This window comes from Phaseolus vulgaris, chromosome 11 (genome assembly GCF_051622355.1).
Source record: "Phaseolus vulgaris cultivar YP4 chromosome 11, ASM5162235v1, whole genome shotgun sequence".
NCBI classification, from domain to species: domain Eukaryota; kingdom Viridiplantae; phylum Streptophyta; class Magnoliopsida; order Fabales; family Fabaceae; genus Phaseolus; species Phaseolus vulgaris.
This window is the reverse complement of record NC_143508.1, coordinates 1,380,819-1,507,777: the sequence shown is the minus strand read 5'-3', so window position 1 is coordinate 1,507,777 and position 126,959 is coordinate 1,380,819. Positions and strand designations below refer to the sequence as shown.

The 126,959-nt window shown below is 29.9% G+C and overlaps 14 protein-coding genes and 1 non-coding gene across 39 annotated transcripts in view; 8 read left to right on the top strand and 7 right to left on the bottom strand.

Moving 5' to 3' along the window:
- Nucleotides 1–4,140: 4,140 nt before the first annotated feature.
- LOC137819240 (tRNA dimethylallyltransferase) lies at nucleotides 4,141–6,384 on the bottom strand. 11 transcript variants are annotated; one of them, XR_016517217.1, is made up of 7 exons: nucleotides 6,024–6,263; nucleotides 5,823–5,937; nucleotides 5,701–5,744; nucleotides 5,507–5,617; nucleotides 5,323–5,415; nucleotides 4,725–4,862; nucleotides 4,141–4,644 (listed from the first exon to the last, which is right to left on the bottom strand). XR_016517217.1 is itself a non-coding variant. In XM_090297071.1 (7 exons), exons 3-7 carry the CDS (start codon nucleotides 5,703–5,705, stop codon nucleotides 4,608–4,610), a joined length of 309 nt encoding a protein of 102 aa, XP_090153197.1. In that variant the 5' UTR covers nucleotides 5,706–5,744; nucleotides 5,823–5,937; nucleotides 6,037–6,384; the 3' UTR covers nucleotides 4,141–4,607. The 11 variants fall into 11 exon arrangements, 6 of the variants coding, with proteins under 6 accessions (XP_090153197.1, XP_090153195.1, XP_068479132.2 ...); XR_016517220.1 differs by having other exon boundaries at nucleotides 5,526–5,617; XR_016517219.1 differs by having other exon boundaries at nucleotides 4,725–4,837; nucleotides 5,526–5,617.
- A 1,542-nt stretch (nucleotides 6,385–7,926) lies between these two features.
- Nucleotides 7,927–11,400, bottom strand: LOC137825372 (prohibitin-1, mitochondrial). 2 transcript variants are annotated; one of them, XM_068631046.2, is made up of 6 exons: nucleotides 11,286–11,400; nucleotides 10,790–10,963; nucleotides 9,888–10,004; nucleotides 9,090–9,260; nucleotides 8,691–8,903; nucleotides 7,927–8,298 (listed from the first exon to the last, which is right to left on the bottom strand). In XM_068631046.2, the coding sequence occupies exons 2-6, from the start codon at nucleotides 10,961–10,963 to the stop codon at nucleotides 8,104–8,106; spliced, it is 870 nt and encodes a 289-aa protein (XP_068487147.2). In that variant the 5' UTR covers nucleotides 11,286–11,400; the 3' UTR covers nucleotides 7,927–8,103. The 2 variants fall into 2 exon arrangements, with proteins under 2 accessions (XP_068487147.2, XP_068487153.2); XM_068631052.2 differs by having other exon boundaries at nucleotides 10,790–10,972; nucleotides 11,286–11,354.
- Nucleotides 11,401–16,481: 5,081 nt separating this feature from the next.
- On the top strand, nucleotides 16,482–17,395 carry LOC137821032 (AIG2-like (avirulence induced gene) family protein). Its single transcript, XM_068625447.2, has one exon. The coding sequence runs from the start codon at nucleotides 16,570–16,572 to the stop codon at nucleotides 17,161–17,163; it is 594 nt and encodes a 197-aa protein (XP_068481548.2). The 5' UTR covers nucleotides 16,482–16,569; the 3' UTR covers nucleotides 17,164–17,395.
- Nucleotides 17,396–20,780: 3,385 nt separating this feature from the next.
- On the bottom strand, nucleotides 20,781–24,693 carry LOC137824364 (Chaperone DnaJ-domain superfamily protein). The gene is made up of 7 exons (XM_068629997.2): nucleotides 24,290–24,693; nucleotides 23,573–23,650; nucleotides 23,374–23,449; nucleotides 22,478–22,551; nucleotides 22,291–22,361; nucleotides 21,181–21,224; nucleotides 20,781–21,080 (listed from the first exon to the last, which is right to left on the bottom strand). The coding sequence occupies exons 1-6, from the start codon at nucleotides 24,320–24,322 to the stop codon at nucleotides 21,182–21,184; spliced, it is 375 nt and encodes a 124-aa protein (XP_068486098.1). The 5' UTR covers nucleotides 24,323–24,693; the 3' UTR covers nucleotides 20,781–21,080; nucleotide 21,181.
- Nucleotides 24,694–32,243: 7,550 nt separating this feature from the next.
- Nucleotides 32,244–35,278, top strand: LOC137826164 (8-hydroxygeraniol oxidoreductase). Its single transcript, XM_068632034.2, has 7 exons — nucleotides 32,244–32,431; nucleotides 32,525–32,667; nucleotides 32,798–32,835; nucleotides 33,284–33,686; nucleotides 33,775–34,011; nucleotides 34,137–34,295; nucleotides 34,959–35,278. Exons 1-7 carry the CDS (start codon nucleotides 32,398–32,400, stop codon nucleotides 35,073–35,075), a joined length of 1,131 nt encoding a protein of 376 aa, XP_068488135.2. The 5' UTR covers nucleotides 32,244–32,397; the 3' UTR covers nucleotides 35,076–35,278.
- Nucleotides 35,279–40,743: 5,465 nt separating this feature from the next.
- LOC137817993 (ASI1-immunoprecipitated protein 2) lies at nucleotides 40,744–51,435 on the top strand. 8 transcript variants are annotated; one of them, XM_068621409.2, is made up of 12 exons: nucleotides 40,744–41,366; nucleotides 41,743–41,822; nucleotides 44,654–45,511; nucleotides 45,801–45,886; nucleotides 45,979–46,073; nucleotides 46,257–46,559; nucleotides 46,719–47,228; nucleotides 47,479–48,169; nucleotides 48,277–48,510; nucleotides 48,627–48,751; nucleotides 49,321–49,691; nucleotides 50,082–51,435. In XM_068621409.2, the coding sequence occupies exons 3-12, from the start codon at nucleotides 44,693–44,695 to the stop codon at nucleotides 51,105–51,107; spliced, it is 4,260 nt and encodes a 1,419-aa protein (XP_068477510.2). In that variant the 5' UTR covers nucleotides 40,744–41,366; nucleotides 41,743–41,822; nucleotides 44,654–44,692; the 3' UTR covers nucleotides 51,108–51,435. The 8 variants fall into 8 exon arrangements, with proteins under 8 accessions (XP_068477510.2, XP_068477431.2, XP_068477751.2 ...); XM_068621330.2 differs by having other exon boundaries at nucleotides 40,839–41,366; nucleotides 41,733–41,822; XM_068621272.2 differs by having other exon boundaries at nucleotides 40,891–41,366; nucleotides 41,743–41,808.
- A 4,486-nt stretch (nucleotides 51,436–55,921) lies between these two features.
- GTG2 (GPCR-type G protein 2) lies at nucleotides 55,922–64,101 on the bottom strand. Of its 2 annotated transcripts, none has more exons than XM_068625494.2 (12): nucleotides 63,663–64,101; nucleotides 63,369–63,577; nucleotides 62,876–63,126; nucleotides 61,716–61,794; nucleotides 61,079–61,167; nucleotides 60,554–60,646; nucleotides 59,583–59,609; nucleotides 59,349–59,435; nucleotides 58,543–58,614; nucleotides 57,212–57,342; nucleotides 56,524–56,675; nucleotides 55,922–56,409 (listed from the first exon to the last, which is right to left on the bottom strand). In XM_068625494.2, coding segments are annotated over exons 1-12 (1,407 nt in total). In that variant the 5' UTR covers nucleotides 63,878–64,101; the 3' UTR covers nucleotides 55,922–56,407. The 2 variants fall into 2 exon arrangements, with proteins under 2 accessions (XP_068481595.1, XP_068481605.1); XM_068625504.2 differs by having other exon boundaries at nucleotides 55,922–56,404.
- A 2,421-nt stretch (nucleotides 64,102–66,522) lies between these two features.
- Nucleotides 66,523–70,084, bottom strand: LOC137829090 (growth-regulating factor 4). 2 transcript variants are annotated; one of them, XM_068635886.2, is made up of 4 exons: nucleotides 69,671–70,084; nucleotides 68,454–68,808; nucleotides 66,846–67,243; nucleotides 66,523–66,732 (listed from the first exon to the last, which is right to left on the bottom strand). In XM_068635886.2, exons 1-4 carry the CDS (start codon nucleotides 69,858–69,860, stop codon nucleotides 66,662–66,664), a joined length of 1,014 nt encoding a protein of 337 aa, XP_068491987.2. In that variant the 5' UTR covers nucleotides 69,861–70,084; the 3' UTR covers nucleotides 66,523–66,661. The 2 variants fall into 2 exon arrangements, with proteins under 2 accessions (XP_068491987.2, XP_090153800.1); XM_090297674.1 differs by having other exon boundaries at nucleotides 66,523–67,243; nucleotides 69,671–70,078.
- A 9,319-nt stretch (nucleotides 70,085–79,403) lies between these two features.
- On the bottom strand, nucleotides 79,404–79,481 carry LOC137811840 (small nucleolar RNA snoR117). Its single transcript, XR_011081168.1, has one exon. It is a non-coding gene; the product is annotated as a small nucleolar RNA snoR117 (small nucleolar RNA).
- A 3,120-nt stretch (nucleotides 79,482–82,601) lies between these two features.
- Nucleotides 82,602–91,551, top strand: EMB2279 (pentatricopeptide (PPR) repeat-containing protein). Of its 3 annotated transcripts, XM_068624266.2 has the most exons (9): nucleotides 82,669–83,844; nucleotides 85,095–85,286; nucleotides 85,673–85,754; nucleotides 85,833–86,024; nucleotides 86,541–86,654; nucleotides 87,214–87,304; nucleotides 87,383–87,540; nucleotides 90,043–90,474; nucleotides 91,068–91,551. In XM_068624266.2, exons 1-9 carry the CDS (start codon nucleotides 82,856–82,858, stop codon nucleotides 91,482–91,484), a joined length of 2,667 nt encoding a protein of 888 aa, XP_068480367.2. In that variant the 5' UTR covers nucleotides 82,669–82,855; the 3' UTR covers nucleotides 91,485–91,551. The 3 variants fall into 3 exon arrangements, with proteins under 3 accessions (XP_090153571.1, XP_068480367.2, XP_090153572.1); XM_090297445.1 differs by lacking the exon at nucleotides 85,673–85,754 and having other exon boundaries at nucleotides 82,602–83,844; XM_090297446.1 differs by lacking the exons at nucleotides 82,669–83,844; nucleotides 85,673–85,754 and having other exon boundaries at nucleotides 85,148–85,286; nucleotides 85,755–86,024.
- A 1,420-nt stretch (nucleotides 91,552–92,971) lies between these two features.
- Nucleotides 92,972–102,657, top strand: ORC3 (origin recognition complex subunit 3). Its single transcript, XM_068612995.2, has 17 exons — nucleotides 92,972–93,142; nucleotides 93,925–94,140; nucleotides 94,273–94,447; nucleotides 94,554–94,723; nucleotides 94,826–94,956; nucleotides 95,314–95,587; nucleotides 95,717–95,791; nucleotides 96,111–96,178; nucleotides 96,259–96,352; nucleotides 96,600–96,808; nucleotides 97,214–97,283; nucleotides 98,575–98,660; nucleotides 99,419–99,505; nucleotides 100,195–100,270; nucleotides 100,797–100,924; nucleotides 101,773–101,949; nucleotides 102,436–102,657. The coding sequence occupies exons 1-17, from the start codon at nucleotides 93,068–93,070 to the stop codon at nucleotides 102,539–102,541; spliced, it is 2,217 nt and encodes a 738-aa protein (XP_068469096.2). The 5' UTR covers nucleotides 92,972–93,067; the 3' UTR covers nucleotides 102,542–102,657.
- A 3,530-nt stretch (nucleotides 102,658–106,187) lies between these two features.
- LOC137831980 (DNA ligase-like protein) lies at nucleotides 106,188–108,815 on the bottom strand. 3 transcript variants are annotated; one of them, XM_068639931.2, is made up of 9 exons: nucleotides 108,679–108,815; nucleotides 108,518–108,588; nucleotides 107,651–107,775; nucleotides 107,471–107,559; nucleotides 107,274–107,369; nucleotides 107,089–107,183; nucleotides 106,977–107,017; nucleotides 106,793–106,876; nucleotides 106,188–106,436 (listed from the first exon to the last, which is right to left on the bottom strand). In XM_068639931.2, exons 2-9 carry the CDS (start codon nucleotides 108,564–108,566, stop codon nucleotides 106,287–106,289), a joined length of 729 nt encoding a protein of 242 aa, XP_068496032.1. In that variant the 5' UTR covers nucleotides 108,567–108,588; nucleotides 108,679–108,815; the 3' UTR covers nucleotides 106,188–106,286. The 3 variants fall into 3 exon arrangements, with proteins under 3 accessions (XP_068496032.1, XP_068496022.1, XP_068496047.1); XM_068639921.2 differs by having other exon boundaries at nucleotides 107,651–107,769; XM_068639946.2 differs by lacking the exon at nucleotides 106,188–106,436 and adding an exon at nucleotides 106,470–106,534.
- A 1,262-nt stretch (nucleotides 108,816–110,077) lies between these two features.
- Nucleotides 110,078–111,312, top strand: LOC137831974 (protein CDI). The gene has a single exon (XM_068639909.2). It carries the CDS (start codon nucleotides 110,448–110,450, stop codon nucleotides 111,189–111,191), a length of 744 nt encoding a protein of 247 aa, XP_068496010.1. The 5' UTR covers nucleotides 110,078–110,447; the 3' UTR covers nucleotides 111,192–111,312.
- A 5,209-nt stretch (nucleotides 111,313–116,521) lies between these two features.
- Nucleotides 116,522–119,689, top strand: LOC137817856 (gamma-tocopherol methyltransferase, chloroplastic). The gene is made up of 6 exons (XM_068621271.2): nucleotides 116,522–117,067; nucleotides 117,280–117,449; nucleotides 117,600–117,704; nucleotides 117,849–118,052; nucleotides 118,157–118,259; nucleotides 119,342–119,689. The coding sequence occupies exons 1-6, from the start codon at nucleotides 116,701–116,703 to the stop codon at nucleotides 119,443–119,445; spliced, it is 1,053 nt and encodes a 350-aa protein (XP_068477372.2). The 5' UTR covers nucleotides 116,522–116,700; the 3' UTR covers nucleotides 119,446–119,689.
- Nucleotides 119,690–123,597: 3,908 nt separating this feature from the next.
- The window catches only part of LOC137818558 (gamma-tocopherol methyltransferase, chloroplastic), a 4,337-nt gene continuing 975 nt past the window's right edge, over nucleotides 123,598–126,959 (top strand). Inside the window, exons 1-5 of the mRNA XM_068622433.2 lie at nucleotides 123,598–124,234; nucleotides 125,464–125,633; nucleotides 125,792–125,896; nucleotides 126,440–126,643; nucleotides 126,781–126,883. Coding sequence (XP_068478534.2) covers nucleotides 124,018–124,234; nucleotides 125,464–125,633; nucleotides 125,792–125,896; nucleotides 126,440–126,643; nucleotides 126,781–126,883 — 799 coding nt within the window. The 5' untranslated portion in view covers nucleotides 123,598–124,017. The remainder of the gene's footprint in view (nucleotides 124,235–125,463; nucleotides 125,634–125,791; nucleotides 125,897–126,439; nucleotides 126,644–126,780; nucleotides 126,884–126,959) is intronic.

Here is a 126,959-nt window from a genome sequence, read left to right as displayed (position 1 = left end):
TTTGTCTATCATATTTTTTTTAATGATATTTTTTTCATGTTATAGTAGATGATTGTTGTTATTTAAAACGTCCGTCTAACTAAGATGTCAAGTTTCATAATGATATCTAACATGAACGTTTTTATATATAAAAAAAATATTTATAATATTAACATTAATATTTATTATTAAACTTTGTTTATAAAATTAATAATATGTTAATGATGTTATTGGAGAATATTGATCATAGAGGATTCGACCTTATCATAAAGTAACTATGTAACGCTACACAGATTAAATATACTATAAAACTTTGCTTAAGAATGAAACACAGCTCATACAAATTAAATATATCACAATATTCATATTACACAAATTATTATCATATAATATGCAGAGTTCGAACGTATTTTTAATATTTTTCTAACAAAATATGGTTCCTGGGTTGAATTGATGAACCCATTTAATTTCTAAACAAATGTAATTATTACATATAAAAAGAAAAAAAAATTATGGTTCTGTGGTGTGATTTGGTAATATAATTTTCTAATTTTTAATAATTTTATAATTTAATAATTTTTAATAATTGTAGTGTGTAAGAATGTGATACTTGATTGGTATTGAAGTTTATTATTGAATGATGATCTATTTTTAATTTATTGTCACTATCTTTCAACCATATCTTATCACCATTTCATTTAATTGATTCCGTGATCAGAACGTGTTCTATATAATTAATATTTCTCTTTTAATTTTGGACCTCAGAATTTATTTTTTTTAATATATTATTATTATTATATTAGAGTGATATAAATCAAATATTTTTTATTTAAATTAAAAATTATCTTTAAATTTCCAATATAATCATATTAATAAATAATGTATGCAGGAATTTAAGGTATAACTCGGTTTGACTTTGTTAAATATTTTGAATATATTTTCTTTCCATTTTTAGAATAATTATCTATTAATTTGTTTACACTTTTTATACCATTTTTGAACTAATTACGTGTTTTTGTTTAGTCAATTATAACTTGTACAGAGACTAGAGTATTCCTTGTCTTTTCAGAAGTGTATAGTAATCTAATAGAGATTTACTACAAAATTTAATTATTTACATTTATTTGTTAAACTAGGAAAATTATTATTTTCATCATCTTTATAAATAAATTATTTAATAATTACTATATCTAGATTTAATCATTAAATAACTATAAGTGCCAAAAAATACATTATTTAATATAATATCTAAGAACATTTATGGCTTCGATCTAAACCTGATTTGCATACGATTTTATTTTTTGTGATACTCAACTTTAGTGGATTGCACAGTAAATAATGCAGTATTTAGTTAAGTAAGCATTTATACAATTAATTTTATAAAATTAATTTTACTAGTAATATTGTGGATAACAAACAAAATCTATATGATTAAACATGTAAAAAATTATTTATCTAATATTTTAACACAAATTCTATAAATTTGATATACATAAAAAAAATGTATTCTTCATTTATTATAAATTATCACTTTCTTAAAATTTTATATCATCTCTAAATTTTAAGATCATTATTTATATTTTTTCTCCTTTACTATAACATAATAAATATTAAGTCAATTATATCTTATAAGAAATCTAATAAAGTTTTCACTTCTGTTATATATATTTATATATATATATGGGGGTTTTAGTATTTATTTTTTGAAGTAAATCAAGTTATAATGTTGTAGGTATGATATGATGAGAAACATGAGTTTCTACACATTTAAATATTTACAGTGATATGTTTTATTATTGAATTAAATTTTCTAAAAGTATATTAGAGTTATTTATTTAGAATAATTATTTTAGAAAAAAGGATTTAAATATAAGAAAAATTGTCTTGATTAATTAATAAAAAAAGTTTTGAGGAAGAATTTGTTTATTTGTGACCTGTATTCTAAACACCATGTGAATATATAAAATATATTTATAGTTTTTAGTCCATGTGTATGATTCGAGGGTTGAAAAAGTAATTAGACTGAAAATTTATTTATTAACATATATAAATAATATATATATATATATATATATATATATATTAAAAAATCATAAAGCCCACAAATGTTCACAAATTGAGATTTAATTGACATGTCTAAGAAGATGTGTGTGTGACCTTTCTCTCACATAACCTTCCCCTTGTTTTTTTTATTAACTTTTTTTTTATTTAAAATAAATTATACATAAAAACATATTTTAAATAGAATAATATATCAAATAAGTGTTAAACAAGTTAAAACTAAAACATTTAAAAGATAAATTATAGTATTAATACAATAATGTCAGCTTTTCTCACAAAAATAATTCAATTTAAGAAATAACTTACCTTTAAATTAACATGTAATAAACTTAAATTGTAAAAACTCTATAACAGTCCTAATTTTTTTTTATAAGAATTGGGTTTATTTTTTTGGTTAAATAAAATTCAGACAGTTTTGTCCCATTGCTATAATATATAATTAGTATTAAATAGAAAATTTATTTGTGGTATTTGTTTGAAATCGTGAAGAGGTTACATGGGTATTCATAAAATGTAGTTTTAAGAAGAAGAAGAAAAAATCTATATGAAACTTAATTTTGTTTTAACAATCTTTCTATTTGAAGTGGAAAAAATGTGTATTTTGGTTAATTTCAGTAACTTTTATAATTTGAAAATGTTTATGTTTGTTAACACATTAGAATAACACTATTAGGATAACAACATTTGTGATTAATAGTAACGATTTTGATAAAATAATGACCATAGTACTAATAGTAATAAGTTAATTATGATCTTGAAAAAACTAATATGATAATTCAGATATTTTATAAACAAAGCAATTGATAATTTTTTGTAGATTTTAATTTTATTTATGAATATTTAGAATTTTTTAAAGGAAATTCAATGTTTAAAAGTTTAATAGCATAACAAAGATTTTAATAAATACTTAAATCTAAACCGTCTATTTTATATGAGGACAATCGTAAAGCTTTCATGATATTATATATATATATATATATATATATATATATATATATATATTTTATTTTATTATTATTATTTTTATTTTATTTTATTATTATTATTATTATTTTATTTTTATTTTTATTTTGAAATAGATGAGTCATAACAAGCTCATTCTCTCAGGTGTCAACTACAGAACAATTTTGCAAAACTTAATAAAGCCCAGTCATGTCCACATGCAACTTTCTTTTTTGAACAGAATATTTAATATTTAAGAGTGTTTATTTTAAGTGATGAATCAATTCATCAATTTTTTATATATTTTAATATCGATGTCTCACCACCCTTTAATATTTATTTGTTTGTCACAATGGTCGAACTACGTGGAGATATGAAAGCACTAGTTTTTTTTGGAGAAAGACACATTAGAAATGGTTTAGATAAGATTCGTCGTTTGCCTTTCGAATGTGGGGATGCAAATGCAATGTTGCATTGTTTAATGCTGCTGCGATAAGAAACTCCAATTCTCTTTTATTCCCATTGATTTGGATGTTTAAAATCTGTTTTTGGAGGAGGAAAAAGACATAAAAAGGGTATCGTGCTGACACGAACACGATACGTTAATCTCTAAAATATAAGTCACAACACAAAAATACATATAATTTTTAAAATATAAGATACAAACACAAAAATATATATAATTTTTAAAATATAAAACAAACACAAATGATACGTATAATCTCTAAAATATAAAATACAAAAATACAAATTTATATATTATATAATTATAAATTATACAAATTCACAATTTATCAAAAATTCAACAAATATATTTTAAATTAGATATTTCACCGATACGTGTCCTACAAATGTTATACGAATATCGGTGTCTGATACATGAAGATACCATTTAAGAAATGTGTCCGAACCTCAACATAGAAGAAAATTGTTAGTAATTAAAAATCTTCAAGACTGTTAGTAATTAAAAATAATAAAAATTTGTAGGAAAACTATTTAGTTCATTTGAAATATCAATTTAAATTCCATCACTCAAATGCTGACGTTAACAAAAGCATTTTGTTACCATAATCCGGTTCTGACGGACAATAATGTCTATGTAGTTTAGCGTTTTGCCGCATGATGTTTTAAAGTAGAACAATAATAGTACAAACATTCTTTCATTCTAAACAAACACACTTGCTTAATATTTATCATTTTTCTTTTTTTTCCTGTCACATACAACAGATCACCTATCATTCCTACACTTTTCTTTCTAATATTTCTTCCTTCAGGATATCAAATAGATTTTAGTGTCCACAAATAATTTTTGTTTAATGTAACCAAATAGTAGACACTTGCAGCAGGAATACCTGGCCAGGCTTTTCTGTTCTTCATCACAGAACCCAAGATTTGACACTGTTGATGAAGATGCAGGCTCCGAAGTTCGGTTCATTTTTGTGTATAACTGTTAAATGTTGAACATACGACACAGTTACATATATCAATCGGTTTTAAGTGGGGGAAAGGTAACTATCTACTATACTTGATCTTCAACAATTCCTTCAAAAACCAGATATTGAAGAGCTATTGAGTACTTTGCAGCTTTGATAATAGCTGTGTTGTGATCAGTTCCTGAATTACTCTTATCTTTCAGGATAAATGAACCAGATACATCCCCTTCTGCAATACAATGACAAGAAAAAGTGCATGAATCAATTAACTGTTTTATAAGGCCTGGTATGGTAAGCAACTAGGCTAACCTTGAATAGTAAAAGTGGTTTGTATCCATTTCTTATAGATGAATTGAAACCTTGGGGAGTCTCTCTGGTGAGTATGAGTATCTGACAACAGAACCTTGCAAGAACCTTTTTGACTGCCACAGAATTTAGAAAGAGACCCTATTCATTATCATAATCATCATATTACGTGATGAACTAGTTGAACAAGCTGATACAGAGTTGAGTTGCATGCAGTAATATTCATTCAATTTGCCAGCACCAGCAATGGACACTCTTTTTTTTATCAGCAAGGAAAAAATAAAGAAATATAAACCACTTCATGATGGTCCAATCTTATACATCTTGAACAGAAAGTCTACAAAAGGCCAAACAATAACAACAAGAACCCTCACAAACAGCAGAAGGAATCACCAACTCAACCTATCACAAGTCACTTGAAAACATATAAACTAAATGATCAAGACACCAATCTAAGAAGGGGAAACAAGCGGAAGAAACTTTGGGAGTAACCAAGACCAAAACTTCAGTTGAGCTTTTCATTTGAAAATATGTTTATTCCTTTGACACTAAATTACTAACCAAATCAATCCAAATATTTCCAAGAGCAATGGACACTTACTTTGCAAAAGTAATTGCATTGTGGCATAAGGCTAGAGTCTTGACCATGGCCATGTCTCGTCCGCGGGGATTGCAATATCGTTGTTGGCAGATCCTTTTAAGATGGAACGGAAACCAAAATCAAAATAAGGCATTCAAAGGGTAAGCTCTCAACAAGGCAGAAATTGGAAAAAAATTAAAATTACTTGTTATCAAAGAAATCACCAAAATCATCAATAAGAACTGCTGCAGGCAATTTATCATACAGGTGGAAGGCAGCAAAGTACTTTCTGATGTCTTCATCATCATTCACGTACCTCCAACAAAATTGGGTATGAGATAATGAAATAATAGAAACGAAATGAGGCATTAGTTAGAAAAGTAGAATTATGAGAGATACTTCATTTGTATACGGTGGAAGACATCAGAAGATGGATCAATTCCCTGAAATTCAGAAAATAGGAAGTTATGAAAAATGAAAAGGAAAAAAAAATGTAAGAGAAGAGAACAGAGATTCTTGACCTGAGAGAGAAAAGGGGGCTTGGAATCCAATCTTTGGCGGTTGGAAATGAAGATGACGTTATGGGAGTGAAGTGCTACATTGAATGCAAATTGAAAAAGCAGAGAAGTTTTCCCACTGAACATTGTTTAACAGCAGATTCATTCATTGGTAAGAATTTCAACGAAGAAGAAAAGTGAGCAGAGAAAGAGAGAAATACGAACGAAGAAGGAGGACCAGAAAGAAGGAGCAGATTTGAAGGGTTTTGAGAAGGTTGAAGAAGGTGGTTGCTGTTACAGAAGAACATCTCCATCATCCCTTCACCACCTTCACAGATTTTCCACTTTCAATTTCAAAGGAAGCTATTCCAATTCCAATAGGATTCAATTCAACAATTAACACCACAACCTCAAACTTTTGCCTATGGAACCACGTACATGAATGTATTTTTTCTCTTTCTTGATTCAAATAAGGGACAAAAGCAAAAAATTAAACGATGTATAGGCTTTCCCTTGAGAGAAGAATGAAGTTAAATCTTAAATGAGGTGTTTGTATTAGACGACACTAACTTTCTTACTCTTAGGTGTGTCCTCTTAAATGAGGTGTTTGCATTATATATACGTAATTAGACACTAACTTTCTTACATGATACATATTGGTGTAGTGTTTAATTAAAAAAAATATTTTTATGGATAAGTATTGGTGAAATGTCTAATTCAAATAATATTTCTTGAATTTCTGACAATTTTAAAAGAAAAAAACACATTAATTTTCTAAAACTTAAACTTATTGTATAAATTTTTAGTATAATTATAAAAATAAGGAATAAATCATTTCGAATTAACTATGAAAAACATCTTTCTACTACAAAAAAAATTGGAATATATTTGTTCATATAAATCTTTATTGTCAATTTATACAATTTATAATTATATAATACATAGATTTATGTCCCCATATACGCACCTCTGTGTCTATATCCGTATCATAGTAGTGTCTGTGTTAGTGTTTGTGCTAATATGAGATAATATTTTGTTAATAATGTTTAAGTTGATAACTAAAATCATTTAATTATCTTAAAATACTAGAAAAGTAAAGCATTTAGAAATTCTAAGAAGATCTAGTTATAACAGTTGATTAAAGAAATTAGTGACTAGATTTGAATAAATAGATTTTAAAAAACCGAAATTATATATTTACTACAAATGTAATTGGCTCAGAGTATTTGTTGCGTATATTTCTAATTTCAAATAATCTATCGAGTATTTTAAGGATATATATTGAATTTTAATTTTGATAATTTTTCTTTTCAAATATTATTTTCCTTAGTTTTGAATAAATTTTGAAATTTATAGGACAAAATTCATTTATTGTTCTTAAATCCGAAGCAATATCGTGTTAAGAAATGTTAACTAGAAATTCTTTATGACAGTACTTCTGTTGGTGAAAAATCATATGATATCTATTAAATAGGTGATTCTTGTTCTCTAACCATAAAGATCCAAGTGAATTTTTTGTTAATAAAAATCATTTAAAACGAGTTCAAGATAAACAAAATATTACTTGTTGTTTCAAATTATAAAAAAATAAATAACAGAAATTTTCTAAGAACTGAAATAAAACCACATTCACTTAAAGACACGAAATATGTTTAAGCCTATAAACTCTAATTGAAAGAGAATAAAATACTAAAATTCATAATTAATGCACTTTGATGCAGTGATACATGTCATCTCGTTGGAGTACACATTTTAAGATAACATAAGGGTAGCATTAACTAATTCACTATCAACTACATGACAAATTAATTATCATAATTACTTAATTAAACAGTCCACATAATTTTACACTTCATACTCATAAAAAGGCAGAAAACCCTTAATAGATTTGTTTCCTTGGATTGTTTTGGTTCCTTCTCATCATTTGTTCAACAAGTAACCACATAAGTTGCATTTTTACCAAAATTTAAAATAATTTTATTTCGGTAGGGTTTATAGAATCCACAGATCAAGTCAATAGTGGAACATAAAAACTGACTCACTGAGCCACAACAAAATCAATATCAAAACCTTGACATCGACAAATATAGACTATTCAATATCAGAACCACTGAAAACGGATAAAACCTGATTGAACCTCCTTTATCTTGCATGCTCCATTTAATGTGACCATCCAGTTTGTCAACATTTCAGTTTGTGCCAAAATCTCATTTGAACAGTTGATAAAACGCAAGTGCAGGTGAAAATGAATAATGATACAAGAAAAAAGAGGTTGAAGTATAATTAGGTTAATTCAGCCGCACAACTATCTCTTCCCACTGGGCTCCAAATTTAAGTCCTGGAGATTCAGTAAGAGATCATTTGAATTCAAGTAAACCTTGTTGGAAGAATTTGAAATCGTTTGAGCAATTTCCCTTGCAGCTTCAATTTTCCTTAAGGTGATAAATGCAGGATTGCTGGCTATAGCTTGACCAATCAACTGGGCACTCTTGGCTTCACCCTGTTTGTCAAAAAGAAGGGAAGGAATAGCTTTATACATAAACAATAGAGTTGTAAATGCAGCCGTCTAGAAAAAAAGTAGTAGGGCATCATATGAAAAGGAATTACTTCTAAGAGGGAGACTTAATATCATACAAGCATAACCAGTTTCAACAGATAGGGCCATTGAAGATAAAGAGGAGGAAACTGAGGGAAGGGGAAGGTACTAGAAAAAAAATTATTAATATTTCTTAGTGTTGAAGTTCAAAACTTGTTACAAGTACAATTCACAATATCAATTTTCCTTTTAATTTGTATGGTTGGTAGAAATTCAGAAACGATAAAAATATGGAAACCACTTGTAGAAATATTAAGAATCATCTTAAATGCAAAAAATGGAACAACTAATTTTACCTGAGCTCTAATAACAGCACTTCTTTTGTCTTGTTCAGCTTTTTCAACAACAAATTTAGCTCTCTCCGCTTCTTGAGCAGCAACCTGCTTGGCTTCAATGGCAGCTGTAAATTCCTTCCCAAATGACAAACTTGTGATTGACACATCATCCAAAGCAATGTTAAATTGGGAGGCCCTCTCAGTCAATATCTTCCTTATTTCCCGACTAACAGTCTGTAAAACAGTATGTTCTAGAAACAATCAATCCCACCTATAAGGTTATAATCTCATTTTCATACTAATTCAAAAAGTGAATTTACCAGATTCCTAAGAATACAATACAGATTCCAACTGAGAAGTACAGAGAATGCATTCAATTAGTTGTAAATAAGATATGAGAGAATCTATGAACATATTTACCTCTCTCTGAGTAATGAGCTGACTGGCATTATACTGTGCAACTACAGCTTTGAGAGTTTCATGTATAATAGAAGGCAGCACCCTTTCATTAAAATTCTCACCCAGGGTTCGGTAAACTGTCGGTAATTGGTCTGGAACAGGGCGGGTAAGGACTCTAAGTCCAATTTTCACCTACCACAAACAAGATCCATAATAAATGGTACTACAAAGTGCTATGAAGTATGCCGTGACAAAAAAGTACAAGGAGATAGAAGAAGTGAATTAATTGTACATATAGAGCAAACACTGACTATACATTTACAAGATACTTCTAAATCATAGTTAACTCTTCTATCATAAACTAGAATATCATGGTCATAGAGTGTAATAATTAAAATATAATGGAACTAGGAAAATTGCAAAACATACAAGGAGGAAGTGGGTGAAATGCCAAAAAACCTCAGAGCTAAGTGTTTCAAACATGAATTAAGAAAATGAGGAAATGGTAAGGTATCTGACAGCAATGAATAACACAGGACATAAACTCTTAATGCCAACACTCAACAACTCACGGAAGGAGGAGTGATTTTCATATACTCAGACCACAGCACTATGTTTACTGTAAATGAACACCAGTACAAGAGCTGCAATGTGAGGGAAGGTCATCCAACCTCCGCAAAAAATATGTTGTTATAAAAAAAGAACTAGAAAATGGACAATGAAAAAACTATTTGACTCCTTGCAGCCACAAATTCAAGCTTGCTGGAATATCATATCTCCAAGAATAAGAAAAGAAACAGGACAGACAAAAAGATTTACCATTTGGAGATCGCGGCTCCCTGAAGTACTCTCTACTAAATGAGGTCTTGCACGAACGTCATAGATCACAGGCCTCTCAAACCAAGGAATCATAACATGTGTCCCTTCAGGATAGACCTGCATTCAAGAGGCATACTGTATTGAATCTTAATTGCAATAAAATTACTGTTCAATATATGTCTACCTGTGTGTTTGGGAAGTGATTATTTTAGGTTTAATTTAAGGTTTAAAAGACTTTCCAACAAAGACAAAGATTAAATGATAGTTTCTTCAAAATAAGATATTAAACACACACTGAGTGTTTATCAGTCCAAGTATAAAAACCTCAAAAGTACACAGTTATAGACACTGTACGAGCTTGAGAGTAATATAAGTCAACCCTAAGCCCAAAACCCTTAATACAGTAGAAGTGTTATTTGATGACAAGAAAACCTAAACACAAGAATATGATAAAATCACAGGTTTTTGGCGAAAGTTTATGTCTTACTTCATAGTAGAAGTATTATCTTGTTTGCAAAAGATAAAAAATCTTCACAGAAGCAGGTCAACTTAAATCTAGCAAAACTTATGCCTGAGAGCCAACTTAGTAAAATACTTACATCCATGAACAACAACAGTAATAGAATCTTAATATAAATATTTAGCTAGACCAATCTTGGGTAATGCATTTTCTTTGAATTCAAACGACCCTGGAGGCGAAGGCCATTACAAATGCCCAGGAAAGACAAGCAGGAGCTTCTAAGTTCATTTCCAATGTGGACACTTGACACCATGTCTAAACTTTGGAACAAAATAATTTCACTAGAGTACAGACATCAACTGAAGATGATGCACAAGCATTGAATGTTGCTCACAAAAACTCATTCATTAAACAGCCATGGACAATGCAATTATGCAATAACCTTATCTTTGACTCCAACAAGGCGATTGAACACAATGGCTCGATGACCTCCCTCAACATTGTACAAGCTGTTCGCAGCCCCATACACAGCAATCCCACCGATGATGCTAGCTTTAAGCAGAGCAGCGATTCCGGCACCAGGAACCTTAGGCACATTCATGTTATTGAAATTCATCTGCCAGCACTTTATACAGTTCCGTTAAGCATAAAAGAGTATACTAAGTAATGCAGATTTAACTAGCACGAAAAAATTGCACAACAATAAGATAGTGAATGAATCAACACAACTTCAAAATTAAAAATAAATGCAAATCAGTTATTAGGTGTGGAAAACTAGTATGAATCTGTGACCCAAATTTTGGTCCTTCCACTAGCAAAAAAAGCTTGAAAAACCCTAAATTAGATGCAAATAGCAATGAAGATAAAAAAACGTTGAATTAGAAAGAAAACAGAGAGAGCATGGAAGTTAAGGAAAGAAGAAGAAGCGTGTTGCGGACCTTGCAGAGAATGGTCGTAGAAGATTCCTTCCACTGAGTGGCGAGTTGTTGAAGTAACTCGTTGTAGGGTTTTAGGACTTAAGACAAGAGAAGAAGACACTATTACCCGTGTTTGCGGGTACGGTTTGACTTATTCGGGTCGGGTATCCGAAAATGTTCCTTTTTTTTTCTTTTCTTACAAGGAACCTAGTAACATTCTCTCTCCTCGTTTCTTTTTTACCTTTTTAACTAATTTGTCAAAGGTTTTTCAACAACCAAACTAATAAACATTTTTTTGAAAAAAAATGTTTTTTTTTCTTCTACAATTTTCCCTTTGAAGGCTATGTTAAACTAAAAGTATCGTATTTTCTCGGAATTTTTATGCAATTTTACTTATTAATTATTAAAATAAATAAAGTTTTATAAATTATTAAAATAAATAAATCGTGTTATTAAAATGATACCAACTATTTTAATAATTTTTAAAAAAATTACTATTTTTTTTATAATTAACTTGTGAAATTATATTATAATAGTGAAAATTCCTATTTTAGCATATGTCCAATGTGAGGGAGAGATGTTAAGATATGTAATTTATTTTTTTAAGACTTATGAATTTTACGTCAGTTAATTATTTTTCAAATACTGATTTTTTTAATATAAAATTTTAGTTCGTTGATTTATAAAAACTTTTTTTAGATGTGTTGACTCTAATTTTTTTATTTAAAATATAATATATAATAAATGGTGTAATTAAAAAAAGATAAATAATATGATTAGTTGTGATACACTACATGTGTTGTTTAACTAGTTTAGCTTGATGGATTCATATTTTGACCAGTAACTTGTTAGACTAGTGGCAAAATAGGTTGGGTTGGTTTGTGAGATAGTTTTTTTTTTAAAAATTAAAAGGAAAAACTAAGTTAAATTATTATTTAATAATATAAATATGTAATGATACTATAATTTAGATTACAAAAACCTACCTTTTAAGTTATAATTAATATTTAAATTAAAATATAAAAAATTATAATTCTATTCACTTATCTTATTAAAGATATTAGTTAATTAATTAAAAATATTAAAAATATTTATATAATTAAGTTTTTTTTAATATATATTGTGAATGTTCACATGACAATCTGTTTAAATTAGTTAAAAAAATGAAGGATTATAATTGTTTGAATTACATCAATTAAAATTGTTGTACTCTGGTTGTTGATTTGAGCAGAATTATTGTAGAAAATAAAACATGATTTAATGTAGCATGATGGGAAAAACTGTGCAGTGACTAGAAAGTATTTTACTTGGCTGGGCCAATAATAGTTTTGGGCTGGGAAAACTAAAATTTTGAAGTCCAAAATTTTATAAGGTGTTTTCTTTCTACACCCTATTTTTTCAAAATACCAAAATTATCTTTTGTATTTTATTTCAAAACACAATTTTAATGGCAGTATGTGGTTTGTAGGTGGGATCGTGTAGGTTGCTACATATTATTATTTTAATATTTTTCATATTATTTAATTATAAATTTATTTTTTATTATATATTTTGTTTAAAATTATTACATCAAAAGTTATAGAATTTGAGGGTTGTCAAAATATAATTTTTTTAAAAATGAGATGTGTTCTACTCTTTTGGGTTGGATAGGATGATATGGATATTTTTGGAAATTGAATTTTGGAAATGAGTTTTGGAACTAATATTGTGGAATCCAAAAATAAATTCAAGAATGGTAAGAATTGAAATTTTGGAAGCCAAAAAAATACATTTCGGAATTAGTTTCTATAATAGACATTTTGAAAGAAAAAAAAATATTTAATGATCATTTTCGTAAATTGAATTTTTTATGGGATGCTGGAAAAAGAATTATGGGAAACAGGTCATTAATCCTAGCAATATTGGTGAGAGTAATTAATATATTATTTGGTGAAACAAGTATTCTAAGCTTTAGTACATGCTTAAATAAAGAAATAAAACTATAAAACAAAAATATAGAGATAAATTTTGTACAACTTTATTATTATTTTCATCAAATCGGTTCACATTCATATCTCAAAATTGATAATCAGAATAACTCTGACATACTTTTAAACTTAGATACATAAATTAAATTCATAAATTCACAATAACAAGCTATCAAAATCAGACACTCCTTTTAAATGGTGTATCTATATCGGACACACGTATTTATGATAATTCTACCACAATTTAAAAAATGAGAAATATGATAATTTTTAAAAAAAAAATTATTGTATCAATTTTTAATAGAATTATAAAAATAAAAAACAAATTCTTTTAAGTTAACCATAAAAAGATATTTGTATACTAAAAAAACTGTTTTTACAACAAGGACCAAAAATACTGGAATCAGGTTGACAAGATTAACTCTTATACAAATCTTTCAATATTGGGCTAGACTCTCTTGGTTTCTTCTTAAGATGGATCCGATCAGCTTCAATTAGGGTCGGATGTTCTCGGCTTCAACTAGGTCTGGATGCTCTCGGCTTCAACTAGGGCTGGATACTATCGGCTTCAACCAGGGTTGGATGCTCTCGGCTTCTCCTCACGCTGGGTGCTCTCGACTTCTCCTTCACACAGATGGCGGGGGTGGGTGTGTGTACCTGCAAAGCGCTTCGATGCCAAAGTCAGAAATAGATTTATGTTCATCAGACAAAAATCACTTTTACCTTTGGACTTTCTTTCTACACCGTTTTATTATTTGCACACCCCCTAATGTAAGTTTTTATTTAATTGGACCTTATTATAAAAATATTTATATTTTGTTTTATTCTTTTATACATAACATCTTAATTATGTCTTGTATCTAGATTTCGGTTTTAGCCTACCAATACAAAAACTAAAACATATTTATTTACATAAATTTTTATTCTTAATTTATATAATTTATAATATATATATATATATATATATATTTCTGTATCCTACCTTTTAGATAATATGTATATGCATATCGATCTTCATATCCGATCTGAGTGTTCTTATCAGTGTCCTAGCTACCTAGATAGCAATTCAAAATTGAATATTTTTTTATTCACAAATATTTATAAAATAATAAAAATATATGAAAAACAAAAGCATCCTAGGGAGTCGTGCATTTTGGCAGATAGGGTACATGTGCAAAGTACAGGTACGGATGGTCCCACAATGAGTGACACGTGTACGGCAGATGTATATTTGAGTATTCATCTTTTCTTTTAATCATTCATTTTCTGTTCTTATGTTATGTTTTGCATATTTATTTGTGTACGGTCGTGTACCTAAAGCAAAAGCAAATTACCAAATAATGCAAAGAAAATTTGACCAGGAATACCTTTTCCAGCTTAAAAAAAAGTGCTTTTGAAAGGGAAAAGCGATTCTCAACCCATTCCCACGTTTTATATCACATTCCAAACTTCTTATCGGTTCATGCACCTCACCAGTTTCAGTTACTGCATTATCTCTAGCTTATACCCATTAATTAATACTTTTTTTCCCAAACAGAACCTATTTTGCAGAAAAGAATTTCAAAAACCCCATCTTTCTCCAATTCTTTATCCAAATAAACCTGTTTCGAAAAATAAGGTCTAAATACAATTAACTAAATTCTAAATAATGTTCAAGACAAAACTTTAAGGATGTTTGAAAGTGATTTTTGAGATTATCTTTTTTAGTTATAGTTTTGAATTGTTGGGAGATCACAATAATGAGGATAATTTTCTGTGAATAATGCTACAACGATTAAAATTAATTAGAACATGAAATATTAGAGTGTAATATATATTATATAAAATAATATTTAATCTTATTTTTTATGATCATCATTTATTTAGAGTTTTTTATCAGAATAATATCACAAATTTAAATAATAACAATTATATATTTTAATTTCAGAATAATAATATTAATTTATGAATTTATATATAAAATATATTTAGACGTAATGATATTTTTTCTGACGAATTTATATTCAATTAAGTAAGATCATATCGATTATTAACTGATATAACTAAGACAATACAAATAATATTTAAAAATAAACAAAAAATTGTCATTAATTAGTTTTTAAAATGTAATAACATATAATTTAATCAATTGAAGAGATATTAATTTGCTAAAAGCTTACAATTTTATTCTTGATTTTAGATTTCTAGTGTCATAATTATATATTTGTAATAACATTTTGCGTATTTTTAGTTATTAAAAAAATATTAACACGGAATGAGTTAAACTCTGGTTAAATGATTATATTTGGACTTTTCTGAGTGATTGAATGACAGACCAGTTTCAAAAGGATTCATAAAAAGTACTTTATTCTTCTTAGGTTCTCAAAAACAGAGCACTATTAATAATATTTTTCAAAACTCTGCATTTATTATTAAACAAGTTACTATAATTAATGATTTTATTTATTCTTCTAAGGTTCTAAAAAACAGAGCACTATTAAATAATATTTATCAAAATTCTGCATTTATATTAAACAAGTTACTATAATCAATGATTTTGTTCAATGCGTTGTTTAGGGTTAAGCACGGTCAAAAGTACATTTGATTGGAAATACATGCGGATATTAAATAATATTTATATGTTCATTCATTGTGGAGATAATGATTTTTTATTTATTTTTATAAAATTATAAAAGTTTGTGAAGCTCGAACTCTCTATGTCTTATTGAATACATATTTCAAAGAACATTTATATGATATTCGTAAAATATGTATATAAATTTTTATTGTCAATTTATATAATTTATAATTATATGATATATAGATATGTGTCTTCGTGTCCTAAATTTTAAAAATTATATATATTTTTGTGTCTGTATTCATGTCGTATCAGTGTTTATATTAATATTTAAATATATATATATATATATTAAATATCGATATTCGTATAATATTTATAAAATAGATACATAAATCTTTATTATCAATTCATATAATTTATAATTATATAATATATAAACCTGTGTTTTCGTGTTTCATTTTAAAAATGATATGTATTACTGTGTTAATGTGTATCGTATATGTGTTTCTGCTATATAACATTCGTTGATTTCGTATTTGTGTTTGTGTTACATAACAATTGTTGATTTGAGCATCAAGAATTTATTTATTTTTTAACCTAAGATTCTAATCAAGTACTAATAAATTTGAAGTTTATGAATTTTAAAGGAACAAAAAATAATGAAAAAAAATTAAAAAAAGACGTAAATGGGACTATAAAAAAGGGAAGTTGCGAATCTTTCGTCGTTACCATTCAATCTTGTGTTCCTCTTCAAGGCTCAATTTCATTCCCTGAAAGTATGGTAGCCGAAAGAGAAAGAGAGGTTAAGGTTAACGTTAACGGTGACGGTGACAGCGACGGAGAGAGAACGGTGATATTCACCTACGGAACCCTGAAGAGAGGATTCTCCAACCACCCCCTTCTTCAAGACCTTTTTCTCTCCGGCGACGCTTCCTTCGTCGGAACCTACCGTACCGCCGGAAAATACCCTCTCGTATGCGGGCCCTACCGGGTCCCGTTCCTGCTCAACATTCCCGGGTCGGGTTGTCGGGTCCACGGGGAGCTTTACTCTGTCTCCACGCGCGGTCTCGCTCGCATGGACGAACTGGAGGGGACCTCACGCGCGCACTACGAGCGTCTCCCGATAAAGGTGGTTCCGGCGGGCGAGGGCGAGGAGGAGGAGGAGGCGGACGAGGAGACGGCGGCGGGGCTAACGTGCGCGGAGGCGTATTACGCGCACCGGAGCTACGCGGCGGAGATGTGGAAGAAGAACGGGAAGCGAGGGTTGCGATGTTACTCGCAGAAAGAGACGATTGGTTATGTGAAGCGCAAGGATAGGCCTCAGAATTTGACCTTTCTGGATCATATTCGCTTTTTCCTTTCCTCTAATTAGAACAAGTTTCATCACACACACAGCAATAATTAGAAAGGGTTTTTTCACCTTGTGTTATTGTGTACCTTCTGGTTAATTAGGTTACTGTTTTGCATGTTCTGTGTATCAATGCAATTTTCTCTCAACCTGGTTCCTGCCCTTTTGATTTTCATCAGTGGTGGTACGAATACATGGTGTCTTCTGCTTTTGCATTTGCAGAGAGGAGAAAGAAATGAATGCTTATTTTGTTTCTGGTTCTTGTGTTCTTTTAATCCAATGGGGTGTGTGATTGGACTATGCGATGGGTTGATGATGATTACGGGGATCTGTCTCTTGTTTTTGTTTAGTACGATGTGAATTGTGAAACAATCTGATATTAATCAATATAATTGTATTACCGGATAATCGAGAATATTGATATGGCTGAATAGTTGAGAAAGTTCATAATGACTGAGAATGTAGTCGAATAGTCGAAAAGTTCGAATTACTCTTTTAATTTAAATACAATTCATAAATTCATATTTAACCGTAATTAAGTTAGTTTAGTGATAAAACATGATTAAGATATGATTGGGTCCTCTTTTAGATTTATGAACAGATACATAACAGCTGAGATTCATCCAAAAATATAAAAACCAGAAGGCACTGGACACCGAGATAATTTTTCATTCTCAACTCACCTGCTTATTGTATTTCGACTAAATTGATAGTTGGAATGTCTTTTCAGGTTTTTATCAGACACCACACTATTTATAAGCCTCGAAGACCAAACCACTAAAGTAACCAAGAAGGAAACCCACGTTGAAAGAACAATAATAGTTGAAAGCTTTTAGTTCCGAGAAACAGAGGAATTTACATGGCTGAAATAAATTTCTGTGTTTATTGTTGTTCAGTGCTTAGTTATGGCAACCCAGTTTCTATGCTGCAAACTTCTGAGACTTCTGATTCCTTGTGCTGATTACTAAATAGCTCTGAGGTGATATAAAGGAACTGATAACTAACAGTATTTTATGCAGAGAAGCATAAGCAATTGATTTCAACACCCATTTTTACAAGTATGAGCTGTTGGGTGATTACTTGTTCTATAGAATTTTAAAGTATGTTGGTTAAAGCGTGATTCGCTGATTCATTTTGAAACCTGTGATTAAATTATTGTACCTTGCAAAAACAGCTTCTGTGAAAATTGTTTTATATTGTAAGAAAAGAACATGGTAACATCTATGCACGTGGTTGGACCTTGAGCCTTTCCTTTCCTTCCAATTTGGTGTCTGATAAGATAATGAACATATCGCATGCGAACAGTGTAGAATGAAGACAGAAGATGTACAGAAGAAGGATGGTGCAGAGAGCCTTTTAACTTTTTAAAGTGAAACTTTAACTAAAATATTTGAAATAATCTTTTAGTACTTTGCCATGCATGTTAAGTAGGGTTGAAAAGCTGTACCAGACGAACTAATCCACCAAAATTGGGCGAGCTAAAATAAAAGAACAATAAAATTAAATTAAATTCTAATTAAAAATAATAATACCTAAAGTAAATATTAACAATAACAATAAATCAAAATCAAATAATATATATAAAAAAAATTAATGTAAATAAAATCTTATATAAAATATTAAACACCAGTAATTTTGATTTTAAAAACATGAAATTTCTCTTTAAAAATATCAAAAACGTCAATTTATTTCGTTCCACCGGTTATCTGTTGGATTGATAGGTTAGACAAATCATACCAATACGAATTAGCGGATAAAAAAATTAACTCATCCCGTCTGAACGATGGATGTGGAATAGATCCATTTTATTATCTCTAGAAGGCATCAATATATATATATATAAAAGACTTAAATAATAATTATTTTATATTTATTGCTGATCTTTGCAAATGACTGTATTCATTTTTGTCCTTGTTTGTAGTCCTTGATAAAAAAAAATTGGTGATTCATAAAACTTGTTTTTTTATTTTCATTTATTCACACATTTTATGGTCATTCAATAATCTTTGGGTATTTCTTATTTAAATGTGAAGCACAGCGGAAAAAATTATATATTTGTTGATGTTCATATTCTTTGAGTTTCACTGTTGATTAAAAAAAATGAATGAAATATGAAATGAAAATCTTAACTAAAGAGAAATTATATTGATTTTTTTTTTCTTACAGAAAATAAGCTAAAGCAAAACACACCTATTATCATATTTAACCACTAATAAGCTCACTTAGTGAACAACTTACTACTTAAAAATGTTAATAAAGGATAAATATAAAAAAAAACAAAAAATTTAGAGAAGTATAATGAATTTTTTTTATAGAGGACTAAAAATATAATATAAAAATTTATTGAGAATCAAAAGAAAAAAAAATACATATATTAGGTCTACTAAAGTATTGACCTTCTCAGAATGAATAAATGGAATATCAATTACCAAAGTAAAACTAAAATTTTATGAGCCAAAATAGGAAAAAAGTAGTATTGAAAAGTACACAAAATTCATAAATTTGTGAGAGATTAAAATGTTATTTAACTTTATAAATAAACTAATCCAATAAAAAAAACTGGAGAATACGTGAGTTAGTGAATCTCCTAATCCTGATATATATATTTTTCTTAAATTGTTTATTGGGTGAGAATAAATTTATATATATTAATTTAGAATAATTGATTTCAATAGAATCTTGAGAATGGAATCTTGACTATGTAATCAATAGCTAAAGTAATGAATGATCACTATTTATTGTTTTTTAAAAGCATTCTCAAATAATTGAGGATGACACCACAAAGCCACAATTATTGAACAATACTTGAAGATTGATTCCAATCCTTGACAACCAAAGCTAAAACTAATGATGTATGGTTTTTTCTCTTGAGAAACAGAAACTGCTGTTGTCTTGTAAGAAATGAATGCATTGTCAGTTGTAAAACATTATATATTATTCCACAACTGTACTTCAAACAAAATCTAACACGATAAAGGTTAAAGAGTCTTACGCAGCATTTTTTGAACTGTAGTTGCTGAGCAATGGTCCCCAACAAAACCAAAGACAAGGACAATGGCATCACCTCCAATCACAAACTTATTTTAATTTGTAGGGTTGCATTTTCAAGGTTGTCTTTATCTTTCATATTTGAATATTTGGTTGTCCCTTTTGTTCACTCGTATTACATTCCATAGAAAATAAAGGAAAATATTACTTGGTGAAACAAACCAGTTTACATCTGAAATCACATTACAATTTCAAAATTACTTCATTTCAACCAAAAATTATTTCTCTCTCCAAGTTGTAATCTGCTACAGGATTGTCTCGTGTAGAGTTGTTTGTGAACATATTATCAGTTAAAAAAACATTCAACCATTTAAGCTACTTATTTTAGGGGTGACCCACATTTTTTATACAACCGCATTACAATTTTCAATATTATTATTTAAATTCTTTTCATATCATTTAATTCCAAACTTACCTTTTATTATATATATTTATTTCTAAATCCGTCCCATCAAGAGTTATATAAAACTCTATAGGTTGTCAATGTATCATTTTCTTTATTTTAGTTATCTGTATGCATATGGGCATGAACATGGTCAGAATTCTAACCCTGACTGATACCAATTCCATTTACAGAGTTAATTGATTTAATATACAGATAAAAAAACAATATATTGGCAACTAGTCAACAAACTAAGAGGCATGAAACAAAACTAGTACACTGACGTAAAGGTTCATCATAACAGCTCATTCTAAACGTACACTTCATGTAGCTTAATATTACAGAGTGTATGATTCAAGCAAAGTTGCATTGTCAATCATGGAGGTTTCAAATCTCAATGAAACCGAGTGGTGGGGTGGAAATCAAGACCATGGTTAGGTCAGTTTTTGAAGAAGACACGCTTAAATATCCTTATTCTTAATTCTGCTGGAAGAAATTTAGATTTTGATGCCTGACAGATATGTTCATCCATTAATTTATACAGACATGCGTAGCAACAGTGATAAATATAAAGGGAAATTAAATAAATTTCAACAGATGGAAGGACAAACCTTATTTATCTAGGGATTCAAAATTTTCAATCAATTGTGGTGACCTGCATTACAGCACAAAAAATAAATTGTTAGGTAGAATTAGACTTGAATAGAATCAGAAAATAAACCAGACATCAGATACAGTACAAGTCCAATTACAATTTTTTATTAGATGAGTTCACTTGGGGACCTCGATAATCAAGGACCAGAATTAGGCTTTTCGAGGATGTGAACAGCCCATGCAAGAAAATGTCATTTTGACGTATTGATGTTTTGAAGGCTTATTTATTTATAATTTCATGAATAAGGATTTTGGGTTAGTATGTTAGGAAGCATAGGAAAACCAGAAGCTTGGGTTTCAAAGTGTTTTGACCCAAGAGATAGTGACATGACAGAATCCAACAGAACAAGGTTAATGTCTCCTAAATTCTCCAAAAGCCGTTCCCAGTTGGATTGAATACTTGTAACCTTGTTAAAACTACATCAAGTTTATTCCTGACATAAAATTGCAGACATTGAGTACAAATAACAAATGTCCACAAACTGGGGAGCAGGAAATTCTGAGCTTGCAGTGAAATAGGCTCCACAGATGTCAACTCTAACACCAACTTTCCCTGTCAAATGAATTTGCATATAGCTTCTAATGAAAAAACGTAAAATAAGAAATCAGTACAATATTATCGAGATTTGAACAACTGAATGTTCAGGGTAGTTCGTGACTGAGTTAGATCACTAAGTCTCATAACATATAGCTGAAGCATCCAAAATTATCATACTCCTTAAAGCACAACTATGTTGAATTACATCCTATGTCAGATTTTAGTTAATTGTGTTAGATCACTTGAATAACATTACACAGTTGCACATAAACGGCTAAAACCTTTATTGACATCCAAAAGACAGCCTCTGGTGAATGTTGGGCTTGAGTGAAAATAAAGTTCAAGTGGTTGGGGAAAGAATAGTTCTCTACAGTAAGGCAAATTTTCACTATAAACAGATTTTAGTCCTATTCTTTTTGAAATTTCTCGTCATGTTTACATTGGAGATGTTATAGCTGATGAATCCCACCCCTCTACAATTGAACCACGGAGAACAGAAAGACAGGGAATAAAAAAAAAGTAACATTACCATCTGTCTGTTTGATCGATACCAAGGCCATTGCAGGTAAGAATCATGCCTTTAAATCTGGCAAGATATTCCTGTGTAGCAACAAAGAGAAAAGCCCACAAAAGGTGAGTACAACAGTCATCATTCAAGATGATATATCACAAACAAATGTAAGTAAATGGCTACTAACATTAGTTACGTTGCATACCTGTAAACTATATTTTTCAATCTCGCATATGCCCGTTAAATCATAGTCAAAACGCTTGGCAGGATCACTTAGTACTGTTAGTAAAAAAGAAGACAATGGTCAACAAAAAAAACCATGATTATCATGTTGCAGCTGCTAGCTGTTTTCTACACCATAACCATATGCAGGAGAGACACAGCTCTAGGTCAAACTTTGTACACTAAAAGTAAAATAATGCACACAGAGTAGCACTAACTAACAGACCTATTTATTAAGTTTAATTTAATTTCCATTACAAAATCAATGAGTTTGCTAGTAATGCTCAAGTAGCCAATCCTGTAAATTTCAGCATTCATCTAAATACATTTTGCCAAATAAATTCAAGTAGTCGATAGTTGATTTACATTACATCATATGTATAAAATAGCATTCTCATTTATCATATGTTAACAGTATACAGATGGGAAGTATATATAACATATAATATAACTTGGGTTTTCCTCAATTTGTTTTGGGTTTGAAGTTTGTCATCAACATGTTCATGAATATGCGATTTCCTTCATTCTTCTAAATATTTCAATCACCACAAGGAGTAAATTAAATTCGCAAGCTTACAATGTTATGTTGGCATTAGATACAAAAGGGTATAAAGAGAAATGAAGTATTTAAGTGGTATCATAACAAGCGGAACTGAGAGGCAGAAAAAGTTTGTCCAAACTAATGAAGGACGACAATAACACTTGTCCTTTACTCTAAGCATTTGTATATGTGATTCTCTTGAAGATAGTAAAATAAATACTCCATTTTCAGGGTATGTAATGATAAGGGAGATCGTAGAAGACAGGAGATTAAATCTTGTTAAATGATGTGCTCAGTGCTTACAAGAAAAAACTAAATGTACAATGATTTCTTTTTACCATTGTAAGCTTCATTTATCTCTTGAAATTTTGCAGTAACATCACTGTCACCTCCGTGCTTGTCAGGATGCCATTTCTGTCAAATGTATTGAATCACGTGTACATAGTAAGCAAAACTTGTAGAAAATAATTTTCAGTTTGAAAATTTGAGGAGATAGAATTGTGGGAGCTACTGTAAAAAAAAAGGAAGGTTACCAACCAACGCGAGTCTTCGGTAATTTAATTTAATATTTTCATCAGTTGCATCATAATCAACCTCCAGCACTTTGTAATAGTCCTGAAAATAGGGTAAAAATAACCAATGAAGAACACATAAAACAAAAACATTTCCAGCTCATCAACTAACATTTTGCTAAATGCAGTGATGATGGCACTGCCAAAGTCTGACAGTTTCAAGCACCAATGGGAGAGTGGCAGAGTTTTTAAGTTTCAATAAAGCAGAGAAAACTAAATCATCTCTAAGACTGTGTTGCGTAAAATGAGAGACATATTTCACAGAACCAACCAACTAACAGATAAACCTACTTCCAATGCATTTCCCAGATCAATTTCACCCACAACTTCAATCTGCGACAAGCCTAACTAGTAACTAATCAATCAAACACAGATATTTTACTCAATTCAGCAATTTTATTCAATATTTTACTTTCTCTCAACTCAAACTACATTCTCCTCAGATATATGCCATTCCTTTTACCCGGTCTCAAAAGGCCATCAAATTGAAAACAATGTAGGAAAGGGGTGGGAAAAAAAAAAGAGAAAACACATATGAACCCAAATAAAAGTTCAGATTTTTAAATTAAAAGAATCTAGCAACAAATTTGGGTCAAAATTAACTATAGTCTCAAACATTTTCAAGGAATTATATAGAGCAATCGCATGAAAGGATGTGAAAATTGGAGATTAGTTATAATACCTTAGGAGGGTTGGTGTTGTCAGCAGCAGCCATGTGCTACGGAAACGGGGTCGACATGCGCACCTTCTCTTACATAATTCATCGGACTCCAACACAAACCTCGGAGACCAAAACCAGAACAACACCACAATGCTTCAACCAACTACAAACACTTGATAATGAAAAAAAGCAATTGGTTTTCGATTGAAAGGAATGAAAAAACAAAGTCAGAATTTGGAATTTGTGTGGTGAAAGAGAGAACAAGAGGGCATTCCTATGCCACAATTGGGAAATTAGGATCGCGTTTAGGTTTTTTTTTTTTGTTCTTTTTTTCTGTTTGTTTGGCTTTTGGGTATGGCGTTTTCTACAGTTATGTGTCGCTGCTTGGTAAAAATCCTGAAGGAAATCGAACAAATGTTAAGAATAAACTAAATATCATAAATTAATTAATTAAATAAAGTAATAATATTAAGAATAAACAAAGAGATATATAATAAATCAAATAATATGTTATTTGGTAAATCAATAAATATACATATTATTGCACATAAATAAAATAACTTATTATTAATATTATAAATAGGTTTTGTTATAAAAAACAAGTTAACTTTTGCGACTTTATATCCAATTGAATATCACAGAATGAATACAAAAAGAAAAATAAAGAATAAACGATAAAAAAGAAAAACAATTCAAGTTAGTCATAAATATTATCTAAGTCCTATATAAATATATATACAGAGTTTAAATTTATTATATTTTATTTTTTATAAAATATTTCAATTATAATTAAATAAAAATATGTTTATATTAAATAGTATTTAATAACTCAAACGTAATAGGTGAAGTTATTGACACTGGGGCATAGTTTTTCTCAACGTCCTTACAAGAATTTAATTTACGTTGACCATTTTTTTTATCAATCAATATTATTTTTTTTGTTGATGTTACAAGATGGTTTTTTTTTATTAATATTGATAAAAAAAATTATGTTTTTTATTAATGGTATTATTTATAGGTGATAAAAGTTTCCTATTTAACATTGGTTAAAACCCCTATAATTAAGGTATTTCTTTTAATTGATATTGAAAATTTAGTCAACTAAAGACAAATTTGATTGATATTAATCAAAATAGAGTTTCATTAACTTCAATTAAAAACTCTAAATGACTTTATCAATAAATAATAATAATAACTTATATCAACTTAAAAATTAATATAATGTCAATTTAAAAATATTATTCAGATTGACGTTGATTAAGAAATCTTAATAATATTACTGAGAAAATGTCTTGTTAAAAGAAAAAATGTCATGACTTAAATTAGACAAAAATTAATAATTTTATTTACATTTACTTAAAAAAACCACCTTAAACGTCAGTTGATAAAATAAAAAATAATTGTAATCAATGTTGGACCAATATATAATCTCCATTAACATCAATTACAAATCATTCTAACTAATTTAATATTCATAAAGATAAATTCTAATAACAAGGCCTACGTGAATGAAAAAAAATATATATTCTCTTTATAATATTATCCAAAAACAATTAACTAATAACTCTAGTTTAAAATAAATATTTGCTAACATCCATAAAAAAATAATCTCGAATTGACAACACGTTAATTTTTATTGTATTCATAACATTTGGATCCAAATTCAATAGAAAATTATCTATTGACATCGAAATAAGAAAGAGTGCAAGAAGATAATATTGTCACTTTTAAAATGAAATTTATATTGTTATAAACAAACTACATAAATTTTATTAAATTTTATTTTTTTTAAACAATTAGTTAGGAAACATAATTTAGAATTAAAACATTTCCTATAAAATAAATTATCCTCTAAAAATTAGCCTTTTTTCATACTGGAGAGATTTTTTTTTTTTAAATGACTTTATTTCATTAAAGTGAATGGGAAAAAATTCTATAAAATCATGACTCAAACTATGAAAAAATAAAGAGAACATATTTAACGTAATCAACAAATATTTTTTATAGGGTATCTTAACTTGCTAAAATATTACAATTTATTTATATGTGGGGGTTTATCAGTTGATAATAATAATCTTTTAAGAAGATTAAAAAAATACAAGAAAATAGTATTTTTTTAATATAATGTAAAACTTTTTATCATCTAATACAAAAAGCATGTGCCAAATATGTAAAGACTCTTTCTTCCTACACCTCCATACCTTTGTGTCACCCCATATTAAATATGAAAATATAATTTTATCCTTTTTTTTCTACTCCTTGAATTTGAAATAATAAGCCTATGGATTTGGATTATATAATTTGGAAGTCAATTTCATATTTAGAAAAGACTTTCGAATTATGTAATCAAGAAGCTAATAACACATATGAAAAAAAAAACTTTCGGATTACATAATTTGGAAGTTAATCTTATGTATAGAAAAGACTTTCGGATTATGTAATCCGGAAGCTAATCACAAAAGACTTCTAGATTACATAATCCGGAAGCTAATTTTGAATTTATAAAAAGACTTCCGGATTATATAATCCAGAATATTGAAAAGGATATTTTTAGAATACGAAAAATTTATGGGGATGACACAAGAAGGTATGGAAGTGCAGGAAGAAGCAACCATATGTAAGTATGAGTAGAGCATAGGGAGCGAGGCCTAGGGCCAAAAAAAAAGGCCCAAGATGGAATTTTCCTACAGTTCCATATATTATTCTCTCACCTCCATAAATTTCGTATTTCTAAAAATGTTTTTATGTAATATTTTGAATTACATAATTTGTAAGTATTTTTTCAAATGCATGTTCAAATTACATAATTCGAAAGCTACTCTAAAATTCAAACTTTTGGATTATACAATCTAGAATACCATTTTTTAAAAGTATATTCTGATTACATTATCTGTAAGCTATTTTCGAATCCAAAATTAACTTCCGAATTATGTAATCCAGAATATGGAGGTGGCACAAGAAAAATAAAAATGTATTTTCATATTTTATATGGGTGTGGCAAAAGAACACGTGGAGGTGTAGGAAGAAAGAGTCTACAAATAATTAATCAAATTCCCCCTCCACTCATTTACCTTCTCCTCGCACCTTCATATTAATTGTGAAGATTTAATTTTAATTTTTTTTAAATTTCAAATAATTTAAATGAAACATTACTTACTTTTTCAAATAACCTTAGTTGCACCCTCGCACTTTTATGTCTCCCCTACCGCCGCAACACTTACATTATTTCACACTTGCAATATTTCAGAAATCAATTTCATTATTTGAGCGTGTGTGAAAGAGTTAACAAGAAGATTGATCGTAATTAAAAATTCTCATTATGAAAATAAAAATAATAATTATAGTTAATTGAAGCAAATAGGTGTCAGTTAAATTTACTTTGCAAAAAAAAATCGTAATTGTAATTAAAATAAAGGATATAATTAATTTGACTAAAATAAATAAATAAAGTTTTGCTAATCAAGTAATTAATAAGTTTTTTATTGTTTGTTTTAATTAATCTCAACCAACACAAACAAACAAATCATATCCGTAATTAAAAATTTAAAAATAATCTTTAGTTTCAATGAAGGGTTCTTCTTAGGTGTTGGATTTGGATGGAGTCATTCGTACTACAGTGTTTGATATTCTTCATCTTCCACAATTCATTGTTTTTATTCTCTAACCAGATTTAAATTTATTCGATGTGGGCTCTCAGTGACGTGTATGGTTAAAAAAGTATCTACTTTCTAATTATGGAATGATCCACTTTCTAATGATGAAATGACTGAATTTCACTAACACTATCATTATATTACTTTTTTTATCACAAAATAATACGTAAATATTATAATATTAAAATTGAAGGAAACTAGTTATCCTTGTAATTTTAAAGAATCCATACTTGTAAGACTTTTATTAAAATTTCACTAAAGTCGAGATGATAAGACTTTTATTAAAATTTCACTAAAGTCGAGATGATAAGACTTTTATTAAAATTTCACTAAAGTTGATCGAATGGTCGAGAATGGTGAATAATTAATTAAATTTACAATTAATTATAATTAAGTCAGTTTTGTGATAAATTGTAATTAAAATATGATTAATTTTTTTTTATCCACGAGCACATTCAAAATGTATAAATATTAAAGAATATCTAATGTTAAAGGTAATTTTCTTATCTCAATTTATCTGCATATTGTATTCATACTAACTTGATCGTTGGGGTGTCTGTTGTGGATCCTCCCAACTCATCTCAATGAAAGTAACAACCAATCGAATATCACTGCGCCTCGTGAAGACCAAAAGAAAAAACAAAAAACAAAAATGAGTAACTATATAAAAAAAACTCAATCTGGTAAGAACAAAAGTAATTATTTACTTTCAATAATTTTTTTGAGATCCTTTGAATATATATTTTGCAAATAAGCACCAACTAACTAAAATGTTTGAAGGTTTGCAAAAAAAAAAATATAATAAAATCTTCTAAAAGTGAGAACAAATATTCTTTGTTCTTATTGAATCTGACGTGAACATAATAAATCTAAATTATTAGTGATAACTAATCTTTATTTGTGTTGAATAATTATTGAGTTTTATCATTAATGTCGAATAAAACTTCATCTGTATAAAATTTTGACATATGAATAATAAATGAGTATTGATGTTACTTGTAACGATTTTAAAGTAATTACAATTAGATATATAATTAACTGTATATAGTTAATATTTATATTATTAATAAATATTAACTTTTTCAATTTATTAATGGTGATTAATAATATTCAATAAAAAGTAATATAACAATCATTGTGAATAATAGTTATAATAACATTAATGTAATAACAACATATTTAAGATTAAAAAAATATAGTTTTATATTTTTGTACATAAAATGAAATCGAGTATTTATAAACAAAATAACAAATAATGACTACGAATAAGTTGTCCCATCTGGTTAATTTGTGAAGCTTTTCTAAATTCGATTAGCAGATTAAATTATACACTAAATAAGTTGAAATATTATATTATATAGGTAAGAAGAAGGCTTAAATAATAATGGGATTAGGTGTACAATTGCTGATATGATGGTGATTTTCTGATTCATTCCTTAAAGTCTCATTCCACGAATGTTGGTACTTAATCGAGATGACTTGAAAAATATACTCCAACATTCAAGTAAGTAAAAAGTGTATTTTGGTGATTTGTAAAAACGTACATTATACCTCCGTAGAAAGATTTATTTATATTGTTGATCATAAACCCTTATAGTAATAGGTTAAACAAATCAAGTATTAGTCTTCAACTCATTTGTAACATATTCCTTACTTATTAAAAAAAGTATAAATATATCTTTTAAGTATATCTTTACGTAGTTAACCAATGTTTACCTAATTTGTCCAAGATATATCTCGCATATTTAAAGACATAAATGTGATCTATTAATTGGTTTTGTAACTATTGTTACTGCTATTTGTTGCATACCTTAAGATACTTTTTTTACTCGAAGGATTCGTTCACCAATGTTGATACTCACTCGTCCTATAATCGGTACATATATATTTTAAAAAAACATAATATCTTAATATAAAAATAATTAAAAAACAATTTATTCGAGTCTAATAAAATATTGTTATTGTTGTTAAAAATTGAGTTAAATATTAGTCAATTATTTATTTTTATACAATATAAAACTCTTTCTCATCTTTTAACTATATTATTTGACAAAATAATTATATTTTGGGTGCAATAATTGGTGTGAGTTGAAATCCATAACTAATGAATACACATTATTTGTTTGTTTTTGTATAAAAAGGGATACGGTGAATCAAAACTAAAACCTATTTTGAGATTGGGTCTTCGTCTTTTTCCCCAGCAGATCCCAGAGTCAATAACAGCCACAAAATTATTATCCTCTCCATATTTATATTATTAATTTCATAACTTATATATTGCCTAACTTACCAACACATCATGTTCTGAAATATAATAATAGTTAAAAATATATTTTAATTTAATTTTTATTTGTTTATTAAATTTTAATTAAAAGTGTTTTCAGTAATTTATTATATTTTTCAATTTTTTTTTATAAAAATTTTCAGGTTAGACATCACTATGCAACTTGACATTCCAGAGACATCTCAAGTAACAACAGTCATCTGCCATCACATGAAAAAGTATTATTAAAAAAAAGGAAAATAGTTCCCCATATTTTTACATTTTTCAATTTATCAAATCAATCCATTTAATAATAAACTTATTCATGTTTTCTCATAATTTCTTATTTTATTTCTTTTAATTTATAAATTTTGTTCATCCCATTCGATTTTTTTTTTCTTGTTAGATACTGTTATTAACGTACCAAATGAATATACAATACAAATAATAAAACACATGGGGATTTAATGATTTAGGTATGGAGAAATTCAAACTCGTTTTTTAAAAAATAGTAAAGGTCTTCTGAATGTCACTGACACATTTTGGTTTGGTGAAATTGAAATTGTGCTGAACATGATTTTGATTAATGATTTTTTAAAAGTTATATTGAAGTTGTGTTTAAGTTACTTAATTTAAGTTTTATTGTTTTTTTTAAATAAAAGTTTGTTTGTTTTTTGAAATATTTAAATAAATATAAAATTAATAAAATTATTATTTTTTAATTAAAAGACATATCTAAAATGTAAACTAAAAGTCTAAAATATATTAAAAATATCTTTAAAATATTAAAAAAGAATTTAGTTTTTGAAAATTTGGTGTCTCCACTCTCTTTTGTAATGTCTCAATCATTATCTTATCTAGAACAACTTCCCTTTTCAACACGTTTCAATTTAAAAAAAAATTATAGTAATTTCAAGTTTTTTAACAAAACTTTATTTTTAAAAAAATCCTACTGATTTTTTTTACAAAACCTAAGTTTATAAATTTTCTTAAATTATTCAAAATTTAACAAATATTTTTTTAATTGTATCATCTAATTTCAGTGCAACCTAAAAAATAAATTTGTATTAATCAAAATTATGTCGGCTTGCAAAGTTTTATATTCAATACATAAAACACAATTTCATTTTAACATTATTAAATTTCTGTATTATAACATAATTTTTTTACAATAAAATTATGAGACATTGACACTAGTTCTCTAATGTCATAATTTTTTTAAAGTAAATTTTATTTTAATAATAAACATGTAAAATTATCTAATATGATTAAAGAAATAAAGATTTAATACCTATATTTACACTCTTTCATCAGAAATGAGGTGAAAGTATGAAGCCTCAAAAGAATAAAGGTATTAATTGAGAAAGAATTAACATTTCAATTTTTTTTGCAAAGAAAGTGAATATTTTTAATGGAATAACCTTTTATAATATAATTTATTTTTATGAATAATTATGTTTTGTAAATAAATATTTTGAAAAATATAAAATAGATACATATTAAAATTTTATTTCAATAATATGCTAAAACTTGAACTAATTAACTTTATTTATTATCATATTTTTAAAAATGTTAAAATTTATTTTAATTTTACGTGAAATGAACTTTTTAAAAACTTATAATTATTTAAAAAAATATTAGTATATAATTAAATTTATTCTTTTTCATCTTATCTTACGTTAACCACCAAGATATTATGGTGACGGTGACGTTGGAAGGAAGCGGTCCCAAAACCGCGTACAATCTTTCCGTTTATGAAAATCTTTACTCTTATATACAATTCCTTTTTTCTCTTAATATCTTTAAAAATAAATATATATAATAAAAAATAAATTTAAAATTAAATGATGAAAAAATATTAAATAATAATATTAAGAATTATAATATAATTAAAAAGTGAGTTGTATAAAAAATAAGCATTATTATCCTCATAAAAAATTGGTTGACACCATGAATAGTATAAAAGATACCTTTCACACTACTTATAATAATATTTTTAAATTAAAAATGAATAAAATATTAATCTTAATTTATTAAAATATGATATGTGTGTTTGTACTTGGGGGTTGTAGGTGTTAATATATCATCATCCTATTATTTAGGTACTTAGCTATTCCTTTTTTGTTATAAAGAAGAGAGAAAGGCAACACCTGCAAAGAAGTTAGAACAGCACTTGTTTGATTTTGTCAGAAAAAACTGCGATTTAATCTACAATGTCAACAACCTCGCAGGTTATTACATGCAAAGGTATCATCTGTGAAACTTGTTTTGCTAATTATGCAGAGTTCGTAGGATGTTTCTGGTTTATGAGTGTGTTTAAATCTGGTTTTGACATTGTAGCTGCAATATGCTGGGGATTAGGACAACCTGTTACAGTGGAAGAGATTCAAGTTGATCCACCAAAAGCAACTGAAGTTCGAGTTAAGGTGCTCTGTGCAAGTATCTGCCACACAGACCTAACAAGCCTTCAAGGATTCCCACATGTTAGTCTTTTTGCAATCCTATGTTTGTGTCTGACTTTGTTTTCTCAAAACAACTAAGAAACTTGTGTAGTTTTGTGTTCTTCATTTTTCTTCCACAAAAGAATTATCACCACTGACAAATTGATTGCAGATGTGTTTTCCTCTAGCACTTGGACATGAAGGAGTTGGGTAAGCTCCACAAATACCACCCTTTAACATGTTATTTTCATGTTCATATTCATCATAACGATTAGAGATTCCATATAGATTAAAAATATTACATTTCATTATATATAACTAGTTACAAATCTCACTTTATAATATTAAGAAGTTGAGTTAGGTTTAAAGTTTCTTAAGTTAAGAAATTTTAAACCTATTTCTTGTATCTTCCGATTTCAGTGTTGTAGAAATTTTAATAATAACTATAAGAGAGTGAAGAGATTTCAAACCTTTTTTTTTTTATCTTCTTCAATTTTCTTGTTTGTTTTGATTTCAGTGTTGTTGAAAGTGTTTATAAGTCGGTATTATGAAGTTGAGTTAGGTTTAAAGACTACTTTTTAATAATAACTAGGTGAAGAGATTCCAAACCTTTTTCTTGTTGAATCTTCTTCAATTTTCTTGTTTGCTTTGATTTCAGTGTTGTAGAGAGTGTTGGTGACAAAGTGACAACCCTTAAAGAGGGGGATGTAGTGATCCCAACATACATAGGGGAGTGTGAAACATGTGAGAATTGTGTTTCTGGGAAAACAAATTTATGTCTAACACACCCTGTGAGGTTGAATGGTTTGCTACCAGACAACACTTCAAGGATGTCCATAAGAGGACAGAGATTATACCATGTTTTAAGCTGTTCTACATGGTCAGAATACTTTGTTAGTGATGTGAATTACACTGTCAAAGTTGATCCAGCCATTGACCCAGCACATGCAAGTTTCATCTCATGTGGGTTTTCAACTGGGTTTGGAGCAGCTTGGAAGGAAGCCAAGGTTGAAAGTGGATCCAGTGTAGCTGTTCTTGGTCTTGGGGCTGTTGGATTAGGGGTAATATGAAATGGATTTTATGGTTTTTGTGATTTTATGGTTCTTGTTTGAGTTTTGATGAAGTGAAAGTGAGATGATGGTGTTGCAGGCTATAAGTGGAGCCAAAAGTATGGGAGCAAGTGAGATAATTGGAATTGACAAAAATGAGAAGAAGAGGGAAAAAGGAGATGCTTTTGGAATGACCCAGTTCATAAATCCTGGTGATTCTGCTAAATCTGTTTCAGAATTGGTAAAGGAAGTAACTGGTGGAATGGGTGTGGATTACTCCTTCGAGTGCACTGGAATTCCCCCTTTGCTTTCTCAATCATTGGAAGCCACAAAAATGGTTAGTTTCATCTCATGGAACTATCTCTTCACAATTGTAATTCTACACATTCTATTGTGTTTCTTTGGTTTTCCTTATCCTTAAAATGTTTGTGTTGTTAGTTATTTGTTGTGTAAAATATGTAGGGAACGGGTAAAACAGTAGTAGTTGGAATACCAGCAGAACCTACTGTGTCCTTGGGTATGCTATCCCTTCTTCTCGGTAGAACTATGAAAGGTTCAGCTTTTGGAGGTCTCAAAGTTAGATCTGATATTGCCATAGTAGCTAACAAATGCCTAAAAAAGGTAACCCTCTACCATTTACATTTTATTAATTAATGTATTTTGGAAAATGTTATTTTGAGAGCTAAATGTTATTTTGAGAGCTAGATGTTATTTTAACAACTATAAATTAAAAAATATTAATTTATAATTGATGAAAAAATGGACGCGGAAGCAACACCAGTCACGAATCAACTGCTGAAAATAAACAACACAGAATTTAACTGGTTCATTGTCAATATGTAACTAATTAGGTTTTCATTATATTTGTTATAATTTTATTACAAACACAAATATCTCTTAAATAAAGATTATAGAAGGAACACAATAATTAAGTTCACTCATTTAAGTATGGTATCTAGTCTTCACACTCAACAATAACTATGATTTAATCAATATAATTTTAAAATTGATTAATTTTAATAAAAAAATTATTATTTTTCTAATTATAAATCTAATGTCATCAAGTTTCACTTCTTAGGAATACATTCAAAATTATGGGGAAGTGATAGTTTCATATGTATGTGATAATTTGGTAATGGATGCTGATACATTGATGTATCAAAATTACAACTATTTCTTTTATCTAGATAAAATAATTTTAAAATTATGTTGATGACAATTATAAATAGATATTTTTCAATATCTAATTGTAAAATTAATATTTTATCTTTTATTTATTTACAGGAATTCCCTCTTGATGAACTATCCACTCATGTGGTCCCATTAGAAGATATTAGCAAAGGATTTGAGATATTGAAAGATCCCAACTGTGTGAAAGTTGTGATCAAGATATCTCATTGACAACAGAAAAAGTAAGAGACAAAAAGCTTCAAGCTGCAGAAGTTTCACATGGAAGTCTGACATTTTCTTCAGAGGATAATTTTAATATATATGAGGGACAAATATGTCTGTAACAAATAAAAATTAGTGGTTTTTCAAACATTTTATTAATAATTTCTTTTATCTTTTCTCTTATTAATGAAGAATATGCATCCTTTTAGTAATATAGAGAGTTTAATTTTTTTTATCAATCTTAGCTGAAGTAACAAATTATTAGAATTTATTAAATAGGGTTTTTCTATTAACAGGAAACATTATTGAAAATATATGTCATACACAATAGTAAAAAATGTTGCATCAAAGCATATTTATTTGATATTGCTTCACATAAAATAGTCATCATATTGATTATCTTCTTTTTTATCAGCAAAGAATAAATAAAATAAAATGAGACACTTTAGAGGTGTCTCAACCCTTATACAAAACTCTAAAAACAGGTTTTCTAAAACCCTACCAACTAAGGATTCAACAAACATTGTACTACAGATCAAACTAAAATCCCAGACAAAGGTAAATAAACCCAACAAATACAGTTATATCACCCCACCAAAAAGGTCATACTCCCAAACAAGAACATACATCCAACATATATATTAATTACCTTTACCAAACATAATTCTTTTTATAAATAAGAAAGAAATAGAAGAACAAAAAAGTACAAATAAAATTTATTTAATTGAAGAAATATATAAAAGAATGTTTTTCAATATTATTTAATTTTAAAAAAATATTTTTATCATAATTACTATTGGTATTTTTTTATATATTTTAATTACTATTTTAATTCTAGTCAATTTTATATTGGAAGAAAAATGGAGGAGGTGATGGGAAAGATGATGGATATAATTAATAGATGCCATAATTGAGATTTAAGTAACAATAAATTGTTGACTAAGTTATATGATGTTTGGTCCTTTAAGTTAGGTGTTGATTTCAAGTGTTATGAATAAAAAAATTAATTAAAAGACTCTTTTTACTAAAAGTATATATTGAAATTCTTGAATAAAATCATTTATTAAAACAGTCACTTAATATTTTACACTAATAATATGGTATAGAAAACAATCAATTTATTAATATTGACCTTTTTTTACCCGTGAGTTCCATTTTTTTTAAATATATTTTTTAAAAATAATTAATTCTCCTTCATTTTTACTCTCTTATTTTCCTTCTTTCTAATTTAAAGAAGTTAAAGAAAGTCAATATAACTACTTAACTACTGTTTTATTCGTAAGACAACATTTTTTTAAGACAACAATTTTAAATATGTAATCTTTAATTGTTTGGATACCTATGCTGTAATAATTGAGTAATTTTATTTATTTTTATCATTATAATTATTTTTGTTATTTAAAGTAATTTTGTTAACTTAGATGTTTTATTTAAAATATTTTATATTTTGTTAACACTTTTGTAAACTTTTATAATTTTGTTAACCTTGATAAAAAAAATTAGTTTTATATTTTATTTGTTTCATAATGTCAAAGTATATTTTTGTAACTACCATATAAGGTATGCAACTTCTTAGTCTTGGTTGCATTGCAAAACTTAATGAGTGCTTTAACAAATAATCATTATGGTATTTATTAAGGCACTTGTCAAAGATAAACCAATTAGTCTTTAACTTACTTTCACCAATTTGATGTAAGTTAAATTTTTAAAAAATATATAAATAATTAGAGTTTAAGTATCAACAGAAATTGAGTCTAGTAAAAAGAATTACTTGTGCAAAATATAATGAATCTAACTCTATTTTAAAATTGACAATTTCTTGAAGAAGATTGTCATGGAGAAAAAAAGGAAATAGCTTTTGGTTACAACATTACAGCTGTGACTGTATTAATCACATTTGTCTGCTATTCTCACAATATCAACATTAACAACAAATTAGGAGTTTTGTTTGGTCATAGTAAAAATGGTTTATTGAACTGCAATCTTTAAATGAGCTGAAATATTATTCCGACAATATAACACGAGGACAAAAGGACACGACACTGATACAGATACGAAAATACGTATAATTTTTAAAATGTAGGACACGAGGATACAGATCTATATATTATATAATTTTAAATTATATAAATTAAAAATAAATATTTATGTGCAAAAGTATGTTTAGATTCTTTTGGGAGCATAAATATATTTTTCATGACTGGTTCAAAAGAATTTGTTCCTTATTTTTATAATCATAATAAAAATTTATACAATAAATTTGAGTTTTTAAAAAATTATTGTATTTATACCTTTTAAAATTGTGATAGAACCGGGTTAGAATTTTAAAAAATTCAACAAATATTTTTTGAATTGAACACTTCATCGATAAGTGTTCTATGAGTGTCATACGAGTATCGACACCGATACGTGTGTCCGACACGGATACAGTCATTTAAGAGAAGTGGTCGAGCCTTATAGAAGGTAAGACAGAACTCCAATCTCCTCTAAAATCCTTTTGGGCCTCTACAAGATAATTAAAAAATTATATCAGATCATAGCAGAAAGATTAACAAACAAAAAAAAGAACCATTCTTACTAGTTTTTAAGTGTTCAATGACTCCAATAACACTTCAATCCAAACCAGTCTATAGTTTTTCATGTCAAGACCGGATGATTTTAGCCATGCTTTTTTGAATATCTTTGCCTTACAAAATGGGTAAGTTATGATTGAAATAAAAACCGGTAAGTCACTAGTTTAATGAGTTGTTCACTTGGGGACCCGATAAGAGATAATGAAGGACCAGAATTAGGCTTTTCGAGGATGTGAACAGCCTGCAAAAAAGGTCATTTTAAAGTATTGATTTTTTTTAAGCCTTATTTATTAATAATTTCATGGATAAGTATTGAAGATCCCACGTCGACTAAAGATTAGAGTATTTCATTGTATATAAGTGAGTGCAAACCTCAATTTTATAAACCGATTTTATGGGATTGAGTTAGGCTTAAAATTTACTCTTTAACCATGAGAATTTCGGGTTAATATGTTAGGAAGTATAGAAAACCAGAAGTAATTGGTTTCCAATGGAAAGAAGTGAGAAAACAAAGTCAGAATTTGGAATTTGTGTGGTAAAAATTCTGAAAGAAATGGAACGAAAGCTTTTATTTATTTTTTAAGAAAATTATGGATTTAAATTGTTTAATTTTCAAAATATTTCATTTGGCAAGCAGATACATTAAATAATTCATTAGCACTATAATTAAGTATTGTTATTATTATAAAAAATTATTAAATTATTATTATTTTTTTAAAAATTAATCATTTTATTATTGAAGTTGATAGTGTTGTTATGAGTTTTTAAAGTCTCCTTGTCTGTTGGAATTTTAAGAGGTAATATGGAAGATTTTGTTGGTGGTTTTTCTTCATTTCTCGGGGTTGAGTCATTTTTTTTACTAAATTTATGAGAGTTATCATTATTATTGAACAAGTTCAACATGTTAGATATCGTCATTTATGGTTGAAGAGTGATTTTATCACAATACGTCTTATTTTCTCTTGTATGCATATGCATCTTGTTCATTGAACTATGTAGTGTATGAAATAAATATTTGTCTTTTTGTAATAAATTTGAGTTTAAAGTCTCATATTTTTAGGGAGGATCATTATTATTTAACAAGTTCAACATGTTGGATATCGTCACTTATGCCTGAAGAGTGATTTTATCACAATACGCCTTATTTTCTCTTGTTCATTGAACTATGTAGTGTATGAAATAAATGTTTGACTTTTTATAATAAATTTGAGTTTAAAGTCTCATATTTTTAGGGAGAGTAATCATTGTACTGATAAGTTTGCTCATAAAAATTTGCTTAACCAACTTAAGTTTGTTTGGTATGGAAGTTTGCCCTCTAACATTTACTTTGATTTTTTATGTAGTATGTATAAACCCCCTATGTATCTTTTTTGTCTAGGTTACATGGAGTTTCTTTGTATTTTTTTGATGGTTTTATCTATTATTGTTCTTTTTTTCTTTATTATTTTATGTAATGAATTGTTTTATGTATTGATAAATGATTGTTGAGGTATGAAATGTTAGTCTAATTAAAATGTTGAAAATTTTATAGTGATGTTTAACATGAATTTGCGAAAAAAAATATATTTAAGAGATTTCTTCAAACATTTTCAATATTCTTGTTGCTTTGAAGCCTCCATTATTATTATTTATTAACTTTATCCTCATTAATTAAAAATAATAATATTTGTCTTCCCACAATGAAAACTATATTATCAACTCAAACTATAGACCATAATTTACAAATAATATTTTTTATTTATTTTTTAAAACACTATTTTAAAACTAGATATAACTGTTATATAAACCAAAATAAAGAACTTTCAGATTTTGTGTGTTTTCTCTTGTGTCTTTAAAATACATTAAATACAGTTAAATAAATGTCAATAAAAATTTCAACATAAATTGTATTATAATATTATACATTCATATCAATTTGAAATGTTTTAAATCCTAGTCCACATATTCATTCTAATAATTTTTTATTAAGAAGATTTAACGTTTAAACTACAAATAAAAATCAATTTCACATTATAATAATACAAAAGATCGAAAACATATTTAATTTTTATTAATTTTTTTCCTTCTCTACAAGGTATTGATAATTATAAATTACATGATTTCATAGTTAGTTTTTTAAAATAAAGAAAAGTGATTTACATAATATTTAAAAGAGGTAATTATTGTATAGAAAAGTGATTCCATTATGGGGTTCACCTTTTGCAGATGTTGGCCTCAAGAAACTGACTTGTTGTTTGTTACTTTTATGGCAAGAAAATGTGAGTGAAGATTATACGCAAAAATGTGAGGCGCTGAGAGGGTTGCCACAGTGCCCCCACGCAATCCTCACGCGCACCTTTCCCACGTGTTCCCAGTCACTTCACACCGCAACGCGTAACACACGTCTCAAAATCCTCACACGTGCGTGCTGTGCCTTTTTTTTCTTTAAATTTTCAACAAAATGTAATATACATACTGATACGAATATAAAGACATATGTAAGATGTTTAAAGGGTAAGAACACCACTTTATATATCATACAATTATGAATTATATAAATTAATAATATAAATTTATGTTTATAAATATATTTTAATATTTTTTTATCATGAATTGAAGAAGATCGCTTAACCGTAGTAAGAGCACAAAAAATTGAGCGTTTATTCTCACAACCTTTTTTCGTACTAGAAGTTTTTTCCGGTTTGGCTGAGAAATATGTTTGTCTAATAGAAACAAATAGAGGGTTTAATTTGATTCTTTCAGGAGAATTAGAAATGGAGCTAGGAGAACTAGAAATGGAGCTATTGCGAAGGCTAAGAACTTAGAAATGGAGAACAATTTGAAGAAATGACTTTAAATCTTTGTGTATTGACCCCAATCTAATTATTTGGGATTCAGAAGTGAAGGAAATCATTTTACCTACTAATAGTGGACAAATTTTCGATTCAAAAGAATTTGTTTATTATTTTATAATTATATTAAAAATTTATATAATATATATATATATATTAAAATTATACTAGAATTATCAGAAATTTAATTAATATATTTTAAATTAAAAATTTAATTAATATATTTTAAATTAAAAATTTCATTAATACATTTTCTTAGTACCAAATGAACACACCATTAAATAACACACAATTTGATAGATGAGTCGAAAACTCATAGTAATTAATTGATAATCAAAATAAGAAGAGAATCTTACGTGGGAAGACCCGTATAGAATCAGCCAGAAAATAAAATAAATGAAGCGTGGCTTTTTTGCATTTACTTTTGTTGAAAATCCAGAGAGTGAAAGCAAAATTTATGGGAAGAAGAAGAAGAAGAGAAAACCTATCTAAACCCGCAAAAAATTAGAAGGAAGAAACTGAGAGAGAGATAGAGAGAGAGAGAGAGAGCGTGTTTGGTTAAATGTAATTCTCGTGAGAAAAATCATTTTCTGAGATTTATTCTTTCGCGGCTTCAGATCACAGACCGAGAAAAATTACGTGTTGATGTGCTAATTTATTGTTGTTCATGAATGCGTGAGGATTGTGTCAAATCCTCTGTAATTTCACTTTGCGTATAGCTTTGAATTTGCATTGAGTAGGTGGTCCTCACGGATGCTCCTACCTCTGATTTTTCTGGAGGATTTTTCACGACTCCAAACGACGTCGCATAGGCACTTTTCGCTTGATTGCAATATGCAATGGCTGAACCTTAGGGAAGCCTGTACAATGCGACCAACGTGGTTTGGAAGAAAAAGGCATGTCAATTCATTTATTGTTAGGGTTTTTGCTTTTTATAATTCGGATTTTTTTTTTCATCGGTTTTTTTGCTGTGCTTCTCTCGGAATTTTGTTTTCCGTTGTATTGATACTAGAACTTGGATTCCTTTTCCCGCGGCTAATTCAGTGTATGTATGTTTTAGGGTTTGATTTGTCAGTTGAATGGATTTTGGGATTTGGAGCAGATTTTCTGTTTTTTTTTTTGCGTCATTGGTTGACTAACTAGACTTACAGCATTTTTAGCTGGTGGCAAATTGGCAATCACTTTTTTTTATGATTTTATATTTGTGCTATTTTTCTGTTTGTAAGTGATAGTTGTTAATGTGGTTTGATTTTACTTTCTAGATGACATCAGTATCGAGAGGAGTTTTCGCATGGAAGAACTGCAATATTGAGTAACCATGATGTTCAAGAGAACATGGTGAGATACACAGGGTAATTCACAATCTGACCTTTTCGTTCTCTTGTTGCAATCAGTTCTTCGTACACAGAAAGAGTAACCTCATTTGGATTACATTATCTGATAAGCCTGATTTCTTATGACTTTCCTCTTCTTCTTGCTTGATGGGACAATTGAACGCTCTTGATGATTGCTCAAGTTATATGAGTATACTTTATATTCTCACATTTTGGTGAATGACAGGTTTCTTGGAAAGTTGTTGCTTTCATAATGTTCTGCTATTAGTATTCGCTATATCTTACCATTTTGATTATGTTTTCCTCTCGTAATTACTAATGCAATATAAACATTGGAAGCAACTTGCTATCTTCTGCCATTTCTACTATTTTGTTATTTCTTTAGTTAGTAGTTGATGTAAAATAAAGACGAAGGAGGACATTTTGTGCATTACCTATCTCTTCTGGAAGCAAACTTATAGCATTGTCATAGGTTATTCTAATTAAAAAAAAAAAGAATGAAATTTATAATTTTTTTATTTATTTGTTGTGAATTGTATGTTTTTATAATTTTTATTTTGTAAAATGTCTCGAAGTCATCTTTTGTTTAGCTCAAATTTAGCCTGCTATGCACACACAAGTTCTGGTCACATTGGCTGTATGGCAAGGTGGGTGGTCCATGCGAAGAACTGTCGTGGCAGGACTTAATTCAGTTTTAGTTATAGGCTTCATTCTTCCTTCCACATGAGATTTTAGATAATTTAGTGACTCTTACCCTACTCACTGATGTATATATATAGTGTATAAAAAGGAGAAGCCTACAAGGGAAGGAAAGGAAGGAAATAGGGTACATCCTATGACCCTCCTAGATACTCCAAAAGACACATTTATTAAAGTTGAGCAATAGATAAAAACATTATTGTTTCAACACCCCTCTCAAGTTGAAGCAAATAACTTGAATTCAGGGTCCTCTCAATGATTTAGTTAAAATATCTGCCAAGTGATCACATAAACTGATAAATTCTATACAAATCTTCTTGGACAAACAACCTCTCTTGAACAAAGTGATACTAAATCACTGTATGCTTAGTTCCCTCATGAAACACTAGATTGGAAGCAATGTGAAATACAATTTCATTTGTTGATTTTGACGAAATTGTAACTATTGAAGGTATTGTTTAATCGACATAATTTCACAAGTAATCAAAGCCATAAATTATTTAGTTTTTGCGATGGACCTGACGACATTTTGTTTCTTGTTCTTCTAAGATGTAAGATTTCCACCAATAAATACAAAATATTCGGTAGTAGAGGATCTATCTATAGGACATCCTACATAATCAACATCACAATATTCATAAACCTTGACGATCTCCCTTATCATCATACAATGATCCTTGTTTAGGAGCATTTTTGATATATCTAGGAATGCAAATCACAAATCCTTGTGATCAATGTGTGGATTCTACATAAACTTACTAGTAACCAAGTGCAAAATTAAGATCAGGTTTGGTGACTGTGAGGTAAATGAGCTTCCCCACCAATCCCCTATGTCTCAAGATCTGAAAAGGGTTCACCTTGATCAACCATTAATTTTTTATTTGGATTCATAGGACTATCAATGGGCCTGCACTCAGTCATGTTTGTCTCGTCTAAAATGTCTAGAATATATTTTCTCTTATATCACAATGCCTTCCTTTGATTGGGTCACCTCAATACCAAGTACGTGTTTTGAACAATTAAGACGTCTGGTTTGAAAGTGACAAAAAAGTGTTTTCTTACCCTACTTAGTGATTCTTACCCTACTCATTGGTGTATATAATGTATAAAATGGAGAAGCATAGAAGGGAAGGAAAAGAAGGAAATAGGGTACAGCCTATGACTCTTCTAGACACCAAAAAAACAGATTTATAAAAGCTGAACAAGATAAAACCATCATTGTTAACACTTCTGCTTAAAGAAGAGTTTAGTAATAGAAGATTACGTGTAGTAATCACTAAGAAGTATGATTACACCTAATTTAAGAAGTTCAAGTAAACCAAACAAGACTGAGGCATTACCTCAGATGCTGCTCTAATGGCAGCATGTATGAAAAAGAAACCTAATTAATACTGCTAAAGCTGACATACACAAACCTAATTAATTACCCAGTTTTGTAAGAGTGGTAGGGGTAAGAATTCATTGATATAAGTTATAGCTTCACAGGCCAATCAAGTACACTTCTTTACGGTGTCCCAGTTGAACATGATTCCAATGCGTTTTGTTTGGGCAAATCATTCCTGGGCAAATATGCACCCAACATAGAAAATGTAGTTCCTGAGTTTCAATAATGTATTAGATAGATAATATGTTGGGTAACATGTACTGTAGCTTTTGTGCTTGTGATAAACCATTGCATTTGTGTTTGTCATAGTCAATCTCACAGTTAAAGTGTAAAACTTTGACATTGGATTATTGTAGCCTTTGTCTAAAAAATAATTAGAAAATAGCAAGAGCTCAATTGTAAGTAGTGGAAGTCTAAATTGAAGGTTGTACTTTTTGAATCATGCCTTGTTTATTTTAGGTATCACTCAAAATGATTTCCGTGTGTTTTGTTTGGGCAAGTCATTCCTGGCCAAATATGCACCCAACATAGAACAAAGAAATAGTTGCTGAATTTCAATAATATTTTAGATAGATAATATGTTTGGATAACATGTAGTGTAGCTCTTGTGCTTGAAATAAACCCTTGTATTTGTGTTTCAATGTCACAGTTAAAGTGTAAAACTTGCCATTGGACTGTAGTAGCCTTCATCTAAAAAGAGCTGATTGTAATTAGTGGAAGTCTGAATTGAAGCTTATTTTTTTAAATCATGCCTTGTTTATTTTAGGTATCACTCAAATCTGGAAAGAAATTTGACGAACATTCTATGATTCAGAAAGCTGATATGAGACTCGAATCAGGGACTTGTAATGTGTGCTCAGCTCCTTGTTCATCTTGCATGCATCTTAACCGAGCTCTCATGGGGTCAAAGACCAAAGAATTCTCTGATGAAAACTCTCGCTTAGGAGAGGCTAATCAGTATTGTACTGTTGAGGCTGATGGGTCTTCTTCTCCTGGGAGCAGAGCTTGTGAAAGATTGAAGAAGCATCCTGTCAATGAAAGCAGTCACAAGCCTAGTATTTCTTCAACTCATGATTCTCAGTCTGAAAATGTTGAGAATGGACAAGCCTTATCTGGGAAGTATCAGGATTCTAAGTGTTTAGAAAGTCTTGACGATATCACTTCTTGTATCAGTAGGACCAGTGATGCTAATTTAGCGAGTGGTAGCCAACAAATAAATACAGACAGAATAAATGTATCTTGTAGTTCGACTTTAGTTAGTCACTTAGAGGCAGAAGGATCTAGAAATGGGCCATCTGTTGACATGTCTGGTTTGTCAGAAGGCTGTATGGAAAATGTAGATTCATCATTTACCAAAGAGAGAGTACCTATTATATCTGCTGGTGAAAAACCTGTGGCAGATAAGGAGAACCTAAATAATGGTATAGCCAAAGTTTCAGTGGAAATATGTCCGAAGTCAGAAGCAGATATGGGAAATAATGTTGATATTGCTATAGCTGAAGATCATAAATATTCAGCCCTTGATGGACTGCATGCGAAGGTTGATAAGCTGATTAAATCATCTGGCAGGTCTGAACCTCTATCAGAAGATGAGGGTCATGAATCAGATGTTGTTGAGCATGATGTGAGTGCATGTTCTTTCATTATTTTAGTTTCTTTGCATCAAAAGTAAACTCAATGGAGATGTAAATGGGAGAAGTAGAATGTAATGGCTTGAACATGAATGAAGATTGATGTGTGTGCATAATCTTAATTATTTTTTAGGCTTGGGGTAATGCCAAACAATCAACTTAGTTTGTAAATATTCCATATTCTCCACTTCATTATGTCTTTACCTTAACTGTTCTTTTTTGTTACACACTTCTCTGATGTTGCTCACTGTGATGTTCCCCCTGTAATTGACTTGGAAATAGGTAAAAGTATGTGACATCTGTGGAGATGCTGGTCGTGAAGATCTACTTGCCATATGTAGTAGGTGTAGTGATGGTGCAGAGCACACGTATGCACAAGATCCTTTTATATTACATATAATATTGTTGCATAGTCCTTTTCACTAAATTGAGACTTAACATTATGGTATCATTGAATCAGCTACTGCATGCGGGAAATGCTTGTCAAACTCCCTGAAGGTGATTGGTTGTGTGAAGAATGCAAGTGTGTGGAGGAGACGGCAAATCGAAGGCTAGGTAATCATGAAGTTCTTTGTGTACAGCATATTTTATTTGAAAAATGTTGTGCATCATGGTATTGAAAAGGAGTGCCCTCTGATATGAAATTGTATCCTTTTTTCTTACTATAGTTTGGCTGGCATAAGTTTTCATGTGCCCATGTATGTGCTAACAGATTTGTTAAATTTAATTGTGTTTTAGTTATTGAAGAAAAAAAACTTCATAAAGTTATTTCAGCTTCACAAATTTCTGGCAAAAGACCTTCTCAAAGCATGGAAATAGCTACAGCAGCAAAAAGGCAAGCTCTTGAATCAAGCACAGGATCACCGAAGGCATCAAGCCCAAAGAGAATAGTCTCACTGTCACGGGAATCTTCTCTCAAGAGCATGGATAAAGGAAAGATGAAATCTGGGCAACAGGTCCCTGTGCGTAACCACCATGGTGGTGATGATGTAGACCTTGCACGTTCTCTTTCGACTGGCCCTCGGAGTCAAAATCCAAGGAGTATGGTTACATTTGACATCTACTGAACTTCATTACTTTATTTTCTTTGTTCCTTATAATCGGCCTTGAATTCCATGGCAAACATATCAATGTCTCCAATTTCCCTGGGTTTCATCTTTTCATTTAATTCATAGTATGATTTTTTGTTTCTATGAATAGGTACGTTGTTGAAGTCCAATTCATTCAACAACTTCAATTCCAAGCCTAGAATCAAACTTGTCGATGAAGTTGTTCCCCAAAAGCAGAAAGGGGGTGTCGAACATATTTCTAAGAATCTTGAGAAACCTACTGGGATGATAAGCAAATCAATGTCATTTAAATCCTCACACTTGGGGCGGTCAAATACTAATGAATCAAAAGTTAAATCTAGTTTTTCTAAACCTGGAATTGTTCAGGATTCGAAAGCATTAAGACATACAAAAGAACTGGGTTCACTTGACAAGAAATTTCAACCTAAGATTGATCGACCTGTCATTCATTCAACTATGGTTAGTTCTGTTTCCACATCAAAAGGTGATCATAAGCTTGCTCCTCTTGGTGAAACTGCTAAACCTTATACAGTTAACAACAATCGAGAGTTTAAGGTCAACCAAGATGGAAAAGTATATTCATTATCAAAGTCTATGAGTAATACAGGCAGTAGAAGTCCAGAACCTCAAGTTAGTTCAGGTGTGAGTGTGATCTCGAGTGGAGACATTTTATTTCTGTTATATTATTGGAATATTTCAACCTTCTTTAAAATAGTTCATTTAGCTGCTTTTAAAATTTCAGTTTTCTATCTAGTAACAGCATTTTCTATCATTTTTCTCTTATTTTAATTTTAGTAGGAGCATGTACCTATGATGGATTTTTGTGCTTTAGGTGGACTATGTTTTCTGCAATGATGGTTTCTTATTTAGTTATTGTTTGGATTTTGCAGATAAAACATCAACCAGTGTCAATGAAACTCAACAGGATAGGCTGCCTCGATCACATGAAACTGTTAATCATGTTGACAGAACAAAGGATAGTTCTAGTGATCACGTGAGGTCAGGTGTTACTAATGCTTCAAAAAGTTCATTTTGTCGTAAATGTAAAGATTTTGGCCATGCTACAGAATGTTGCTCAATTAGTGGTACCCAAGAATTTGTTGCTGAAGCATCAGTCACTGCTACAAGTAGTTCAAAAGAGGAGATGCATAAGGGAAATAGATTGAAAGCTGCAATCCAGGCAGCTTTGCTTAGGAGGCCTGAAATACACAAGAAGAAAGAAGGTCCTGATGAAACTAATGAGTTTCCTACATCAATCATAGGTTTCAAACGTGAAGTCACTTCTCAAAACCAAGTGTTGGTTTCCAGCACATTAAAGAATAGTATATATGCTGAAGAAACGAATGTGAAGCAGGAAATTGTTGAGAGTTCTTCATTTGAAACCACTAAATGTCCATCTGCTAATGATCCGAAGCAACTTAAATTTTTCCAAACTGATATTTGCTCTCAGCTGAGAAAGTCGGATTTTGTTGGTCTTACTTCTGGAGAGCCGGTAGTGAGAGACTTGGCCAATAATGGCATGGTGCTCTCAAGTGTTCTTTCAAAGATGTCAGTCATTCCGGAGTATGAGTACATCTGGCAGTATGTAACATCTTATGATGAGCTAGTTGATTTCTTTTCTGGATTGTTTTGTTCACTCTTCATGGTTTGCCATCAAGTGTGTTTTATGAGTTTTATTGTTCATGCAGGGGTGTCTTTGAAGTGCATAGAAATGGAAAGCCGCCTCCTGACTTGTATGCTGGAATTCAGGCACATTTATCTGCATGTGCTTCTCCTAAGGTTATTGAGACAGTAAGGAATTTTTCACCTGAAGTTTCCCTAAATGAAGTTTCTCGATTGAGCATATGGCCTTCACAATTTCATCAAAGTGGTGCTAAGGAAGATAATATTGCTCTTTACTTCTTTGCCAAAGACACTGAAAGGCAAGAATATAAATATCACTCTTCCATTGACAATAGACATTGAAACGCAAATATAATTCTTTGCTTCCTATCTTGTAAATTATTTACCATTCATTTCTAACAATTTTCTATTACAGTTACGAGAGACACTACAAGGGTCTGTTGGATCACATGATTAGAAATGATTTGGCACTTAGGGGAATGTTTGGTGGCGTTGAACTTCTCATATTTGCATCCAATCAGCTTCCGGAAGACTCACAGCGTAAGAAATTATTCTGGACTCTCGCTAAACAATTCCTGAGATAGTGGCAGCTTAGTGAATTATGCGTATGGCTTTGGTGTTGGGTTGAAGTTTATGTTTGCATTAACTATCAAGTTCTTTAGAAATTTGTTTCATATGCAACTTTGCAATGTCTTCTAAGAAAGAGTTTGCTTGCATCTGTTTTATATTGTATTTTGGACTTTTTTATGAACTTGGATGTATTTATACCTGATGCCGGTTGATGACATCCATTCATTTTGAATCAGAATTCTATATTTTGTTTTATAAGATATTGGAATTCTAAAACCAACTCGTCTGGATGAAACAGACAAGGGAAGGTCATAAGACAATAATGCTTTGTTGTCAGTGGTGGTGATTTGTTGCTCTAGTTGGGCATTGGTTTGTTGATAGTGTTATGCTTTGGCCTGTTAATTTTGTCCCTTTTGATCATCAGTGGGGTGTGCTCAATATGGGTTGTTTGGCAGTTTATTTAACTGAAAATATAAATGATCATCTATGCAACAAGGATTTTTAATAAGAAATATCAACTGTTTAAACTTTATCTGCAGGTTGGAATATGTTATTTTTCCTATGGGGTACATTTAGAGGGAGGAGGATAAATCATTCAAATTCCACAAAAAGTAAATGTATTCCTAGTTTGAATGTGATGCCAAATGAGAAGGATTTCCCGTCTACTGTCATGACTTTGTCTGAAACTTGGTGTTCACCAAAACGTGTCAACGAAGAGTCCATTGACCAAGGTAACAATATGCCATGTAGGAATTTTGTTAGTAAAGGAACTGTGTTTGGCCAGACACATTTGGAGTTGCAAGTGAAGTTAGAGACACCAGATTCTAGTGTCAACACCAAATCTACATCAGGGATTCTGATCACCAGTACTCAATTGTGTCAAGAAATGAATTCTACTGGTTCATCCCTGGTAATGTTTTTATCCTTATATATGTTTGATAGATTCAAGAGTTTCTGTTTGTTTCCGCTTAAATTGTGATATGATCTTGATTTGTAGTAGTGGTAAATTAGAAATGCTAATTTTATTTTCTGAATTATAGACTATGTACTGATTAGTTTTTGATGGTTCTACAAGGAGGTTGAGAACGTTAGTTGTTAATTATATACTCTTGTCAATCATTCAATTATGATATACAAGGGGAGTTAAAAATAGGTATAATAAGTAAAAGAAGAAAATGCTGCTATGGGAGATGATGGTAACCACTTTTTAGGAGGATAGAAGTTATAAATGTCTTATGAAAGCGTAAGTCCTGCTACTAGTTATCTCATTGTTTTTTAATGATATTCTTGGTATTTGCAGGGAGATAGTGCACCAGAGCATCGACAATGCATACAGTCTAAACCTCCTGAAGTAACGGGAACTAGTGTAAGTAGAAGGATTGTGGAAACAAAAACTAATCCTGATATTTCTGGTAAGCAAGAGCCCTCTTCGTCTTTGGAGATCCCTTCTGTCGATTGCCAAATAGATACTGCAAGTAATATCATTAAGGATAAAATTTTGGAGAGAACAGTATACGATGAGAATCAGCGAAGGCCTAAAAGGAAACAGTTGGAAAATGATCTCAATATTAACGAGGAGGCAACAATGCTTCAGGGAGACCTGGATTTGAAAGGGGCCAACTGTCTGGTACCTAATGATAAAAAAATTAAGCATATAGATCTATCAGATACACTTGTGGAGGCTTCTGCAGTTAGTTCTCAGAAACGTCCTTTGAATGTGGTAAATTGCAAATTGGAAGACACAGAAAGTAGCAAGAAGCTGCAAAAAAGTTTGGGTGGAGTTTTTGAATGCAACGAATCTGCTGGATCCAGGGTCTCTTTCAATGGTAGTTTTGCATCCCTTGTGAACGATCTTGGTTCCTGTTCTTCGGTGGGCAAAGGGTGCAAAGAAGCTTGCGATGAGAAAATCATCCACGAGGACTTAGGAACGATGGAAAGAACCTTTTTTCCTGTTGATAATTGCAATAAACTTAACTCGGGGATGGTGGTGAACAGGGAGTCACTGAATGGGGCTGGTGAGTACGTGGACCAATTTGAAGTTGGGATTCCAAATTTGGAGCTTGCTTTGTGGGGTGAAACAAAACCGTCACACAAGAGTATGCTGCCATTCTTTGTTGGTGCAGTTGACAAGAAAATTAACCCGGAAAAGACTCCAGATATTGAACGAGACGATGAGAACGTTGCTGCATCTCTTTCCTTGTCACTATCCTTTCCATCTTCAAGCAAAGAACACATGAAACCAGTTACAAAAAATGAGCCTTTGCCCACCGATGGGCATAACGCCAAGTCGTCGTTTCTTCTTTTTGGGAGATTCACCGACAAATAAATAAATATGCTGCGTTGCTATTTCTAACCATGTACATTATCTTGTTCCAGATGCCTTGGATAAAGCAGCCATATCCATCATCAGTGAATCCCTTATACAGAGAAGAGACTTCCACCTGTTCATGTGCCCGGCAAAAAATAAGTACTTTTTTCTAATCTCTTTACCCCTTTGTTAAATACTTGCTTTTCTTCTTTCTTTTTGGTTTCAAAACGCATAGTTATGGCTGTCTGTATATAGAGAGAATTTCAGCCCATATAATCTCAGAAATCTTACTAGGAACTTGCGGATCACTACTTTTATGGCATGGTTTCCTTTGTTCCTGGCTTCATCATCTCTCTTTTCCCTTTTTATATTCCTCCTGCACTCACATCATCTTAATTTAAACATTTCCAATGCCAAGCTCTATATTTTATCCCACAAAATTTAACTGAATTTCTTAACCAAGTTTCTGTTAGGTCTCATGTCAAACGTGTAATTACGTATCTTGATATATTGTGATTCTGCTCTTCTTTCATTTTTATTCTCATAGAAAAAACCATACAAATAAGTATTATAATTTAATGAAAGGACTATATATCTTTAGAAGACTAATCGTCGTATTTTTAATGGTATAATTAAATAATTCTGGAGTATATTCGGTTAGGTGAAATGGTGAGTATGTTATGCTGCAAATATTTGTTATCAATAAGTGTACTAATAACTAAGGCAATGGTTATTCTAACAATGATAATGAAAACAAAACTCTTAAATTAAAATGTAGAATTTTAAATATTTTGGATTAATTAGTTTCTGGGCTTCCAGATTTTATAATCTGGAAGTCTTTTCTGAACATGAGATTAACTTCTAAATTATGTAATCCGATTTTTTTTTAATGTGTGATTAACTTTTGGATTACATGATTCAGAAGTCTTTTATGGATATGTGATTAGTTTATGGATTAAATAATTTATAGGTTTATTTTAAATCCAAAAAAGACTTTCAAATTTTATAAATCTAAAGAATATTTTTTGATTCAAAAACATCTTCCAAATTATGTATGAGGTGGCATAATTTTTCATATTTAGTATTTAGTTTAAGATGACACAAGAATGTATGGAGAAGAAACAGTCAAAAGTTCTAATAAGCGGGGAATTAAGGGCCTCTTGAAGATTTTGTTTAACTATTAGTCGTTGTCAGAATTTTGTTGTGATCAGTGATATTGTGAAAAATTACATACAACTGTGTTCAAGGCTGTCACAATCATAAGTTTGTTGTTAATATTGATATTGCGAGAATACATACAAATTTGTTATATGTATTTATTATTTAAATTTTTATTAATTTATGTATTTATATAGATAATAACATTTTATTCTAATTTAGTATATTTTCACACAACAATTAATAACAATTTCTATGATAAATGTACGAAATTCTTTGTCATGCAATCAATGATTTTCATTGTAATATTGAGCACTTGAAACCATATTTAACTTGTCTTTTATTTAAATATTTTTTTTTATATATTCTTTTATAGTTTAGAAAATAAAATTATGAACTTTAATGGTTATATGTTTATTAAATAAATTAAATATTTAGACAATTGGCTCTCCAACTTCTAACTCATGGTACTTTTATGTAATAACTAAGAAGCAAACAATTAAAGTAAAATTAAAATTCATATCTAATAAAAGTCTTGTATTTAAATTTTATAGATAAAAATCTTATTAAAAAAATGTACTAAAAAGGATAATTATATTGTTGAATAAGAAAAATGAATGAATATTTTGTAACCATTTATACAAGATTTGTGGAAGGTGATTTGGTGAGAAATGAGAAGGAAAGGTTACAAAAGTTGGTTAAACTCACATCAAATGAAAAAGTTTAGTCACAAATCTGTGTTGAAATTTGATTGCGGTGTTGTTAAGCATTCCCATCTCCATGATACAGTTTTATCCTTTGCAGTTATTTTAAAATTTAAATTTAATTCATTTTTATTTTAACAATGATCCAAAGACTGGTTTTTTTTTTCATTAATATTAATATTTTATTTGTTCTGATTTATGTCGAAGAACTAATATTTTTTCATTAACATTAATATTTGTTTGACCTAAATCGAAGAGATAATCTTATTAGAACATCGCATTTGAAATATTGTCCGTTTTTTAGGTTGATATTTTATCACGATTTTGTCCTTGTTTTTGAGGTTGATATTTTGTCACGATTTTGTCCTTAAAAGACACTTTCGTGAATTGAAAGAGTGAGAAATATATAAACTATCATTGACCTTGACTTTAAACAATACAAGACTATATTAAAACAATATTGATAAGAGAATACCAGTTTATAAATGAAAATAATTTTTTTACTAAAATATGAATCATACTTTTAACAAGAGTAAAAAAATCACTTTACATACTTTACATTGTCACACAATACAATTTTATAATTATTTTATCTCTTCACATATATTTCATAATTTATAAAAACATATTTATATTTTCGATTATATCCAAATCTGATATAAGATTATCAAGACGTCAACCTCAATATATTCACAATAAAAGATATTGAGTTTACACAAAAAAAAATTCCATAAAATGACGAAAGATGCTATTTTTTATTTATTTAATTACATTATTAATTAATACAAAAATAAGTTAATGTTATATAAAAATCTTGTAACGAGAATATCTTATTATTACACATTCATCAAGTTCAAAGTGAAGTATTAATCACATAATTAATTGATTATCGATTAATTTATTGGTCTCTATGAATTTTTTAATTCATTTTGTTCTCTTGTTATCAACAATTAGACAGTTTTTAATGTTCTTCTTTTCCTATTGTCACATAACTTCAACAATTACTGTTCAATTCATTTGTGTTCAGTTTTTTTTTTATAAAATTTTTATGTTCCTTTTTTTTTATAAAACTTCTCTTAATTATCAATTCATTTGTGTTCAGTTTTTTTTTTATAAAATTTTTATGTTCCTTTTTTTTTATAAAACTTCTCTTAACTATCAATTCATTTTTGTTCAGTTTTATTTTTTTATAAAACTTTATGTTCAGTTTTTTTTATAAAACTTCTCTTAACTATCAATTCATTTCTATTCAAATTTTTTTTATAAAACTTTTATGTCAGTAATATTACTTGATATATCATATATACTTACTCTAAATAACAACAATTATCTATTATCACACGAAAAAAATATTATTAAAAAAATAAAAATTATAATTTTTGTTTTTTTTTTCAGTTTATTTAATTTTGATTTTTCTAATAAAATCCACTTGTGTCTTAATGTTGTATCGAATATATAAAACATTATCTCTATTTGTTTAAAAATTAAAAATATCTACTCATTATTTGTTAATAAATACTATTGTTATATTTTTTTTATTGTTTTCTATATCTTTAATATTAATTATAGCAACTTATTGTTTTCTATATTTATTTTTTTCATTTCATATCATCATAGATACAGTGTTCATGATATTATCTCATCATTATACCATATACTTGTTAAAATGCTACTCACCAGAAAAAGGAAAATATTAAAGACAAACAAACAAAACTATTTCAGAAAATCTACATTGAACATATTGTCCAAGAATGTAAATTGTTATGCAATTGAAAATAGTAATCCATTTTGTGATAGGTTGAGTTGTTTTGTCACTTTTCAAAAACTTTACAGTCTTTTTTATAATTTATTTATTTAAATATATTTATTAATATCATTTTTTAGATAATAAAATTAGTTAAATTTTAATATTATAATGAAAACAGATTTCTGATTACGTAATTCGAAAACTAATTACGAAAAACGACTTTCTTATGTAATATTATAAAGAAAGTATTTTTAGAAATATAAAAATTTATGGAGGTGTTAGAATAATATATAGAGATGTAGGAAGAAATAGTCTAAGAAAAAATAATGAGTATTTTGTAACCAAAAGTTGGTGAGACTCACAGAAAAAGTTTGGTCCACATTTGCGAAGAAATTTGATTGCGGTGTGGCTAAGCATTCCCATCTCCATGTTACAGTTTTATCTTTGCAGCTATTTTAAAATTGAAATTTAATTCATCTTTATCTACTGTTGTCAAATATTCATATCTGTTTTTTTTTTTAACAATGATCCAAACACTAAGTATTATGACTTCAAAGGTCAGGTTTTTTTTCATTAATATTCATGGGTTGACAACCTTATTCTAGATTATAACTAGAATTAAAAAAAGAAATGTTCTTTTACCGTGGATCACATTTTGATAAGTGTGAAAAATATCACTTTACAACTATGTAACACTGATATAATTTTAAAATTATTTATTTTTTCACATGGATTTTATATTTTAACAAAAAAAAAGTTATTTATCTCTCAACACATATAGTGTGGTATATTTAATAATATGTAAGATACTATATTTTTATTCTTCCTAATCATTTTTTAGATCTTCACAAAATTACATATTCCATAAAATGATGAAAGATGCTACTTTGTTTATTTAATTACATGATTAGTTAATAGGAAAAATAATTTAATGTTATATAAAAATCTTGTAATGATAAGTATATCTCATTATCTATTTGTTTAAAAATTAAAAATATTTACTCATTATTTGTTAATAAATCCTATTGTTATGTTTTTTATTGTTTTATATATCTTTAACACTGATTTTAGCAACTTATGTTAATATATACTATTGTTTCTCATTTCATATCATAGGTATAGTTTTCATTATATTATCTCATCATTATATCATATAGTTAAAATGTTATAGAAGAAATATACTGACACCAGAAAAGGAAAATATTCAAGACAAACAAACAAAATATTTCAGTGGGAAATTCAACCACTGCTAATCCAAATTACTAATTACCAATAAACTATGGAACTGTTCTTTAGATCCATGGTACCAAAATCCCAACGGCAACAACTATTCACATCCTCCAATTCATTCTATATTTATGTAAGCATAAGCAAATCTACATTGAACATAAGCATATGATGCAACTGTTCAGAAAATTTCACTTTCCATAGAAAAACATCCAAAAAAAAGGGTACTCTAAAAGATTTGGCAGCGTGCATATAAGATATAACAAACAATATCAACCTTCTCATTGGTGATTTGCTCCAGCATCAGATCTTCTAATAAGCTATTCACTGGCAAATAAAATAATGAAGGACCTTCCATCAGCTATCAAATGAATTCAAATGCATCCATCTGGAAGATTTAAACTTGTATGTTCATTGGCCTGGCATCAAACCCTCCGTGGCATTAGAAACTATACATGCATATTTAGGGAGTGTGTTTCCTGTTCTACATAGAAATAAACAGAGGACATGGTGAGTAATTCAAATATCAAGTTGGTGGATGGATCTATTCATCATAATGCCTGAAAGAAGATTGATTAAGTGGCAGAACTAAACTCACAATCAATTGGGTGTTTGTCAATTTGGCGAGATGTGTAATGCGCAGAAAGTAAAAGCAGTGAAAGGAATGCACTTGCCACAAAAATTGCATCAAACCATCGGTGATAAAAGTCAAACTGGATATCACCACCCAATACCTCTGTTATAATAATCCTGCCCAAAGATTCGGATTAGACATCATTAAGATAAAATGCGTGATCATCAATTGAAGTTTGATGCAATTTGATGTTCAAGCATGCCAAATTTGCATCAATCAAAACACAGGCTCATACTCTATACTGCAACTAGTACGAAATTAGTTCTAAACTATGAAAACTAGTCTGCTGATTGTATAGATACCAATATGACTATCGATGCTGTTCATTCTTCTATTTTCATTTCTCTTCTCCATTTCTTGCATTATTATGAGGATGTCAGAATCCTCGGGGAGTGTTTGGTATTAAAAAAAATCAAATCAAAATTCTCATCAAGCTCTCACTTTTTATTTTTCTGACAACTTATTTTCTATGTTATAAAAGAAAACTCCTTATTAGCCACCAAAATCTTAGTTTTATTGTTACTTTCTCCCCCTAATAATGTGCTGTTATCTCCATCCACAGGTAAATAATATTTAAAAATCCACAATTCTTGTTATACTGGACAGGTTTCTACTATTTAGAAATAATTAATGCACAAATTACGACTTATACCTGTATTCAGTTGCTAAGCTTTTTCTGATTAAAAGAATAGAAGATACAAAATACATTCCCATAATCTCAGACAAGAACAGAACTACATTGCTTGAAGATCCACTTCCAACTCTTGAAACAGCAAAAAAGAACTGTATGGAACACCAAAAATGAAAGTTAGGCTTCACAATAATAAGTCGACAATACAAATTGTAACTCTAAATATATTTAGTGAAGCCAAACTCTTCCTAGACCACATAGAACTAGATGTAGTCCAAGCAAAACTCTCAAATACACAGGATAAATCTCAAAGAAACCACAAAATAATAAACTTATTTGAAATTTATACTCAAATGGTTTACACCAAATAATAAAGCTTGCCCAAATACAAATCCTTTAAAGCTAACAATAACCCATATGACAAATTAACTTGCTATAATAACTCTGGTGGTGTAGTTCTACCATAATTATTACTAATGAACATAAAATAAACAAATAGATTTCCTAAATTACTGTAATAATTATTTATCCACAGGCAATACAAAGATATAGTTCTTCAATAAAGAACTCAAAGTTCTCTTTAATAGTGAATTCTCATCGTGAATGATCATTGCTTCATCAAACTTCTCTTCTGTTTGATGTTACAATAAAAAGTGGATGTTGGAGACTTATAATGTTAGTGTACTTCTTTTAGTTCACAAAAATCAGTAAAAGAACTTTCATGTTGGAAGACCATCATTTCAGTGTGATGAAGGCATCACATATCAGAGATTCAATTGATCATTGACATTATAGGTATCAGATGCTTATTTGTTGGTTCAAATTTCTAATGGAGATTGCCAATCAGCATATTTTCTTCCTTTTAACCCCCTTATGTAGTAAAGATCTTTTTAATTAAAAAAGTTATATGCATTGCAAAAACATATAAAATTTGATTTAGACATTGGGCATGTTTCCTGTTGCCTCCAATGAAGTAGGTAGATAATACATTTACTAATTTACATACATGGCAGGAAGTTACATTGCTTATTCTTCTATGGCATATTGATTCTTAAATAGATCGTCCTAGATTGTAAGCAAAAACCAGCCTTCCAAATTTCCATTTGTGTTTGTGCTGCAAAGCCATATTGCTACCATACACAATAATAGCTTAGCTTCCTTTTAATGAAATTCTCAGTTCTTTTCTTGATGGCTCAACTGATGCACCCCCAACAAAAGAGGGTGAAAGCAGATTGCGATTTTATCAACAATACTCCTCAATAGACTGTTTAACAGTCTATTGAAGAGTGCTGTTCTTCTAACCCATGCAACATCAAATGGAAAAAATTTGCAATTGAAAGTAGCAGGAATACCTTCATCAGATTTGTTAAGAATCCACGGACTGATATCACAACCAACATTCCGATGAATAACAAGGAGATGTACTGCACAAAAAAATGCAGAAAAAATTGGAAAAAAAAAGATACACCAAACCATTAAGTACCATCTAAGTAATTTATAATTTTTATTACAAATGGCAAAACACCTACCAACAAGTGAACTTTTATGGGAAAATCCAAATAACAAAACAGAAAATAAATAAAATGAGATCTTACAAGAATGCATTCAATTCAACTAACCCAATTAAAGCATATTTGATTCATGAATATCCTATTTCTCAATAAGTCCATACTTCATCATCTAAAGTGTCAATGGTGATCTCAGTATGATTACTGATTAGTGGGAGGATTAACCAAATGTGGACAAAGAAAGTTATCAGACTCCAAAATAGTAATAATAAACAAGTCTAAACTCCCAAGCTAACTCTTGAAGTTTACAACAAAACAAGAATTCAACAAGCAGTTTTCCCTAGAAACTTCAAGATATTTACTGCTAAGATTTAAGAGATGTCAAGCCAGAGAAAATAGAGTAAATGGGGTGCTCTAACTTAACTGTAATCAGACTCTCAATATTATGTGTATCCTAATGATTGTAGGACAAATGCATGTAGTATAATTAGAACAAGCCCATCTCAATAACCTCAGTACAAATAACATTTACAAAATAAGAAAATGTCCATTTTTATCTTTAAACTAGAATCCACCAGGGATAGGAATCACATTCAGAAGAAAGGCACCATTTAATTGTAGAAAGCAATGGCAAACAACTGGACTCTAACCTGTGATAACATGGCTGCATTTATTCCTATATCAAAGAACTGAAGGAATATACTTATTATCCTAGTCACGGGATCAACTGAACCATCCTGTCATAGAAACACATTACCACCCAAGAAGCACATTAACAATACAAGAGTCAGCCTAAAAGCTAGGAAGAGGTAATTTTATATTATGAAATCTTTAATAGCGAAAGATATGATCAAATTGAAGAATTGCTGAGGAATACAATTTACCTGTTTGAAAACAACACTCTGCAACGACTGTCAAAAGAAAATTATTAAGTTAGCCATATTATCTACAGTTAAGAAATGATAAGATATCTCATTTGCTAGATAAATGAGAAAATATTATTTTTGATATTACCATCAGATAGATGCCACTACAAAAAGGTATCATATATTAAGTCAGTCTCAATTGTACTTTCCAAAACAGGAATATGCCATCATCATAGAGAGAAGCAATACAAGTTGTAATTAACTGCATGGTGTGCTACAATAACTGATGAGAGATTTTTTTTTACCATAATTCCCTAGTTACCTATTGCTTGCAAGGAGATAGAAATGATCTAGAAACAGCACTATACCATAATTATTTCAAATTATTTATCATTTGCAACTGTTATTATTGTTTGAATTAAATTAAAAAAGATAATAATATAGAGATAGGATAAGTAATCTTTCCTAAATGATAAAAAACAGACAAAAAAGCTATCTTTTCTCTTTACTTCAAAATTGTAGCATTCCTCTCTTACTAAATTTGTCAAACTCCCACAATTTCAGTGTTAAGTTAAACACAAAAGGCAGCTTAAGGTGCTGAGATCCCTAAATTAGTATGTCATATTTCATTACAAAGCTGAGACAAATACATCTTTAATTCAGGTATCATTAAATTTATCTGACACTTATATAGATAATGAGTCATCATCCTAATATTATCTGACACTTCACGAGCTTTATCTGGGCTAAGATTTAATGAGTCATCATCCTAATATAATTAGCGTTTTACTTGAAGAATGTTGTTATGAAATAACTGATAGATTAGTTTAAGTAACACTGTTCTGTAAATAGATTTGATTTCCAGATCTATCATGCAATTCTTGCAAACCATCTATACCTTAAGACAGCTTTAATTCACCAGTTAAAACATTGGCTTTATTAAGAAAGATTAATTATAGCTTAAATAATGATTCCTGACATCACAATACCTTGATCATTTTATACACACAATATGCAGAACAAGCATAGCCAAGTAGATTCTGCATGTGTCCTCTCCAAGTTCGAGAATAAGCAGCAGCTTCCTGAAAGATACCAGTTTTCCCCAATAATCAGAATAAAGGAGAATATATAAGCACCACATAGTTCAATCACACTATATTTTGATAGAAAAAGAGGTCAGGCATTATTTTACAATTCACACATAATTTTATCATTTGCCATAACATAACATACATATTTTAAGAACAAGCTGGTCACACTGCTTTTCAGTTTTGCTAAAGGAAAATGACACACTCTTAAAAAAGGAGACAAGATGGCTTCGTTTATATATCTAACCGGCTCTCACAATCTTGGGTTTTGAAACATAATAATGTGAGGATTGATACTAGAGAGCTTTGAAATTTACTCTAATGCCACCTGGGCTTATAATGTGAGAATTGATAATGAGTGCAAGAAATTAAATATGACTACATACACAATTCTAAAAAGTAAGGGTAATCCAACGAATAGCAAACCTTCGCTTGACGAAGCTCATAGATCTCCAAGAACAATTGTTTAGAAAGCTCTTCTAAGGCCAGAACTTCTGCTTCCAAGCCTTTAATATCTACAAATTTGACAATAATAGTTTAAAATTTGTAATTAAATATCTCTAGCATAATCACAGAAAAAAAAGATTAGACAATTAGAAATACCACTATCAAGGAAATAAGTATTTCCAGTAAAATAAGAATTTCACTTAGAAAAGCAAATTTGCTTCCGAATTCTGATGAAATTTCAGCACACTATCATACAGATGTAAAGACAAGGGCATTCCATTTCTCTAGATATCCAATGTGGAGATCCCTATAAAATGGCCAACAGCAAAGAACCACCAAGAAACTATAAACTCTTTTCTCAAAGAAGTTGTAATGGTTGGTAAGAGATTAACCTTGAAATCTCAATCATCCATCATGCACACAAAATAACTGCATAAGTTCAACCTCTTTTTGTATTTTACAAAAACACAGATGCTTTTCACCCTGTACCTTATTTCGGTAAACAGGTTTAACTTGCTTTATTGATCATATAATTCTTAAAACTTTGGTTCCTCAGAATTTATATTTCAAAAATGGAAGCTTCAAATGGCCTTTTTAAGAGTAAAAGAAAACTGACCTTGCTCCTTTTGATCCTCTTGGACAGATCGAACAACTGTACCAACAATTCGTTTAATTAAAGATCTAGCATTTAATTTCTGCAAGAAAAAAGTTGGGCTGAAGCAATTACAGGGAATGAAAGAAAATGACAAATAAAAAATGATAACAACATTATACCTCAACAAACTAACCTTTATATGTTATTTATTTCAAGATAAAACGAACTTTCCCCTTTAAGGAAAATACACCTTTTCTAATTTAAATTAATGAATTTTACAAAATCAAATTCTTTTAATTTATAAATATAGAATATTTTATCATTAATTGTTATTATGGTCATAGCTATCAATTTCAACTAGCAGCACTTAGCAGTCAACTCTGAATGTGTTGGAAAATTACCTTAATTTACAATCACCTATATCCAACCTTAATCGTGACCTATAAGAATTGGTTGCCCAAAGGCTAATAGGGACTGCTGAAAAAGGCCGACTGAAGTGTCATAGCATGCAGCCATCAGGATATCAGCTCTTAAGGGATTAAGATCCCATATCAATTTGAAATAAGGCCTAAACAGTGTTTGAAGAGCTTGGACAATATTTTGTTATATTGAATTAGGCCTTAAGCACAAATTTTAAGATGATAATAGAGCTTATTCTAAATCCATTGTTGAGCCACCTACATTGCCATGCTCTAGACCCGTAGATTTGGGTGCGAGATTGTGCAGGAAAGTTGCTTAAACTACGGTCACCCAGCCCTAATTTTAGCCTAATAGAGTTCATTGTCAACTTCTTGAAAAGAACAAAGTAGTGTTTGTATTGTATTGTGCAGCTGTCAGGACATCAATTCTAGAGGGATGGGATCACATATTGACTAAAGTATGAAGAATGCATTATGGAAATGAAAAAAAAAATCTATTTTTCAGGGTGCCACATTACCCTAATACAGTCATGTTCATGGCCTGCATTTGGTGCTTTACTTATTGAAGTCACTTTGGCTTACCGTACTCTTTTTTCTTCCTCTAGGGTTTCATAACTGACCCATATGCAGTTTTTCTCCTATGCTTCCATTAACAATAAACATTATTTCATCAAATAATAAAAGATGCAGCAAAAAGGAAAAATTAAAGAAACCCATTCAAAATCTTGAACATGCTGAAAGGAAAAAGGATAAAAATGTAACCTCTTCAGATCCTTGCTTCTGCTCCATCTCCATCTGGCAAAGAATAATTTTCTTTTTCTTTAAAACACAAGTCTCAATAGATTGCATCAGCTGTCTTTCCAAGGACTTGATTTCCGTCTCCTCAATCTCTCTGATGAAAAGTGATAAATAACTGTATGGGAGATTTACAGCACCAAAACCAGATAGCACAGCCATGACAGTAACACCGATGACCCCAATTCTACTCACCAGTTGAGGCATGGTAAAGAAACCTGAAACAGGAGAAACGAACAAGTTGGAAACATCAAAAAATAAATAAACACGAGAATCATCCATATTCTACAACTTTCAGTGTCAATTACAGCAATCAATCAGCTAAGAGGCAATTATACTTCACAGACTAAATAAATCACTAGCACTGCTTCCTTCCAATTTTACCTTCACCAAGTGATTATACTTTTCTAACTAAATATATCACTATCACACGGCACAAGGAGGTGTGTGGTAACAGTACCTTTATCAGGAGATGGCATAGGAAAGTGAATGCCCATGCGCCAAAAGGTATAGAGAAAAGCGAACAAGAAGAGAATTGAAACAAGCGCAGCCCTCTCGGTCCGAACACCACTGTTTTTGAGCATCAAGTAACAGTGATAATACGGGAGGAGGAAGACCAGCAACAGGATCAAGCAGAACAAGTCGATCTTCCAGTTCACCACTCTTGCCCTGCAAAAGAAATCCGAAATCGTGACATTGGTATCAAAATTGATATCAGAAACATTGAAGTTGATGCTAGGGTTAGGTTAATCACTCTTTGGAGAGGATGGGAATGATTTCGAAGATGACGAGCTGGAGAAGATTGCAGGAGAAGGCAAAGACAACGCTGAAGATGATTTGAACGAGAACGCGTTTCTCTTCGTACTCTTTGTAGAGGCGACGGTTCAAGAACCACAAACCCGCCCAACCTAGCAAACACAGACACCCCACCACCGTCACCCCTTCCAAAATTCCCCTTCCCCAACCCATCTTCTTCTCAACGCGATTCTGAATAATCACTTCGTCTTCTCAATCGAATCAACAACCATCACTCTCACAGATCAGATCCACTCATTCAAGAACAACAACAACAACAAGAAAGTTTGCTTGCAATACATCAACAAGAACCCTTTTGAGCAAGTTTAGTGCTTTTCCATTTCCACTGCTTCTTTACCAGGTTAACGCTAAGCTCAACTGCGTTTTCATCTCCATGTACATTTTCCACCACCACCACTCCTTATTAATTTCTATTTTCACTGTTTTCTTATTTTACTAATTAAACAAATTTCATTTCTTCTTCAATGTACAATTTAACAGAAAATTTTTGTTTATAGATAAAGAATAACATACTTTGACACGGTTTATAATAATATAATAATGTTTTTAAATTAAATTAAAATGTAAATCCTATCCTTTTACCATTAGTGTTAATATATTACACTATTTACACTTTTATTTCTCGTACTCATTTGTTTTTATTTTTCTATTTAACATTCTTTTATTTTTATTTTTCTATCTAGTACCTTTTTATTTTTTATTTTTCTATTTAGCATCATTTCAAAAATAAATTAAAAAATAATAAATTAATTTTTTTTTATAATTTTAATTTTAAATGCATTAAAAAATAAATATTTTTAATGTTTAAAATTTTTAAAAATATAATTAATGAATAAAGAAATGTATTTTTATAAAATAAATTAAAATGTTTAGTTTAAAAAAAATTAAAATGAAGAAAATAAAAAATTAAACCTACAACAACATAAAAGTTGAATTTATAAACATAAATTACTATTTATTTTTACTATTATTGACATAATTACAAAAAAAATCAAAGTCAATTAGTATTAATTAATAGTGAATACACAAGTAATATTGAAGTGTCTACCCTAAATGCAAAATTATAAGAAAAAACTAATGCAAATATTACACTTAATGCTTAAAAATGATAAACAAAAAATGAAAAAAAAAGTCTAAAAAATAAAAACAGCAACAATAAAAAAAAGAATGGTAGAAAAAATATAATAACTAAAAACATAAAAGATATAAAATAAAGGCTAGATAGTGAAATAAAAACAAAAAGGTGCAAAGGATGTTAGTTAGGGAAATAAAAGTCTAAATGGTGCTAGATAGAGAATTTACCCTATTTTTTAACACAGGTAATATATATATATATATAAATGAATTAATTGATTTAAAAAATCAAAAAAAATATAAATTGATAGAATAATATAATAAATATGGGCCTATTATCCTTTAATTAATATTCTGTTTTCATAAAAGATTAGTGGCATAATTTTCAGTCCTAAAATACATCTATGTACTATCTCGCATTTTAAAATAATTGAGATAAACTTTTAGCTTTTTTCTTTGTTTTAAACTTTTTGTCTTTTTTTTCATATTTTTTTATTGACATATTTTTTTTATTTTAAAATTTTAAAATCTAAAATTTGAAATACAAAATTATATTTTGGATTTTAGAGTTCAAAATGTATTTTCAGAACTTTAAATACTAAAATGTAAAATATTTTCAGGGTTTGAAAATAACTTTCAAATTCTAAAATTTTGTGATCTGAATTTTAAAGTTTGAAATGTATTTTTGAACCCAAAAAATACTTTTTTAAATTCTACAATTCAAAATGTTTACAGATTATATAATTCAAAAATAACTAAAAAAATTCCACAGCTAAAAGAATAATTTTGGAAAAATTCATGAAAGTGCACTAAGAAACTATGGAGGATGTGATTGTTTTTGCTGATTGGGCTTCACTCTATACATTCCAAAAAATCCAAATGAAGATATTTCGACTGTTTTCCTGCGCCTCCATACCTTCTTCTCTTACCTCCATATATTTTCATATTTCAAAAAATGTCCCTCTATACTATTTCGGATTACGAATTCAAAAGTTATTTTTCAAATTTGTAATTAGCTTTTAGATTACATAATCCAGAAGCCTTTTTTCATATACATGATTAATTTCCAGATTACATAATCTGGAAGTCTTATTATTTAGCTTCTGGATCATGTAATCCGAAAGTTTTTTTTCAAATGAGTTTTCGGATTACATAATCCAGAAACAACTATATGGAGGTGACATAAGAAGGATAAAAATGTATTTTCATGTTATGTATGGAGGTGGTACAAGAAGATATGAAGGTGCAAGAAGAAACAGTCAGATATTTCTTACAATTAAATCCGTATATCACTATCATTTGGTCAGTTAAATAAATTTCTCATAAAGAACACTTTCTTACAAAGTTATACATTATTTAATTGAATAAGATTTTGGTTTAATATTCCATACACACATATGTTGTGTCATTATGACATTAGACATTACACAAAATCCATTGGTAATAAAAACTGTCAAATTGAAACTTAAATTGAAATCTCAATATTCTGCAGTTAAATCCAAATGAAAAAAAAAATCATAATCATTTCTTTTAATTCATATTGACACAGCTTGCAATTACTTATCCATTTGTATTAAAGATCTCACATTAACAATGTATTAGAGATTTCCCATTAAGTGGATATAAATTTCACTATATAAACAGATTTAATAAGATTGAGTTAAACTTAAGAACAAATTTAATAAGATTGAGTTAAGATTAAATAACGAAACCAATAGCATAAATAAGTTCGAAGTATTTATGTTAGTTCATTAGATACAAAGCCAATAATGTTCCAGAGTTCAACAAGTACCCTTCCATCGAATAAGAATTTTGGATCTTGCTTTAGAAAACAACTGAGATTGCATAAAGTTGAACAAAAACTCAGCTTGAATGAAAATTCTCGATTGTGGGATTACTTTGCACAGCACCTATTCTACCAAGCTTATTTGATCCTTCCAAGAACATGTCAAGAACAGTTTTTAATTATCTGCAACAATATAATTACAAGAACACATAATCCATGCTTATAACCCAAAACTTTACCGAAATTGAATCTCATTCTCACCATGTGGGGACTGAGAGCTCGTTGCAGAGATATCAGAAGACATGGGAATGGAGATTGAGAGTTGAGTTGTGGAGAATGCTGTTTGGTTAGATCTCTCATCTTCCAGTGCAGACCATGAATCCCTGCTTTTTGGCCATTCATTGAAAAAGGGTCGAAGAGATTGATGATCCTCCTCCTTCAGGTGCTCTTCTGATGCATATTCACCAGACAAAAACGAATGTTGGGGAAAATCACTATGCAACAGTGTTGATTTTGATGTAGTGAAAGAGACAACTCTGGTAGACATCAAAGGCCATGTGTGTTCCAGCTGTGACTCCATTTGGAGCACCTTGTTGCTTCCTGAAGCTTCAGAGAAGAAGATATGTTCACCACCCTCAGATTTAAGTCCTTGAAGATACCTGTTTGGTTCAAGTAAAATTGCCATGTTCAAGAGATAAGCAATTATGTTGATACTTCTAAAACATTCAATAGTCATTTTTAATTATGCAGAAACTGGCAGAAACAGTGACACATGGACACTGATACGACACGGACACAGAGATAATATAATCTCTAAAAGGTAGAACACGGGACACGGATCTATATATTATATAATTATGAATTATATAAATTGACAATAAAGATTTATGTGCACAAATATGTTTCAATTTTTTTTGTAGCAAAAATATGTTTATCATGGTTGATTCAAAAGGATTTGTTTCTTATTTTTGTAATCATAATAAAAATTTATATAATAAATTTGAGTTTTTAGAAAACTAATGTATTTCTCTTTTTTAAAATTATGTTAAAACCGTGCAAGAATTGTCAGAAATCCAAAAAATATTTTTGAGTTTGACACTTCATCAATATGTGTCCTACAAGTATCGTACGAGTGTCGGTATCGTGTGTCCAACCCAGACACACCATTTAAGAGGAATAGGAATAATTTTGTGTTCTAATTTGTGACTTACTATTTAAGAAAGAACAAAGCAATATGGCTATGAGGAACAGAACAAAGTACACAGCTATATTCAATAGAGCATGAAGAGAAAGTGTTGTAGATTCGATTAGAAATAAGGATATTTCTCACGTGCAAACTTTATGAACGGATTTTATAAAGTTGAGTTAGACTTAAAATACAGTAGACGAAGTGTTTCTCAACATTTTTTCAAAAGAAGTTTCACTTTGCACTTAGCATTTCAGAAATAAATCAGTGCAAGAAAATGAACAACTAAAGGACCATTTTTTTTGTCAAAGTACCCAACAAGACGCAGTTTGAAGACAATTTTGATTCATGAATGTCCTAAATCTAAAACAAAGTACAGAAGCTGAAGAAGCAAACCAAGGTAGCCAACAGCTCTAATCTTGACTTTGACAACAGACAGAAAGATGTAGACACTTCTGAAGTTCTGCATTCTAAAAACTAGTAATAATGCCTGAAGATCTCTCTGACAAAATTAGAAATCCACCATATAAATATGTCACTATCCACATACAGAAATCTATCCTCAAATTAACTGCCACAAATTTACACTAAAATATTAAAATTCAAGAACATGATTTTATAGCATAAATAATTTCAAATTCCATGCAAACAAAAGAAGCAAAATATGATAAGGATTTCTGTACCTGCATTCTTTACTTAGGATGGCATAAGGAATGGAATCAACATGATAATTGGTATGGTGAGTTCCAGAATCAGTACCCTGGAGATTACCAAAGCCATTTGCAGGAAGGTTTTGGAAGTTTAGAGTTCTACTTCTGCCACTGCCACCATCAAGTGATGTGACAGTTGAAGAAGATTGAGTCACAGTTTGTGATTCCACAGGCTTTCTTGAACGGTTGCGGCCACGGTGCATGTGGCGCTCACAGTACTTGGATTCAGGGTATGCTTCCTTGGAGCACCTCCATTTTTTTCCATCAGTTCTCCTGCATCTCCCTGGCTCTGGATCCACCTTCTTCCCATAGAAGGAACAATAACTCACTGCAAAGTTTGTCATGCACAGCTTTTTGTTATCAACATTCCAAAGACATTCATTTGGCAGCAATGAAGACAAAATGAAGTTTCAAACATATTTTACATGCTAATAGGTTCAAAATCTCCATAACTGAATACCCAATATTATATTATAAGCTATCACAACACAAATCTGTGTTCCAATAATTCCATCCAGAAAGGTAAAGGAAAATCCCTATAAAAGATGCCAACTAAGATAGCAAATTTATTCACCATGCAATCACTACTTAGTAAGTTTAATTGCAAAAATCAAAGGAAAACTTTCCAAACATGTAAAGATAATATCTAGTTAGATAGACTCCTTCTTAAATTTCAATCTAGAAACAAGCTTAATTTATCCTTCCACACTATAAACAAGCTCATTAAGTGGTTCAGGAACAAAGGGTAAACATAGTCATGTGAAGCCTTTAGGGTTGAATTGAAAGAAAGACATTGATGTTGCCTGCACATAAATGATACCATCACTTGCAGTTACAGGCATCTCATAAATGACACCAATTATGAGAATAAAACATCTAAGAAAAACTCAAAAAGAAAACCCCCCTAATCTCTTTTTGTCTCTGGGCACAGAAAAGTTGAGTTCTTTAATTAAAATATGAAAAAGGGTAAGCACTGATATAGAAAAGAAAGACATTGATGTTGCCTGCACATAAATGACACCACCAATTATGAGAACAAAACTTCTGGGAAAAACTCAGAATAAAAACACCCTAATCTCTTCTTGTCTCTGGGCACAGAAAAGTTGAGTTCTTTAATCAAAACATGCAAAAGGGTAAGCACTGTGAAAACAAGTTCATCATATAGAAAAGAAAGGGGATTGAAAACTGACATGTGGGGTGGTGAAAGAAGCTCTTCTGAATGGGGAGCACGAGATTGTGAGGCACAGGAAGACCAGCAAGCATGTACTTGAAGATCAAAGCTTGGTGCTCCAGTTCCTCCCACTGAGACACTGTGAATGGCGATCTCCCATAATAACCATTGCTCAAACCCATCAAAGTTCCTCCACCACTGTTGTTCATGTTTTCGGTTACTCACACTCCTATCAACAACACTCAAACATAGTCAGACACACTCAGATCGAGCTTTGTCGGAACCATTTGGGTTTGCTTGTTGTTTCTTTGTCCACTGTGTTCTGTCACAAAGGATGGTGGCTATGCTCCAAGTTATAAAGGAAAAGTTACTCATTCCAATCAAATTTTTTTTCTTGTTGAAATTTTACATGACTTCTTCAAAGTTGTGTGCTTAGGAATATTAAAGAAATGAATATCATTATCTCATCAATCTTATATTTTAAATGTGAAAACAATCATCCTATTTGAGTGTGGTATGAGAACAAGAAAAGCTCTCTCCAAAAAAAACATAAAATGTTGTTTCACTAATCACAACACATACTAAATTTAAATAGGAAATTGTTCCAGCAAAGTATTCACACATTCATGGTACACAAGATAATACTAGATTAATTATTTTTTATACTAATTATCACGTCTATCAAACACTATTATAAAAAAATCATTAAACATAAATTAATTTTAAAAAACAAAATAATTAGTCATTAGACTCAATAAATTAGAAATCATTTTATAAACTAAAAAATTATTTATATTTAAATTAGTATTTTTTATTAATAAAATATTATAAAACAATTTTTAAATTAGTATCTACTTATTACCTACCAAGACTTTAGTTACTAATTACTTATATTCTAAATTAATCTCTATTAGTCTTTAAGAGATTAATTTAGGATATAAAATATTAGTAAATAAAATTTTGATAACTAATTTAAATATTAATTTATAAATTATTTTATAATATTTTATTAATAATAAAAATCAAAGATATCAATAATTTTTAATTCTCTAAATTAGTATTTAATTTAGTCAATATAATGACTAATTATTTAGTTACTGTTTAATAATTTTTGTGATATTGAAATATAAAAAATAAAATTAATAAAAATGTTAATAAATCAGGTATTTTTGAAACAGGGAATGTTTTAAAGTAAATAATAATAATAATATTGAATGTTTGAAAAATACTAAAAACATATTTTTCTTTTTTGTAAGATTTGGTGTGATTTAGTGATATTGTTGGAAGATAGGATGATGCAGTTTGATTATGCTACCCTTGAAGGGACAGCAACATCGGCTGGAGTAATGGCAGGCCCGGGCCCAGTGGCCCATAGCAGCGATTGACAGATACTACACGGCTGGAGAAAAAGGAGACCATTCACTGCTTGGCGGAATGCGGGTGACATTCGATGTGGGACTAATCTCTCTCTCTCACGTTTTGCCAAAAACAAAACCAAATTAGAAAATGTGTCAAAACCAATGCAAGTGTGTGCAATTCCAATTTTATGTTTCTTTGTTTGTATCATTGCCTATGTACTCTGTACCTCTCTGGATTATTGAAGATGAATGAATGAATGAGCAGAAGAACTTGGCAAGTTCTCTCACACCTCATACCAATGGTGGTTTAATTATTCATTGTTTGGTAACCCATGCTTCATCATTCATGGACCACACCCTTTGGCCATATCTTGTTTGTGTTTGTATATTTGGCTTCACTTGTTTTGGGGACAAAAACATTCAATTCATTTCATTCCTTCAGAAACCAATTTTGCATTTTGCAGATCTTTGGAAAATACTGAGAAAAAAAAGTGGCATGTGGGCATGCAAATATTTGGAGTAAGATGAAAGAAAAAAATTACTTCAATGAATATTTATAGTAAAGAGTCAACACAACATTGAATTGCCTTATGTTAAAAGTAAAAGAAAATTTAATCTTTTATTGAGATATGTGAATTTATACGAATAGATAGAGAAATTTTGAAAGATAGTAAACTAGTGTTTTTCACGGTTTAATTGTCAAACTAATATTTTTCACTGCATATTTTGCAAATCTTTGAAAAAAAAATAGAGAAAAAATCATGTAGGCATGCATATATTTGAAGTAAGATTAAAGAAAAAAACTACCTCCATAAATATTTATAGTAGAATATATGTTGATAATATAATAACAAATTGTTTCATATTACAACAAAGGTTACAAGTAAAAGAATAAATAAATCTTTTTACTGAAATGTAGGTTCATACGAAGAAAAGGAGAAATCTTAAAAGATCGTAAATTAATATATGATGCAGTTGTCATAGTAACATTTTTTTCAATAATAAATTCACAATAACTATTACTATATACTTGAATGGGTATATGCATAGGAATATTTTAATGATAAAGTCTACTTTTTTATTAATTACTTTTAATTTGATATATTTAAAAAAAAAAAATTATAGGTATAAAAGACATTAGCAATTAAATAATTATTTTTAATTTGATTATAGAGCTACATTTTTTTTATTTAGAAGTGTGAAATTAAAAATAACTTTTTTAGATATATATTTTGTGGTGCAATTAATTTAAATTTTTAAAAAATTAATTTTATTTGTACTAATATTTCATTATTCAAATTTATTTAGATTATATTTTAAGGTTATATTTTAACATCAGATTTTTTATTCTTTAAATAAATTTATTTAATTTTAAAAAAAATTGTGAATATTTATGAATATCCATAAATATAGTAAATCCATGAACATTTCTCAGCATGTATCATTGCTTCCTTTTATATGGAAATAAAATTATCAATTATATGAAGCAATGAAGCTGAAGCTGCAAAAGTCAAAGGGAGAATGCAATTAAGGAAATTGTTGCCCAATCTCCATCATTCTATACTTACTCTCATCTCACATTAAAGTTCTTACTTTTGTCGGTTATTTTCTCTCCATCACCCATTTCGTATCTTATCAAGTTTGCTTCCTTTATAATTAAAGGAGTTTCTTTATTTGACTAAAACAGAAAATAATTAAAGTTGTACCATCATGTTTCAATTATTTAAGAACATTATTTTAATTTCATTATAGAGGAGAGGAATTGATTATTAAGATATTTTCAAATATTTTTTTTAAAAAAATAAATTTAGGGTCTTTAATATATATGATTTTTTTAAGATTTAATAATTTATTTTAAATTGGATATTTAATAATTATTGTACATGTCATCCGTAATTTTTTTATTTTTAAAAACTAAAAAAAAAAAAACCAAAAAGTCTCATATATTTATGGCATTAACCATATATATAATAAGAACCTCAAATATGCACATGTTTTGTTTTGCACAAAGTTTGTTGATATAAAAACTATGATTTCATATTAAATTCTCATGTATTTTAGTAATAGGCTTCCTTTTGATGAAGCACCCACCTTACACTTAGAGGTATATATAAGTTTATTTTCCTAGTTAATATATGTTTATGTATACTTGTTGTAATTTGTAACATCATTTTTTGAGTGTTAAATAACTATTCATTACTTCTTAAAGAATCAATAAAAGTAAGAGTGGTAAAGTGGGACGTGTTGTACATGCCGGTCCGTGGCTCGCTAAAAAAAATTTGGGGCAGGTTGTTGATTTCAACCTGCTGGCCTGCTTAGGCCCACTCCTCATAATCCGCAGTCCGTGCGGGAAAAGTGTGGGGTGGAGCGGGTTGGTCATAACCCGCATAACTTTAAAATGTAGACAAAAAAAATTGTACATCCATATTTTCTTCATGTAACCTCATATTTCACATTCTGAAAATTTTAATAACATCTTACTATGCATGTCTCGTGAAAATAATATTATGAGACCATTTACCTAATACATTCAAATAAAAAAAAAATTATTTAAAAAAATATGTCTTATGCGGGCCCACCCGTATTGCCACCCCCTAAATAAAAGTGTTGTTTTGTTTATGTTATCGTTTGGGATAGAGTCTAGAGAACTATTGAGAGGATGTCTTCTTCCTTCTTGTTGGTCGTGATGTCCTCCAATTCTTGTTGGTCGTGTTGCAAAAGGCACTCTGACGCTCAAGTCAATAAAGGATTCAGTACTCGGTTGTCAGAGCACTGTAGATTATGACGTACCTAGTTTATTGGAATGTGTTATATATATATATATATATATATATATTACCTTATTGGACTTTCCTTGTTGGGTCAGATTAGGAGATGGACCGTGTTTAGGGCCGCATTACCCAGCTCTTAATCACAGGTTAGCTTCACTAACTTGGTTTAAGCGTAACTGGATATGGGGTCTCGGTCGGCCTATCGAAGTGTGTCATGTTATCAGTTAGTTGGTCCGTTAGGGGAGATCGACACGTGTATTCATTCGTCCGGTTCATACTGGTACATGTTCAAGTCTTTATGGAATTAATTGAAAAATTTATTTATATGATTCTCGTAGTATGATTAACATATGTATCTATCTACAATGCATTGTGGGAAGCACTAACAATAGTGGTAAATCATTAAAAAGGGGTATTGAATTTAGAACACGGTTATTGGAATTTAATTCAAGGATTTTCCTGGTGAAATGCTAACTATTTGAATATCCAAGAACGAAGAAAAAAAAGTTGAGTATTTGTTGTTACACTACAAAAGAAAGAAAACTATACACATGTTTTGTTCCTTATTCATAAGAGTAAGGCTACACATTCAAATCTAAAAAAAGTACAATGTGAATAGGTTGAGTTTGTGTTCTTTAGTTTGAATCTTCAAGGCTTAAAGTCTTGACATCTTGATCACTTCGTTACCCGAAAATCAATCAATTTAAATATAATTCAAAAACAAAATGCAAACAAGAATCTCCCGTGAATCACAAGGAACGCATAATTTATTACCGATAAAAAAATCATGAGTAGAATGAATTAATGGATCACTAATAATTAATTATAAATAATTAATTTGATAATTAGAATTTTATGATTAATGAATTAGTTTGTAATTGGAAGAGATAAAGTCTTCCTACACTTTTATATATCTTCTGAAATACAATAAGAAATTACTCAATTTAAAAAAAACAAATGCAATCAAAAACCTCAAACAAGGAACAGAATGAATGGAACATCTATTATATTATTAAAGAAATAATGATGATATTAAAAACTTATTATTATACGCAATTATTATACACAGTTAATTTCTTGAATTATCTAAATACAATTTTTCTTACCATCTTATATATAATTCTTACCATCTTTTGTATCTGTTCTATCAACCTATAAAAAAAAGAGTACTTTACCTTAAACCAAAGGACATGTTTTCTTTTTTTTTTATTGTCCATATTTCTTTAATGTTAATCTTTGATTGTTTTTATAGGGACACTTTTAAAGAAATAATGATGATATTAAGAATTTATTATTGTACGCAATTATTATACACAATTAATTTCTTGAATTATCTAAATACAATTTTTCTTACTATCTTATATATAATTCTTACCATTTGTTCTATCTATAAAAAAACTGGAACCATGTTTTCTATTTTTCTTCTTCTTTTTATTGTAAATGTTAATCTTTGATTGTTTTTATAGGGCATTCCAACATGAAAACCCTTTGTATTATGTGTTTCTCCTATTAATCCTTCAAATATGTCTCGTGGCACTAGATTCCTTGCATTCCTTCTCAAACCTCTAAGACAACCCAAAGTTATTGTGGAGGATTTAGTTTTCTTTCCCTTCTTAGTTAAAACAAAAAAGCCTTGTTGCATTCTTATCACTGTGAATCAATCGCTATTGCATTTGTTGGCATCACATTGCATTTTGTATTTGTACGTTATTGTACGTAATTAATTTGATAATGATAGAATCTTAGTGAATCACTAATAATTAGCTTGTAATTGGAAGAGAAAAAGTCTTCATACACTTTTATATATTTTCTATACAAGTGATCACAAGATAATAATAAATCATTCAATTTAAACCTAATTTAGAAAAACGAAATGCAAACAACAACATTTATTTCGATAAAAAAAAAGGAGCAGAATGAATATAACATTTATTATTAAAGAAATAATGATGATATTAAGAACTTATTATTGTACGCAATTATTATACGCAATTAATTTCTTGAGTTATCTAAATATAATTTTTCTTACCATCCTATATATAATTTTTTTATATTTTTTCTTACCATCCTTTTATATACCATCTTTCTATAATAGATCGGCGTAAAAAAAAATGGAATAAAAAAGGATATTGAATTTATAACACGATTATTGGAATTTAATTAAAGGATTATCCTGGTGAAATGCTAAATGTTTGAATATCCAAGAACACAAAAAAAAGTTGAATATTTGTTAATTGCTATATATTATTCCTTATTCCTAAGCCTTTGTTTGGATTGGGGAGTGGAAAGTTGAGGGTGTGAGAGTGTGAGAAGAAAGTGAGTGTGCTTGGAATAAGATATGTTAGGGTAGATGGGTGAAGAAATTTTATTGAGATAATGCGATGGTTGTAAGAGTATTTTAAATTATTTTGAATACGATAAATTGTAAGATTACAAGTTTACTTTATATATAAAAAAAAGAATAAATCATTATTAATTTTATGCATATTTTAGTTAATTAAAATAATTTAAAGTTTCATTTATAAATAAAAGAAAAAAATATAAATTCAAAAAAATAATTAATATAATTTTAAATGTAAGTATAATTTTATTCTTTTTTATTTTATTAATTTAAATTAATTTTATTACTTAAGTTAATTTATTTAGATAATTTTAATATTATTTATGATTCTTTAAATTATGTTATCTTATATATATATATATATATATATATATAAAAAATTATTATTATTATTAATTTCTATTATTAATATTATTGTATAAAGAGCATCATGGTCTTTTCATCTCACACCCTCATTTCTCTTCAATTATGAGAGGATTCTAAATACCCTCAACTTTCCATTCACTTTCACCCTCATTTCTCTTCAATTATGAGAGGATTCTAAATACCCTCAACTTCCATCACCCTAAAAACAAACACACACTAAGCCCCTGTTTGGATTGGGGGTGGCACTGTAGCCGTAGACGGATGTGGGGTGTCATTCCCGTTTGGATCCGGTTATGGTTGAGGGTGAGGGTGAGGGTGAGGGAAAAGTTGGGCAAAATGAGAAAGCGATCAGAAAGTGAAAAGAAAGGAGAGGGTGAGGGAGTGAGTGCCAAGTAGGATGAGTGAAATATCATTTGTGCCCTCACTAGATTTATGTGGGCATTGCACGTGAAGCATGATCTGTGAAGAGAAGCTTTTCAGCAGCAAGCACATGAGATTCCTGACCATTGTTCAGAGATCTGTTTGACCAAGTTCAAAGCTAAATGAATGCATAGGCAAGTTGGTGAGAGGGTGAATGAGCGTAATAAAGAGGTGCAACAATATATATTTGATTCCCAAGCTCACAAACCTCACAAAGCACATACCTAGAGCACTTGGAGAGGGTCGTGAGTGCGCTTGGTTCTTCGTTTGTGACCTCAGGTGAGCTGTGTGTGAGTTTAGTTTCATTCTTAATCGATTATCACTGAAAATAACGTATGCCATAATCGATTATGTGAAAAAAAAAATCATGGTCGTTTTTGCACTGGAAGCATAATCGATTATGTGCCATAAACATTTGGATAATCGATGGTTCTAATTTTCTAGATTTATGATTTTATGTTTTTTGAACTAGGTGATAATCGATTATGGTTCTAATTTTCTAGATTTATGATTTTATGTTTTTTGAACTAATTTTTGAATGATTTTTTTTTCAGACACAATTAGATAAATCTTAGACTTCATTGTGTTGTGGTTTGTTCTACTCTCTTGAGATATGTGGTTTTTTTTTTTAAATTGTGTTTGGATGTTTAGTTTTATTTTGAATTTAATTTGTTTAAATCATTTTAAAGTAGTTGTTAATTAGTTTTTAATTTTAGATGTGAATGTTTAAGAAAATTAATTATCTAATATTATATATTGTTAATGTAAAAATTTCATGAAATTTGAATATGTTATTTCTGTGACATGAATTGAATTTATAGATTGAAATTATAGATCTAAATATGTTATTTTAAAATATTGTTATTAAAAGAATTATACAAATTGTTGTAGTAATTTAAAAACATAAATATAGAGAAGATTTTTTTAACATTTTACAATGTTAATAAATAAATTTATGAATGTATAGATAGTAATTTTTTTATATTCTATTTTTTAATTTATTTAAATTTTATATTATTTTTAAAGTTATAATTAAAACTTACAATTATTTTAATTATTAAAATTATGTACGAAATTAATAATCATTTTATTATTATTTTACACACATACATAAAAGTATACTTTACTTTATAATTATATATAACATATAATAAAAATTACATAATATAATACTAATTATTTTAATTAACTTAAATGTTCTATAAACTAATTAATATTTCATTTTCTTATTTATTTATATAAAAAATTAAATTTATAATCTTACTATTTACACTATTTAAAATATATTAAAATACTCTAGTTGATGTGTTCATTACTTCCATCATTAAAATACTCTCGTTTGTGTGTTCATCACTTCCATCCACCACTTCCATCAAGTTGTCCAAGATTACATTTTAACTTTTTTTTATATTTTTTCTTTAAATCATTTCAAATTTACTTTATTGAGTGAAATCCAAATAGTAAAAAAATTTACGGATGAAATTGTTTCGAGTAACTGTGTTCAATAAGGACTGTTTCGTGACGTCATAGTCACATTCCCTACAATAAAATCCAGCCTTGTGAAATTTGTCACTGACGAACAAAGAAAATAATCATTTTATCTTCTTTCGTTACAAAGGATTACATAAACTTCATTGCTTCAAAAAAATTGATGTTCAATGTTTCAAGAACTTTACTTTCGGAATAAAATCTTACCAAAAACTTAGATTTTTTATATGAAGTATGGAATGTACTTCTTTATTATTACTACAACGTTTTGGTCTAAATCGTCTGATCTTTATCTCTAAGAATTTTAGGGTCACAAATTGATAGTGACCAGTTTCTTTTGGTGAAATTTGGTTAATTGTATCAAAAACATTACATTTTGTATTAAATCTTACCAAAAAGATAGATTTTTTATATAAAGTCTGCAAAAGTGTTTTGGTGAAATGTTTGATCTTTTATCTCTTAGAATTTTTGGGTCACAAATTGATAGTCACCACACTCAATTGATAATTGGTTTGCAACTCTATACTAATTCTGAATGTGCTTTAAAACAGTGAGTTATAAACAAAATCTAATTGAATCTCACTTCAGATCATCATCTAACTAATAAAAAGTATAATTACAAAGAAAATCTAATTGAATCTCACTTCAATTCAGTCTTGACCAAAAACATTTCTTTAAAATTGGTGAAATAGTATAATTACATTAAAAAAATAAAAAACAAAGAGTCTCTAACAGACCACACATTTCAACAAGCATCTAAGGACCAATAAGGTACTCAAAAAAAATAAAACAAAAATCAGAAAAAGTGTATGAACATCTGAGTGCATGAGCCTACAGAGACCCAAGCCAATCTCTCAGCACAAAATTCTTATCGGCAACGTACAGCGCTGATATCGCCATGGAATAAGCAACTCAGAGACTCTAATTTATTGCCTTTTTTTCATTCACAAACACTATGAGAAAAACTAAAAAGAAAACAATCATTATTCAGAAATGTCGAAAGAGCAAAGGCCTCAGATTCAAGAATGAGCATTCGTCAGAGAAAATCTCGGATGGTACGGACAAATTCATCATGCATCACCGGCCAAACCCAAAAGCAGAACGCAAAAAGCAAATCAAATAAAAGTTGAAAAGAAAAGATGAAATTCGACGAAATCATGCAAATACTTACAGAGTAGAAGAACACAGAAAGTAGCGAACGATGTATTGAACGGGTGGCTCGCATATTAAATAGGCGAAAATGGAATGAAACCCTAATTTTTCCTGCGAGTGATACCATTGAATCCTTCATCTTCTGCTCCGGCCCAAATCTTTCAAGAGCTTATTATTGGGCTTGATTTTGTGTTATTTATTTTTTTAAAACTCCATTATTCTTTTAATTTTAAAATCATCCTTCCTTAAAATGTATTGTGTTTTTTTTTTCATATTCTTTTGTAAATTTTATAATTTGAAATATAATTTTGTATTTTGAATTATAAAATTATAAAAATAAAAATACATTCAAATTCTATAATTTAAAAAAAATATATATGTAAAATGTATGGAGATGCGTGGTGGAGGAAGAAAATGTAAAAAAAAAATCAATGTTGATGATCCAAATTAAGAGTATCTCTCACATGTATAAATAAATAGAGATGTTAGTTTTTAAAATGTAAAATATATTTGGGTTTTAAATAGTTATTATAAACATTCATTGTACTAGAGAACGTCTTATGTCCTTGTTGATTTTTTAAAGTATAAAGTAAAATATTAAGAATAAATAAATATATTTAAAACATGAGTAAGTCACTTAGATGATATTTTAAAACATAAATTAAGAAAAAAACGATTTTTTTTTCTGTTTGCTCAAAATTTATATTTTAATGTGTTTTTTTAGACGTGTGTGTATTTAAAAATATTAGTCTCGAGGATAACACACGAGTTTATTAGATAAAACTTACCATGGAGATTATAACTTTTTTAAAATTAATTACTCCCTTGAAATTAAAAAATTATTATTGATTAGTAAATAAATTTGTATTTATTATGCAAACATACTACAAATAATTACGATTTGTAACAAACATACTACAAATAATTACTATTCCTACCAAACAAAAATACAAATCTCTCCCTGTATATAATTTTATTTGTTAAAAATTCTATAAAATGTGTTTTATGAGTTACAAAGATGGGATAAACTGTTTTATTTTTTTATATGAATCAGGATAATTTTTTTTTTGACACAGTATGTTAGTTCTTATGAAACTCGTTTTTTTTTTAAGATAAAAGTAATATCAATTTGAAAAAAAAAAAATCATTTGTTTGAATTTATGCATTTGCTTCTTTCTATTTTCGATAATGGCATTGTTGTGCCTACATTTGTTAATAATATTATTCTTTAAGTTTATGAAACTGCATTATCATCAAGTCTCTTTGCTATTGATTCTTCTAATTCATTACATTTAACTATTATTGATATCTTGCAACACCAACATTTTGATCCACAACTTCTATCATCGGTTAAAGTTTCTACTCATTTAAAACAACAACCTAGATACTTGAAAGACTCTGACACTACTACTTTGTTCTCTTAAAAATATGTTACCCATCATTCTTCGTGTACTATATATCATATTACAAAATATCACTCTTATCATAATTGTTCTCCTATGTATTTTTCTTTTTGTTATAACATTTCTTCTATCTTATAACATAAATCATTTAAAGAAACGATAAACACATGACTTTTGGAAAAAAGTTATGCAATGTGAATGAGTCTAATGAGACTTCGTCTTTGGTGGATTTACCTCTTAAAGAGCATCCTACTAGATGTAAGTGGGTTTTTAAGGTTAAGCATAAACAACAACCAGACGAGACCATTGATATACTTTATATTTAGTAGTTAAAACTAATACCATTAAGTTTATTATATCTTTAGCAAGTGCTAAGGGATGAATTCTTCGTCAGCTAAGTGTGAAATTCTTTCCTCATGGTGATCCTGATGTAGAAAATTACATGACTTCTCCTGCGGGCTTAATCTTCATCATCCAATAAAAGTTTATAAACTTATAAAATCTTTATATGGGCTAAAACAAACAAGTAGGTAGTGAAACTCAAAACTAACTTAAGTTGTAATACATCTTGGTTATGTTCCGAGTGCAACTAATATATGCTAATGACATTATGTTGGCTGAGAATAATCTCGAGGAAATCCAATGTGTTAAAAACTCATATTCACAACTCATTTAGTATCCAAGACCTTAGTACTATTTATTATTTTGAGGGATTTGAAATAAGTCATCCACCTTTTGTTACTGTTCTCAATTAACAAAAATATTGCTTAGATATTTTTTTTGCTAGTGGTTTATTGGCTTGCAAACATGCCACTTCTCCCATGGATCCATCGGTCAATTTGTTTCAAATCCACCAGATCCTCATATTTAAAAGGATGTCCCAGTCTTAGTCTATTATTTCCTAATAATGATCAATCTACTATTAAATTTTTTCATGGTTCTGATTGGGAAACTTGCATAGATTCTATAAGGTCTAGCACTAATCATTGTGTGTTTATACGAAACTTTTTAATTTAATGAAAGTCTAAAAAGCCATCTATGGTGTCAAAATCTTATTAAGGCAAAATATAGAGCATTAACTTCACTTGTTTGTGAACTTTAACGATTATAATATTTATGTCAAAATTTGTATATTAATATTTATGAATTTTGAGTCGTCTATTGTGATCATAAATTTGTTTATATACATAATAAAAAAAATTCACATTTCACAAGAGAACGAAATACATTTAAATTGATTATCATTTGTTTTGGATTAAACTTAAAAAATACCTCATTCATTTTATTCAAATTAAGTGACTAATATATTGATATAATGACCCAAACTATCCATGATTAGTCTTAGTTTGTGAAACCTTATCCAATCTCAACAAAATATTAGTTTATCGGGAGTTATTAAATGATATTTTGATATTTATTATTTTTCCAATTACAATTACTCCATCAATTGTTTTATAACTGATACTCAAATAACAGGAATATGTGTTTAATATTTATATGATTTATAAAATATAATTATTTTATTTGTTTATTTTTTGTCGTTTATTTTTCTTCCAAACGAGAAAAAAAAACATTACTCTTCCTCTATTTATTTAAACCAATTTAAAATCACAAATTATTCTTTATTATTAGAGTTTTTAAAACAATCATTATACAAATTAACAAAATTTCGTAGGCTTCTTTCTCAAACATTTTTACCTTGTGAGCTATTATTTTTCACCGCATAAGAAAAACGGATTCTCTAATAACGTTATCAGAAAAAAAAAATGTCTCCTTTGTTTCACATCGCGATAATTTGAGGTAGAACATTCTGGTTTTCCGGTGACTGAGTTCCGCGTGTTCGGCGAAGGAAGCAGCTACGTATGACTCCGTCGTTCGTAAGTCCTTAACGTTGTCGTGTTCATTATGTTTGAGATGGGAGTTGCTGGATTTGAAGTTAATAGGAGTTATGCTTCTGCTTCTGTTTTGCATTTTGGTGCCAATTCGTTATCTTCATACACGGTGCCCATTTCTCTGAGACCCTTTTTTGGGAATGCTTTGAACGCGAGGTTTTTAGGGAAGATTCGGGTTTCTCACACTCGGAAGGCGAATTTTGGTGCCGTCACTGCTTCACTGAATGATGGCTCTAATGTTGGGTTGATCAGTGATGCGGTTCTTCCGAAAGACTCAGAGTTCAAGCCTTCATTTGATGAATATTTGAAGGCTATGGAATCTGCCAGAACTGTGAGGGATACGAAGCGTGCTGCCACTACTAGAAAAAAGAAGATGCCGGAAAAGGGTGATAGCACCAAAAAATTTAGCAGTGGAAGAGTGAAAATTGAGAGAAAAGATGGGGTTGAAGATGCTAAAGAAGGTTCCTCCAGAAGTAGCGGCAAATTCAGAAGATCATTTAGAAGTGAAAACGACCTTGATGTAAAGGCAAAGCAGAAAAATGGGTTGTTGAAACGCCAGAGTCATAGTTTAGAACCAGAATCTAGGAGTGTAGTAAGGTCTAGTTTCAATGGTAGCCATGGGAGTGTCATAAAGAGGGGGGTTATACATGATTTATACTCTTCAAAGATTGTGGGAGAGAAGAATTTTGGTAGCAGACAAAGGGATTACAACACACAGGGTAAAATCCCTGATAGAGATAAAATTGCAGTAAGACAAAATGTTCAGGACAGAGGGATTGTAAGAAGACACAGTGAGAATGGAAGTTTTATAAATAGAAATGGTTTGTCTAATGTCAAAATGAATGGAAGCCGCAAGCGTTTCATTGACAGGGGTTATGATTCTGACAATTCGGAGGTGTTTAGAGCAGCATTTGAGAATCTGGATGACCCGAACAAGGTTATCAGAAAGACACAATTTTCACACAAGGAAATGGAGGAGAAAATCCAAAAGCTAGCCAATGCGTATGTAGTTTATTCATTCTTTCATGCTAAAATACACAAAATAGTATGCTCAGGATTTAAGTATACACATAAACTTTTGTGCTGAATTTTCTTTTTAGGAACACATTTTAGTAAATTAGTGCCTCAGGGAACAATGGAAGCTATCCACTGAGAATACATAATACCTAAAACTGCATATGATATTGAGCCTGGTCAATGATTGTTTGGCTTCACATTATAGATGTAAATTTTGTTGTCTAAGATTTTTCTCACATCAAACATTTTGCACGTTGGTGTCTTTCCATTTAATCTGAGTTGAATCAGTGTGCCAGGAGTAAGTGTTGAAAGAGTAGAATTAAGGGTTTAGTCATCAAAGGAACACTTTCCTGAGCTGTGTGTTAACATCAAATTACTTTTGCTTTAAACGTTTCTTACTTCCTTTCAAAGTTGGTAATCTGTGGATTTGTAATACTTGGTTGTGATTTGGAGTTGCATGATGCATAATTTGCCACTCTGCACCATGTTCCAAATTAGATTTTGGTTATTGAACAGATTTTTTTATCTATGCCTTATGTCTGTCAATAATTCACGAGCTGGGGAAATGATACTTAACTCCCATAAAAGCTCTAAATGACATGCCCCTTTCAGGAATGGCTGGGGTTTTTTTTCAAGTGCATTTCCTTATACTTCATATATTTTTTAGGGGACACTATGTGAGTTGTTAACCTTTCATTTTCACCTGTTATCTGGAATCGTGAGAGTTTGTCTATTTTGCACTAAAGCAATGTTTGTGTCTTCATTTGGGAGTGTAAATTACTGTTGGCTTGGCCCCAAATAAACCGGGGAACAAAAAGTTACACGAAAGGAGTTGTATATTTCATGCAGGAAAAAAACACCATACTCAGCTTCTTGACAGGCTCCTAAAATTTATTTTGCCAACAGTGATACAAATAAATATCTCAATTGTCTTAGACTCATGGGAATATTTAAAGTTTTAAATATTAAATTAGTTCCAAATATGGGCTCCTGGAGTTTTCCTCCAGTGTCTATAGATTGCTTCCTTTTTTAATTTCTTCAACTAATGTTGGTGTGATTGAAAAGGCATCGGAGATATCTTGCCAATAAACATTGCATCCCGTGGGAAAACATTTACTTTCTTTTCTGCCTTAATTGGATAACCAAATGACTATTTTCAATGTGTAATTTTTCAATGTTTTTATTATTGTAATCATGTAAATGTTTCTTCCTGTCTTTACCATTTTCTCAAACAGGTTAAACGGTGCAGATATCAATTTACCTGAATGGATATTTTCTAAGATGATCAGAAGTGCAAGGCTTAAATTTTCTGACTATTCCATAACAAGGATTATCACAATCTTGGGAAAACTAGGAAACTGGCGGCGAGTGATACAGGTGATTGAATGGCTTCAAAAGCGTGAACGTTTTGAGTCCCATAAGCTAAGGTACTTCAGATGCCTGTGGTACTTTGTATGACTGATATTTGAACTACAATTAGTTAGTCACCTTTGCAGATATCTTGGAAAAATGGTTTTAAAGTAACCAACCATTGAAAAAAATGCATGATTATCATGTTTATCTTTCATGCCAAAATTCCTAATTATAAATTTCTTAAGGAAACTAGAAACGTGCAATCATGTGGTGTGCGCATTTGTTTATTTGGAAACTGTATTATACTTTGATTTTGTAAGCCCACGTGTTTTCAATCTAGTTGTGGATCTCAAAATATTTATCCTATTAATGTTATTCATTGGTGTAAGATTGATTTTCAGACACACAGAGAGGTGAACCTTTTGACATGTAAAGTTATGTTCTTTCTCTTTGTCATTAGGAATATATATACTTCTGCTCTTGATGCACTTGGAAAGTCCAGGAGACCTGTAGAGGCACTAAATATATTTCATGCAATGCAGGTAATCCGTGCAAAATCCTTGTTTTTATACAACGTGGAAATATGGCAACTTCCCTAACGTTCTTTCCTTTCCTTCCAGCAACAAATGTCCTCGTATCCTGATTTAGTAGCTTATCGGAGTATTGCTGTGACTCTAGGACAAGCAGGGCACATGAAGGAACTCTTTGATGTGATTGATACTATGCGATCACCACCTAAGAAAAAGTTCAAAACAGGGGTATTTGAGAGCTGGGACCCAAGACTGGAACCAGATTCTGTAGTCTATCATGCAGTAAGTTGTTTAAAGAAGAAATTAGTTTTAAGATGTGTATGCAATAGTTGTTCTACCTTATGTATTTGAAAACCACCTCTAAATTTAGATGTATGGGATTGGACATATCATTTTGAATGCACAAGTTAAATTCGAAAAATATCCTTATGGTCAAATTATCTTTGTTCAACAGTTGTTTTTTTACAAATTTGCTTTTTTTCCTTCTCTCTTTTTTGGTTGCGATGAGAAGGTTGTGATGATCCATCATCTTCCTATGAATGTTTTACCAAATGAATTTTGCTGTTTAAAGTTGCATAGCAGTTCAATTACTTGATAAAAGTTCACATACTTGCATTTTTTATATATGTATAGTTTAGTTGTTTTGTAGAGCATTTATGTGTCTTTATCTTCACTGTTGTAGCTGGGTTTACAGTCCATAATGCTTTACTTTAATGTTGCATTTCAAAATAGCCTTTTTTTAGTAACTTCTGCAGTTGTCTGATTAATTTAGCATTTATATATTAATTTGGCATGCAGGTCCTTAATGCTTGTGTTAAGCAGAAACAATGGGAAGGAGCCTTTTGGGTGTTGCAGCAGTTAAAGAAGCAAGGACAACAACCTTCTGCAACAACTTACGGCCTAGTTATGGAGGTAGCAGTTGCCTCTAGTTTTTTGATGATTTGTAAGACATTTGAATATTTGGAATGCTTAATAACGAATCTTTTTAATCAAGCTGGGAAGTAAAACTGGGTAGTTTTGTTTTATTTCTCTTTTTGTTTTAATTTAAGAATATTGAGAATACATTATATAGTGATGTAAGATATATCTCCTAGAGCAGCAGCAGTTCGTATAGAGTACAGAAGAGAAAATAATAAGCAGCCAAAAAATAATACATCCACTCAGAAGAGTAATCCACTTGTTCTTTGAACATGGAAGTAGAGGAAGTATTTGATTTTACTAAGTGCTGTGTGGCTAGCTGGAAAGCACCGTGTTAATTCAAATTTTATGCAAATGAATAGAGTACCATAATCCATTAAATTTGGGAACTTTTTTACAAGATTTAAGACAAGGTTCCTGCTCGTAGTTGAGTTCAATTATGCAGCAAGTGGAAAACTTTGTTTCCATGGACAAATACAACTATGGAAACAATTATGCATACATGAATGCTAGCTTGCACATAATTCATGAAATTTGTGTAATGCTTGAACAGGTGATGTTTTCATGTGGCAAGTACAACTTGGTTCATGAATTTTTCAGAAAACTTCAGAAGTCTTTCATTCCCAATTCATTGACATATAGAGGTATTCTCATTTATTTATATCTATGCCAAATTGCCATTGACTTAACTTTTATAATCTTGACCTTCCTGTTATATGCAGTTCTTGTAAATACACTGTCGAAAGAGGGAAAAACTGATGAGGCTATATTGGCTGTCCAAGAAATGGAAAATCGTGGAATTGTAGGTTCGGCTTCTCTTTATTATGATCTAGCTCGATGCCTCTGTGCAGCTGGAAGAAGTCACGAGGCACTAAAGCAGGTGTGTTATTTCTATTATCTCTCACTGTTGTCTTTTGAATAGGTTAGTCGTCATGATGTTATTTCGTTTTATCTGAAAAGTTTAAATGAATGAATAGATCAATGGTGTTTTGTTAATCTGTATCATTTTGGCCTTGACAACTTTTACCTAAGAGCAAAACAATATATAGTCTCAAAAGAAGAAAGAATATTCAAAAGGGAAAATATCATGTTCATTTTTCAAGTAAACCTTCAAGTTTGCCTCAAAAGTTACACGCATCACCAATTCACTGCCTTAGTCCTCCAAAAATTGTGATTACAAAAAAGTCCCTCAAAGATCTAAAACCACCTCATAGTTAGTCTTTCAAAATTTTTATCACAGAATTTGTCCCTCGAAGTTGTAAAACGTCACTAAATTCATCCTTATTAAAAGGATAAATTTATTGAAAAATTACATTTTTTCAAGGAGCTATTTTGGTGACAATTTTTGGAAGACTAATATTTCAAATTGAGAGACTAATTTTGTGACCCAAATTTGTGGAGAATTAATGGGTTGATTTTTATAATTTTATAGGACCAATTTCATGGTTTACTCTTTGTTTTTCTCAAGCTACATAAAGTCCACTTGATGCAAGTGGCAATAACCTTAGCGCACCCAAATTTCTCCAGGCTTCCAACAGCTCATAGATCCTTCTCACATGAAGGCATCAGCCAAATAGCACCTTACAAAGGCAATGCAATAGGTGTTCTTCAACTTTCTCACCATCCATTGACCCATACATAAACTAATTATAAGGATATCACACTCCCTTAAATTTGATTGTGAAAATGTTCAAACTAAACAAGATAGCTAACAAAAAGAAAAACATAAACCTTTTCGAAGGCTTGCATGTGAAATAGTCTAACAAAAGTTTAATTTTGGGATTTTGTATGAGTTAGCAGTTTTATCAATGTCTTCAATGAGATGGTTCCCATGTAAGGTGGCAAAATCAAAATTCAAGAAGCAATTTTTGGTTATTTGGATTTGGTGAGAATAGAAAGTGTTGGGTTCTTGGAGTGGACATATTGGGGAGAATCGGTATGTAACCAGAGAGATTTGGATCCGATGAACTATGAGTCAACCCGTATAAGAGACTTCACGCCACCTCCAATCCAAAATCCTTAAGACAATGTGTTTGTGAGTCTTTCTCCTTATATATTGTTCATCTCACTCATCTCCATTCAGTGTGACCCAACTCCACATTTAAATTCCTCACAATCTCCCTCTCAAGTGAGTCCTCCACACATTGCAAACTCCACCTTGAAAGTGTTCTACCCATGAGTCTCTTACTCGTCTAACACTTTCCATAGATGGCGTCAATTGTTGGGTTCTTTGAGTGAAACATACTAGGGAGATTTTTATCTGAGCCATGAGTCAACTCATATAAGAGACTTGACACTACCTCCTATCCAAAACCTTAAAACAATGCATTTGTGAGTCTTTCTCCTTTTTGTTCATCTCGCTCATCTCCATCCAACGTGGAACTTCCACCTCCACACTTGAATTCCTCATAGAAAAATTGTTGATTTATCTAGACTACACATGCAGTAGTCAGATTACATCATTCAATTCACCTGCCAAACTCCAATTCAACTTTGCATAACCTAACCCAGGAGGTAATAAATGGAAAAAATATGACTAGATTTTGAGTAGTGGAGAGAATCTCCAATATCAATTATGCAAGGTATGTTTGAATTTTATTTAAAACACCAAAATAAACTTTCAGTTTCTTTTGAACATTGTGCCAACATGTTTGACACTTTTTTCAGATTACGATAGAAGTAAAATTCTCTTCAAACTCTAATTGACTTAAAAACTACGATGAATGGTTTTTTCTTTCTACTGCAGTAAGTTTAATTCAATTTTTCAACTACAATGTTTGAAATGGAAGTTGCAAACTAGTAATTGATGAAAATACATAGGATGTATGAGAGTAACAAAATAAAGAACTCATAACTAAAATAAAAAATGAAAAGAGGAACAAAACATATATTAGGCAATGATGTAATTTACTAAAAAAAAGACAATCATAATACCCTTTTCTCTAACTCCAAGGAGAAAACAATAAGTAACTACAAGGAGAATCTTAAAGGAGAAACTAATTTCCTCTCTAAATTTTTCTCTCAAGCACTAACGCAATAGAAAGAAAGGAAGAGATTTTGGTGTGTCCTACTAAGAAAACACTATGCTTCTTTTATAACATGAAAAGTAACTCTCCGATTTGGGACTTCTGTTCTCACATTGACTAACACACTTCAGCAAGAATAGTTACTTTCATATTCATAATATTTGCACCTCAATGAAGTGCAAACTGGATTGTCATCACTTCATTTGACGTAAATTGGTTGGTTCAATGTTATTGACTTTTAATTGTGTTGAATAAATTCTCTTGGTTTGAAATGTCCTGTCTGTTAGTAAAATAAGTTATACTATTTATACTTTTAAAAGGCTTCATCATCAAAGGAATCATTCATCTTTTGACAGATAGACAAGATATGTAAGGTTGCAAATAAACCACTGGTAGTGACCTACACTGGCTTGATGCAAGCAAGTCTAGACTCTGGAAATATTCAAGATGGGGCTTATATTTTTGAGAAAATGAAGGAAGTTTGTGCTCCAAATCTGGTTACTTATAACATTTTGCTGAAAGTTTACTTGGAACATGGCATGTTTCAAGAAGCTAAAGCGCTGTTTGAGCAGATGTCAGAAAATGCAAATTCTCTGAGGGGAAATACTGACTACAAGATGCTGGTGGTACCAGATACATACACATTCAACACCATGTTAGATGCATGTGTTTCAGAGCAGAGATGGGATTATTTTGACCATGTCTATCAAATGATGTTGTACCATGGTTACCATTTCAATCAAAAACGTCATCTTCAAATGATATTGGAGGCTTCCAGAGCAGGAAAGGTAACCTTCCATTCCATTTGCACATATTCATGTATTTATGAATGATCCTTTGGTGATCATGTGAATAGCATTTTGCTTTTGAGCATGCAGTGATTTAGGATATATGCATGGTAAGTTGGGAGTACATAGGATGAAAAACTTGCTCGGTTGCCAATGAAAATGAAGAAAATCAGACTTTACATTTCCTTGCTTTCCTTTTCAAAATCTGTTCGTGTTAATTTGAATGAGGTAAACTACAATAATCTAAGCAAAACAACTGTTTATTTAATGATGTACCAAATAATCTTAATGTTTTTGAGATTTCCTTATTCACGTATATGTCAGAGTTGCTGCCCTTGTAGTTAGTATCAACGTGTCATGTTTGGTTTAAAGTCTTTTTCTGCATCCTTGTACTAAAACACCTATTGACACCATATATAGTTGAATTTTTCTGTAGTGTGTACTTTTGTTTCGATATTGTCCTGGTGAATAGCTTGCTGCTATTATAGTTCTAAGTCTAGCTTTGTCCTTATTGAACAAACTATATAGTGAGAAATGTTAAATTCATGGGGGAATCTAGATCATGTTGTTAACCTATGGAACTTGGGTTCTAGGAACGGCCTTTGGAGATAACATGGAAACACTTAACCGACATGGATCGAACTCCACCAACTTCTCTGATCAAGGAGAGGTTTTGTTCTAAGCTTGAAAAAGAAGACTATGTTGCTGCCCTCACATGTATGACCAACAATCTCCCAACAGACTCACAGCCATTTTCCAAATCATCTTGGTTGAAACTATTGAAAATGAATTCTCACCGGTTTCAGAAGGATACCATTGTTGGATTGATGAACGAAGCCAGCAAAATAGTTTCCAATAGTAGTTTACCAAATGCAACACTTGAGTATTTAATACAATCATGTAAAAAAATTATTTTTGCCACTGATATCAGTGAAGCTGACATGGATTCAGTGAAAAATGTTCTTGAAGTTGAAGTAGAGAATAAGCTGGTAATAGCCAACACTAGATGAAAGTTTCTATCAAAACTTTGTAATATATTCTCAATCAAAATGTAATGAAAGCCTTTTTTTGAATGAATTCCTCTCTACCAGGCTTTGTTGTGCTTATAGAAAGATAATAGATAAATGTTCCTTTTATGAGTTAATAAATAACTGTATAAGAATTATTATTGTAATTTTATTGAGTTATTAAAGTGTCCGTGAATTCTTTCTTCCTTTTCATGCAGTGTCTTCACCTGCAAATATTCATTAACTGTTATATACCATAATACAAGTAAAGTAGATTTGTTATTTTGTTAGACGTAAAACAACCTTTAGAGAATATTAGATGAAGTTTGGGTTACAAATATTTTGAACTTTGTTTCAACTAGTTTTTCTGTAAAAATTTAAAAATAAAGAGTTTTTTTGTAAATTAAAATTAATTTATTAATTTATGTACATGTTAAAAATAATAATTTAGAAGAACTTTATAAATGAAAATATATAAATTAATTTTTCATAAACCGGAGAAAATTTAGCCATTATTTTTTTTTAAATAAAATCATTTAGTTATTGTAAAATAAAGAGAAATTATTTAATTATTTTTTTCTTAAATAAATAAATTATTTTTATTTATGAAATTGTTCAATTAAAAGATGATACAAAGAAAGTTATTAAATGTTGTATCTTCTTTATATAATGGTATAAATTATAAATAAATTTAATTTTTTTTTAAGTGTTTATGAATAAAGATTATCATGACAAAGGAAATGTTTAATTAAATTTTATTATTTTTATTTGAGTTCTTAATACAACTTTTTTTACTCAGTATCAAAAATTTATATTTTTCAATTTAAGTTCTATCATTTGTTTATTGTATTTGAGTGTTCAAAAGTTTATATTTTTTACATCTTTATTACTTAATATTTATGAGTTTCAACATGAAGAATTAAAAATAGTATAATTAAGTTTTTTTTTGTTTTTTTTTTATAAATTTGAGTATTTTTAAATGAATTTATTTATTAAGTATTTAAAAAATTTCATTTTCATTTTTATTGTATAAGTTGGCGGTGTCGTGGTAGAGAATACAAAATCAAATATTCATATTATCTAGATGTTAAGAATCAAAACATTAATCTGATTAAATAAAAACGAGAAAGTTTAGAAAAGAGTCACAGATTTATTATCTTAAAGTTTTATATTGGAAGTGGAGTCACAGATTTTGACTTAATTAAGTATTTTTTTAGACACATAAATAATGATTATGACTTAATAGAATATTTTTTTAATAAAAATTTAATTAAAAATATTTAAATTCACAATGGAGATAAAAATTAACTAAACATAATATAGAAAAAGATAAAGAAAGAAAAGAAAAGAAAATATAAATATAACGTATAATGTAAAAAGGGAAAAAAAATTAAAAGGGCATAAAAGAAGTTAGTGTAAAATTAGAAAAGAAACGCTGTAACGGGAATGTGGAATATTACTTCCCATAACTACCCTTGTGATTTTCCCGCCATAAGAGAGACTCGCTTCTTCACATAGTTCCCCCCACTTTCCTTTCCCCTCTCTCTCTGCGCGCGTGTCTATAGTAGATTTCAAATCTCTATTCGATGGCTCCTTCTCGAAGTGTTACCGATTCGATTCCTCCGTCAACAACGCCGGAAGTTGAAGAGAACGATCTTCGGGTTCTCTCTTTTCCTTTCTCCTTTCCTTAACTCTCTGATTATTATCAACATTGCTCACCGATTTGCCTTTGTTCTACTCAACACTGTTTCATTTCACCAATAATTTCGAATGTCGCTTCACTGTAAATGACCAGTGAAAACTCACTGTTCTCCTCACGTGTTTATTGAGTTCTAGTCTTCGATTTGGTGTGTGTATCTTATTGATGAGTGGCGTGCGTGTTTTTTTTCGCGGCTTTATCTTATTGATCTTGATTGTAACTGCTCTGGTTGATTATACCGGTTTCTGATTTTGTATCTCGTGAGAATGATAACGTCGCTGTCTCTTTTGTTTTCGTCCTTTCAACTCGTAACTAGGTTTTACTTTAGTATTTGGTTTGTGTTTGGAAATGAAATTGTTGTTTTGGTTTGAAATATGTATCAGTAACTTGATTAATTTCAAATGCATGATGAATATTTACGAATGCAGTTAGAGTCATTGTTTAGTAGTAATTCATTTTGCGTATCATAACATAACAAGTGAAAATTTGAGTTAAGTCTCTAAAAATGTTGTCATCATGGATCGGTGTCTTCAATCCATTGCTGCAGTGGTAGTTACAGGTCTTCGTTTTTTCCAGTCCAAGTCATGTGATGTCTATTGGTTAATATTCTTTACAATATGGAGGAAAGCCAGAAAAGAACAAAGTGTAATTTGTAGAAGTCGGTTTTAGTATTAGTTTGATTTTATGTCCGATCTAATACGGGAAGAGTGCTGATTTAATCTTCTTTTGGGTTCTTTTCATTAGCCGTTCTTTGTTCTTCATAAAGCTTCATCTCGGAGAAAAGATAGAACACCAACTGCACAGGCAAAGTTGTGCAAGAGAAATGAGTTATCTTCATCACCACAAAGTGCAAAGAAGTTGGGAGGAAGTATGACAGAGGAATGTGATCTCCATTTGTTTCAGCAACTGCAGATTGAAGCTTTTGAAATTGTTTGGGCAAAGATTGAATCTACCATTAAGGTCCTTTGTTTCTTCTACCAGACCTTGCACCTTACTGCTATTGGTTTTGGTGTGCGCACTGAATTTATTTTCATTCTTTACCCTTAAGTGATACAGCAAGAAAATTAAGGAAGAGTCTTATTTATACTGCAGGATGTTTTAAGAGATCTCAATGCCAGTGTATTTGATGATATACAACAATGGGTTCTGGAGTGCTTCAACACTACTAAGTTGCTTGGACAACATACTATTGCTGAAGCAACTCGGTCTTTTCCTGTTCTAAATAATACTACTCCTGGGAAGTTGTTCACTGCCTTCGTTGTCACCAGTAAGTGTGTTCACAATTCTTGTAAATCCCCTGAATGCTTTGAGGAGCGAAAACAATGTTTGTATTTCCAAAAATGTTTTGATATTGAATTATGTATGATTGGCAGGAAACATAGATTTCGTTGATGATATATTGACATTTGAAGAGCTTGGCCATTTCTTGAAATCCCATGGATGTCATGTGGCTAAGCTTTCGTCAATGGAGTTTTCATTGAAAAATGGGATTTCTGGTTGCTTGAAAGCTCTATTGCGAGAGTTTCTTGGATGTGCTATTGATGTGGGTGCTTCTTCAGTTCTGCACTTGTTTATTATTTATAATTAAATTGTTATATTTCATTTGTGTCGTCTCCTTTACCTTTTCTTAATTCTATGTGGGCAGTCAGCAGATATATCAATCTTAGCATCATGGTATAGAGAACACGTAAACTACAATAAACCACTGGTGCTGATCATTAATGATTTGGGGAGATGTTCTGGACCAGTCTTAACTGATTTTATCTTGATGTTGAGGTATGTTTAGGCATCTTTTTGCTAGAATGTTTATGTATATTTGCAATGTGGTTTGATATGTGCATCTTGAATATTTTATTGGTTATTCTATTGGTTAGGTCAAATGTGATCGAGGCCTTACCATGTATATACAACAACAACAATTAAAGCCTTTTCCCATTAGGTGGGGTTGGCTACGGAATTAAATTATGCTATTTTGTTCTGTCCAAAACTGTTCAGGCCTCCTGCTTATGTGTTCCTTATATATTTTTTTGACATTTGGAGATTGTAATATCTGTTTAATTATTTTAATGTATAATGGTGAGCTTTGCTTAGATGATATGAAGCGGCTTTCATTTTCTTCATCTTTTTCCTCAGTGAATGGATTGTCAAGGTTCCAATTATCTTCATATTTGGAGTTGCAACGACAGTGGATACCCTGAGAAACATTCTGCCATCACATGCTCTTGAGCATTTGTGTCCCTCTAGTTTTAAGCTTGGAGCACCAGCTGAGAGAATGGATGCAGTTGTTGAGGCTGTTCTCGTGAAACATTGCACCATGTTTAGTATTGGTCATAAAGTGGCAGTCTTCCTAAGAAACTACTTCATCAACCAGGATGGGACAATAACATCCTTTATTAGAGCTCTGAAGGTTAATAATGCAGTTTTTGGGTTACTGATTGTCTGAGTGTTCTGTATCTTCATTGTATGAAATTTTTATGCAGTAAACGGGTATATAACCTATCTTTTGCATGATATGTTTTGTGACTATATATTTCAGGTAGCTTGCTTATTACATTTCTCAACGGAACCTCTAAGTCTCTTACATGGACGAGCACTAGCTGAAGATCAGAAAGTTTGTCTTGAACTTTTCTAATTTTTGAATTATCTTTCTAGTTGTGTAGTGTATGATCCGTATTGACATCACTATCTCCTTGATTACTCCAATGATTAACTGTACCGAGCCATAATAAGAGACTTAACTGCACAGTCGATATTTGCAATTTTCAACACTAGCAATATTGATAGGAGTGTTCACTTCCTTCGGTTCCAACCATTGCCAATGAACACATTTAATGATTTATATCAGAAACTTGCGTTGTGTAGAATTTTTCTTATCAGTCGTTTTGAATAATTTTTATCATGTTCCTTTTTCTTTTATGTTGGATTGTCAGGTGGGAAAATCTGCACTATCACCTGAGACTCTGCTGAAATACATAGACGAACTTCCGTTGTATGCAAGGTATTACAGTTTGCAATTTTTTTTTATCTAATTTAGATTTGTTAGACAATGACTTCAACCCTTGGTTAACATTAATCTAGGAATCAAATTACTGATCATCACACTAAACAGAGCACCGCTGAGGGTTTGTCAGAATTGGTGACAAAGCAGAAGCTATGGAGTACTGCAGTTCTGGTAATATTTAGCAGTTGCTTTTTGACCCTGTGGACTCTAATTGGTCAAATTCCATTGCTTTTAAAACTCCTTTGATAATCTATTTGGATTGTAACTGATAAATTGCTGACAGTAGAAACTGAAATAAGTTTTTTTTACATTATATTGTTACTGAATATTTTTATTTATCTTTTTCTGATGAAATTGTTCAGGAAGTAGTTGTCGTTAAGGATAAGTTGGAGTTCATCCTGATTTTTCCTTTTTTCAGTGCCTATATGAAGCTGGAAAATATAGCAGAGTGCGACTATTGGATTTGTTATGTGAAGCTCTCAATCAAGATTTGAACCTGTCAAGGGGTTCTGATTGTCATGTTGGGGATGAAAGATATTGTGGTTTGTCTTCGACAAATGATTCCTGTCAACAATATTCCATCATGCAAAGCGGTGGTTTTATTAGCCAGATAGTACGCAAAGTGAGGTAGCTAGGATATGATGCTTGTCTTCTTTTAGAAAAGCTCGTTGGTGTAGGTTAATATTTTTTCCTGAGAGCATAGTTAAGCAGTATATGAGAATGATATGTAGGGAAGCAATAAAATCTATTTGCTATGTGAAAGATAATATCTAAAGCATATCTATTCGCTTATATCGGCAAGACCAAGTTATGAAGTATTCTATTTCCCGAATTTAATAGGACAGAAATACTAAACTATTAAGTTCTGAAATGAAGAGGAGCAGGACGCCAAGTATTCTAACCAAAAATCACGATGGCATCACAAAAGTCATGCTAATAATTATTGGGATTAATTTGAAATATTCCTTTCTTCTTTATTTGTCTATTCAATCAAATACATTCAATTTTGATTGGAAAATGGAAATTATGTAGGGATCTCCCCACAGGGATGCTATATCAGTTGATTGAGAATTGGGAAAAACTTACTGCAGATATTTCAGAGGTATGCTTAAACTTGAATATATATACACATATTTATGTATATGTATGCTTGCAGGGAATGTTGATTTTTCTGACTTTTATCTCATTCTTGTTGAGACCCTGCTTTAGAGTAATCTGATTGGATCCCATTATTAAATGTTGACATATTAGATAATGAAATTGCTTGTGCTCAAGATCAGCAAATTAAGTGCACTTATTGACCTTAACCTGCTGCAATTGAATATATCTCTGAATGATTTGCTATGGATTAACTTATACGCTGTAAAGGAGTAGTTGATATAGACAGAATTGGTAGTAACTGATATACCATCTAAAACTAGTTTTATAACTTCCCAACATCTATGCAATTGTAAAACCAATAATTTCTAAGTAGATCAGCGAATTACATCAGAATGGAGATGATTAATATTGTGTTCAAAATGGCTTTTTTCTTCTTAGTATTTTGAGAAGACCATAGTCTATATTCCCTGCTCATAGAAAACGTATAACATGCTTCTTTTTTGGAGTTGGGATCACTGCTGGTTTTGCTTGACTTATTTCTTTAATATTCTTTTGTGGGTTAAGAACCTTGGAAATTGGATTCTTGTGATGTTTGATCTAGAAAATTTGAGATTTAAAATTCATTCTTGAAAACGGAATAAAGTCATTAATTGGTTCTTAGACAAAAAAGTTTCCTTGGAGATTGAGAAAGCATGCAAAGCACTTTTAATATGTTTTATAACTCTCGAGGCGGGAACTTTGAAAACACTGGTGGCATCCCAACTGTTAGGACAAATCTTTTATTCATATAATTTATGGGGTTGGCAAGGTGGATGAGATTTTATTAATTATAAGATATGACAGATTTCTTTATTTTTCTTCCATCTGGTGGTCCTCTAAGTTCTCATGATTGTTTCAAAGGTTCCTGAAATTTAGGTATTTTGTTTTCATCGATAATGTTTCTTCCTTATTAGTGTTGCTTCATGGACGAGCCAAATAACATTCCTATTGGGATAATGTATTTTTGTTGATAATTTTTCTTCCTTAATGGGATAAATGTTAGCTGGTTGGTTTATTTGTTGGATATATTTATATCATTAGCAAGTTAGAATAGCGGTGTCGTATGTGACATACTTTTGTGATTTAGAGACTATTGATTTTACTGCGTTTTTGTTTGAAAAGACAACTCTATCAATCTGCTACCCGTAACATTTTGCCAGTTCAATATTGCATTCATCGAGATAGCTAATGCTCAAATTTTGTACAACGTAGTCCCTGTTCAAAGCAAATAATTACCAAATAATTTATTGCAGATTCAAGAGAAACTGAAAGTCTTGCAGTCTTCAGTAAGATGTGAAGATGGAAAGAGTCCACGCAAGAGTTCCAAGGACAATCCCAAGTAATATTCTAATTCTTGCTGGTTGTTATTTCATTATGGATCATAATTTGAATATGTAGCTATCGTTTACTGGACATGCACGACAGGGACTTTGTGCTTTGCCAGCGGTGAAAATAAATCAGGCTAGAGGACTGAGTCCATGACCTGGGAGATGGATACTTTATTAATGATGTTTTGGTACCTTTACCTAACCAGCCACTTTTCCCGGGAAGAAAATGACCAAATTTTAAGTTAATCTTTATATCTTTTTTTGAGGGATGGAATCCATAGATTGATAAAAAGTGAAAGTCACATGATTTAAACCGTGAACAAAATCTAGATGCAGTCTTTTAAGTGCTTTTATTAGTGTTGTTCCATAATCACAATTGAAATCTTACCTTCGCAACTTGACCTTTAATATAAGTCTTAAAAGTAATGTAGTAGACTACTTAGTGAACTTTAATTATATTTAGAGAAAGAACTAAAAGCACATGAGTCCTTGCATTAAGTTTTTCCTCCTACTGAATCCCTTACAAGTTAGAGTAAACATGAAGCCATCAGTCGCGTATTTAACAGTTCGGGATACGATAAATTTAATTACTTTGTTGAGCGCTCGTACTGGGTTTCGTTGTCTTTGATTGAGATACCATCCCTTGTTCCTAAATTACTATTTTGTAACAAAAAACCACCATTCATATTTTATGGAAAGTGTACAGATTGATATTGAATTAAAGCTTTTTTTTTCTGTGGGATAACTAATGCAATATTTATATTTCCAGGAGATCTGCGTCCAGGATTCCAGTAAACACTGATAAGGACGCAAGGCTAAATTCACAAGCTATCGCATTTTTAGACTATCTTGTTGGGTAAGTTTTTATTTTTTTTAAATTATCGTTAACTGTGTTTTGTTTTCTGTTTACGCTAGGATGGTAGAAGCAGCGTTATATATTAAATCTAGTTATTGTCAAACATTAGGCTTGCCTCAACGATGCAAGAGATGTGAAAAGGAAGGAATAGGTTGCTTTTGAAAGGTGTTTGAGTTTTTAACCTAGAATAACTGGAAAAGAAAAAAGTTGGCTCAATTTGTCGGTTTGCCTACACTACTGCATTTTCCCGCATCCCTTCTGTTTTAACTAACCAAATTTAATTAAAGCATGACAATAGTTTGATCAATGTCTTGCTTAGATTAGAAAACGGTTGATGTATGCTAAGCTTTCCCATTAATCATGGAAGATTTTGTCATCTTTAATATTTATATTTCGAAGTTGATATCTCTAACTCGATTATATTTATAATCACCAAGCTTCTATCAGTGGTATGAATGTATTCAAGTATTAAACAATCAGATAACTAACTTGTAGTAATTTTTGTTTTACATCGACTTGTTGACACAATTTATAGTGAAAATATGAAGAGCGTGACTTATTGCTTTAGTTGCATTGCTGCATTGAAGTAAAATAGAAAAAAAATCTTGATTATTAAGCACTTAACCTGTCGTTTCCTAATTGATAATAGTGTTTAAGTAAAGTTACTGGTTATTCTTTTCATGGAACAGGAATTTTTTGAAGCCCATTGAAGGCATGCCTTTCCACGAGATTTTATGTTTCAAGAATGTTGAGAAGCTTCAATTGGTAAGAGACATCCAGAGATTATCTTTTCCATTGTATGGATCATTACTTATACACGCTGCCAGCTCATGCACAACTTTGCCTAACTGAGGAAATGGCATTAATATGTTTCACGACTTCCAATTGATTAAATCCTCTATTTATGCTTACAAGTTAAAACTAGGACTAGAACATTAATTTGTTTGTTCGAAAATGCAGATTCATAATTTTGTTGTTAACCTGGATAAAATGAACTTATTTGAGGCTAGCCCATTTGGTCTAGGTTATATTGCGATCCCTATAAAGGCTGACTTATTTGTCTTTGGCATGGTTAATGCATCACGAATGAAATGAAGGTGCAGCATGTTGTTGGGTACAGATTTTATTTAAGTGAACTTCAAATAATAAGATACCATCATGCCTTCATACATTCTTTATATGAGATTTATATAATGCATCTAGGTTGCATGAAGTTTAATGCTCTAGATTTTAAATTCTTTACAATTTTCTTCGTTCTTCTGCAGTTTTAATTAACTCTTGCTCGTCATAGGTTTTGATTGGAGATCCAAGAAGAAGAATTCAAGTTGATCTGTTGGAGTTCCATAAGATTTTAAAGTGTAGCTGCTGTAGCAAGAGTGGCAATTCCCTATTGCCATCCAGGCATGATTCCTCAATTATGTAAGTATCTAATAGAGTGTTTGCATGCAGGATCCCAATTCTTGCAACTTTTCGATAATGTGTTCCCTTGCCTTTTTCAGATGCTATTTCCATCTTTTTAATAGGTTATGTCTTTAATGTGCCCTAACAAAGTTGACCCTCGGCGCAACATTATGGTTGTTGCTCTGTAACTGGTCGTCACGTGTTCAAATCTTCGAAACATTTGCAGGGTTAAACCCTTGGCAATTTCTTCCTCCACCATATCAATTTTAACCTTAACCTCTACCCTATATTTTTTTCAAATTTCCAAAATTAACTTTTCCAGATTTGAAAATCTGGAACACAATTAAAAATGTATAAAAAAATTTAGAATTAAAAAATGTGTTCTGGAAATCGAAATCCATAATACTTTTGGATAAAAAGTTTTGGAAGTAATTTTTATTTACATTCTTCTTTTATTTAATCTTTTATTTAAGGTTATTTCGTTATTTTGGAGGATATTTTTGTCATTTTTAATAATAGAATAATAGAATGGGTTGATATGGGCCGTTTAGTATACCCAAAACGGAAGTAGTTCTTCATCTTAATGGCAAAAGATTGTTACTTTTCTTTCATGGGAGGGTGGGAATACAAAGATTCCCTAGGTCAATCAATGTTTTTCCTTTTTAGTTCCTACTCATATTTCTAAGCCTTGCTTAAAACTTCGTGGCTGACATTTAATCTAAATTTTCTGCCTTGTGTGTATACTTAAATCTTGAATATAAAGAGTAGACTTCTACCACAAATGGAAAACTGAATTTTTCTTTCATTTAGTTTGAAGTTTCTACTTGTCGGTTTGAGTTGATATTAATATTTTTAGTATTTTACAGGTATTCTTTGGCTCAAGAGCATGGAGATCTTATCAATCTCCATGACTGGTTCCAATCTTTTAGAACAATTGTTCTTCAAAATAAAAATAAACGGAAACAAAATTCAAAGCAATCCCCCCAACCAAAGAAGAGAAAAGCTATAAATGGATCTGCAGACCAAAACGAAGCATCAGTTCAGTATCCTTTTATATTTTCCATTTCACATAGTATCTTCGATAGCAGGTGTATTGCTTCAATTGCATTGCTAGATGTCCCATTTTAGTTAGCAGTTCTAAAGTTACAGTCACCTGCGTCATTTTTTATTTGCATAGCATTTTAACTTTAGAAAAGATGATGGAACGTTTTCAAAACTACATGACATGGGGTCATTTGAAACAGAAAATAAGCTAACACTTTTAATGCCATGAAGTAATCTTGAGTAGAAGTATATTTACCAAATGTAAGACTTAAAAACACCTAGTTTTTGAAGTTCTTTAAATGATTTTGAATTGTAGGTCACTTCAGTACTTCGTGATAAGTCAGATTCGAGTCCATGATCTTTAAATGATTTTAGGTTGTAATATGTGAATACTATTTTTTTGTATTTGCACATCTCCCAATTTTCAGCAATTGCAATGCATTTTATTGATATGAGTCACAATCCTTAATTTTCGTTTGCAATAGAGCACGCTTTTGTAGGACAGTTACAGAGCTGCAGATCACTGGACTGGTTAGAATGCCCAGCAAGAGACGCCCAGATTTTGCGCAAAGAATAGCATTTGGACTCTGAATGCATACAAAATTCACTGCTTACTTTCATCTTCAGGTTTACTAATTATTATTAAAATGTAATATAATTTTATTTTCTTATATAACTTAATTAATCAATATCTATTCTTAATAATACACTTTATCTAAAATAAAATAAAAAGGCACATCTATCTACATGGTAACTGGAAAAATGAACTAAAAGTATTATTTGCGGGTCATAAAAGATAGTTAACGATTATTTCTTTGCTTAAGTGCTCTGCTGATTTATCCTTCCACTGACACCACTAAAAACAATGAATCTAATAAGTATTAGTATTAAATTAGTAAGGCACTGCATTGTTACATATTTGTGTATCTATTCATGAATCATCAAATCTTTTTCCATTTTAAATAATTGTTTGTAAAACGTAACAAATTATAAGAAAACTAGTCATTGCTGGTAAATTTGGTTAACATTAGAAGTTTAAGACTCAACCTACTATAATTAAGGGTGAGAAAAAAATCTAAATTACAAAATTCAATCCATAATTATCCATATCCATATTAATTTTAATCTATTTAAATGGATTTATTACAAGTCCAAATCCATATTTTTGGATTTTAAATCCAATCCATTTAATTGGATATGGATTAGATATAGATTGGATACATTTTTGGATTATCCAAATTGTATTTTGACTTGGTCCGGTCTAAGTTAAGCCAAGACAATCCAGTTGATGTTGAATCAAGTGGGCTTGTGTCGATGTCTAACTGAGTAATCCCGGGCCCATATCGAGTCGAGCCATCTCGAGTCGATGTCGAGCCGAGTTGGCACAAGTCGATGTTGAACCGAGCAAGCTCGGGTTGATGTCGAGTTGTTAGGTCGGGGTCGATGTTGAGTCGAACGAGTCAGGCCAATGTCGACTTGAGAAAGCCCAAGCTGATGTCAAGCTAAATGGGCTTGGGCTGATGTCAAGCCAAATGGGCCCAGGCCAATGTTGAGTCTCCCAGGCCCGGGTTGATGCGAGTGGAGCGGGCCCAGGTTGATGTTGAGCAAAGTGGGCTCGAGGCAATGTAGAGTCCCCTGGGCTTAGGCCAATGTCGAGCTAAGCAAGCTTGGGCCAATGTCAAACCGAGCTGGCCCAGGTCGATGTTGAGCCAAGCAAGCCCGAGCTGATGTCGAGTTGTTGAGCCCGGGCCGATCGAGTCGAACGAGCCTGGGTTGATGTCAAGCTGAACGGGCTCAAGCCAATGTCGAGCCGAGCTAGCCCTAGCTAATGTAGAGTCTCCCGGGCTCGGGTCGATGTTGAGTTGAACGGGCCCAGGCCAATGTCGAGTTGAGCAAGCCCAGGTCGATGTCAAGTTGAACGGGCCTTGATCAATGTCGAGTGGAGCGGGCCTGGGTTTATGTTGAGTCGATTAGGCCCTAGTCAATGTTTATTCGAGCGGGCCCGGGCTGAAGTCTAGTTGTTTGGGCCCAAATCGATGTCGAGTCGATTGGGTCCTGGCTAATGTCAAGTCTCTCAATCCTGGGTCGATGTCAAGCTGAGCGGGTTCGGGTCGATGTCAAGCCGAGCGGGTTCGGGTCGAGTCGAACGGGCTCGGGCAGATGTTGAATCATCCAAGCTTGGGCCATTGTCGAGTTGTCCGGGCCCGGGTTGATGTCAAGTTTTCTGGGCCTGGTCCAATGTCGAACCAAGTTGGTTCATGTTCAGGTTGAGTCGGCTTAGGCTCAGTTCGACCTAAATTAGTCATCAAAATGAATTTGATGTAATTGACAAAGTGGATTTAATCTAATTAACAAAATGGATTGAATCTAGATTTAATTCACTTTAAACCGATTTTAAAAAAAAATCCATTTAAATATGATCTAGTTAAAATGGATATGGATTTTAATTTCAATCCATTTATTTGAATTTGGATTTAGAGTGGATTGTTGCATGAGCTCCCTGTGTATGATATATAATGTATTAATAAATTAGATTTTAAATTAAAGAATATAAATATAATTTCTTGTAATTTCAAACTTACCAAACAAATTTATTACTTTTTTCCATGTCAACCGTCCTCTTTCAAAACATTTTAGTCTATAGTCACTTTCTACATTTTCTATATGTAACAGATTTTAAATCTTTCAGGAATTAAAATATAAGTGGTTAAATTGATTTTATAATTAGTTAACTGTTTGAGGAATTCTACTTTAAGCTATGCGCAACGCATTTTTACATAAATTTCATTGCTAATTAAATCATGACACATGGAAATTTCTAGTGTTGTTTTATTAATGAATTAGGGGGCTAAAAACTACTATAAATCGCGGAGAAAAAAACATATGCAAGATTACCTTGTAGTAGGCCCAAATTAGATCAACGTAGAACGAACAAGAGTTTATTTTTTATTTTATTTTCTTATGAGACTAAAAATGATTACTTACTTTTCTATTTTAAACCTTGACAAGATATTCTTAAAATAATGTTATACAGCTAATATCTCAATATTAGTGTATCCAGAAAACTAAACTAAATTTCTCCCTCAAAAGACAAATGATAAATAAGAAGGATCACAAACAGTTAATTTTCATACATGAGATGTCAGACGCTAATTATACATTTTTAGAAACTGCAATCCAACATTATCCTATTTACCAGCAATTATCTGGAAATATGAGTTAGTTCTAACTTATAATGTGATAAAAAATGAAAAATGTAATTACGTTGCAATGTCGAAGTTAGTTAAGATTATGTGGTCTATAATATTTATATAAGACGTTATTAGCTTTCCATAGATTAAAAAATATAATTATATAATGTAAACATTTCATCTAAATCAAATAATAATTTCTGTTTACGGAAGAAGCTAGTATCGCTCGAGTGAGTTGCCAAACATCTTGAATAATAAAGCTTGGGTTTGAACATGACATCAAATCAAATAAAAAATATTACACATATTTAACTAAAAATAATAACAGAAATTACATGATGACGAAAAAAATAGAAATGACATAAATAATTATATTTCCTAATTGTAACATGAAAAAAAAAGACTAGTTTACGAAAATCTAAAATATAAATGAATATATGTGACTCCAAAATAAGTCTACTAATAAAGTTCTCCTAATATAAATATTACTATCAGACAACAAGGCATGGTATTTGGTTGACATTTCATTGATGTGTTCTGTCCAGTCCAGCGGGAACGCGCAGCGCAAAAAAACGTAAGCTGCTATACCGAATCCCCCGCTCTGTTGATTCCTTTTGTTGGGTGCAATTCTTTATATTTAATTACAGTTCATAACTTATGAACAGACTAAACGAGATGTAAGTGTTTTAGTCAAGCTTCAGTCTTCAGTCTATCATTAATTAATAGTTCCTCAAACCAAAATCTAAGACTAAGAGCATACAACTGCATGTCAACATCGGAAACAAAATGAAAATGGTTCTTTCTTATGATGGTCGTCAGTCAATAAAATTTGGAACTACGAGTATTATGTTATACAGATTCACAGAAGTTAAGATGATAAAGAAAGAAAATTGATATTTGGCAACTTTTAAAGTTATATATAATTTTTTATATGATAAATTTAAAAATAAATATATGTAGTAAATGGTAAATTTGTAGTTAAATTATATAAAAATAATAGCATTAGGACTTGAAATGTAATGGTGTAAAAAAATCTAGTTGTGAATATATGTAAAAAAAAATTAACAAATGTCCCATATAAAAACAGTGCAGAAGAGTGTTTTTTTCATCTGACAAAAACAAGTCGAACCTGGATTACATTGCCATCAATTGATCTTGGGACGCGAGTAAAACTTCGGGTCCCTCAGAAACCTTGAAACCAACTCTGCCTTGTCAGTAGAAAGATCTGTGTTCTCTAGAATTTGCTCTTTTGACGCCTTGGCAATTGCTTGGACAGAACCAATAGCTTGACTAAGCTGAATTGAAGGATCAGAATAACAACAAATCAAGCTATATGCTTCGCTATCATGGTTTCTCACGTGACGAAATTATTATTATTATGCTGTACTTATCCCTATAAATAGCACGAGTTGCATGAGCCTAATGTAGAAACAAATTCAAAACTTTTTCATGAATGCAGTTATCAGTATATATATAAAACGAATGCACAATATTTCAAGTGTGTTTGTGTGCGTAAATGTATGACTATTGTATCTTAACGAGTTTTAAACAGCTATATGATCAAGAATCCTGGGCTAGTAACTTTGGGTGAAGAAACCAAAAATAGGAAAACTAAATTGAAAAGTAGTTGCCACTTGATGCAGGAATTTACCGCATTTGCATCGTGATTGTCAATGCCTGGGATGGATGTAACCACCTTAAGGTAAAAGTTCATTCTTTGCACCAACTGCTTCCTCTTCAAAACCCATAACAACATTCGTACATCAACATTTTTTTTATTTCTGAAGGGACTCCAAGCACAATCACAGTGTATGAATGCAGAATCAACCACTGACCTCATCTTTCAATTTTTCTCCAATTCTTTCTTGCTTGTATACTGCAATTAGTTGGAGAAATGAGAAACATAAATTCGAACAACACATTATAGTTTGAAGATTCTGATTTTACCTCCAGAAGAATGAGCTATTTTTACCATCTTTTCAAACCCCATTTCCAAGTCCTGAACTGGCACAAATGTAGGCTTGCCAATCACCATATCAAATCTTCACACAGATGCATACCATGATCCTTGTTCTTCCATTATTCCAGTAATACATAGGAAAATCAATCAGAACTCAAGTAATAAAACTCACGTGAAATATGACTGAATAAACGAATTAATTTGCTCTTTTGCTGGGAGTGCGATGACCACGAAAAACCGTGCAAATTGCATTTTCAGATTTTTAACTCTGCATGGGAAAATTAGAATCAGACATAAAACTCATAACTCTTAACTCAGTACATCCACTTAAAGGCATGCATTGACTCCATAACACAGCAACCAAGTTACCTGTTGAAGATTGAAGCAACATCGTTGCAGTCCCAGTTTGTCACAAAAATGAAGGCTACAGATAAACCCCCACAATTGAATATAAAGTCCTACAAGGACAGTCCTCAAGTTTCAGACTGAAATGGTGTTTGAAAGGAACGAGAAAAGAACATGGATAAAAACACAAAAACTGACAATTACCGGGGCAATGGGGACAAAGTTTAGGCGAAAAGAATTTGCAGAGAGGAAAGTAGAGATAAAATTGATGAACGATGGATGTTGATCCTCTTTCCAAGCATTTCTCATCAAACAGATTCCAGCTGTACCTACAACAGTACGTAATAATGGACTCGTTCTAAACTAAAGAAAATGCATTTTCTAGTAATTAAAAATTTAAAACTCTCCATCAAGCTGTCATAATTAAGTACACGGTTAAAAGAGCATACCAAAAAGTTAATGCATTAAGATAAGAATTAGAAGCATTATTGCAGAATTTCCATAATAAATGGTGGTTTTAGGTGTAGAACCAGGGTCCACACACTATGTCAGATATAAGAATCAATCTGATGAGAGTAACTCTCTTTACAACAATTTTCCAAAAATATTTTTTATTTTATTTTATTTATTATTATTTTTTATCAATAATTTTCAAAAAATATATTCAAGGCACTTCGTCCTCCAATCAAACTCTTGCTTGAAAACACGAATATCAAATTCAAAGAAAGAAAATCAAAATCTAAAAGGAAATAGAAACAATTGAAATGAAATTCCCTGACGATTTTTAAAGTATTCTTCTAAATATGGAGGACATAAGTATTTTCAACTTCTTCCTGTTGTTTCTTTCCTTCTTCCCTAAATAAAAACAGATCGCAAAGGCAAAATAGAGATGCAATAGAATGAACCTCTACTTCAAATTAGTGTAGAAGAGTCACAGTAGAACAGTTTCAAACAGCATGAGATCAGTTCCGTTTATCGACAAATTCGATTTACAATCTTAACAAACAGAATCGCGGCAGTAATAAAATAGCGATTAACGAATCTGTTTTGGGAACTGAGAAACATTGGTACCGGAGAACGTGGCATGCGAAGGTGTTGAAGTTGTTGAGTCCATATTCATGAGGAATCGATCACAGAGAGAGCTACGAATGGAGAAGAAGCGCATTAGTCTGTTTTCCCAATCTCTGTGCGAATTCAAACAGAGAACAAGAGCGAGGAGAAGAGAGTCATACCGGCGACGGACGGAGGCTGCTACCAAGGCGGCGGCTGCTGGTTACGGCCACAAAAATCAGAGCCAATGGAAGCGAGCAAGGCGGAAATACGAAACGATTTGAATCGCAGGTTGCGTTGGGAGCACGTAAAGTTGGTGTTTCCCGCCAACAATATCAACAAATATATATATATATATATATATATATGAAAAATATTAATATTACAGTTTTTTTATTAGTTAATTTCATTAAATTATAAAACTATTTTTTTTTTCATAGTTTTTATTTGTAGTTGTCTATTTTTAGTAATTTTTTAATGTTCAATGGTATTAGAGATACTTGCTATTAGGAGTTTTGAAGTGCATTTTTAATGAGTAATATAAGCATAATTCATAAATAAAATAATATATAATTCTTATTTTTTTAAAAGGTATTATTTCTCTTGAATTTTACTATTTTCACATATAAACACTCTACATGCCTCCATTAATATTAAAATATTTCCCAATAGAAATAAAAGCTTTTAAAATATTTTTCTCAACTAATTCTTAAATTTTATCTTATTTTACTATTAACACCTCAACTTCAATTTTTCTTTAAAGTGTACTCTTTTTACAATTATTTTTATATTAAACTGGGTTAATCTATTTAAAGGAGGATAAATCTCAACTACTTTTTGTTTAAATCCAATTATTTAATTATTTATCTTAAAAATAAAATATCGTGTATATTAAAGGTTAGTTGAGTTTCGGTCTTCACAGTTTAATAAGTAAGTCGGTTCATTGAAATTCTTCAGTATTTCTCAACAACAAAGTCTTCACTCAACGAAAACTGAAAGTCCGAATGGTTGGTTACCCAGACTATCTACCAGTCTCTCGATAAAAAAGGAATATTCACGTCACGTCACAGGTTAAGAGCATTAATCTCGATTAGGAGTTATAAAACGTGATTAAATGTTCATTGGACCAGTCTTAATCTTTCTAATAGATAAGACCCACTAGAACAGTATAAATAAGAGGAGACCCTCATTGTGAAAGGTATATTATTCTGAATCATGAAATAGATCACCTATGTTGACCTTATATAACTTGAACATTAGAGTATATTTGCGGGTATCCCACCTTCTTAGACATCCAATAAGAGTAAGCAGAATTGAAAAGAGACATGAGTAATTCGATAGGAAATATTTGGTCTTGGATAAATTGTAATAACACATTGTTTTGTTTATTACTCTCTTATTTTCTAAATCATTGTTTTTATTGTATTTAAATATAAGAAAAAAGTTATGCCAAAAGAAGAAATATAATGAATTGTTGCTATTCAAGATGCATAAAGGCACTAAAAAAGTCTACAACATAGTTCCCAAATAAGATACTGAATTATTTTGTATTTAACAAACAATAAATAACTACCTCCCTAATTCAACACTATAATTTTGAAAAATGTGATGAAAAAATCAGTTTTCTTAACTTGGTTATTCCACCCAAAAATAAACACCAACAACTTCTTATTCTTTTTAATATCGCTAGATTCATTCCTCCCCCAAATCCAAGTCTTACTTTATTTGAGTTCAGATTTTTTTCTATATTTACTCTTACGTTCAATTTTTATCTGATTACATGCGGTTTCTACGTCCTTGCCTGAATTGGAAGCCACTAGATTTAGCTTCCATCTCTATAATTTTCCTGGAAATTTCTCATTCTGATGCAGTTCTTGATCAACATTTCGATTTTAACCACTTTACTGTTGTTAGGGTTCGAACAAGGAGGAACATTCAACACTGGTGAGATATGGCGACGAGTATGAGCAATGAGGAGGTGAAACCCTTCAAGATTTTTGTGGGGTATGATCCACGAGAAGACATTGCTTATGAGGTTTGTCGTCACTCCATCTTGAAGAAATCTTCGATACCTGTTGAAATCATACCCATAAAGCAATCAGAATTGAGAAAAAACGGCTTGTATTGGCGTGAAAAGGGGCAATACGAGAGCACAGAGTTCTCGTTTTCGAGGTTTTTGACTCCGAATTTGGCGAACTATGAAGGCTGGGCAATGTTTGTGGACTGTGATTTCCTCTACCTGGGAGATATCAAAGAGCTAAGAGATTTGGTTGATGAGAAATATGCTGTGATGTGTGTTCAGCATGATTATGTTCCAAAGGAGACAACGAAAATGGATGGGGCAGTGCAAACTGTGTACCCCAGAAAGAACTGGTCTTCTATGGTGTTGTACAATTGTGGGCATGCCAAGAACAGAGTTCTGACTCCTGAAGCTGTGAACTCACAAACAGGGGCTTTTCTTCACAGGTTTCAGTGGCTGCAAGACGATGAAATTGGGTCCATTCCCTTTGTTTGGAACTTCCTTGAGGGGCATAACAAGGCTGTTGAGGGTGACCCCACCACTTTTCCTAAGGCTGTTCATTATACTCGTGGAGGGCCATGGTTTGAAGCATGGAAGAACTGTGATTTTGCTGATATCTGGTTGAATGAAAGGGATGAGTACCTGAATGAGGCCCAAAAAAAAGTTACAAATTAGAGTGTTATTTGATTTGTGTGATCACATTCAGTGCATGCAGAAGTGCTATCTTTTCAAAATTGCACGGGGAAGTTCTGATATGATGCAAGTTATGAGTGGTGGAGAAATTGTATATAGTTAGTACTTTTTATGGTATTGAATCGAGGTATAGGCATTTTCATTGAATGCCCTTCATTTTATTTTTCTTTGTATAATATTTATCAATGGGTCTAACATAGACTTAGACTAAGCAATAAGTTTTTGTAAACTTTGGTTTATTTTTTTAATAAAACGGCGTGTAATAAATAAAGACACTAATTGTTTGAATTAAGGTTATTGTTTCAATATGATGAGTTCAATTATGTTTCAATATTATTTCGATCGAATATTGATCGAAAGGTTTTTGATAATTGTATATACATGTATATGTTAATATTTCTCTCATTCGGTCTATTTATTATATTATTAATCAAAATCAAAATATATGAATCATAATAAAAGTAGAAGTCAAATTCTATTTTTTACTACTCTAAAACATAACTATACTCTAAAACATAACTATATGTAGATATTTTTATTGTAGCCAACCAATATACTAACAAAATTTAAATTTGTACTACCAACAAACAAGAGAGATGCTTTTGTTAAAAAAAAAGCAAAGAATTGATAATATAAGTATTTGCAAATCATTAATTTCACCTCATGCAAAGTGTTTCAAACAAAAGTCTTTACAACCTTAGATTTAGAACATTGAGTGTAGTAAAAAATAAGTGTACTTTTAGCTAGTGTGATCTGTATTTCTTACTTGTGTATATACTAAAAATGTCTCTCATATCTCTTCTGTATTGGGTCTTGATATTGACTTAATTCAATAATAAAAGCTAATTATTCGATATCCCTTCATTTTTTCTGATACGACATTAATGTCTTTATATATAAATATCGATGCACTATCGGGTTCGATCCATGATGTTACAATCCCTAAAAACCAAGTTTAACCTAACGATCTCCAACCGATCTACGTGTATTCTCAATTCCATTAATTTATAAAGAAACATAAACACCTTTTGCAACTTCCAAAAACAACACACATGCTACATAAATTAGATTGAATTAGCTGATGACTATGGTTTAAGGTTGAAGTCATCAATTGGTGCACATGCTGGTCCTGAATACACATGGGTATACATAAAAAATATCTCATGCAAGAAAAATAAAAGAAGTATGATGAATGCTATAGTATGATGTCTTTCGCAATATTTCAAACTACAATTTTGTTGGAGGAACTTTTTTTCCCATGCATGCCAAATGGATATAGACGAGCGCAAAAAACATTATAAAAAAATGTAAACCTGGTGTTGGATTAAGGGTAAAGTTGTGTTTTAATTGTTTCTTAAAATTTAATTTTTTTATAATATAATAATGATTATTTTTTGTTAAAATTTGTTAGAATAAAAAACAAATTTTCATTAATATGAACAATGTTTTTATTGTTATTTTTCTCTCTCTCTTTTCTCCTCATCCAAAAACAAGTGGAGAGTCCTCAAAATAGTAACTTATGTTTTACTTAATAGGCCAGAGTAAACAACAGAATAAAATATTTTAAAACTACAAAAAAATAAATAGAAAATAAGTTATATATTATCGGGTAAAACCAATTGAAAACGTTAGCTAATCACACTAAGAAAAAATTAATGATTTTTAAATAGATAAATTAAAGTTATAATTAAATTGAAAAATTATTTTGATAATGCCTAATATCAAAGGCAAATCCTCCTCCTACCTCTATACCTCCTCCAGTACCTCCATATTAACGGTAAAAAGTAAGTTTTCATTATTTTAAAAAATTTAAATAACTTTAAATAAAGCATAATTTTTTTTTAATAAACTTAGCTGCACCGAACACTCCATATATTCTTTCTAAATGTAACACTTTCTTTATTCTCTAGACGCATTTTTGAAAAAACAGTTCTATCATTTGAGTGTGCGTGTGTGAGAGGGTTGTGGAGAATATCCGTGTACTTGACATTTTCTAATGTGAAGATATTTTTTTTTTAAATTTAGTACTTCATTCTTGCAATAAAAAAAAGTCACTCTCAATAAAAATATCACAAAACTTTTCTTAACCACCAATATTCATCATTGCTTGAAAATGAAAATGAAAAAGAAAAATAAGACATCATACTCTCCACACACTATTAAAAAAATATTAAATAGAAATCAATTTTATAGACTAAAAATAATCAGTTGCTACATTGACTAAATTAGATATTTTGTTAGAGACTAAACAAATTATTAGTTTCTATTATTAATAAATAATTTATAAATTGATATCTAAATAGCTACAAAAATTTCATCTACCAATTATTTTTAAATTTTAAATTTAGTAACAAAATCTTTAATACCTAATTAGATACCATTTTAAAAACTAATTTAAAAATCAATAATATTTTTAATTTCTAAAATAGTTCCTAATCTAATGAATATAACAACTAATTATTTTTTATTTTTAAAATTAATTTTTATTTAATAATTTTCTTGTTACGACATACCCAAGATATTATTAAAATAAAATAAAAATATTAAAGTGCAGTATAAAGGTATGGATATAGAGTAAGTATTTGCGTATCAAACTCTATACGAATATTAGTTGGTCCATAGCGAGAGAAGGTGCAATTCATTTAACTCAGATAAACATAAAAGGTTTAAACGGACTTAAATTTGTTTAAGATCTTAATCACGAAGTAGATGGCGACTCTGACCTGAACCAATTAATGTTTCTAGCGTTACGTCTTAGAATTAATAGCAAAATGAAACGACAAAAGTACTCACATTTTAAGAAGATTCTGAAATTTTCCACAGATGGTGATTTCATCATAAGGATTCAAAATTAGAGTAACATTTCTTTTTCGCTAATTTTGTTGAATATTAATTGCTTATTGCATTCCTTGGAAGTTTAGCAATTGCCAAAGTACATAAACGACAACAAGGTTGAATAAAACGTTTTCCTAAATGTCGAAATTGCTGATTGTGACACAGTGAGAAGGATTATAAAACTAGAGTTTATTAAAAAAAATATTATTACAAAACTGATTATATATTTCTTATCATGCAATACTTTAGTACTGAAAAAATACTCGAAATTATAAAAAAAAAATACTTTAAAAAATTCATAAAAATTCCATATATTAAAAATATCATTAATTTTGTTATACTCGCTGTGCTGTGACCACACTTGAGTGGTAGCTCCATTGCCATGCATGCATTCACACCTCCAACGCCATATCTCCTGAAATTATCAGGTATTTAAGTTATTTGTTCATAGTTTCAACTAATTTTTACTTGTCATAAAATATATTTATGTATTATTAATAGAAATCTTTTATATACCTAATAATATTTTTAATAAGTGAATTATAAATTTAATTTAACACTAAAAAAAATTATGTACGGATTATTTACGAAACAAAATTCGTACATAATTTATTATCTATATTTTTTATTATTTATAATTAATATTAATATTATAGTCAAACTGTAGTAGGAGAGACTCAAAAGCAAAAGATTAAAAAAGTTTTAACAATTACACAAATTAAATATTATTGTGATGTTATGGCTATTATTATTATTTACATTATTATTAATATTAATAATATTTACTTTATTAATATTATTAATTTTATAATGTTAATATATATATACCTATCAATTTCAGTTTGTAGATAATATCCATCAACTTTAGTTCGTAAGTAATACCACAAATTTTAGTTATCTACGAATTCAGATTCATAAACAATATTTTGTAGATAATGTTAAATTTACATTCAAATTCAAATATGTAACGAATACTAAATTTACCTACAAATTCAAAAATTGTGAATAAAAAATCATTGATAATTTTTTTTTTAATTTTATAAAATTTATTTATATATTATAAAATAATTTTATTATTAATGTAAGATTTTCAATAAATAAATATAGTGAATATTCAACACTAGTTGCAATCTATATTATCATACATTTTATTATAAAAGAAAGTTAGCATTTAGAGTCAACACTAACTTAAACATTCAAAATTTAGCTCAATATTATTCAATATAATTTTAAAAATTATACGTATATTTAACTTTATTATTAAAGTGAACCTAACATAAATATTAATTAAAAATATGTTTAAGATAAAATTTACAGCCATGTGTGTACTGTTAATAATTCCCCGTAATTTTATTTTATTAAAATGAAAATAAAATAAAATTATGTTAAAGATTCTATTTATAGCATATAAATGAGATAATCTTTACCTTATACATTGAATTGTGTGATAATAAATTAAGTTAAACTCACTTTTTTTAAAAAAAAAAATTAAAACGAAAATGACTCAAAGTACAGAAAATTTGTCAAATTGGAACTGATTTAAGTATACTTTTAAATGCTATCATGGGAATTCTATTCATTAGTTAATTTTTTCTAATCCTACTTTTAAAAAGTAATATAATTCAGTGATGTATGCTTTTTATTTATTTTCTAAGAAATAAATCAAGAAAATATAATTTTGAAAGGGTTAAATATGTTTTTGTTACGGTATTATTACATAAAATGAGTTTTTATTTCTAGTTTAATTTTTAGATATTCTAATTATTTGTATTAAGAAAATTATTAAAATGAAACATTATATTTCTTTTGTCAAAAAGAATTTATAAATTTATATTATAATATTATCACATTTACGTTAGAGATAATTAACATAAAATATTTTAACATTCTACTCTATATTGTAAATTTTTCTTGAAATTTTTCTTACACAAATATTTATTAAATATTTATCAACAAAATTTGTAGGAGAATCTGTTTCTATCTACGAGACTCGGACACGTCTCTTAAATTGTGTGTTTGTGTTAGACACATCTATTGGACACCGACACCCATATGACATTTGTAGGACGTGTATAGTTGAAATGTTTAATTCAAAAAATATTTGTTGAATTTTTCACAATTTTAACACGATTCTAACATAATTTTAAAAAGTATAAATATATTAATTTTTTAAAAACTCAAATTTATTGTATAATTTTTTATTATAATTATAAAAATAAATAATAAATTCTTTTGAATTTTCATATCTTACATTTTAAAAATTATATGTATCTACATATACATATCATATCAATATGTATCTCTGTCTATGTTACATAAGTTTCTATTGTTAATAATAATAATAATAATAATAATAATAATAATAATAATAGTAATAATAAATATCTACAAATAAAAAATATCAGTAAAAAGGAACTCCATGTAATATATTTATTAAAATGATTATTTGTTAAATAAACAGAGAAGTGAGAGCTACACGCGCAGCCAAGGAAGATAGCGTGACGTCCCAAAAGTGAGTTGCGGAAGGAAGGGACCAGAAAAGAAACACTGCCAAATATTCTTTTCATTTTTTTCACTCTATTTATACCAACCAATTAGATTCTGCGTTGCTTTAAATTGAAAGCGTTACCCGTGAACGTGTGTGTGTGGGGGAGACATGGACACCGTGGCACGCATCCCAAACAACTCTCCAATTTCATGCATCCACACGTTTCGCTCCCAATCCCCTCACTTCCCAACCTCTTCCGCCGCAATCCGGGTCGGGCGCGGATCTTGGACTCCGATTCGGGCGTCCACGGCGGAGAGAGAGGAGGTGCTACTGGCACCGCCACGCAAGGAGGACCAGCAGCTGAAGAACGGAATAGCCGAGTTCTACGACGAGTCGTCTTCCTTATGGGAGAATATTTGGGGCGACCACATGCACCATGGCTTCTACGACCCGGATTCCACCGTCTCGGTTTCGGATCATCGCGCCGCTCAGATCCGAATGATCGAAGAGTCGCTTCGCTTTGCCTCTGTTTCTGGTATTCGCTTTGCGTCTAATTCTGTTACAAACGGTGTGTGTGTTCGTACTTGTAGGTGTACGGTCACCAATTGTTTATCAGTAACGGAAATTCTGATTTGGAATTGGATTTTTTGATACCGAGTTATGTACATTTTTTTCAGTTGTTTGAAAGTGCTAACTAACTGATAACTGTTTAATGCTGACACTATTTTGTTTCGTTGTGGTTGTTAGAGGAGCGTGCGAAATGGCCAAAGAGAATAGTTGATGTTGGGTGTGGCATAGGGGGCAGTTCCAGATACTTGGCCGAGAAATTTGGGGCAAGCAGTGTTGGCATCACTCTCAGTCCTGTTCAGGCTCGAAGAGCTAATGCTCTTGCTGCAGCTCAAGGATTGGCTCAGAAGGTCTTAATTTCTGGACATTTGTTTCTTTTGGGACTATTTTTTTACACATTTTTCAAAGTTCTTGATAACTTCTATAGAGTCTATGCACGTGTAGCTATTATAGTATAATATGGATATAAAATATTTGTTTCCGTGTTTCTGTGATTGCAGGTTTCTTTTCAGGTTGCTGACGCTCTGGAGCAACCATTCCCTGATGGGAATTTTGATCTGGTGTGGTCCATGGAGAGTGGAGAGCATATGCCTGACAAAACCAAGGTTTACTTCAATTTAATTTCTCTTCCACTCTATGCATTACTTGTTTAATCCTTAACCATAATTGAATTTAATGTTTGTTCTGTTCTGTACGCTGCTAATCTCATATAAGTTTTGTGCTTCACACACTGCACATGCAATTGACAGTTTGTTGGAGAGTTAGCTCGGGTAGCAGCGCCTGGTGGCACCATAATAATAGTAACATGGTGCCACAGGGATCTTGGCCCTGATGAACAGTCCCTACAACCATGGGAGCAAGATCTGTTGAAGAAGATTTGTGATGCATATTATCTTCCAGCTTGGTGCTCAGCTGCTGATTATGTCAAATTGCTTCAATCCTTGTCACTTCAGGTACAAATAAGCGTTTTCTCATTATTATATATATGCATACGGACACTGTGCAGAGAAATGTCAAGTTAATTGTATTGCTATTTTGACATGGTTGCTATTTATAGGACATAAAGTCAGAAGATTGGTCTTCCTTTGTTGCTCCATTTTGGCCAGCAGTGATACGCTCAGCCTTGACATGGAAGGGTCTGACTTCACTCTTGAGCAGTGGTAAGATCGAAATTACATTTGCATTTCAAAATCAAAATCCCATCTTCTAAGTGTCATGTCACTGATCAATTATTTCCACACTCATAACCTTCACACATAAGAACATGGTTGGTCTGCATGTTTAGTGTAATAGATTATAATACGCAATAGAGTGCTTGGTATTTACCAGAAAATTGATCTTGTACACATAAATGACTCAATCAAATCACTTAATTAGATTTATTAGTGAAAATTCCAGGACAGTCATGGAAAGTTTCTCCTGCTTTCCTTTCATTTTTTCTTCAATCAAATATTTCCTCCATCTTAACTATGCCACGAATATACTTTTTTGAAGTTTAATTTTTTAAAAGGTATAAAACAGAGTTGGGGTTTGTCCTCTTATGAATTATTCTATCGAACAAATATATGATATAAATGATTTTAATACCATTTTAAGAGTGAATTTTAAGAATGATTCAACTTCATAAAATCAGTATATGATACAAAATAAATGTCACAATCTCTATTTGAGGTAGTATCTTCAATGCATAAAATTCTTTTTTTATTCTTAAAAAAATGTATTTCCTTTTTTACATAAAATTTTTTCTATATTAAATTAAAAAGTTAAACATTTGAAATTTCTAGTTTTGAAAATGTTTAAGAAATGGTTTAACTAAGAAAATGTTATTTTATTAATGATTTTTAAAAATCTTAATATCCCATTGTGCTTAAGATTGGTTTAAAAAAAAATTAAAGAAATCAAGGTAAAAATATTCGTTGAATCAATAGGTAACCAAAGAGGGGGGGAAATGGTGGTTTACAATTACAGGACACGTATTTCGAAATAGAAACATATGTAATAAGTAAGTAAAGGAAAGAATGTTCCAAGTTATTTCAATGAAGACAAAAAAAATGGACTCTATCTTCTTTAAAGACTTTATTATGCATTATTCTATCTGCTGCCAAGGTGAAATTTTGCATTTTCTTACTGTATTTCCTGATTTCCTTTTGAAGTTGTTGATTTGTACTGTGTTACTGTTTTGGGCCGGACTAGAAACTTGTGGAAGTTGTTGATTTGTATTTTGTGACATTTTTTTGGTCAGGACAAAAAACGATAAAAGGAGCTTTGGCTATGCCATTGATGATAGAGGGATACAAAAAGGGTCTAATTAAGTTTGCGATCATTACTTGTCGAAAACCTGAATAAGTTGAGAAGCAGGAGTAGTTTTATAGAATGAAGCAGTAATGTGCATAGTTCAGACAGAAACGAAGAGAAAATAAATAAATGAAAGAGCTTGGGTATTACTAATACTTTTCTTTTTCATTTTTTTATTTTCTACATATGCATAGAATCACAGATAAAATCCCATCCAATTGAAGGGAAGACGTAACATAATTGCTGTTTGGACGTGACATGTTTCGTTTTATTTTATTTTGAATTCACTGTTTAATTCCATCTCTGTATATTTATAGGTCAAAGTGTAATATATATATATATATATATATAATTTGTAATATTATTTAATTATAAATTCATTTTTATTATATATATTTAAACTTATCATATCAAGTGATATATAATTTTTAGGGTTGGGAAATCATCATTTTTCTTATGTATAACTTACAACCATTAATTTGTATGGGTCAAGGATGAAATTGGTGGAGAGTTTGTATAATATTAAAAAATGTTTTTTCTTATATTTCCTCAAATTTTTATTAATTTCGAAAATCAAATTTCTAGATTCGTATAGTTAAAGATAAAATAGTTAGACACATCAACACCTTCACTATGATCATCACAAGAACCATATATAAAGAACAACAAATCTTTATAATACACATTGAAAAAATAAGTGTAAAAATAAGTTTATATATGTAATATTTTATCCCTTCAACTGGCTTTTCACTTTTTTTTTATTAAACAATTGCGAGGCAACCAAAGAGTCACTCTTCTTTCTTTCTAGGTTTGGTTTTGTTGAGACAAAAGTGGTTCACAATAAATCTTGTGGATCCCATGAACGATATTTTGAAGAAAATAAAAGAAAGTGTCTACTGTTAACATGAAATGTCAATTTTAACCTTAATTTTTGTGTCTTTGTGCTGTTTTCTTCTCATCTAACCATTCTTAATTTTATAATAACTTCCCACGTCTTATTCCCAAATCATGATAAAATATATAAGTTTAGTAATTAATTATGCATATTAATTTTAGAACAATATAATATAATATTATTAAATTTAATATTATTATAAAAAACTCTTTTCATGATTTAGTATATGACCTTTATTCATGAAAAAAAAATTACAAAATATATTTATGATTTCAAAATATGAAAAATACTATTATTAAAATATGACTATCTATTTTTTATTTATAATTTCATAATATTTGATAATATCACTGTCTATTTTTCATTTATGATTTCACAATACGGAAGTACTACTATCAAAATCAAAATATCACTGTCTATTATTTAGAAATTTCTTTAAAAATATCATTTACGTTAAAATAAAATGACTTCATCTTTAAAATTCGTTACTATGAAAGACGACTTCATTTAAAAAAAAACAAAGAAGTAAATAACACAACTTTTTATTAAAAAATAAATTAAGGTAAAGAAGTTTTGTATTTATTGAACACGACTTTAATTTACGTTAATTAGTAATTTTTTAGTTTATTTTCAAAAAAGTCAAAGAGATGACATAGTTTCAATACACAAGTGATAATTTTTATGTAATATTTTTGTACTTAAGTCATGTCATTATATAACGACTTCAATTTAATTTTGTTTAATTTTTATTTATTTATAAAATTAAAAAAATATTTTAAAAAATTGTGTAAAAAGTTAAGGAAAAATATTACTCCTTATTAAATAAATTATAATTATTTAAATAAATTATTTAATTTATTAAAAATTATTTAAATAAATAAAATAATTATAATTTATTTTATAAATTGTCATAATTTATCCATAATTTTTTTCAACTTTTTTCAAAAACTAACATTTTACAATTTATATAAATACAATAATTTTAAATCTTCACAAGATATCACAATTTCAGTATAAAATAATACATAAAATTATTACATGTATATACAAATTTTGTTTATACATAGATTATAGAGTCATATTTACCAAAAAGGACTTCACTTTAATTTTTTATAATCAAAATCGTATTTTACATTAGTAATTTTGTTTATATTGAAGGTAAAGTCATCGTTTACCTTCACCACGATTTCTAAAGATTAAAATCGTAATAGATAAGCTTAACTTACTTATTTTTATAATATTTTGTAAATCTATATGTTTTCATAATTTATATTCAGAATTATATCATTCATGTAAAAAAACTAACGCACACTATTCCTTTATGACTTAAAAATATTTCTTCGAGGACATAAAAAAAATTCATTCGAAATTAATTTTTCAAGTGAACTCTATATAAAGTTATATGAAATTAAGATCCTTGAATAAGATTCACATATAAAATAAATTAAAAGTAAATATTAATATTGAGATTGAATTGTCTTTCTCTTATAAGTATATAACTGCAAATATTCTATTTTTTATTAGTTATATGATGTTTTTTATTCATTTTTATCAATTATATAATCTTTTATCATATTAAATTATATTAAATTATTATAATTAAGTAATATATTAGAGATAATAATGAATATTTTTTTAAAAAATTATATGACTTAAATATATATTAAAACTAATCAACCATGTGTTATATCTCTTATAAGAAAAATAAATACTTACTTAAAAAAATAAAAATAAAAATATATAATAAAAATAATAAAATAATAATTAATTTGCATTTCTATTTAAGGTGAATGTAGCAGGCTCTAGCAGACAGAAGAAGATTGTGAAGTACAAGTGGGTAATGAGGATATATAGTACTTATAACTATTATTACATAGCCATTGCTTGTACAATTATTACTATTATTGTATTATACTTTTTTTTATAATTTATTTTAATGCAAGAGTTTTATAAAATTTAAGTTCCAACATTTTAATTACTATTTTATTTAATTATTGATAAAAGTATATGTTTTCAAAGTAGAATATATTATTTTATTTTTATAACTCAAATTTCTTTTTGACCTCCATAAACATCATTTTCTCACATCTACAAAACGTCTTAATAAATAGTTTACTATGTTTAAAAACCCTTATTCATTCAACAAATTATGAATCACTCAACATTTATTATATGCTTGTTACACTTATCCTAAAAACTATTTAATTAATTTAAAACATACAAATAATTCCACAAGTCATTTAATAATATGACAAGTCATTTAACTATCCCAACAACATTTACATTATTGGATAAAACAGTGATAATAAAAGTCAACAGAAATATTCGGAATAATCAAAATTTAGATTAGAAGTTCAAAACTAGATATCTAAAAAAAGCTTGAGATGTGTTTCAACAAGTAAATTTATTTAAAACATTTATAGAATGTAAAATAAAATAAAATATTTAATGAATCTCTTTATATAATGTAATAAAAAAAACAATTCTACTAACTAATTTATGTATATAATAATATTAATTGATGTCTTTCTTATTTATGAAAAAAACTTGATTGATAAGTGAAAAAAGAGAGCAAAGCATGTTACTTTTTATTTATTTTTCTAAATTGTATATAATATTTATTCAATAACTTTTGAATTAACAACTAAACTAAATTAAATTATCAGTAAACTTGTTATATCCCACCAAGATCATCACTAATTTAACTTAAACAAATAACTATAAAATATATTGAAAAATAATTTAATTTAAACTCATACTTACAAAATTAATTTATATTTGACTGAAGTTAAATTTTTAACACTCTCGAATATCCATGTGATTAGATATTTATAGAATTCTAATAATACATTATATGATAGACCTAAAATAAATTTAAATGTGATTAAATATTTATGGAATTTTAATAACACGTGATATGATAGACTCCAAAATAATTTTAGGCGTGACTAAATATTTATGAAACTTTAATAACAAATAATACGGTAAACCTAACAAATCTCATTCAAATAGATTTTTATATTATATTCAAATAAAAAAAAAAACTCAATTTATTCTTATAAAATTATTTGAAAAATGAAGATTACCTGTATAACTTTGTTTATCTCTATTTAATAATAATAATAGTAATAATAATAATAATAAATTATTGAACAAGCTAGGATTGATCCATCAACATAGGTAGCAACCCTAATATTTATACAGTGACATAGTTTATTTTATTATACATTTATTATTCTTTATTGAGTTGAATAATGGACCGTGGCAGACAAAGTGATAAGGGACTAAGCATGTGTCGATTTGGTTTATTTTAAAAACACTCAATTATCAGTTTTTTACATTATTTTATATTTTTAATAAAAAAAAATCATCAATGCTTCTTCAATAAATAAATAAATTTAAAGTTAAAGTTTTAAGTAAGATTATATCTATTTAAATTTAAATTAATAAATAAATAAATTTAAATTTAAACTTTAGACTAAGGTGTTTGTTATAAGGTTAAGATATTACAGAATATTTTTATTATTTATTTGTTTTTACTGGTAATTTTTATTTATTTATTTGATTACATTGGAAAGAGTAACTTCTCTTGCAACTTGTTGAGAACGGACATGCACCAATTAGTTGGTTGGTGTTTGGATACGAGTTTAGCGGAGTGAGTAGATAAGATCTGAGTATAAAATGATGGCGTAAGGTATTCACTCACTCAAACACTTACTCAGAAGGAAATGGCACTGGAGCAGCACGAGAAGGAGAAGGAGAAGGAGAAGCTGCAGAAGGGAATCGCTGAGTTCTACGACGAGTCTTCCACCTTATGGGAGAATATCTGGGGCGACCACATGCACCACGGCTTCTACGACGCGGATTCCACCGTTTCGGTTTCGGATCATCGTGCTGCTCAGATCCGAATGATCGAAGAGTCGCTTCGTTTTGCCTCGTTTTCTGGTATTCTTCGTTTTTCGCAACGCTTTTTGTTTCCACTGAATCGAACACTGCTCTAGATTTCAAAACGCATCCACTTTCGCAGCAAAATTTTATGTGATTGGTGAGATTAGCTGCATACAACACATGCCTTGATTTGCTTTGATTCAGAACCAAATCTTCATCATGAATTCTTGACTATGTCTTCCGAGTCTTTCACCTTTTTCTACAGAATAAAGAAAGATGTCGTTTACTTTTTTTCTCACTACTGTTTGTCGATGCCTTTTCCATCCACATGTTTCTCGAGGTATTACTTTTATTTACTTCCATAATCACTAAAAAAATAGTGTGAAAATTATTGTGATAGACGTTTGTTTTTTTATAAAATGATATATAAATGTCATAATATATGGCGTTTTTCGAACCGTGGTGATCTTATGTGACCGCAACATCTATTACATGTATATAAATTTTTGTTTACACATAAATATGTGATATTTTTAATTATTAGTTTATAATAAAATTATACATTAACTTTAAAAGTAATTTTAATTCTAGATAAATGAAATTCAACTATCGATTTATAATCTCATTATTTAATAAATTTGTTTTACTTTTTATATACAATCTCATTATATACCATGTTATTTTTTATTTAACTTTTTATCTCTTTTATTTTACTTTTTTTCAATAGTTATATACACGTCAAATCCTCAGATATCATTTCTATATATTATTATCATAATTTAATCTCCGTTTTTTTAATTTTCATTTATTTTATGAAAAATACTTAGAGCCACAGTGATTTTCTTCCTATTGTTGTATGAATATGACCAAATCAACTTTTCGACTTATAAGAAGAAGAAAATAAAAAAATCTAAATTAAAATAAATTTATCCATATATTAATATGTAAAATTTATTTTATATTATTTTTTTAAAAAAAAACTATATGTTTAGTTTGGTACAAGTTAGTTTTGGTTTATAAATAATTTGTGTGTGTAAGTGTTTACGAAAAAAAGTTATTTACACAGACCATAAAATACATTCATAGTTTGTTACTTAATAGTAATTGGATTTTGATTTTAAGACATGAATTTTTAGAGAAATAATATATCTACAACCATACACCAAATTATAACGGAAAAGAAAAATAATTTCATATTAAAGTAAAATAATTTTAAAATTGTAGAGATAATTTTTGTAATTTTATATATCAGTAACTATGATTTTGTTTTTGTTGTGGTTGGTTAGAGGATGATACTAAATGGCCGAAAAGAATAGTTGATGTTGGGTGTGGAATAGGGGGCAGCTCCAGATACTTGGCCCAGAAATTTGGGGCAACCAGCGTTGGCATCACTCTCAGTCCTGTTCAAGCTCAAAGAGCTAATGCTCTTGCTGCAGCTCAAGGATTGGCTCACAAGGTCTTCCTTCATCTCTCAACATTGCTTTCTTTTCCATCTATTTTTTACACATTCTTCAAAGTTCTTCATAACTCCTATAGAATCTATGCACATGTAGCTATTATAATAATATAATACGTGAATATAAAATATCTGTCTCCATGTTTCTGTCATTGCAGGTTTCTTTTCAGGTTGCTGACGCTCTCGAACAACCATTCCCTGATGGGAAGTTTGATCTGGTGTGGTCCATGGAGAGTGGAGAGCATATGCCTGACAAAACTAAGGTTTCAATTCAATTTCTCTTGCACTCTATGCATTATTTTTCACGGACATTAATACGAAAATATATATAATTTTTAAAATATAAAATATAGGAATCCAAATCTATATATTAAACAAAACAATTTTATTTTTTAAATTGGATTTTTGGCTGATATGTGTCTTATAAATGACATACTTTTGGAGATCCCATCAACTAAAGATAAGGACATTTAATTGTATATAAGTGGGTGCAAACCTCAATTCTATGAGTCGGTTTTATCGAGTTGAGTTAGACTTAAAGTCCAATCTTTAGTATGGTATCAGACCCATTTCAAACCTATCCTAACGAGTATTTATTGAATTTATCAAGCACCACCTATAGTATATTATTCCACGCACAAACTTCTAAAGTCCACTCCTTAATACATACAAATGTTGAAATCTAATACGAGTATATCTACAACGAGTTTAGGGTTTATGATTTAGTTGTTAACATTAAACTCATTAAAGTGTTAATTAATCTAATATAAGTGTTCTGCTTCACACACTGCACATGCAACTGACAGTTTGTTGGAGAATTGGGTCGGGTAGCAGCACCTGGTGGCACCATAATAATAGTAACATGGTGTCACAGGGATCTTGGCCCTGATGAACAGTCCCTACAACCATGGGAGCAAGATCTGTTGAAGAAGATTTGTGATGCATATTATCTTCCAGCCTGGTGCTCAGCTGCTGATTATGTCAAATTGCTTCAATCCTTGTCACTCCAGGTAAAGTGCAGTACTGTTCTTGAGGTTTACAATAATCTGAAAAGTTTTGTGTTCTTTATTCATTACATATATTCACAGAATTGAAGTTGTTTTGCTACTACTAATTAAAACTTTGTGGTATATGTATATGTATGTAGGATATCAAGTCAGAAGATTGGTCTTCCTTTGTTGCTCCGTTTTGGCCAGCAGTGATTCGTTCTGCATTGACATGGAATGGCCTCACTTCACTCTTGCGCACTGGTAAATGCTCAACATTCATCAATTATTTATAATAATTAAACTAGGTGGATTCCATAATTTTTCTGTAAAAATATAA

Excerpts from the sequence above, each read along its gene's own strand:
- LOC137819240 (XM_068623031.2), bottom strand. The coding sequence starts at position 6,115 with ATGATGGAGATGTTCTTCTGTAACAGCAACCACCTTCTTCAACCTTCT. Across the intron at positions 5,938-6,023 it reads CTTTCTGGTCCTCCTTCTTC|TGGGAAAACTTCTCTGCTTT; the intron begins GTTCGTATTTCT and ends AACAATGTTCAG. Across the intron at positions 5,745-5,822 it reads AGCCCCCTTTTCTCTCTCAG|GGAATTGATCCATCTTCTGA; the intron begins GTCAAGAATCTC and ends TCTGAATTTCAG.
- LOC137825372 (XM_068631046.2), bottom strand. The coding sequence starts at position 10,963 with ATGAATTTCAATAACATGAATGTGCCTAAGGTTCCTGGTGCCGGAATC. Across the intron at positions 9,261-9,887 it reads GGAGCCGCGATCTCCAAATG|GTGAAAATTGGACTTAGAGT; the intron begins GTAAATCTTTTT and ends TGTTTGTGGTAG. Across the intron at positions 8,904-9,089 it reads AGCTCATTACTCAGAGAGAG|ACTGTTAGTCGGGAAATAAG; the intron begins GTAAATATGTTC and ends ACTGTTTTACAG.
- LOC137821032 (XM_068625447.2), top strand. The coding sequence starts at position 16,570 with ATGGTAGCCGAAAGAGAAAGAGAGGTTAAGGTTAACGTTAACGGTGAC.
- LOC137824364 (XM_068629997.2), bottom strand. The coding sequence starts at position 24,322 with ATGGCTGCTGCTGACAACACCAACCCTCCTAAG. Across the intron at positions 23,651-24,289 it reads ACAACACCAACCCTCCTAAG|GACTATTACAAAGTGCTGGA; the intron begins GTATTATAACTA and ends CCCTATTTTCAG. Across the intron at positions 21,225-22,290 it reads ATCGATCAAACAGACAGATG|GTCACCACAATTGATTGAAA; the intron begins GTAATGTTACTT and ends GCTGTAATGCAG.
- LOC137826164 (XM_068632034.2), top strand. The coding sequence starts at position 32,398 with ATGTCAACAACCTCGCAGGTTATTACATGCAAAG. Across the intron at positions 32,836-33,283 it reads CTTGGACATGAAGGAGTTGG|TGTTGTAGAGAGTGTTGGTG; the intron begins GTAAGCTCCACA and ends CTTTGATTTCAG. Across the intron at positions 34,296-34,958 it reads CTAACAAATGCCTAAAAAAG|GAATTCCCTCTTGATGAACT; the intron begins GTAACCCTCTAC and ends ATTTATTTACAG.
- LOC137817993 (XM_068621272.2), top strand. Across the intron at positions 48,170-48,276 it reads GAGTATGAGTACATCTGGCA|GGGTGTCTTTGAAGTGCATA; the intron begins GTATGTAACATC and ends TTGTTCATGCAG. Across the intron at positions 49,692-50,081 it reads ATTCTACTGGTTCATCCCTG|GGAGATAGTGCACCAGAGCA; the intron begins GTAATGTTTTTA and ends TGGTATTTGCAG.
- GTG2 (XM_068625494.2), bottom strand. The coding sequence starts at position 63,877 with ATGGGTTGGGGAAGGGGAATTTTGGAAGGGGTGACGGTGGTGGGGTGT. Across the intron at positions 63,127-63,368 it reads TATGCCATCTCCTGATAAAG|GTTTCTTTACCATGCCTCAA; the intron begins GTACTGTTACCA and ends CTCCTGTTTCAG. Across the intron at positions 56,676-57,211 it reads AGCTTAGCAACTGAATACAG|GATTATTATAACAGAGGTAT; the intron begins GTATAAGTCGTA and ends ATCTTTGGGCAG.
- LOC137829090 (XM_068635886.2), bottom strand. The coding sequence starts at position 69,860 with ATGAACAACAGTGGTGGAGGAACTTTGATGGGTTTGAGCAATGGTTAT. Across the intron at positions 68,809-69,670 it reads CTTCTTTCACCACCCCACAT|TGAGTTATTGTTCCTTCTAT; the intron begins GTCAGTTTTCAA and ends CAAACTTTGCAG. Across the intron at positions 66,733-66,845 it reads GAGCTCTCAGTCCCCACATG|GATCAAATAAGCTTGGTAGA; the intron begins GTGAGAATGAGA and ends TGTTCTTGGAAG.
- EMB2279 (XM_068624266.2), top strand. The coding sequence starts at position 82,856 with ATGTTTGAGATGGGAGTTGCTGGATTTGAAGTTAATAGGAGTTATGCT. Across the intron at positions 85,755-85,832 it reads ATATATTTCATGCAATGCAG|CAACAAATGTCCTCGTATCC; the intron begins GTAATCCGTGCA and ends CTTTCCTTCCAG. Across the intron at positions 87,541-90,042 it reads GTCACGAGGCACTAAAGCAG|ATAGACAAGATATGTAAGGT; the intron begins GTGTGTTATTTC and ends ATCTTTTGACAG.
- ORC3 (XM_068612995.2), top strand. The coding sequence starts at position 93,068 with ATGGCTCCTTCTCGAAGTGTTACCGATTCGATTCCTCCGTCAACAACG. Across the intron at positions 95,588-95,716 it reads CCTTTATTAGAGCTCTGAAG|GTAGCTTGCTTATTACATTT; the intron begins GTTAATAATGCA and ends TATATATTTCAG. Across the intron at positions 98,661-99,418 it reads AGTTCCAAGGACAATCCCAA|GAGATCTGCGTCCAGGATTC; the intron begins GTAATATTCTAA and ends TTATATTTCCAG.
- LOC137831980 (XM_068639931.2), bottom strand. The coding sequence starts at position 108,566 with ATGAATATGGACTCAACAACTTCAACACCTTCGCATGCCACGTTCTCC. Across the intron at positions 107,184-107,273 it reads TTTATTCAGTCATATTTCAC|ATTTGATATGGTGATTGGCA; the intron begins GTGAGTTTTATT and ends ATCTGTGTGAAG. Across the intron at positions 106,877-106,976 it reads GAGAAAAATTGAAAGATGAG|AGGAAGCAGTTGGTGCAAAG; the intron begins GTCAGTGGTTGA and ends TGGGTTTTGAAG.
- LOC137831974 (XM_068639909.2), top strand. The coding sequence starts at position 110,448 with ATGGCGACGAGTATGAGCAATGAGGAGGTGAAACCCTTCAAGATTTTT.
- LOC137817856 (XM_068621271.2), top strand. The coding sequence starts at position 116,701 with ATGGACACCGTGGCACGCATCCCAAACAACTCTCCAATTTCATGCATC. Across the intron at positions 117,705-117,848 it reads ATATGCCTGACAAAACCAAG|TTTGTTGGAGAGTTAGCTCG; the intron begins GTTTACTTCAAT and ends TGCAATTGACAG. Across the intron at positions 118,053-118,156 it reads TTCAATCCTTGTCACTTCAG|GACATAAAGTCAGAAGATTG; the intron begins GTACAAATAAGC and ends TGCTATTTATAG.